This window comes from Cetorhinus maximus, chromosome 13 (assembly GCF_964194155.1).
Source record: "Cetorhinus maximus chromosome 13, sCetMax3.hap1.1, whole genome shotgun sequence".
In the NCBI taxonomy this organism is placed as follows: domain Eukaryota; kingdom Metazoa; phylum Chordata; class Chondrichthyes; order Lamniformes; family Cetorhinidae; genus Cetorhinus; species Cetorhinus maximus.
Genome location: NC_135891.1, coordinates 5,378,010 through 5,522,188, shown reverse-complemented (window position 1 = coordinate 5,522,188; position 144,179 = coordinate 5,378,010). Strand labels below are relative to the sequence as shown.

The window sequence follows — 144,179 nt, the reverse complement described above, 5'->3', positions numbered from 1 at the left end:
GCTGATTCGACAATATCTCTTACTTCAGCTGCACCATGTCACTTAGCCTGTACTCCTCAACTGTTAGCTTTCAATTAATTAACTGAATTCCATTACAAGAGAAAATGGTACAATACCCACAAGAGACAGGTCACTGTGGAAGCATCCCCAACCTGAAATTTCTCTCACCCTACAAGGAGCAAGCAATAAGCCGACACTCTGCTCATGCCATGTGAGATAGCAAGATCATCAAAAAAAGAGGGTGCATGATACATGTCAGAAGAATGCTTCAAGAGTAAACCAGGCCAAATATAAGTTGAGAGGGGAAATTAAGAGAAAAATAAGGCTGATGAAGAGAGAATATGAGAATAGAATGTTAGTTTACGTAAAAGGGAACCTAAAAATCTTTCCCAGCATATAAATAGTAAGCAGGTAGTAAGAGGCAGGATGAGTCCTATTAGGGACAAAGAGCATGATATATGCTTAGAGGCACAGGGTGGCTACAATACTTAATGAGTACTTTGTATAGGAAGAGGCAGCTGACAAAATATTGGTAGAAGCACAGATGGTAGAGTTAAGGAATCAGGTGAAACCTAATAGGCAATGTTACTGGCAAGACTGTTCTGGATGGCTTGCAACACAGGTTGCTAAAAGAAGTGGGGATGGAGATAGTGGAAGAAGTGTGCCAGAGGATTGGGGAGTGATAAATGTCCTTATTTAAGAATGGATGTAAGAACATTCCTAGTAACTACAGTTAAACATCAGCAAGGTTTTAGAAACATTACTGTTGTGAAATCATGTTTTATATCAAAAAAAGTTTTTGAATTTACTGGCTAGAAACCACTGATTTTTTTTTTCTAAAAAAAAGGTAAAAGCCACATTCCAGTGACTTGGGCTCACAATCAAAGCTGGCTGTACATTTGCATCATTGTAACTTCTACATTCCAAAATTATTGAAATGGAGACAACCTATCTGCAAAGGTGTGCCGGGAACAAATGCCTTGAAAGAGATGAATGGGGGCCATCTCCTATGTCTGGAATAAAAAGCAATTTAAACAGTCAGTGAAAATGACCTAGAAATGTCATAAAAACTCAATAGGTTCACTAAAGTCTTTTACGGAAGGAAACCTGTCATCCTTACTTGGTGTGGCCTATGTGTTAACAACATGATGACTCTTAACTGCCCTCTGAAGTGGACTAGCAAACCACCCAGTGTATCACACTGAAGCAATTCAAGAAGGATCACCATCACTCTCCCAGTTCAACTAGGAACGGCAATAAATGCAAACCTTACCTTCAATACCCGTAATGCCAAGAATTGAAAAAAAGGCCCTCTCACCTCATATGAGTTCAGATGATGAGATTGTGAATGCAATGATCTACATGGAAGAATGACAAATGCCAGATACTTGGGCAAGTTGATCAAGGGGACAGCATAATGGCAATGTCTTCCGACGCCTGTAATCAGCCTGGTATTGACAGCTAATCGATGATTGCCTGAAACAGCAAAAAAATGAAAAAACACAAAGCCTTTTTTTTTTATTCGTTCATGGAATGTGGGCATCGCTGGCTAGGCCAGCATTTATTGCCCATCCCTAATTGCCCTTGAGAAGGTGGTGGTGTGCTGCTTTCTTGAACTGCTGCAATCCATATGTTGTAGGAACAACCACAGTGCAGTTAGGGAGTGAGTTCCAGGATTTTGACCCAGCGACAGTGAAGGAACGGTGATGTAGTTCCAAGTCAGGATGGTGTGTGACTTGGAGGGGAACTTGCAAGTGGTGGTGTTCCCATGCATCTGCTGCCTTTGTCCTTCTAGGTGGTAGGGATCATGGGTTTGGATTGGTTTCTTTTCATAGAGGAAGCTATAGAATGCACTCATCCTTGTGCTCAACTCCCTACAAAACTTCAACCTCTCTATCTCTGTAATTTCCTCCAGTTTTACAACCCTCAAAGAACTCTGCTATCCTCCAGCTCTGGCCTCCTGTATATTGCCCACTTCTCTGCCTCAGCACTGACGACAATATCTTCAGTATTGTAGGCCCTAATTTCTGGAATTCGCTCACCAAACTTCTTCACCTGTCTCCCCTCTTTCAAGATGCTTCTTAAAACCTTGTCACCTCTCCTAATGTCTTTTCTTTTGGCTCTTTTGGCCAATTTTTGTCTGATTATGCTCCTGCAAAGAGGCTTGGGATGTTTTACTATGTTAAAGACATTACATAAGTGTAAGTTGTTGTAAAATTGTGGTATAGACAACCGCACAAAGGCATATGACACTTGCCACTCCTTTACCTGTAGTCTCAGCTAGCTTGCTATTTCATGTGTCTGCATTACAGGCTATGCAACTAATGGATTCAAAGCTGTTTCCTCTTTCCTTGATCTCCAGCAAAATAAAGCATGGAAAAGCTATGAAGAAGAAAGGTTTTTTTTAGCTCCTATACATTTAAATATTAAATGTATTAAATATTGTTTTTTATTTAAAAAATTATTAAATATTGTTTTTTTTATTCATTCACAGGATATGGACATCACGCGCAAAGCCAACATTTATTACCCATTGTTAATCGCCCTCAAAGTGGTAGTGGTCAGCCGCTTTTTTGAACTGCTGCTGTCCGCATGGTCAAGATACTCCCTACGTAATGTGAGGGTGGGAGTTCCAGGATTTCGATCCAGCAGCAATGAATGTGATATGTTGGTGATATGTTTCTATGCCAGAATGGTGTATGACATGGAGGGGAATTTGTGCTAGTGGTGTTCCCATGCATCTACTACTCTTGTTCTTATGGTGGAGGTCTAGAGTTCAGAAGCTTTTTTTCATTTGTTCATGGGATGCGGGCATCTTTAGCTGGGCCAGCATTTAATGAACATCTTTAACTGCCTTGAGAAGGTGTTGGTGAGCTGCCTTCTTGAACCACTGCAGTCCATATGGTGTAGGTACACCTATCCAGTGACAGTGAAGGGACGGCGATATAGTCCCAAGTCAGGATGGCGTGAGGCTTGGAGGGGAACTTGCAGGTGGTGCTGTTTCCATGCATCTGTTGCCCTTCTCCTTCTAGGTGGTAGAGGTCATGAGTTTGAAAGGTGCTGTCAAAGCAGGTGCTATCAAAGAAGCCTTAGCAAGTTGCTGCAGTCCATCCTGTGCTACACAAAGCAGCCATGGAGCACTGTTGTTAGAGGGAGCGGATGTTTAAGATCATGAAGGAAGGGATGCGAATTAAGCATGCTGCTTTGTCCTGGATGGTGTTGAGCTTCTTGTGTGTTTTTGGGAGCTGCACTCATCCAGGTAAGCAGAGAGTATTCCATCACATTCCTGACCTTGTGCTTTGTAGATAGGGTGTCAGATGGTGAGTGACTCACCACATAATATTCAGCCTTTGATATGCTCTTGTAGCCACAGGATTTATGTGGCTAGTCCAGTTAGTTTCTGGTAAATGGTGACAACCAGGATTTTGATAGTGTGGGATCTGATGATGGTAATGCCATTCAATTTCAAGGGAAGGTGGTGAGACTTTCTCCCTTGTTGCAGATGGTCATTGCCTGGCACTTACGTGGCAAGTAACATGCTTCACATCAGCTGAAGCCTGAATGATATCCAGGTCTTGCTGCATACAACAAAAAATGCTTCCTTATCTGAGGAGTTGCAAAAGGAAATGAACACAGTGCAATCATCAGTGAGCCTGCTACTGAACTTATGATGAAGAGAAGGTCATTAATGAAACAGCTTAAGATAGATGAGCCTAGGACACTGTCCTGAGCAACTCCTGCAAAGGTGCCCTGGTGTTGCGATGTTTCATGTCCAAAAACTACAATCATCTTCCTTAGTGATTGCATGACACCAGCCAGTTGAGAGTTTTGCCCATTCCCAGTGACTTAAATTATATTAGAGCTCCTTGGTGCCACACTAGGTCAAACATTGCCTTGATGCAGAGGGCAGCTACTCACACCTTATTTACCTTGTAGTACCTTAACAAACAAATTTGTGTAAGTAGCACAAAGCCAGTTCCCAAGATTAATTTCAAAAGTGTAGAGAAGAGTAACCACCCACTCAATGAACAATTGTACAAAATGACTACTCCTTAACACACAAACAATAAATACAGCAGTACTTAATATTTTGTAGGCTGCCCCAAAGTCAGCATCTAAGTCCTCAGTAGCAGAACCCATATTTTTTTTTATTCATTTATGGGATGTGGGCTTCGCTGGCTGGGCCAGCATTTATTGCCCATCCCTAGTTTCCCTTGAGAAGGTGGTGGTAAGCTGCCTTCTTCAACCGCTGCAGTCCATGTGGTGTAGGTACACCCATAGTCCTGTTAGGGAGTTCCAGGATTTTGATCCAGCGACAGTGAAGGAACGGCGATATATTTCCAAGTCAGGATGGTGAGTGACTTGGAGGGGAATTTCCAGGTGGTGGTCTTCCCATCTACCTGCTGCCCTTGTCCTTCTAGATGGTAGTGGTCGTGGGTTTGGAAGGTGCTGTCTAAGGAGCCTTGGTGAATTCCTGCAGTGCATCTTGTGGATGGTACACACTGCTGCCACTATGCATCAGTGGTGGAGAGAGTGAATGTTTGTGGATGTGGTGCCAATCAAGCGGGCTGCTTTGTCCTGGATGGTGTCAAGTTTCTTGAGTGTTGCAGGAGCTGCACTCATCCAAGCAAGTGGGAAGTATTCCATCACACTCCTGACTTGTGCCTTGTAGATGGTGGACAGGCTTTGGGGAATCAGGTGAGTTACTCGTCGCACCATTCCTAGCTTCTGACCTGCTCTTGTAGCCACAATATTTATATGACTAGTCCAGTTCAGATTCTGATCAATGGTAACCCTCAGGATGTTGTTAGTGGGGGATTCAGTGATGGTAATGCCATTGAACATCAAGGGCCGATGGCCAGATTCTCTCTTGTTGGAGATGGTCATTGTCTGACACTTGTGTGGTGCGAATGTTACTTGCCACTTGTCAGCCCAGACCTGGATATTGTCCAGGTCTTCCTGCATTTGGACATGGACTGCTTCAGAGTTGCGAATGGTGCTGAACATTGTGCAATCATCAACGAACATCCCCACTTCTGACCTTATGATGGAAGCAAGGTCATTGATGAAGCTGCTGAAGATGGTTCGGCCGAGGACACTACACTGAGGAACTCCTGCAGCGATGTCCTAGAGCTGAGATTACTGACCTCCAACAACCACAACCATCTTCCTTTGTGCTAGGTATGACTCCAACCAACGGAGAGTTTTCCCCCTGATTCCCATTGACTCGAGTTTTGCTAGGGCTCCTTGATGCTGCACTCTATTAAATGCTGCACTCTATTAAATGCTGCCTTGATGTCGCTCTCACTTCACCTTGGGAGTTCAGCTCCTTTGTCCATGTTTGAACCAAGTTTGTAATGAGGTAAGTTGATTGGCCCTGGCGAACCCAAACTGGGCATCAGTGAGCAGGTTATTGCTAAGCAAGTGCCGCTTGATAGCACTGATGATGACCCCTTCCATTACTTTACTGATGATCGAGAGTAGACTGCTGGGGGGGGGGGTAATTGGCTGGGTTGGATTTGTCCTGTTTTTTGTGTACAACCTTGTCCTTTATCGAGCGGCATCTGTATTATTCTTGTCCTTGCCCTGACAGCAGCCCACTCATACCTGATGCCTCAGCACGTTCAGGTCCAGCCCCTAATTTTTCCTCTAATATGTAGTGTCTAAGCTGGTGGCTGCCAGTGTGAAATGAAGTGACAGTGCTTCATGATCACTCTCGTTCAGTGTTCGGTGTAGGATTACACCCCAGAGTTCTGAAGGAGATAGCTGAAGAGATAGTGGAGGCATTAGTGGTGATCTTTCAGGAATCACTGGAGTCAGGGAGGGTCCCAGAGGACTGGAAAATTGCTCATGTAACCCCCCTGTTTGAGAAGGGAGTGAGGCAAAAGATGGGAAATTACAGTCCGATTAGCCTGACCTTGGTCGTTGGTAAGATTTTAGAGTCCGCTATTTAAGGATGAGATTTGAGAATACTTGGAAGTGCATGGTAAAATCGGGCAAAGTCAGCATGGTTTCATCAAGGGAAGGTCATGCCTGACAAATCTGTTAGAATTCTTTGAGGAGGTAACGAGTAGTTTAGACAAAGGAGAGCCAATGGATGTTATCTACTTGGACTTCCAGAAGGCCTTTGACAAGGTGCCTCACAGGAGGCTGCTTAGTAAGATAAGAGCCCATGGTGTTAGAGGCAAGGATAGAAGACTGGCTGTATGGCAGGAGGCAGAGAGTGGGGATAAGGGGGTCCTTCTCAGGATGGCGGCCGGTGACTAGTGGAGTTCCGCAGGGGTCAGTGTTGGGACCACAACTTTTCACTTTATACTTTAATGATCTAGATCAAGGAACTGAGGGCATCCTGGCTAAGTTTGCAGATGATACAAAGATAGGTGGAGGGACAGGTAGTATTGAGGAGGTGGGGAGGCTGCAGAAGGATTTGGACAGGTTAGGAGAATGGGCAAAGAAGTGGCAGATGGATACAACGTGGGGAAGTGTGAGGTCATGCTCTTTGGTAGGAAGAATAGAGGCATAGACTATTTTCTAAATGGGGAGAGAATTCAGAAATCTGGAATGCAAAGGGACTTGGGAGTCCTAGTCCAGGATTCTCTTAAGGTTAACTTGCAGGTTGAGTCGGTAGTTAGGAAGGCAAATGCAATGTTGGCATTTATTTCGAGAGGACTAGAATATAAAAGCAGGGATGTGCTGCTGAGGCTTTATAAGGCTCTGGTCAGACCACATTTAGAATATTGTGAGCAATTTTGGGCCCCGTATCTATGGAAGGATGTGCTGGCCCTGGAGAGGGTCCAGAGGAGGTTCACGAGAATGATCCCAGGAATGAAAGGTTTAACATATGAGGAACGTTTGAGGACTCTGGGTCTATACTCGATGGAGTTTAGAAGGATGGGGGGGATCTGATTGAAACTTACAGAATACTGAAAGGCCTGGATAGAGTGGACGTGGGGAAGATGTTTCCATTAGTAGGAGAGACTAGGACCCGAGGGCACAGCCTCAGAATAAAGGGAAGACCTTTTAGAACAGAGATGAGGAGAAACTTCTTTAGCCAGGGAGTGGTGAATCTATGGAATTCATTGCCACAGAAGGCTGTGGAGGCCAGGTCATTGAGTGTATTTAAGACCAAGATAGATAGATAGGTTCTTGATTGGTAAGGGGATCAAAGGTTACGGGGAGAAGGCGGGAGAATGGGGTTGAGAAACGTATCAGCCATGATTGAATGGCGGAGCAGACTCAATGGGCCGCCGAATGTCCTAATTTCTGCTCCTATGTCTTATGGTTCCTCCACTGCATGGCCAACTTGAGTATGCAAAAACAAAAACTGCATAAGACAAAAGTTGTGATGCAGAAAGTGGGGAAAATTAGAGGTGCATGCTTTTACCATCTACAGCTTGCAAATCAAGAGAGAATGCAGGATGATAGGGAAGCGGAATGTGAATGAGGAGGATACCATCATCAGGTACGGTTTTAATCTCAGCACTGACCACTGTCTTAGCAATAACTATATTGGGCCAGCAACATCACCTCCATGGGGGCTAGGGGTGAAGACGCCCACCAAATAGCACCTGTTGCCTCTGGTTGTGCACCATCTGCTTTGCAAGACAGAAGGAGTATGTCAGTGAGAGTTGTGCAACCTATTTTGCTAATATGGCTGTCATGTTTGAATAGCTGGCAGTGTGTTCAACCCATAAGGTGTAGGTGTGAGGGTTCCAGCAGTGCTAGGTGTGTGAGAGCGAGGTAAAGCATATGAATATTAAGTACAAGATCTGACTAATGAGATTGTTGATAGGTAAGTGATGGGGGAAGTGGTGATTTGACCAGTGGCTAAGGCTACTAGTGAAATTTGTAGTACATGGCATTTGACGATGCATTCACTGACTTTGACCACACTTTCGAGGTCTTTGAGTTTCTTGCACTGCTTCCAGGTCCTTGGGGCTGAGCTCCGCAGCTATCTACTCCCATTTTCTTTTTACCCAATGTCTAGAGGGCACCAGTTAATTGCATATCACAATCCCCATCTTCGCTTTTGGGGCCTATCCAATTTAACACCCTTTATCTCAATACATTATCAGGTGCTGTCACTTACAAGACGTTTTGTCAACTCTTGTAAAGCAATTTAAGTTTAAATTTTCACACTTCATAAACTCAACTGTTTTGGTTATCAAGTTTTATATTCTCTTACTCAGCTTGCCATACAGCTGCAGCTTTTACACTGTGTGTGCTGATTAAGAATCAAGCGACAGATTGCTTATGACTGTAGAACCTAGATATATGTGAAGCGATCGAGAACTTCCAGGGTCACATTGTCATTGCTGACAGGTGGTAGTATAGCAAAATCCTGGACCATGACATTTGTTTTCCTGATGCTGATGGTCAAATCTAACTCTTTACTGGTGTGAGAGAATCTGTCCATTTGCCGTTGAAAGTGTTCCTCGGTATGGAATATCAGTGCAGCATTATCAACATATAGCAACTCTCTGATGAGGACTTGGTGCTTTTGTCTTGGATCTCAGATGAGGGAGGTTGAACAGCTTTCCATTAGTTCCAATGTGTAAGTAGACACCCTCTGTAGATGGCCTGAAGGCATATGACAGCATCAAAAAGAATGTGCCACAAAGTGTCAGTGCCAGAAGACAACCTTCTTTGAGCCACTGAGATTCAAAGGGTTTTGATGTTGCCTTGTTATAGTTGGCCTTACACATCATGTTGTCATGGAAAGAAGAGAACACATTAGACAGCTATGGTTGGCAGCCAATTTTCTCTAGTTACTTAAATAGACCACCTCTGCTCACATGGTCGAATGCCTTGGTGAAATCAATGAAGGCAATATATAGTAGTCTCCTTTGTTCATGGCATTTCTCTTGCAGCTGCCGGACTGAGAAGATCATGGGCAGAAGTCTCCCAAGCCCTCACCAGCAGGATCAATGGTGGGTGGGGGAAGGGGGAGAATTCAACAGGAGGTCCAGAAATTGTTTTAACACCAGCATGATATTACAGCTGAATCTTCTGATGCTGCCCCCTACATCCAATTCTCCATTACGTAGTGGTGGTGGTGGAGGCCTACAGTGCGGGACCCTGGAGGAAGACGTGCATCACATGGTGAGTGGAGCCTCATCCACATGGCTCCTCTGTGAAGCAGCTTTCATAAGGTGGGAGGTATCCCCACAGCAACTTCGACTTCACTGAGGCTTTGGACTTCCAGGGACTTCGGCACAGGCTACAGCATTCTTCCAGAGACGTTGCCATGGGGAGGTACAGTTGGGCGGCAAAGGGGGGTGGGTCAGGGGGGAAAGATGGTGGTCAGGAAGTTCAACGTGGATGGAGGTGGGATTCTCCAGAGGGGAATGTGCACATTCACCTGGACATTCCAGAATGTGAAGGGTTCAGGCTGGAAGGTGACAGTGCAGAGATGGAAGGTTATGCCAAAAGGTTGAAGGGGGTTCAATGGCTATGGTGGAAAGGACATAGGTGACTAGGGAAGGGGAATGGTGGGGGAAGCTCAAAAAAATATCACGACTACCATGGTTGTCAAATCAAAACTGAGGAGCCTTGTCTTGGAAGGGCACAGTTGCTACATGGGAGTGTAATCAGTGCATGGCAGAGATACAAGCCAGCTCAGCTGGACAACTGAAAGGGAACCCCAGCAGGAAGGACTGAAAATGCTCAGGACCTGTGAGCTAAACGTGATGGGTGAAGGCTCCACGTGCACAGGAGAGAGTGCTTGCTCGAGGCTCCAAAAGGTCCTGCCACAGACACTTCTCCGTCTAGAATTACTTGTGCTCCGGCTGCGTGCAGCTGAATAGCTAGTGGGTGGTTGGGGGTGGGAGCAGCTCGTGAAGCCTATATAATGATGCTGAAAGAAAACAGTACACATTATAGTGAAAGTGAATATATTTGCAGATTAATCAGTGACAATATTATGTTCATCCATGCAACCACTTGTGATTAAAATTTCTTGATTTTTCATCACCTAACACTTCTGCTAGGTGTTGACCTGGCATCCACAGCAGGGGTAATGACAGTAGGTGAAGTTGTTTTCCCTGTTGCCTTTGATGACTTTGATAGTCGTCTTCTGGACAGCCAAGGTCTGGAGGGCGTTGGCTTCCTTTCACTGTCCTTTGGGCCAGCTGCTCCCTCTGCGGTGTCAGAGGACGAGGTTGAAGGGGGTCACAGGCATAGGGGATTCAGAGGGAGCAGACAACCTCAGTTTCCTAAATGGATGACCCAGGGGATGTCCAATTGCCACCATTCCTCCCTGGGTGCCCGAGGGCCCCAGCCTGATTCCTCGAGGGGAAGGAGCACCTGGAGGAAGGTCGAGGTTTCCCATTCCCATCTCGCATTGCCACTGCAGGAAGTCACCCATGGCTATCGCAATGGGGTACAGGTCTGCATGCATCTCTGGCAGAAACTGGGCATTCTGCGAGACCAGGGTCTCCATGGCATCAGTCATCCTCCCCATGGAGACCTCCATGCGGCACATGGGCACCAATTCATCAGAGAGCAGGCAGACAGACTCCTCCAATTTGCATGCCACTCTGTTGAGGGCTTCCAACAGCTCTGCATGATGTTCCCCCGCCTCTTGCTGACTTCCCACCATGTGTTGGTAGGCTGATTCCAGAGGCTCGTCATCTGGCTCTGACCACCAGATTGAAAAACCCTTCCTAAACTAGCGCTAATATCCAAGGTGTGTGTTCCTGAACTGGTGGAGGGTACAAGTGACCACTGTGATGCCTCTACAGATCCCTCCTGGCTCATCTCTGGGCTGGGGCTGAAGCCTGATAGGGGACATTCTTGGAGGCACCTGTAAGTAAGAGAGGAGAGTGTAAGTGACAGAATCAGCTGCTCCAACATGGAGGCACATTCAACCCTCAGATTCGCATTGATTGAATGAATCCTTACTAGATGGATGCCCAAGTCCGAGCTCCGGTTCGCCAACAGCTTGGTCCCGCCCCACCCCTGCGAACTCAAATACCCTTTCCTCAAATTCTGTGAGAGACCTGAGAAATGCCCCCGACCACTCCCCCCCACCCCCCTCCAGTCTTCTCAAACTCTCTTCAGTTGTGTCGGATTTTTCCAGCTCAGAGAACAGCATGCTAGAGAGGAATTGAGAGGATTGGAGCAATGGAAATTGGGTCACTTATCATACCTCCCCACAAAAGATAGCCCACTTTTGTGGAAGGTCATCACTGGTGCAAATTGGGCAAAAGGGTTGCGGCTCAGCTCCCTCCAGAATGCTGAGTACGTGCACGTGCAAGGGGAAGGCTCAGACAGGGATGTGATTTGCGAAGGTTCCCTCTATGCCTAAGCCGGGCCCCCCCCCTTCCCCCGCACCCCTCCACTTCCATGCTATGTCCATGTCTGCTGAAGGGTGAAGGAGGCACAGTGGTCACTCCATCGCAGCATTGATGCACTGAAGTGCAGCTGTGAGGCAGGACATGATGTTGCCACTGGGCCTTGGGCCTTGACATGTTGGAGTCTTTGTGGTTTATGCGATCGTCTGATGAGCTTTACCCTGGCAGAGTGAATAAGGTTGTTCATCCTCTCTCTCTCTTGTGCACCCCCTGCAGCATTGGCATCCCTGCTTAGCCACCTCCTCCCATCAGACGGTTAAAGTATATTCCTGCACACTTCGACATGGTCCAGGAGGACGTGCAGGGAGACATCACTAAATTTCAGAGCTGGGCCAGCGGATAACCTTGCAGACATCTCTGCTGCTGGTTTGACATTGTGAATGTCCAGGTGCCTTTTAAATATGGCGCCCTGTCTAAGACGGCGTGACATGCGCCTTCAAGCCTGCCCCACCACAGAAGATGGCGCGAAGCCCCCCCTGGATACATAATTAATAACTTTGGGGCCTGAAGATACTGCAGGATTTCCCAGCAGCCTCCGCAGCGGGAAACACTCGTGTCCACCACGGACATACTCTCAGATGGGAGAATTCCACCTCATGTCAATTGTAGATCTTCCAGTTCTGAATCCATACTGGGATTCAGGATAGATGCGTTCAGCCAGGATCTGCAGTCTGACAAGGGCAACATGGGCAAATACGTTACCCACAATGTTCAATAGGGAGATGCCTCAATAGTTGTTGCAATCACAGCAGTCACCCTTGTTCTTGTAAAAGGTCACAAACTTTGCATCATGCATATCGTGGGGCACTACCCCCTCCCTCCAGCAGAGACAGAGAAATTCATGCAGATGCTACATTAGTGTCAGTTTCCCATGCTGGAGTTCAGGTGGAAGAGCATCAGCACCTGGGGTTTTGCCCATGGCAAGTGAGTCAATAGCTATACTGAGCTCCTCCACTGTGGGTTTGCTATCCAGCTCTGCCATTAAAGGCAGGCTTTCTATGGTGTCTAGAGATTCCTTGGTGAGTACAACTCAAGGTAGTGTTCCACCCATCCCTCCAACTGTTTATTGCAGTGATGACCTTCTCTGCCTTTGTCTTCAATGGAGCCATTTTCTTCACTGATGAGCCTGTTGCATTTTTGATCCCTTCATACATGTCCCTGGCATTCCTCGTGCAAAGTACACCTGGATATTCTGGCAAAGTTGTAACCAGTAGTCATTGGTGCACCACCTAGTAGTCGGTAGGACTTTACTTTGAACTGCTCTTAATGCATTCAGAGTCTTCTTGCTCGGATAACTCTTATAATTAGTGAGAGCTTGGCTTCAATGGCAGATCCATCACAGTGATGTTAGCCTTGAACCAGTCAGCATTTTTCTGTTCTTGCTTCCCATATATTGAGAGTGTGATATCTCAAAGTCTGTTCCATTTCACTTCTGCACTGTGGAAATGCCGGAGTGTGATTTTTATCCGGCTAGGCAGTACGGTTGACGTTTATAACAGCTTTTCTGTTTTGAATGAAAAAGCTTCAAGGGTTGCATCCTAACCATAAATGCACACGAAGAAGTGATCTATATCATGGTCAATGCTGTGGTAGCTGCGGGTTGAGAATGCTATGCGGTGCGTCACATCTGGTGATGATCAAATCCATCTGGTGCCAATGCTTGGATGTCTCCAGGACACCTTGTGGCGTAGCTTTTTCTGAAAGAAGGTGTTGGTTACACCAAGCTCATGATAGCAGCGAAGTCTCTGTCCTCATTTATCTTTCCCAAGCCACGATGTCCGAGGCAGCAGGGTCATGCCTCATGGCCCATGCCCACTCTTCCATTGAAATCCCCCCAGTAAGATGTTCTGACTTAGGGATTCTGCTGATAGCAGTGTCAAGCTTCCCACATGGAGCACAGCATTGGAGCATAGATGCTTATGAGGTTAACTGGCCCTGTTGGATTGGAGAGGTGGATGGAGAGAACACAATCTGAAGCATTTGTGGGTGGTTCTAACGTCAAGTGTAGCGAATTCCTTAAAGTGAAGCCTACGCCAATTCTTGCCCTGCCAGAAAAATGTGTAATATTTTTCTCAGTGATCTGCTCTCAGCAAGCCTGGTCTCTTGTAGAGAAGCTAGGTCAATGTTCAGCCTGTCAAGTTCCATGTCGAACAGCTGCAAATCATCTGTTAATTCCATGCACCTGGTCCTGGCATACCAGCTTGCCAATCGAAGAATTGGCATCTTCTTTTATTTCATTTGTTTGCCTGGTGTGTTGGATTACATCCACTTATTGCACACAGAATCCAAGCTCCAAGCACACACTGAAACAGATGGACTGTGCCAGATCAGCACTTTACTATTCGAGGGCTGCCAGACTTGAGGTGGGAGGGTGGCTGACCAGTGGCTCATGATAGTCCCTCCCACCATCAGTGAAAGCCCATAGTACCCGTTCTCTACGTCAATCGAGTTGGGCTTATCACTTGCAACTGCTTTCTCCTATGTTAACACTCTGCCTTTGGGCTCCATTCCAGAATTTTTATCAGAGTATACTCTCCTACCCTTTAACTCTCCTGAGGTATCAACAAGGCAATGGAGCTATTGCCCAAAGCAGGGAGTTTGGTTCATGAGTGCTAGGGCAGGTACAGCATACAGACCCACCGGCGTGTCTATGTCTAAGGGTCAAACCTCCTCAGAAATCCTGTGAAGCTTTAGCCTGGAGTCACAAGAGACCCAGTTTACATGTGTCACCACAAGGAGGCGGAGCTGAGGACTTGCTGATAGAGAGATTGTCCCTACGTGTTTTTAATTTTATTTGCTGCTGTTTCCGCTGTATATTTCCATTCAAAAAAAAAGCTTTAGATCAAAATTAAAGATGAGGATCTGGGTTTCTTACGTCGTTTTGTGAGCACTATCAAGAGGTGGGGCTGTTGTCAGTTTGTAGGGTGCGAAGTGTGTTCCAGTAGGGGCTACAGGATGTCATACGAGTGCAGGGGTTTTTTTTTAATTCTGTGTCAATGAAAGCACTTTGTTGGCTATCAATCATTATTTTTGCCCTTATACTGTTGCATACATGAAACACTGGCACTATTCTGGTCTTCAGCTGTGGAGGGTTTTCAAATCTAAATGGTCAAGTCAGCCACCATGCCGCAATTTTTCTATCCCCCACCTCAGTTGAGTGCCTCAGCAGCATCATAAATGGTCCTGACATCTGCCCTCAATTTAGAAATAACTCCAGTCCAGGATTGAATTTTTTGAAGAGGTGACCAAGTGTGTAGATGAGGGTAGTGTAGTTGATGTAATTTATATGGATTTCAGCAAAGCCTTTGACAAGGTCCCACATGGGAGACTTACAAAGAAGGCAAATGCACATAGGATACAGGGTAATTTGATAAGGTGGATTCAAAATTGGCTTAGTTGTAGGAGACAGAGGGTGGTGACAGAAAGATGCTTTAGTGACTGGAAGCCAGTGTCCAGTGGCGTACCACAGGGATCTGTGCTGGGTCCCCTATTATTCGTCATTTATATAAATGACATAATGACCATGTAGGGGGTAGGATTAGTAAGTTTGGGGATGACACAAAGATTGGCAGGTGGTTAACAGTAAGGTTGAGTGTCTTGGTCTACAGGAAGATATAGACGGGATGGTCAAATGGGCAGATAAGTGGAAGATGGAATTTAACACTGAAAAGTGTTACGTGATAGACTTTGGAAGGAATAATTTGACAAGGAAGTATTCAATGAACGTCATGACACTAGGAAGTTCTGACGAACAAAGGAATCTTGGCGTGTGTGTCCATAGATCTCTGAAAGCGGAGGGGAATGTTAGTGGGGTGGTGAAAAAGGTATATGGGACACTTGCCTTTATCAATCGAGGCACAGATTACAAAAGTAGGGAGATCATGTTGGAGTTGTATAGAACCTTGGTGAGGCCACAGTTGGAGTACTGTGTATAGTTCTGGTCGCCACATTATAGGAAGGTTGTGATTGCACTGGAGGAGGTGCAGAGGAGATTCACCAGGGTGTTGCCTGGGATGAAACATTTAAGTTATGAAGAGAAGTTGGATAGACTTGGGTTGTTTTCGTTGGAGCAGAGAAGACTGAGGGGTGACCTAATCGAGGTGTACAAGATTATGAGGGGCATGGACAGGGTGGATAGGGAGCAGCTGTTCCCCTCAGTTGAAGGGTCAGTCACGAGGTGATAAATGTTCAAGGTGAGGGGCAGGAGGTTTAGGGGGGATGAGGAAAAACTTTTATCCAGAGGGTGGTGACGGTCTGGAATACACTGCCTAGAAGGGTGGTGGAGTTGCCTCACATCCTTTAAAAAGTACCTGGATGAGCACTTGGCACGTCATAGCATTCAAGGCTATGGGCCAAGTGCTGGTAAATGGGATTAGGTAGGTATGTCAGGTGTTTCTCACGTGTCGGTGCAGACTCGATGGGTTGTAGGGCCTCTTCTGCACTGTGTGATTCTATGATTCTGAAATAGGCCAAGTCGAAACTCAGACAAGGGGCGGGTGACATTCCCAAATTGCTGAAAATCCACCACTATTGTGACAAAGAAAACAGCACCACCCCCACCCCTCTCTCTGAAACACACAGTAAGATTTACTCCGTATCAAACCTGTGTTATACCTAACTCTAGGGTCATTCAACTTCTGACCTCATTACAGCTTTGGTATAAACATGGAGAAAAGAGCTGAACTCTAGAGGTGAGGCAAGAGCAACTGCCCTTGACATCAAGGCCACATATGACTGAATGTTGTATCAAGGAGCCTTAGAAAAACTGGAGTCAATGAGAATCAAGGGGAAAACTCTGCTGATTGGAGTCATACCTAGCACAAAGGAAGATGGCTGTGGTTGCTGGAGGTCAATCCTCCCAGTTCCAGGATATCACTACAGGAATTCCTCAGGGTAGTGGCCTCAGCCCAACCATCTTCAGCTGCTTCATCAATGACCTTCCTTCCATCATAAGGTCAGAAGTGGGGATGTTCACTGATGATTGCACAATGTTCAGCACCATTCGTGATTCCTCAGATGCTGAACCAGTCCATGTCCAAATGCAGCAAGACCTGGACAACATACAGGTTTTGACTGACAAGTTGTAAGTAACATTCATGCCACACAAGTGCCAGGCAATGATAATCTCCTACAGGAGAGAATCTAACCATCTCCCCCTTGACAATCAATGGCATTACCATTGCTAAATCCCCCACTATCAACATCCTGGGGGTTACCATTGACCAGAAACTGAACTGGACTAGCTGTATAAATGCTGTGGCTCCAAGAGCAGGTCAGAGGCTAGGAATATTGTGGCGAGTATCTCACCTCCTGACTTCTCAACGCCTGTCCACCATCTACCAGATACAAGTCAGGAGTGTGATGAAACACTTACTTGGATGAGTGCAGCTTCAACAACACTCAAGAAACATGACACCATCATGGACAAAGCAGCCCGCTTGATTGTTTGTGGAAGGGGTGACATTCGCTCTCTCCACCACTGACGAACAGTGGCAGCAGTGTGTAGCATCTACAACATGTAATGCAGAAACTCACCAAGGGTCCTTAGACAGCACCTTCCAAACCCACAACCGCTACCATCTAGAAGGACAAGAGCAGCAGATGCATGGGAACACTACCACCTGGAAGTTCCCTTCCAAGCCACTCTCTATCCTGACTTGGAAATATATCGCCATTCCTTCGCTGTCACTGGGTCAAAACCCCGGAACATTCTCTCCAACAGCACTGTGGGTGTACCTACACCACAGGGACTGCAGTGGTTCAAGAAGACAGATCACCACCATCTTCACAAGGGCAGTTATGGATGAGCAATTAATGCTGACCTAGCCAGTGATGCCCACACCTGTAAATGGATAAAAAAAGGGTGCTTCATGTAGACACAGCAGAAAAAGAAGAAAGGTGGTCCACTGTCACACATGGGCTAGCAAAAAATTTCAATGAATCTAAACATGCCCATTAAAGCACTAAGGTGTCAATGTTGACAATTTCATGGAGCAAAAGTGGCTTCCATGCAACACTGTAAATGATTTGACTTCATTATCATTTTTTCTGTATATGGAAACTAGTTAACACCTTCCAGTTCCAACATATGTTGTTTAATTCTAGATCTTATTATCTCCCTGATTTTAAATGAACAACCCCAATAACTCTAGTTTTCATTTCCAAGGCAAACACTTTTTCCCCTCAATAACTGCTAGCTCACCATGAACTCCCTTATCTCAATATGAACCCCAAGTCCATCTAAGGCCAGGTTATTGTTGTCATATCTGAGCATGCTTTTTCATCCATAATTTGACTTGTCTTTGATACACTCTCTCTCAGCTGTAGTCCCCAACCTCCCTTTCCTAATTGCAGCCTGTCATCTCTGGAATTGATCAGTCTGGGAGTGCATATTGCAAAGCTGTGCACACCACTAATGGCTAGGAAATCATAGGTTAGGAATGCACAATTCTGCACTATCAGAATAGTAGCATATCAGTGGCGGGTACATCACAATTTTACTCCCTTTATTAGTGTGGTTACAGCAACTCAATCTTTTTCTTTTATGCCTGCTCTCAAGTTTTCTCCATTCTTCCTTCTCCCTGCATCCTGCCTATGTTGAACTTGGCTTACTGGGTGGTCCCCTACACTAACTTATTCTTTCCCAGAATCTCAAATTTGTGAAATTCCTTACCTTCCTCATTCTCTCTTTCATCCCACAAGCTGCAAGATTTTAAAACTCCAAACTTATATCATCTGACCATCTCTTGATTTATTTTATCCTTTCTTAATCATCTTACTTTTCCAGCCTTCAGCAATATAGACCTTCGCCTAGTTATGGCAATAAAAATTATATTCCTGTTATCATTTATAGAATGATATGTCAAACAATACTCTCACCATTGACAAAGCTATTGCAACGCATATAGATGTTACATGTAGAAAATTTAGTTCATCATATAATGGAAACAACAGATTACCTTAATGCAAGAGAACCTTTATGAATAAACCTTATAAATAACAGGAGGTGTGTTATTTAGTGTGTGAATGGTAAGGATTTTTAGTACATTAGGTTAGGTAGATAATATGGTGCTATTGCCGAATTAAATCCAACAGGGCAGTTTTTTGATTAGTTACACCCAATTAGTAGCTGTAAAGTGGTCATAACAGGTCAAAAGGTAGGCATATAACTCATCAGTGACAGAGAAACTTCAAGAGATCATAATCCAAGTTAAATTTAATTGTAACTTGGAAGAATACGGGTTAATGACAGCCAAAATGGATTTATTAAAGATAAATTTTGTTTGACAAACCTGATCAAATTTTTCGATGAGGGACTCCAGTAAACATGAGATTGAGCAAGTAAAGAACAAGAAATAGGTAATAATAAAAATTATATTCGTGATAATAAAAAGTGGTGCAGTTGATTGTTCCACAGATGGAGTATGAGACCAAGGTGCTTCTGTGATGTGGAAATACTCTAGGAGCTGGGACTGTTCTCCTTAAAGCAAGGAAAGGGAAATTCAAGCAGTGAGTTATGATTTGGAGCACACTGTTTGAAAGTGTGGTGAAAGCAGATTCAACGGTAACTTTCAAAAGGAAATCAGATATATATAAGAAAAAAAACTTACATTTATGGCACCTTTCACAAACTCATGATTTTGCAAAGCGCTTTACAATTTTTTTTTTGAAGTGTAATCGCTGATTCACTGTAGGTACCATGGCAGCCAATTTGCACTAATCAAGGTCCCAAAAAATAGCAATGTGTTAATGACCACATAATCTGTTTTAGTGATGTTGGTTCAATGATAAATATTAGCCAGTACACCAGGAAGAACTCCCATGCGCTGTTTCGAAATGTGCCATAGAATCCTTTATATCCACCCAAGGGGGAAGTTGAAGCCTCAGTTAAACGTCTCATCTAAAAGACAGCATTAATCCCCCTTCTTTCATTTGCACAGGCCTTAATGTTGTTTAAGGTGCAAGTCCTGTACGCCTATACTGGAGCTTTTACCAACATGGCAAAGAAGGGAGATCACAGGTGAAATCAAAGTCTGTATACTCTTTTAGTGATTGGAGACTCAGGACCATGCTGTTCTGGCTGGCTAACGACAGTGGCAGTCTTGACATCTCCTGCCATCTAGCGGAGATAGAGGGCTATGCAGGCTCAGAAGAGTGAAAGGCTGATTCCGGACAACGTACATCAAAGGTTTGTTTGCTGCTCAGTGTTGTATTCTCTCCACTGATCAAGCTTTCCTTAGCAGAGTATAATTCCTCTGTACTATCTTTCAAGATCACAGTCTGTACTTGAACTTCTGCCAATTGTTTTTGAAAGACTTCACAATCTTTAATGAGAACTTCCAACGTCGTTTGCCATTCCGTGTTCTGAATTTTCATCTGTTCGTATACCTCTTTGGGAATGTAATGTTTTTCCAAGGTTCCTCCCAAATGTACAACTGTTTCCTTCAGCGCCGCAGTCTCATTCTTGTACTTCTCGGCTTCCTCCTGAAATAGTGAACATTCCTGAGTATTCTCTGAAAACCATATAGTCAGTTCTTTCAGAGTGGCATTAAATTCATTTTGTCTCATAATGTTCCCAAGGGACAAACTCAGACCTGAGGGATCCTTGTAGCACGTGAAGGTCCTTCAACAGGTTTTCCTTTACATTGCGAAGCTCAAGTACTTCGTCTAGGGTTCTTGTCATTTAGCAGTCTCATTGAGTTTGTTCTGCTGTTCTACCACTCTGCTGCTCAAGGTTATTATTTATTCCATCATGTTGCTGGATAATGGATTGTTTTTGAATCTGATCCTGAAGGACAATCAGCTGCTGTTTCAACTGTTTATTTTCTTATTCAGCTCTTATCTTTTGAATCTGTATGTTGGTATACAGCTTTGTCATTACTGTTAGCTTCAACTCAGCTTTTTCTGAAGTAGCATTTATCATCTTTTCCAACTCTTAGTGTTTTTCCAGGGCACCCTTTTCAGGGGGCTCTGACAGACCTACCCAAGGGCCAAATCCAACAGTGCATTTGGCACCCTTGAGGAGCAGTTTTTCACATTACTTGAATACATCAGGCCTCAGTATAAAATCAGAGGAACATCACATAATGCAAGGATCCGTTACTATTGATAAAAACAAAAAGCTAAAAGCTACTGTGGATGCTGGAAATCCAAAACAGAAACAGAATTACCTGGAAAAACTCAGCAGGTCTGGCAGCATTGGTGGAGAAGAAATCAGTTAACGTTTCGAGTCTTCATGACCCTTCGGCAGAACTGAAGCATAGTTAGGAAGAGACAGGCGGAAATCCTGTCATCCGGAGTAGCTTTTAGCTTTTTGTTTTTATCTCTGTGTTTAATTGACTGTCACCTCTCTTCAAGAAATGCCCTCTCTGAAGAAGTATGGTTCTGTTCTCCGACAGGATTTCCACCTGTCTCTTCCTAACTATGCTTCAGTTCTGCCGAAGGGTCATGAAGACTCGAAACGTTAACTGATTTCTTCTCCACCGATGCTGCCAGACCTGCTGAGTTTTTCCAGGTAATTCTGTTTTTGTTTCCATTACCATTGGTTTGTCAGAGTCTTTCAGGCAATGAACTCAATGCCTTTCTTGTCTGCTGTCATGCCTGACTATACCTGAGTTTGGTCAACTCAGCTTTGATGCGAACATTTTGAGTGAATTTCTGCTTTTTCTTGGTCCACCTGGCACAGGGCTTTTTCCTCATCGTTCACTACCAGCCACTGGTATAGTTCTGGAAAAGTGTCCACACCTTCAAAAAGGAAATCATGTGGTACTTCTGCCTCCATGTCTTTGTGGCACCCGCATGTGGTTTGCTCAGGCGCTGTCTTTTGCCCTTCCATCGTTTTGCTGGGGGTTTCTTATGCCTCTTTTTAAGCTCTGAACTCTCCTCAGCTAGAAGATTAAAGTATTCATCAAAGGCTGTTAATAGTTCTGCAAAGCTGATTTTGAATTAATCAATGCCTTGCATCAGGACAACATGATTCGCAAAATCACCAAACCAGTAAAAAAAAACACATTAACCTGGTGTTCCTCTGACTTTTTACTGAGGCCTGATGTACTCAATAAATGTGAAAAATGGTTCCTCAAGGATGTCAAATGTGCTGTTGGATTTGGCGCCTGGGTTGGGCCAAACTGATCCAGTGAGTTGGAGTTGTGATTAATTTAGAAGATTTTAAAAGTGTGGGTACAGATTTAAGAGGTTACAGACTTTCAAGATGCCATTGCCGTTCACTGCCAAACAGGTCCTACCGTACTTGCCAGTTTTTGGCAGATTTTCCAAAATGGCAAAACCGCATTTCTGTCTGTAGATGGGTCTGCAATGGCTGCGTTGGTCGATTAGCTGCCGACAATTTAATCAGCACTATAACGTTGCAAGGCGAGACGCATAGAGAAGAACTGCAGGCTTGCTGTTTAGGAATCAGATGGTCACAAGGTATCCGAAGTAGACAAAAATTATCAATTTAATTATCTTTTTCTTTGCCAAGCTCGGGAGCCACGTGTTGAGGGGCAGTGGCATAGTGGTATTGTCACTGGACTAGTATTCCAGAGGCCCAGGGTAGTGCTTTGGGGACCAGGGTTCAAATCCCACCAAGGCAGATGGTGAAATTTGAATACAATAAAAATCTGGAATCAAAAGTCTAATGATGACCATGAAACCATTGTCGATTGTCGTAAAAACCCATCTGGTTCACTAATGTCCTTTAGGGAAGGAAATCTGCTGACCTTACCTGGTCTGGCCTACATGTGACTCCAGACCCACAGCAATGTGGTTGCTCTTAAAAAATGCCCTCTGAACAAGGGCAGTTAGGGATGGGCAATAAGTGCTGGCCTAGCCAGTGATGCCCACATCCCATTAATAAATTTTTTTAAAAGACTCAAGTCGGGGATCAGGATCAGCGATGGGGTTCTTTCAAATGGCACTTCTGACTGAATGAATGAAAAGGGGTTTCTCAGGACTGGCTGGCCTGGAATTTTTTTTAAATTATCGCACCCTTGCAGGCTGTAAGCTCCGCTTGCTGAAGCTGGACTTCTAAGGGAAATTCAATGGAATCTTATGTTGAGGTAAAACTTCTACCTTTTTCGCTCCAGACTTTTCTCTCTCTGGAGCTTTTTCTTTCTGGTGAATTTTCTCCACATCTATAGCTTCAGTTGGGAGTTTGTTTCAGTTCAGAATCTGTTGAAGGTGTCCTTTTTCATAATTTTTCTGCATTCTTGTGAGGATAAGGGTTTTTGATCCAGATGCTGCCACTATGAAGAATCCTGCTTCTGACACCATGAAGTAGGTTTTGTAGTCTCGAGTATATTAACAGCAAGCTTTTACAACTCATAACTATATACATATATAGAGTAGAGGGTACAGGTATGGAGCTGACGCCATCCTAAGTCTTTATACATCTCTGTCATCTCTAGGCTGACTCAAGCTGAGTCATGTGTCTTCACTGTGTGGGCTGTACTGTACCCAGATCCTCATTAGCCCTGTATGTACCAGACTCTACAATTACAGGTAGAATGTGAGAGACCAGCCAGGAGTACATTGGAATAGTCGGGTCTAGAGGTAAAAATGGCATGGATGAGGGATTTAGCAGGTAAGCTGAGACAGGTGCAAAGTCGGGTAATGTGACAGAGGTGGAAATAGCATAGTGATGGCATGAATAGAAGGTCATCTTGGGATCAAACATGACATCAAGGTTGAGAACAGACTGGCTTAATCTCAGATTGTTGCTAGGGAGAGTGATGGAGTCAGTGGCTAGGAAATGGACCAAAAATAATGGATGCAATCTCCCTAACATTTAATTGGAGGAAATTTGTTTATCCAGCACTGCATGTTGGGAGATATGGAAAATGATAAACAGACTGTGACAGGAAGGGATAGAGTACAAATCTAAAAGTAAATCAACAGTTAAGTTTACAGGTTACAAAAATTATAAAAAGGACAAAACTAAATGCTCTGTATCTGAATGCATGTAGCATTCAAAATAAAACAGATGAACATATAGCGCAAATACAAATAAATAAACACGATCTGATAGCCAATACAGAGACATGGCTGCAGGAGGACATAGATTGGCACCTGAATATTGAAGGGTACACAACATTTAGGAAGGACTGAGAAGCTAGGAAAAGGTGGAGGGGTGGCTCTGTTAATTAGTGATGGTGTTAGCACAATAGAGAGGGATAACTCAAGCTCAGGAAACCAGGATGTAGAAGTGGTTTGGATACGGATGAGAAATAATAAAGGCAAGAAGTCACTTGTGGGAATGGTTTACAGACCTCCAACAGCAACCACACAGTAGGATGAAGTGTAAAGGAAGAAATAATGGGAGCTTGTCAGGAAGGTACAGCGACAATCATGGGGGATTTTAATCCACATATTGACTGGAAAAATCAGATGGACAAAGGCAACATGGATGAGGAATTCATAGAAAGTTTTTGGGGTAGTTTTTTAGAACAGCACATTCTGGCACCAGAGAGCAGGCGATACTAGACCTGGTATTGCGCAACGAGATAGGATTAATGATCTCATAGTGAAGGCACTCCTAGGTTGCACCAATCATAATATGATTGAATTTTACACTCAGTTTGAGGGAGAGAAGAGTGATTCCAAGACTTGTATTTTAAACTTAAATAAGGGAAATTATGAGGGCATGAAAGCAGAGCTATCTAAAGGGAACTGGCAAATTAGGTTAAGGGACAGGCAAACAGAGAAGCAGTGGCAGACATTTAAGGAGATATTTCAGAATATACATATAGCTACATTCCAATGAAAAAGAAAAGCTCCTAGGGGAGGGCCTACCATCCGTGGTTAACTAAAAAAAAATTAAGAATAGTACCAAAATTAAAGAAAAAGCATATAACTGAGCAAAGATGGATGGCAGGTCAGACAGTTGGACAGAATACAAGAACAGCAAAGAATGACTAAAAGATTAATAAGTAGTGAAAATTTAGAGTACGAGAGAAAGCTAGCTAGAAAAGAGGCAGATAGTAAGAGTTACTTTGCATATCTAAAAGAAAAATTGTTAATAAAGTGAGCTCTGGTCCTACTGAAAGTAAGTCTCGAGAATTAATCATGGAAAATAAGATAGATTAATTAAACAGGTATTTTGCAATGGTCATCATTATAGAGGATACAAGTAACATCCCAGAAATGGCTGTAAATCAGGAAATGGAAGAGAGGGAGGAACTCAAGGAAATGACAATCACCAGGGAAGAGGTACTGAGAAATTGTTGGAGCTGCAGGCTGACAAGTCCCTAGGTCTTGATGGACTTCATCCTAGGGTCTTAGAAGTGGCTAGTGAGATAGTTGATGCGTTGGTTTTAATTTTCCAAAATTCCCTAAATTCAGGAAGGTTCCATTAGATTAGAAAATAGCAAATGTAACTCCTTTATTCAAAAAGGGAGAGAGGCAGGAAACTACAGGCCAATTGGCTTAACATCTGTCAATGGGAAAATGTTAGAAGCTATTATTAAAGACATTATAGCAGGGCACTTAGAAAAAATCAAGGTAATCAGGCAGAGTCAACATGGCTTTGTCAAAGGGAAATCATGTAAACCAATTTATTGGAGTTCTTTGAAGTAGTAACGTACTGTGGATAAAGGGGAACTGGTGAATATACTGTACTTCCAGAAGGCATTTGATAAGGTGCCACATCAAAGGTTACTGAAAAAAATAAAAGCTCACGGTGTAGGGCGTAACATACTGGCATGGATAGAAGATTGGCTAGCTAACAGTAAAGAGAAAGTAGACATTTTCTAGTTGGCAAGATGTAACGAGTGGTGTGCCACAGGGGTCAGGACTGGAGCCTCAACTTGTCACAATTTATATAAATGACTTGGATGAAGGAACCGAAGGTATGGTTGCTAAATTTGGTGATGACATAAACATACGTAGGCAAGCAAGTTATGAAGAGGACATGATGAAGGGGCTACAAAGAAATTATAGATAGGTTAAGTGAGCGGGTAAAGATCTTGCAAATGGAGTATGATGTGGGAAAAATGTGAAATTGTCTTTTTTGGCAGGAAGAATAAAACAGCTTATTATCTAAATGGTGAGAGAGCTCTGAGATTCAGAGGGATCTGGGTGTCCTAATGCATGAATTGCAAAAGGTTATTATGCAGGTACAGCAAGTAATCAGGAAAGATAATAGAATATAATTTATTGCAAGGGGAATTGATTACAATAGTAAAGAGGTTATGCTTCAGTTAAACAGGGCATTGGTGAGACCACATCTGAAGTATTGTGTACAGTATTGGTCTCCTTATTTAAGGAAGGATGTAAATGTGTTGGAAGCAGTTCAGAAATGGTTTACTAGACTAATGCCTGAAATGAGCAGGTTGTCTTATGAGGAAAGGCTGGACAGGCTCTTATCTGCTGGAGTTTTGAAGAGTAAGAGGTGAGTTGATTGAAACATATAAGATCCTGAGGGGTCTTGACAAGGTGGATATGGAAAGTATGTTTCCTCTTGTGGGAGAACCTAGGACTAGGCGTCACTGTTTGAAAATAAGGGGTCGCCCATTTGAGACAGAGATAAGGAGAAATTTTTTCTTTCAGAGGTCAAGAGTCTTTGGAACTCTTCCTCAAAAGGCAGTGGAGTCTGAACATTTTTAAGGCAGAGATAGATAGATTCTTGGTAAACAAGGGGGTAAAAGGTTATCAAGGGTCAGCAGGAATGTGAAGTTGAAGTTACAATCAGGTCAGCCATGATTTTACTGAATGGCAGAGCAGGTTCAAGGGGCCGAGTAGCCTACTCCTGGTCCTAATTCGTATGTTCGCACGGATAAACATTCCGATACTTTAGCAGCAGTGGAGGAGTCAAGGGAAGTAGTGGTGTGATAGAACTGAATGTCATCAGCGCACCGTGAAAACTAACATTGTGCCTTCAGATGATGTCGCCAAAAGGGAGTGTCTAAATAAGGGATGGGTGTGGGGATGGTGGGTGAGGATACACCCTTGTAGGACTCCAAAGGTAACAGTGCAAGAAGTTTGCAAGTGATTATCTGGCTACAATTAAATAGAAAAGAATGGAACCAGGCGAGAGCATCCCATCCAGCTGAATGACAGTTGGAGGAGCATGGTGGCCAACGGTATCAAATCTGCAAGTATACTTCATAATAAGCAAAGAGCCTGTCCTAAACATCTTTATCTTCAGAAGCTAAATTCCACCAGGAAAATCATGCGATAAAAATGAAAACTTCATTCCAGCTGAAGTAGTAAAATGTACTAGTAAAATAAGCAGATAATAAGAAACAGAGTATAGTGAGAGAGTATTAATAGAGTATGTCAATAATGATGGATCTAAATAAGTAGCTGTGAAAAAGCACAATTTTCCAGAAATATGTCCTGGATCATTTGGCATTCTTCATGACCCTGACAGTGATATACGAGTAGAATATTTGATAGCTGCCTAGGACCCTCAGTATGTGTGTTTGCAAGTAACACACTACCTATAAAACAGCATGACTCTTATTCTGTCAGGCCTGAGAAAGACATGGTCTATCAAAAAGTTTGAAATAACAAAAAAAGATACTGAAAATAGCATTAAAGATGAAGGCTCAGAATTGTTTGTGCTTTTATACACATTTTTGAGAACTCTCTGGAGCAGGAAATAAGGTGGAAACTGTTCTGCCAACGCCCTGACCTCCACAGCCACTTCTGGGATTTTTCACAGAAAAGTTTGATTAATCTGATAACCCTGTATCAACCGGGTGTACTAGAATGTAATGTTAATATCAAGAAAATATGAATCATATCTGCCACCATAGTACCTTGGTAACACTGGATTCCTGGTGTCCAGTGTTGCTAAGGAGGCAGTAGACAAAGTGCACTTTGTAAAATAAATCTTAAAGGAATGTTGCATAGATTTACATCTTCACTGTCTGAGTGGGAATCTGGCAGGAATGGACTGCCCATCCTTAACAGAATCCATATGATTTTCTGCGATAAAAGCATGTCTGTGGGACTTTAAGTTGACCAGGATCAGAGTCGATGCGTGGGAAGTCCTCGCTGCCAACCAGAGTACCTGGAGACAAGCAGTCAGGAAGAGAGAGCTCACCGGAAAGAAAAAACATCAATCAACCCTGAACCAGCGCTATTCATCTGGGCCAACTGCAGAAGGGACTGCGACTCACGAATCGCCCTCTGCAGCCACAAGAGACAAGATACAATACAGAAGTGACATACACCCTGGGCACAGTCCATCGTCTTGAGACAGATGGATGCCAATAATAATTTATCTTCATCTATGGATTGCTACTTTAAAAAAGCTTTGTCATTCTGACGAAAACAGCTCATCTCAGGCAATAGCATAACCTTGGTGCTTATGCTGCATAATTGTCCATATGGATCCTATTTCAATGGGAATCGGGGAAAACTCTCCACAGGTTGGAGTCATACCTTGCACAAAGGAAGACCGTTGTGGCTGTTGGATGTCAATCATCTCAGCTCCAGGACATTGCTGCAGGAGTTCCTCAGGGTCATGTCCGAGGCCCAACCATCTTCAGCTGCTTCAATGACCTTTCCTCCATCCTAAGGTCAAAATTGGGGCTGTTTGCTGATGATTGCAATGTTCAACACCATTCCCAACTCCTCAGATACTGAAGCAGGCCATGTCCATAAGCTGCAAGACCTGGACAATATTCAGGATTGATAAGTGGCAAGTAACATTCACGCCACACGTGCCAGACAATGACCGTCTCCAACAAGACAGAATCTAACCATCGCCACTTGACATTCAATGTTATAGGCATCACTAACCCCCCACTATCAACATCTTGGGAGTTAGCATTGACTAGAAACTGAACTGGACTAGCCATATAAATACTGTGGCTACAAGAGCAGGTCAGAGGCTAGGAATCCTTCAGAGAGTAACTCACCTCCTGACTCCCCAAAGCTTGTCCACCATCTACAAGACACAAGTCAGGAGTGTGATGGAATTCTCTCCACTTGCCTGGATGAGTGCAGCATCAACAGCATTCAAGAAGCTCAACACCATCCAGGACAAAGCAGCCCATTTAATTGGCACCTCATCCACCACCTTAAACATTCAATCCCTCCACCACCGATGCACAGTGGCAATAATGTGTACTTTCAATAAGATTCACTGCAGAAGTTCACCAAGGTTCCTTCAACCGCACCTTCCAAACCTGCAACCTCTACCACCTAGAAGGGCAGCAGATGCATGGGAACCCCACCACCAGCAAGTTCCCCTTCAAGTTACACACCATCCTGACTTGTATCTATATCATCGTTCCTTCACTGTCACTGGGTCAAAATCCTGGAACTCGCTTCCTAATAGCAGTGTGGGTGTTCCTACACCACAGGGACTGCAGCGGTTCACGAAGGCAGCACACCACCATCTTCTCAAGAATTAGGGATGGGCAATAAATGCTGGCCCAGCCAGCGACACCCACATTCCATGAACAAATAAAAAAAGGTATACGAAATAGTGTAACAGCATCGCCTTTTTAATGGAATTGTGTTGATTAAGAAAAGCTCAAAATAAAGGTATTGGTGCTGGACAGTGGAATAGGCTCTGTTTTAATTCCGAGCAGCACTCAAGTTGAATATATCAGTTTTCCTCTACTCTTCCCCCAAAATATGCCTCAACCAGAATTTTAGAAAAGCACCAAGTGCAATGTGACATTTCCACATCTGTTATCCCATATCACAATGATTGAGTGCACCAAGTCAGCAACAGTTTAGCTGTAGGACCGTGTCCACTAGAAACAAAGTTGAGACCATCTAAACTCATTTAACAAAGGGCCCTTCAGAGTATTTTAAACTTTTAGACCACCAAATTGGGCCATATTCAGACAGCAGTACTTGGAATTTCCCATGGGGGTTTTGCAATGAAAGGTCGAAGAAATCTCCATTTATGCTGTTTCTCTGATTGTTCCATCAATTTCCCATCATACGTAAGGGGGGTTATGAAAATAACACTGTGACAACCGTAGAGAAATTCTGCACCCAGTATCTAACCCAATGCACCAAAGTCCTCTCTCAAAAACACTTAAGAGTTCTGTAGAAAAGTGATAGTGTCATTGAATATATCTGTTAAACATACCCCAGAAAGTGAAAATATCGTTGTGGAATTTTTCCAACTGTAGCTTGTCCAATACAATGCAGCAACAAATATTGGATTTTTTTTTGTGAAGTTCTATCTCAGGCTGAGAAAGTTGATGTAGGTGGTATCTGCAGTGTGAGTGCACCACCTTGTGCCAATCTGCAGCATCACAGTCAGCAAAACTGACTGACATATCTGAGCATGTGAAGCTTCCTCAAAGTTCCCCTCCCAATCTTCTCCCCTCGAAGGCAGTTGTACTGCAAGGTGGCTCCACAGGTGCCTGACAAAAACTCATTCAGGTAGACACTCTGTGTGCGAGTAATGGTGAATATAGCTTTTTAACTATAGAGGGCATGACAGCCAAGTCAGATCATGCTTTCATCCAATATCAACACATTTCTAGCAGGGGACATTGGATGGCAATCAGAAAAACACAGATTATTTCTCTCCCTGGGGATTTTGAGACAATTGCAAAGTTCTTCGCCTTGTCTCAGATTATATTAGCTAACTGATCAAAGACAGGAAGATCTCAAGTTCAATCCCTAGACTGAATGTCCAAGTTTTACACAAGGAAAAGCTTCTCCAAATGCAGCACACAGTACAAGTAAATATTAAGTCTATGACTATGGAAAATAAAAATCCAAATGCTCCTGGTTTATCATAAACGACAAGAAACTTAGCCAGTGTTACTAACATTTTGTCAAGGGTTACAATCACAAATGGAACCAGTGGCTGAGGGGTGAAATTAAGGGTGATATGTTCCTCAATTGTTTTCGGCATGCCACCGCAGTACAGAATGGCCCTAAATGCTCTCCCCACCCTCAAATTCTTTCCCCCAGCAACTCCTGCCATATGTTTGGGTCACAATCCCAGCTGCTTATTACTCCAACCAAATTTGGGAGTGAATTGATAGGACAAACTTGCTTTTGTTGGACTGGAAGAAAGTGAAAAAATAGCACAGGATCCTAGTTCAGTTAACATGTTAGTGATGCTCACCACGATTGGAGACTCAGAATCAAAGTAAGCATATAGTGAGGATAACAAGTGGCAGGAAGTGAACTGCAAATAGGCCCTATAGTATGATGCCTACTGTTAAGCTTGGCTGATATATATCTTGCCCAGAATGGCAAGAGGCCAGATCGAAGGCAAGGCATTTTTTTCAAATATTATGGCTGGGATAGGTGACAGGGGATGCAGGAAGGGAAGAGTTGACTGTAAAACCAAATTCTATTTGAATGGGAATTACTGACTTGAAATTAATGTCTGATTAAAAATCTGTCTATCTCAGCCTTGAATATACTTAACCACTCAGCCTATTCAGTGCCCTGTGGTAAAGAATTCCACAGATTCACTACCCTCAGAGAAGAGATTTCTGCTCATTTCTGTCTTAAACAGGTGAGCCCTTACTGAGATTATGCCCTCTGGTCCTAGACTCTCCCACAAGGGGAAACAACCTCTCAGCATCCACCCTGTCAAGCCCCCTAAGAATCTATGTTTCATTAAGGTTACCTCTCATTCTTCTGAACTCCAGGCTCAACCTACTAACCTCTCCTCAGAAGAAAATCCCTCCATACCCAGGATCAACCTAGTGAACCTTCTCTGGACTGCCTCCAATGCCAGTATATCTTCCTTAGATAAGGGAACCAAAACTATTCACAGTATTCTAGGTGTGTGCTAACTAGTGCCTTGGATAGTTTTAGCAAGACTTCCCTATTTTTATACTCCATTCCCTTTGAAATAAAGGCCAATATTCCATTTGCCTCCCCTATTACCTGCTGAACTTGTATACTAGCTTTTTTGTGATTCATGCACGAGGGCCCCCAAATCCCTGTGCTACAGCTTTCTGCAGTCTTTCTCCATTTAAGTAATATTCAGCTTTTCTATTCTTCCTGCCAAAATGCATAACCTCACATTTTCCCCACATTATATTGCATCTGTCAAGTTTTTGCCCACTCATTTAACCTGTAGACTCTATCATCCTCACCACTTGCCTTCCCACCTATAAGACCATAAGACATAGGAGCAGAAATTAGGCCATTCGGCTCATCGAGTCTGCTCTGCCATTCAATCATGGCTGATAAGTTTCTCAACCCCATTCTCCTGCCTTCTCCCCGTAACCTTTGATCCCCTTACCAATCAAGAACCTATCTATCTATCTCGGTCTTAAATACACTCAATAACTTGGCCTCCACAGCCTTCTGTGGCAATGAATTCCATAGATTCACCACTCTCTGGCTAAAGAAGTTTCTCCTCATCTCTGTTCTAAAAGGTCTTCCCTTTACTCTGAGGCTGTGCCCTCGGGTCCTAGTCTCTCCTACTAATGGAAACATCTTCCCCACATCCACACTATCTAGGCCTTTCAGTATTCTGTAAGTTTCAATCAGATCCCCCCTCATCCTTCTAAACTCCATCGAGTATAGACCCAGAGTCCTCAAACGTTCCTCATATGTTAAGCCTTTCATTCCTGGGATCATTCTCGTGAACCTCCTCTGGACCCTCTCCAGGGCCAGCACATCCTTCCATAGATATGGGGCACAAAATTGCTCACAATATTCTAAATGTGGTCTGACCAGAGCCTTATAAAGCCTCAGCAGCACATCCCTGCTTTTATATTCTAGTCCTCTCGAAATAAATGCCAACATTGCATTTGCCTTCCTAACTACCGACTCAACCTGCAAGTTAACCTTAAGAGAATCCTGGACTAGGACTCCCAAGTCCCTTTGCACTCCAGATTTCTGAATTCTCTCCCCATTGAGAAAATAGTCTATGCCTCTATTCTTCCTACCAAAGTGCATGACCTCACACTTCCCCACGTTGTATTCCATCTGCCACTTCTTTGCTCATTCTCCTAACCTGTCCAAATCCTTCTGCAGCCTCCCCGCCTCCTCAATACTACCTGTCCCTCCACCTATCTTTGTATCATCTGCAAACTTAGCCAGGATGCTCTCAGTTCCTTGATCTAGATCATTAATGTATAAAGTGAAAAGTTGTGGTCCCAACACTGACCCCTGCGGAACTCCACTAGTCACCGGCCGCCATCCTGAGAAGGACCCCCTTATCCCCACTCTCTGCCTCCTGCCAGTCTTCTATCCATGCTAGTACCTTGCCTCTAACACCATGGGCTCTTATCTTACTGAGCAGCCTCCTGTGAGGCACCTTATCAAAGGCCTTCTGGAAGTCCAAGTAGACAACATCCATTGGCTCTCCTTTGTCTAACCTACTCATTACCTCCTCAAAGAATTCTAACAGATTTGTCAGGCATGACCTTCCCATGATGAAACCATGCTGACTTTGCCCTATTTTACCATGCACTTCCAAGTGTTCTGAAATCTCATCCTTAAATAGCGGACTCTAAAATCTTACCAACGACCAAGGTCAGGCTAATCGGACTGTAATTTCCCATCTTTTGCCTCATTCCCTTCTTAAACAGGGTTGACACCTATTTGTCATCCACAAACGTGGCGATGGTACATTCACTTCACTCATTCAAGTCACTAATATATATTGTAAATAATTGTGGGCCCAGCACTGATCCCTGTGGCACTCCACTAGTTGCAGGTTGCCATCCTGAAAATGACCTCTTATAATAACAATATTGTATTATTCTGTAAAGAAGGCTGGGTGCGTGTGCGTGCGTGCATGTATGTGTGAGAGATTTAATTAAGCTGGGCAAGAGATTGATAGGAGTCAGGTTGTGTGGGGTTTTAGAAACATGGAAAGGTTAGAGGTATTAAGTTTGAGGTATAAGTAAATAGGATTGATCTAACATTTGCATTTTAGATAAGTTGAGAGTTTATTTGAATGTCAAAGGAGAGTCAGAGGAACAAAGAAACATGTTTTCATCTTGCAGGAGTTCCATAGATAAATAGAAGTGGGGATATTATATTTTATTGAGTCGAAAGCAAAGAAGATGGAAACATGAAAGATCTTGTATTTGGAAGGGTCTGAGTTTCAAAGAGGTGCGAGAACAATTGAACGGAGAAAAAGGGATAAAAAGTTATATTAAAGTTACTGCAGATAGCTGGATGTAGCAGCTGAGCTAGGGGTAGGTGGAGATAGCTAGAGCTGTTTGAGCTGCTGAACAATAGCTGGAGTTCTGAACTGGGAGAGGATGCAGTTCGAATCACTCATCCAGTCAAGCCATGAAGGTCTTGGGCTGCAAGAAGCAGTTTTATTCTGAAGTGGATTCCACTGCAGAGTGGAAGAGGGTAAAGGTCATGTGGTATGCCTTTATTGAAGCTACAGCAGTTTGCCTTGTACAATATTACTGGATTTCATAGTAGGCATCTATAAGGGAATGTTGCCTGGAAGGTGTTTACTTGTAGGTTTGACCAAGTAAGAGTATTTTGGAGGGAATATTTTGTAAGACTAACCTTAATTGTGTAACTAATCTTGTGTGCTTAAGTACTCTTATTTATATTAAAAATTACAAGTAAGTTGTATTAAAATCCCAAAAGGGTTACTGGACCTCTTACTGCTGAGATCAGTATGTTGTCTTCTCGATTTCGGAATACAAAAGAAAAGGGTATGGCTCATAAACCAAGTTTCCCTCTGGGATTTGGTTTGCGCAGCAATTAACATAGGCTGTGGTCATAACAAATACATATTATAATGCCTAAACTCATACTCTCCTATGCTCCCACATAGCCACAACCATCTCTTATCTCCATCTACGTCTCTAACTTCCCCATCTCCTAACCCCTATAAACCCTCACCTACTCACCCACCTTCCTTGGCCCCACACCTCATTTGGCCCTATCCATTTACCACCTGCATAGCCCTCAATCCCATATTTTGCCTTCATTTGCCAACTATCTCTAAATTATTTCCTACATCTCTACCTCATTACCTACCCTCCCACCCCACACCCATTTATCAGCGCACCAATCCCTCCTACCACCTTACACCTACTTATACTCTTTTAATATTGCCGAAATATACCCCTTCCCTCCCTACCTACTCACTAAACCTGAGCATCTCTAATAACCTACTTAATTACTCCTTAATGCTTCATCCCTTTCTACATTATATAGAAATAATCTAAGTCTCAGTGTGCGGGGGTCAATTTCAAAGTTTGCAGAATATACAAAACTTGAAAGCATTCTACACTGTCCTTACAATTTACAACTTCAAAAGGGCATAGGCAAGTTGGTGGAGCGAGCAGATAGGTGGCAGATGCAGTTCAATGCAGAGAAGTATGAGATGGCTCATTTTGGTAGGAAGAACATGGAGACACAATATAAAATAAGGGGTGCAATACTGAAGAGTGTGCAGGAGCAAAGGCACCCGGGTGTGTATGCGCATATGTCTAAGGTGGCAGGAGAGGCAGAGAGGGCAGTTAACAAGGCATACAGTATTCTAGGCTTTATTAATAGGGGCATAGAGTACAATAGCAAGGAGGTTATGCTGAACTTGTGTAGGACACTAGTTAGACCTCAGCCAGAGTATTGTGCACAGTTCTGGATGTCACATTTTAGGAAAGATGTGAATGCATTGGAGAGACTGCAGAAGAGGTTTACAAAAATGGTTCCAGGGATGAGAAACTTCAGTTATGAAGATAGATTGGAGAAGTTGGAGCCATTTCCTTGGAGAAGAAAAGGCCAAGAGGAGGTTTGATAGAAGTGTTCAAAATCATGAGGGGACTGGACAAAGCAAATAGGGAGAAACTGTTCCTGCTCGTAAAAGGATCGAGAGCAAGAAGGCACAAATTTAAAGTGATTTGCAAAAGAAACAAATACAGTGTGAGAAAATTCTTTTTCACACAGTGGGTGGTTCGGGTCTGGAATGTAATGCCTGGAAATGTGGTTGAGGCAGGTTCAATTGAGGCATTCAAAAGGGCATTAGATGATTATTTAAATAGAAACAATGTGCAGGGATACAGGGAAAAGGCAGGGCAATGGCACTAAGTCATAATGCTTGTTCGGAGAGCCAGAGCAGACACAATGGGCCGAACGTCCTCCTTCAATACCTTATCTCAACCCTCCTAACTCTATTTGTTCCCTATTACCACTTTACTCCCAGATAACCACCTACCAACCTTCCACTAACATCCATTCCTTAGTGCTGTAGATCCCAGTTGAGAGGCCAGTAGCTTGCCCACTGTCCTCTGAATCTCAAATACTTCAGGGAGATCCCATCACCCTGTGCTCGCTGACCTATATTGGCTCCCAGTTAAGAACACCTCGATTTTAAAATTCTCATTCTTATTTTCAAAACTCCCCACTGCCTCGACCCTTTCTCTGTCAACAATGCAAGCCCCACAACCCTCAAGAGTATATATACTTCCAGTTTTAGCATATTAAGCATCCTTGATTTAATCGCATCATTGGTGACCATGCCTTCAGCTGTCTAGACCATAAGCTCTGGAATGTACCCCCTAAACCTTTTCACCTCTCTTTCATCCTTTAAGATGCTACTGAAAAGTTAACTTTGTCCAAACTTACAGTCATCTGCCCTAAGATATCCTTACGTGGCTTGGTAACAAATGTTGTTTGATTATGGTGCTGTGAAGCGCATTGGGTCATTTTTACTACATTTAAAGCGCTACTGTAACTTATTGAATCAATTGAACACACTGCAAAAATGTTGTCTCCTTTCTGAGTAACATTCTCAAAGTTATGTATTACTTTTAAAAGTCTTGCTGGACGTTGACTATTTCGGGGTTGGTTTATGCAGTGAAGTAGCACCATCTTGTGTCTGTTTGTAAGAGGTGTAGGAAACACAATTATCTGGGCATTTCGAATTGTTTTATTTCCCTTGCAGTCGTTCTCCACATCACTTCTCATTTCCTTCTCCTGAAGAGCACTTTTGCTGTGGTATGGTTCTGCAAATTCTCATCACCCACCCCAATAACTCACTCCATGACAAATTTTGATATGCAAGCCTAGGTGATCAATAGCTGCTTATCACTTGGACTATCACAGCCAAGCCTAATTGTGTCTTCACTCAAGGTTCATTGAGGTAGATTGCGACTATTGAGCAGCTGACCAGCGCAAGCAAAAGGGAATTCAATACCAAGGTGGGACAACGCCAATCCAGCGGTGGCCCACAGTATAAACATGGAACCACAAGGAGTACTCAATATTATGCTCACAATTGAAAAAAAATTAAAACATTTGAAGTACACAGCAATGTGATTGACTCTTAAGTTCCCTCTGAACAAGGACAATTAGGGCTGGGCAATAATTGTTGGCCTAGCCAGCGACGCCCATATCCCATGAATGAATAATGTAAGAAACTATGATAAAAGCTTTATGAAACTAATAGATCTGAAAGATCTATTAAAATTAGCTGGACATTTATAGTAAGTGATCGGCTTATCGGAAGTGATCAATTTATTGGAAGCAGTCTCAGATGACTTGAGTGTGACTTCTACTTCTATCCACATGCTGTCATTCAGTGACATAATCCAAAAACACATTAGGTTCCACTTAATGACACTAAGCTCTACCTCATCACCACCTCTCTTGACCAGTCCACCATCTGATTTGTCACTCTGGTTGTCTAACATTAGCATTGGATAAGCAGAACTATTCTCCAAGTAAATAGTGGGAGGGCTGAAGCCATTGTCTTTGTCCCTACCACAAATTCTGTTCCTGACCAAAATCCATCTTCCTGGAAACTGGTGCGCTTGATCCCACCAGCAGGTTCCCTCCACATAACTGTTCCATCACCAAAACTTCCACCTCTGTGACATTGCCCAATTCCAACTAATCTGCTACTGAAACCCTCATCTTTGCCATTGTTACCTATAAACTTGACTATTCAAATGTTGTCCTGGCAAGCCTCCCATACTCCACCTTGCATAAACTTGTACTCATCCAAAACTCTGCTGCTCATATCTTAACTTGCACCAAGACTCATTTACCCATCACTTCTGAGCTTACTGAGCTAAACTGGCTCCTGATCGAACAGGGTCTCAATTTTAAAATCCTCATCCCTTGTTTTCAAAACCCTCCATGATCACTCTTCCCCATCTCTGTAATATCCTCCAGCCCTACAAGCCTTCATGATCTCTGTGATCTTCCATCTTGCATGTCTCCAATTTTAACCAGTCCACCAATGGCAGCTATGCTTTCAGTTGCCTTGGACCCAAACTCTGGAATTCTCCCCCAAAACCTTTCTGCCTCTCTACCACTCACTCCTCTAAGAAACTCTTGAAAACTGCCTCTTTGATCAAGCTTTTTGTCATCTGTTGTGATACCTCCTGTGGCTCAGTATCAATTTTATTTTTATTATTGCAAACAGTCTTGCTAAGTGCCTTAGGCCATATTTCCATGTTAAAGGAGCTATAAAAATACAAATTGTTGTTGTTTGATCAGGATGCAAAAACTCAAGTAGTCAGGCGACCGTAACGGTCATTTGTGGCCTAATGAGCACTGAAGTCAGATATCACATACTGTTAGAGGAACACATCATTCAGAGTGGCTTTTTAGCCTTTGTACTGTGAGCCTCTGATGATGCACATGAATAGCACACAAAAGAGGAAGGACAGAAATTTCCTGCTCTCCTACAGCTAGTTTTCTGGCTTAATTTGTAAGAACAGTGGCAGAAAATGTCTCCGGGACATACTCCACTGTGTTTACAACCATTGTCCTTTGATTTTCCACTTCATATGTTCACCCATTTTCCGATGTAAATATGAATATACGAAAACAGCAACAGAAAAGGACTATCTACACCATTAAGTCTGTCTCATACAGTCATGACCGCTATCTGTATGAGATACTCATGTCAAAGGCCACATCAGTAATAACTGTTCTGACATTAACTTGCAACTGAACCAGTAATTTATTCCTGTGCTTCATGAAATCCTTCGTTGGTATCATGAATCCCCTTGATATAACTCAGTATTCTATTAATCATCCCTAACCTGCTCCTTCTTAGAAGTGCAATCCAAGTAATTGAAGGCGAGGGGACTCCCTGACCACTGTTGTTAGATGTTTGCACATCTGAGCCTCTTGGAACAATGGTGGCCTTCATGTCCAGGTGCCTATGTTGCGAGAACCAGCTGCAACCTATACCTAAAGTCATGTTGCTTGCTTTAGCAAACCAATCCGCTTCCTAACCTACGCATATGGATCCGCTGGGTTCATTTGGTTTAGGGGCCAAAGCTTTAGTTTAAATACTGTCCTGTCAGTTTATAGAGCATAAAAAGATGACGACAGATGCTGAAAACACTGTAGTATATCACAAAGACACCTGAAGGTGGAGTATGCACATAAAATTGAGGAAAGATCCACTTGCAATACTGGGTAGGAGGCCAAAAGAGTTTTGCTTCTACTGGCACATATTACTGGCTCTACTGAAACCATGGATTATAGAGATCAGTGGATCAGGAATCAGGGAGCAGCACAATTATTATATAGCAAGGTTGGAAACCCGAATTAAATGTGAATGCTTTCCCTTTGCCCCCGTCTCTTAAAACTATTAAACTCCTTCCTATATTAAAACTATTAAAAAGCTTCCTATATTAGACAGTTATCTGAGGTGCAGTGGAACAGCAATAGTCGTCAATGTCATCTCCCTCCAAAGGGATGCAGCCACCAACTTTACGGATTCTGCTGTGGACAAAATGCCATGTCTCCACTGCCTAGTCTCCTTGCAACAGAGCCTCTATACCACCAGTATGGATGGAATTAGCAACGGCGGATGTAAGCAGCTGAAGGTGGTGGTGTTGGACAAAAAGAACTGATAAAAAGTAAACAGTGCAGCATTATGGAAGATGAAGTAGGCAGGTAAGAACGTGCAGCAAAATACATGGTAGAAGGTTGCACAAGTAGGAAGTAGTGCATTACATTATAGTAATAATTAGTACAGTGCAAAAGTATTACATGACAATGCAGTCCCCGACTTTGCCCATCCAGACAAAACCATGGAGTTTCCTACCATATACAGTAGTGCCTGTTTTGGCAGAGTATACCATCTTACAGCAAATCTACTCTGTTGCCTTGCTCATCTGATACCCATCTCAGGGAAAGAGGTAGTGAGCTGAAATTGCTGTTAAGATCTCAATGGCCTTCTTGTCAAAGCAAGGCACAAAATTAACTTCAATACAGATTATGTATTAGGTGGCACATTTTGGTAATAAGGAGGCCACGAACACCTTGGAAAGTAAACATTTAAATTGGGCAGAAGAATAGAGGGATCGGGGTGGGGGGAGCATACAGATGAAGTAGGCAGGGTAAGAATGTGCAGCAAAATACAAGGTAAAAGGGTGCACAAGTAGGAAGTAGTGCATTACATTATAGTAATAATTAGTACAGTGCATCATTATAAGTTGCAAAGGTTAAAAGGCCATAAAAAGAGAAAAAAAACAAAGTACAAGGCTCATTTCTAGAGAGAATTGAAATGTGGAGAGTCAAGTCATATTTGTATAGAACCTTGGTTAATCCACATAAGTATAGTGCACAGGTTTGGACTCTGTATTACAAATAGGATTGAGACAGTGGAGAAGGTGCAGAAAATATTTACTAGAGTAATGCCAGAACTAAGAGGTTATAACAGGATAGATTCAACAGATGGGGCTCTTTGTTCTAAAAGACTGCAGGGTTTTCTTAATTTTTTCTGAAGGATGTGGGTGTCACTGGCTAGGTCAGCATTTATTGCCCATCCCTAACTGCCCATGAGAAGGTGGTGGTGAGCTGCCTTCTTGAACCGCTGCATGTGGTGTAGGTGTACCCACATGGCTGTCAGGGAGGGAGCTCCAGGATTTTGATGCAGCAACAGTAAAGGAACGGTGATATAGTTCCAAGTCAGGATGGTTTGTGGCTTGAAGGCAAACCTGCAGGTGATGGTGCTCCCATGCAATTGTCCACCATCATTCACAGCTGGATCTGGCAGGATTGCCGAGCTCAGACTTGATCCTTCGGTTATAGGATCGCTTAGCTGTCTATCACATGCTGCTTTCACTGTCTGGCATGCTAGTCCTATGTTGCAGCTTCACCAGGTTGTCACTTCATGTTTTATGTATACCTGGTGCTGTTCCTGGCATGCTCTCCTGCACTCTTCAATGAACCAGGATTGATCCCCATCTTGATGGTAATGGTAGAGTGGGGATATGTCAGGCCATGAGCTAACAGCTTGTGGTTGTGTAGAATTCTGCTGCTGATGGTCCATAGCACCTCATGGATGCCCAGTTTTGAGTTGCTAGATCTGTATGAAATCTAATCCATTTAGCACGGTCGTAGTGCCACACAACATGATGGAGGGTAACCGCAATTTGAAAATGGGACTTCATTTCCACAAGAACAGATGCATCTACAACAGGTAGACTGGTAAGGGTGAGGGCATGTAGGCTTTTCCCTCTTGTTGGTTGCCTCATCACCTGCCTCAGACCCAGTCTAGCAGCTATGTCAGTTAGGATCCAGCCAGCCCAGACTGTAGTGGTGCTACCGAGCCACTCTTGGTGATGGACATTGAAATCTCCCACCCAGAGTACATTCTGCTCTCTCGCCACCCTCAGTGATTCCTCCAAATGGTGTTCAGAGGAGTACTGATTCATCAGTTGAGGGTGGGGGTGGGTTGGTTTGGGGGGACAGGGGGTGTGGCAATGGATGGTAATCAGTAAGAGGTTTCCTTGCCCATGTCTGACCTGATGCGATGAGACTTCATGGGGTCCAAGACTATGAAAATGTTTGACAGGGAGAGATAGACAGTATGTTTCCATTTGCAGGAGAGATAATAATCATAAGTGTCATTCAAATCCAATAGGAAATTCTGGAGAAAAATGCTGAATGGCTCCCAAAAGCAGTAGAGGCAATATCATACATGCATTGAAGCAGAAGCTAGGTAAGGCATATAGTCATAGAGTTTTTCAGCCCGGAAAGAGGCGCTTCGGCCCATCGTGAACATGAGGGACAAAACAGAAGGATACGTTGATGGGAGTTTCCCTTCTCAATCTGTCTGCAGCCTTTGGCACAGTTGACCATACCATCCTCCTCCAATGCCTCTCCACTATCATCCAGCTAGAGGGGGGAGGGGGGGACCGTTCTCACGTGGTTCTATTCTTATCTAATTGTAGCCAGGGATTCATTTGCAATGGATTCTCTTCTGTTCCTGCACCATTACCTCTGGTATCCCCCAGGAGTGTTTCCTTAGCCCCCTCCTACTTCCATCTACATGCTTAGTGACATTATATAAGGGCACACCATTAGATTTCACATGTACACTGATGACACCTAGCTCCACCTCACCGCCACCTCTCCCGACTCCTTCATGGCCGCTAAGTTATTCGACTGCTTATCTGACATCCAGTACTAGATGAACAGAAATTTTCTTTAGTTAAATATTGGGAAGACTGAAGCCATAGTTTTCGGTCCATGCTCCAAACTCCATTTCCTAGATACCGACCTCCAGCCCTCTCCCTTGCAGGCTGCTCGCAACCTTGGTTTCACATATGATCCAGAGATGATCTTCCAACCTCATATTCATTCCATCACTAAAACCACCTATTTCCACCTCTGTAGCACTTCACCCTGTCTAGGCTCATCTGTTGCTGAAACTCTCATTCACGCCTTCATTATTTCTTCATTATAAACTATTCCAACATACTCCTGGCCTCCATACACTTGAGGTTATCCATAACTCTGCTGCCCATGTCTTAACTTACATCAAGTCCTGTTTTCATTCATTCATGGGACATGAGTGACGCAGGCTAGGACAGCATTTATTGTCTATCCCTAACTGACCTTGAGAAGTTCATGGTGAGCTGCCTTCTTGAACAGCTGCAGTTCATGTGGTGTGGGTTAGTCTGTTAGGGAGTTCCAGAATTTTGACCCTGTGACAGTGAAGGAACAGCGGTATAATTCCAAATCAGGATAGTGAGCAGCTTGGAGGGGAACTTCCAGGTGATGGTGTCCCTATGTGTCTGCTGCCCTTGTCCAACTAGATCGCAGCAGTCATGGGTTTGGAAGGTGCTGTCTAAGGAGCCTTGGTGAGTTCCCGCATCTTGTAGATGGCACAAATTGCTACCACTGTGCGTCAGTGGTGGAGGGAGTGAATGTTTGTGGATGGGGGGGTGCCAACCAGTGGGCTGCTTTGTCCTGGATGGTATCAAGCTTCTTGAGCGTTGTTGGAGGTGCACTCACCCAAGCAAGTGAACAGTATTCCATCACATTCCTGAACTGCGCCTTGTGGATGGTTGAGAGGCTTTGCGGAGTCAGGCAAGTTACTCGCTGCAGGATTCCTAGCCTCTGACCTGCTCTTGTAGTCACATCTTTATGTGGCTAGTCCAGTTCAGTTTCTGGTCAATAGTCACACCCAGGGCGTTGCAGGGTGGGATTCAGTGATGGTAACGCCATTGAATGTCAAAGGGCAATGGTTAGATTCTCTCTTGTTGGAGATGATCATTGCCTGACACTTGCATGGAGTGCATGTTACTTGTCATTTGTCAGCCCAAGCCTACATACTGTCCAGGTCTTGTTGCATTTGGACGTGGACTGGTTCAGTATCTGAGAAGTTGTGAATGGCACTGGACATTATTCAATCATCTGCGAATAGCCTAACTTCTGACCTTATGATGGCAGGTCACTGATGAAGCAGCTGAAGATGGTTGGGCCTAGGACACTACCCTGAGGAATGCCTGCAGTGATGTCCTGGAACGGAGATGACTGACCTCCAACAACCACAACCATCTTCCTTTGTGCCAGGTACAACTCCAACCAGTGGCGAGTTTTCCCCCTGATCCCATTGACTCGAGTTTTGCTAGGGCTCCTTGATGCCACACTCAGTCAAAATGGTGCCTTGAAAGCAGAGGCAGTCACTCTCACCTCAGCCCTGGAGTTCAGCTCTTTGGTCTATGTTTCTGGTTTATTGTGAAGTAGCTTTATGGAGGTAAGTATAGTTGGGTCTGTGTGTGATTTAATTACATTTTGTAGTCAAGTAGCCTACAAGCTTTAACCATCAAAAGAAGCTCGATGTTTGACATGCTATTGAGTAAACATAGATGCTGGCTTAGCATGCAAGGTGTAAACGGAATTTGCATTTTTAGATAAATGAAGGGAGATTTGGATTTCAATGGGACCTTAGTCTGTTCACAACTAACCAGATAAGCAAGGCTAAGAAACGTGTTTATTTTTCCCCAAAGGTTACTGACATTTAGTGGCAACATGAAAGTTTTTATTTTATGAGGAAGGTATAGTTTCAAAGACATATGGAACATTAGAATTTACATATTAAGAGAGAAACATATATAAAGGAAAATGAAAGGTTTTGTGTCAGAAGGCCATGTAAGATCTAACAGCCCTCTGCGGTAAAGATTTCCACAGATTGGCTACCCTCAGAGAACAAATTCCTCCTCATCTGTTTTAAGTGGGCACCCCCTACTTCTGAGATTATGCCCTCTGATCCTAGACTCTCCCATAAGGGAAAACAACCTCTCAGCTTCCACCCTTTCAAGCCCCTTAATAATCTTATATGTTTCAAAAAGGTCACCTCTCATTCTTCTAAACTCTAATGAGTTCAGGTCCAACCTACTCAACCTCATAAGAAAATCCCTCCATACCCGGAATCAACCTAGTGAACCAACTCTGGACTGCCTCCAATGCCAGTATATCTTCCCTTAGATAAGGGGACAAAACTGTTCACAGTATTCTAGGTGTGGTCTAACTCGTGCCTTGTATAGTTTTAGCAAGACTTCCCTATTTTTATACTCCATTCCCTTAGAAATAAAGGCCAACATTCCATTTGTCTTACCCATTACCTGAACTTGTATGCTAGCTTTTTGGGATTCATGCATAAGGACTCCCAAATCCCTCTGTGCTGCAGCTTTCTTCAGACCTTTTCCATTTAAATAATATTCAGTTCCTCTATTCTTCCTTCCAAAGTGCATAATCTCACACTTTCCCACATTATATTCCGTTTTTGCCCACTCACTTAGCCTGTTTATATCCCTCTGTGGGTGTCATCCCTACCACTCGCCATCCCACCTATTTTTGTGTCATCCGCAAACAGGGCGATAATACATACATTTCCCTCATCCAAGTCATTAATATATATTGTAAATAATTGTGGCCTCAGCACTGATCCTTGTGGCACTCCATTAGTTACAGGTTGCCATCCTGAAAATGCCCCCCCCCCCACCGTATCCTAACACTCTGTCATCTATTAGTTAGCCAGTCCTCTATCCATGCTAATATACTACTCTCAATACCATGGGCTCTTAGCTTATTAAGTAGCCTTATGTGTGGTAGCTTATCAAACACCTTTTGGAAATCCAAATATATTACATCTACTGGTTCCCCTTTATCTATCTTGCTTGTTACCTCTTCAAAGAATTCTAATAAATTTGTCAGGCATGATTTCCCCTTCATGAAGTCATGCTGACTCTGCTCGATTATAGTATGCATTTCTAAATGCTCTGCTATTACATCCTTTATAATAGATTCCAACATTTTCCTAATGTCAGATGTTAAGCTAACTGGCCTATGGTTACCTGTTTTTAGTTTCCCTCCCTTTTTGAATAAGGGTGTTACATTGGCAGTTTTCCAATCCTTTGGGACTTTTCCAGAATCTAAGGACTCTTGGAAAATTACTACTAGTGCATCCACTATCTCTGCAGCTATTTCCTAATATCCTAGGGTGCAACCCATCAGGTCCAGGTGACTTATTGGCCTTTAGCCCCATTAGTTTCCCTAGTACTTCTTCTCTAGTGCTAGTTATTGTGTTTATTTCCTCTCCCCCCTTTTGGCCCATGATTATTTAGTATTTTTGGTATGCTATTAGTGTCTTCTACCGTGAAGACTGATGCAAAGTAATTATTCAAATCCTTTGCCATTTCATGGTTCCCCGTTATTTCCCCAGCCTCATTCTCTAAAGGGCTTATATTGACTTTGTCCTCTCTCTTCCTTTTTATATATTTAAAAAAGCTCTACTGTCCATTTTTATATTACTTGCTAGTCTACCCTCAAATTTTATTTTCTCCCTATTATTTTTTGATCATCTTTTGTTGGTTTTTAAAACTTTCCCAATCCTCTGGCTTACCACTAATCTTTGCCAGATTGTATGTTTTTTCTTTCTTTGATACTATCCTTAATTTCTTTGGTTAGCCATGGTTGGTTTATCCCCTTCCCCTACAATCCTTCTTCCTCACTGGGATTTGTCTTTGTTGCGAGTCATGAACTATTTTCTTGAATGTCTGCCATTATTCATCAACCATGTTTTCTGCTAAACTCCTTTCCCAGTCCACTGCAGCCAACTCTGCCCTCATCCCTTTGTAATTACTCTTATCTGAGTTTAGCACAAATGTTTTCAAACTAGGTTTCTCACTCTCAAACTGAATGCTAAATTCCATGTTATGCTCACTGTTTCCTTTACTCAGATCATTTATTAAACCTGCCTCATTACACATTACCAGATCCAAAATAGCCTGATCCCTGGTTGGATCCACTACATATTGTTTGTCCTGAATACACTCTATGAATTCTTGCTCGTGGCTACCTATGTCAATTTGATTTTCCCAATCTACATGGAGATTAAAGTCACCCATTATTAACATACTGCCTTTTTTACATGGCCTCATTATTTCCTGATTTATTCTCTGTCTGACAGCATAGCTACTGTTAGGGGGCCTATAGACTACTCCCACCAGTGTCACCTTCCCTTTGTTATTTCTTACCTTTACCCATATGAATTACATCCTCCGATCCAAGATCATTTCTTGCTATCGTGCTTATTCCATCTGGTACTAACAAAGCTACCCCACCACCCTTTCCTTCCTGCCTGTCCTTTCGAAAAGTCACATACCCTGAATATTTAGTTCCCAGCTTTGATCTCCTTGTAATCATGTCTCCATAATGGATATAAGATCATACCCATTAATCTCTATTTGTGCCATTAATTCACTTATGTTGTTCCAAATACTACGTGCATTTAAGTAGAGAGCCATTAATTGTGCCTTTTTACCATTTTTTTCCCCTTTGACCCTATTTGCTGCTGTTTTTTTATGTTTGTACACTCTGTCCCTTCCTGTTCGTGGAATGTGGGCTTCGCTGGCTGGGTCAGCAATTATTGCCCATCCATAGTTTCCCTTAAGTAGGTGGTGGTGAGCTGCCTTCTTGAACCGCTGCAGTCCATGTGGTGCAGGTACACCTACAGTACTGTTAGGAAGGGAGTTCCAGAGTTTTCATCCAGTGACAGTGAAGGATTGGCGATATATTTCCAAGTCAGGATGGTGAGTGACTTGGAAGGGAATTTCCAGGTAGTGGTGTTCCCATCTATCTGCTGCCCCTATCCTTCTAGATGGTAGTGGTCATGGCTTTGGAAGGTGCTATTTAAGGAGCCTTGGTGAATTCCTGCAGTGCACCTTGTAGATGGTACACATTGCTGTTACCGTGCGGTAGTGGTAGAGGGAGTGAATGTTTGTCGATGTGGTGCCAATCAAGCAGGCTACTTTGTCCCGGGCGGTGTCAAGCTCCTTGAGTGTTGTGGGAACTGCACTCATCCAGGCAAGTGGGAAGTATTCCATCACACTTCTGATTGTGCTTTGTAGATGTTGGACAGGCTTTGGGGAGTCAGGAGGTGAGTTACTCGCCGCAGGATTCCTAGCCTCTGACATACTCTAGTCCGGCATTTATACATATAATGCTCTGCTGACCTGGATTCAAATCTCACCACAACGGCTGGTGGATTTTAAATTCAATAACTACATCTGGAATATAAGCTAGTCTCAGTAATGCTGACTGTGAAACTATCATTGATTGTTCGCATCTGGCTCACCAACGTCCTTTAGGGAAAGGAAATCTGCTGTCCTTACCTAGTCCAGCCTATATGTGACTTCAGATCCACAGCAATGTAGGTGACTCTTAACTGCCCTCTGAAATGGCATAGCAAGCCACTCAATTCAAGGTTAATTGGGGATGGGCAAAAAATGCTGCCTTTGCCAGTGACACCCGCATTCCACGAAAGAATAAAGAATCAAGCTACATCTTGATTTTACAATTCACATCCCTGTTTTCAAATCCCTCCACGGCCTCATCCCTCCCTCCCTCTCTAATCTCTTTTAACCCCACAACCCGCAGATAACTGCGCTCCTCTACTTCTGGCCTGTTGCGCATTCTCAATTATAATTGCTCCACCATTGAACATAAGAACTAGGAGAAGGAGTAAGCAATTCAGCCCCTTGAGCCTGCCCCGCCATTCAATACGATCATGACTGATCTCATTTCAGCCTCAACTCCAATTTCACGCCCTCTCCCCATAATCTTTTAACCCATTACTAATTAAAAATCTGTCTATCTCCTCCCTCTTTATTCAAATTTATTCAACGTCCCGGCATCCACTGCACTCTGAGGTAGTGAATTCCACAAATTCACCACCCTTTGAGAAAAGTAATTCCTCCTCATCTCTGATTTAAATCTACCACCCCTTAGCCTAAAACTATGGCCTCTCGTTCTAGAATGCCCCACAAGGGGAAACATCCACTTCACGTCTACTTTGTCTATCTCCTTCAGCATCTTATATACCTCAATTAGATCTCCTCTTATCCTTCTAAACTCTAGCGAGTATAGGCCTAAACTGCATAATCTCTCCTCATAAGACAAGCCCCGCATCTCTGGAATCAATCTAGTGAACCTCCTCTGAACCGCCTCCAATGCAACTACTTCCTTCCTCAAGTAAAGGGACCAAAACTGTGCACAGTACTCCAGGTGCAGTTTCACCAATGCCTTGTACATTTGCAACAACACTTCCTTATTTTTATACTCTATCCCTTTAGCAATAAATGCCAAAATTCCATTTGCCTTCCTTATTACCTGCTGTACCTGCACACTAGCTTTCAGCGGTTCATGTACAAGGACACCCAGATCCCTCTGCACTGAAGTATTCTGAAGTTTCTCTCCATTTAAATAATAAGTCGCCTTTTTATTCTTCCAACCAAAATGGATCTCACACTTATCCACATTAAACTCCATCTGCCAAATTTTGGCCCATTCACCTAACCTGTCCATATCCATTTGTAAATTTCATATTTCTACATTGCAACTTACTTTTCCACCTATTTTGGTGTCATCTGCAAATTTAGCTATAGTATCTTCTATCCCTGAATCCAAGTCATTAATATAGATTGTAAATAGTTGGGGCCCAAGGACCGAACCCTGTGGCACCCCACTAGTTACAGATTGCCATCCAGAAAAAGACCCATTTATCCTGACTCTCTGCTTTCAGTTGGTCAGCCAATCCTCTATCCAAGCTAATATATTACCCCCTAACTCCATGTGATCTTATCTTGTGTACTAATCTTTTGTGCGGCACCTTATCAAAGGCCTTCTGGAAGTCCAGATATACTACATCTACAGAATCCCCATTAACCACTTTGCTTGTCACATCTTCAAAGAACTCTAGCAAATTAGTCAAACACGATTTACTCTTCATAAAACCATGTTGACTCTGATGGATTACATTTTGACTTTCCAAATGCCCCATTACTATTTCCTTAATAATGGATTCCAACAATTTCCCAATGATAGACATTAAACTAACTGATCTATAGTTTCCTACTTTCAGCCTCCCCCCTTTTTGAATAAGGGTGTTATATTAGCATTTTTCCAATCCACTGGAACCTTTCCAGAATCCAGGGAATTTTGGAATATTATAGCCAATGCATCCGCTATCTCTGCTGCCACTTCCTTTAAGACCGTGGGATGTAGGCCATCAGGTCCTGGGGACTTGTCACCCTTTAATGCCAATAGTTTGCTCAGTACTTTTTCTCTAGTGATGGTGATCGTTCTAAGTTCCTCCTTCTCTATATCCTCTGCACTACCTGTTACTATTGGGGTTGTACGAGTGTCCTCCACCGTGAAAACTGAGGCTAAATATTGATTGGTGGCCATGTCTTCAGTTGCCTAGGCCTCAAGCCCTAGGATTCCCTCCCTACACTTCTGCAACTCACATTCCTCCTTTAAGACGCTTAAAACCTTCATCTTTGACCAAGCTTTTGGTCATCTGATCTAATATCTCCTTACGTGGCTCAGTGTCATACTAGGTTTTGTGACGGTCTTGTGAAGCACATTGGGAAGTTTCATTTCTTTAAAGGCACTATATAAATATAAGTTGTTATTGAGTTAGATGAAGAACAATGAGTGGGAGCACTTGTGGAGCCTGAACACTGGCATGGATCTACTGGACCAAATGACCTATTTCTGTGCTGTAATTACTATACAATACATAACTTCTGTCATGGCATCTTTAGCGGCCTAGATGAATCCTGCAGCAACATTTCCTTTCATCTTGTTCAATAGGTTCCTTCCACATGATGTACAAGGACCCTAGCACTAAGCACCCTTTGCACCTCCTGCAACACGTTATTGACTTGATCATGAATATATGAGCAGTTTCACGGCTGTTTTGGCAAGGCCGGCACTTTCCAGCACTACAATGTCTAATTTACAATGGGGTTTTGGAAAGGAAGTTGGTGGTAAGCGGGAGGAGGAAAGAAAGAAAAATCAACCTGTGTTGCCAGCTGCCTTTAAGGAAAAGCTAAGCTCAGTTACTGAAACAGATCTTCAAACAGCAAACATTAAATAACTTTAGAACAAAAATAGACCATGTGATTTATTCAATTCATATGAAGACTAATTATTTTTGAATCCGAATGTCATTCAAAACATTTTGCACCAGCCAATGAAAGGGTATAAGTGGCTGGATTTGTCAGTCGCCTGAGTTTTTGGAAGATATTCAAATCAATTGGTATGCTCACTGGAAAGACTACCAGACCAGAAAAAATATATTTTTATTTATCTATAACAGAATAGAATCACATGGTGACTATTCATTGATTTTTACTCAAGGAATTAAAAATAAATGCTTACTGTAACTGATTACATATGCTACTCACTTATCCATTGCTTAATAAATTCACTTTATATTTTAAACATTAAAATGAGATTCAAAGTTCTGCCTTAGCACATTTAAATATTGGAGTGAGATTTTTGTGATTGGCACAGAATACATTCTAGGAACACCTTTAAAAACTTGCCAGGCAGGGCTTGCTAGCACCCAACAACTATAACTTTACTATTTGCAGCAAATATTGTTCATTTATCTGTTTCTGCAGTACATAAATTTGCCTGTTAATTGATAGCCTAAGGGAATGTATATTGTAAAAGATCTTATGGCATAATTCACAAGAGCGGGTAAATTCTCCTGACGTGCAGGCCGATGTCCTCCCTCAATCAACAGCTAGTTTGGTCATTTATTTCATTGCTGTTTGTGGGAACCAGCTGGGAACAAATTGGCTGCCAAGTTTGCAAACATTATCCTTCATCAAAATACTGAATTGGCTATGAAGTTCTCTGGGATGTCTTGCGGCCACATGAAAGACACTACATAAATGCAAGGTTTTTTTTAAATAGCACAGGATAAAGTCTGACAGTCTGTTCAGGGTGGATCTAAAGATGCCAAGGCACTATCTAAAGGATAGGGGGAGTTCTCCAAAAGCTATGCTCAACATATCCGGCGACCAAATTCCCTTCAAAAAAGATCTATATACTGTATTCGTCTCATTACTGTTTGTGGGATTTGTGAATAAATCAACAAAGCTGCAATTACATCCAATGAAGTACCTTTGAAGGGTAAAGCACTTTGGAACATCCCAAGGTCATGAAAGAAGCTATATAAATGCAAAACATTTCTTTTAAAATAACAGCAGGTGAGTTCTCCCAGTGTCCTAGCCAAATTGAAAATCATAGAAAATGCTGAAAACACTCAGGTCATAAGACGTAGGAGCAGTAGGCCATTCAGCCCATCGAATCTGCTCCACCATTCAATGAGATTATGGCTGATCTGACAATCCTCAATTCCACTTTCCTGCCTTTTCCCCATAACCCTTGATTCCTTTGCTGATTAAAAATCTGTCTATCTCAGCCTTGAATATGCTTAATGACCCAGCATCCACAACCCTCTGCGGTAAACAATTCCACAGATTCACTACCCTCAGAGAAGAAATTCCTTCTCATCTCTGTTTTAAATGGGCGACCCTTCACTCTGAGATCATGCTCTCTGGTCGTAGACTCTCCCACAAGGGAAAACAACCTCTCAGCATCTACCTGTCAAGCCTCTTAAGAATCTTATATATTTCATTAAAGCTGTCTCTCATTCTTCTAAACTCCAATGAGTACTGGCCCAACCTCTCCTCAGAAGAAAATCCCTCACTACCTAGAATCAACCTAGTGAACCTTTTCTGCACTGCCTCCAATGCCAGTATATCTTTCCTTAGATAAGGGGACCAAAACTGTTCACAGTATTCTTAGTGTCTCGCTAGTGCCTTGTATAGTTTTAGCAAGACTTCCCTATTTTTATACTCCATTCCCCTTGAAATAAAGGCCAACATACCATTTGCCTTCCCTATTACTTTGTTGAACTTGTATGCTAGCTTGTTGTGATTCATGCACGAGGACCCCCAAATCCCTATGCTGCAGCTTTCTCCCTTTAAAAAATATTCATCTCTTCAATTCTTCCTGCCAAAGTGCATAACCTCACATTTTCCCACATTATATTCCATCTGCCAAGTTTTTGCCCACTCATTTAACCTGTCTATATCCCATCCTCGCTACTTGCCTTCCCACTTATTTTTGTGTCATCCACAAACTTGGCAACAGTACATTCACTTCCCTCATCCAAGTCATTAATATATATTGTAAATAATTGTGGCCCCAGCATTGATCCCTGTGGCACTCCACTAGTTACAGGTTGCCATCCTGAAAATGCCCCCCTTATGCCATCTGTCTTCTATTAGTTAGCTAATCCTCTGTCCATGCTAATATACTACCCCCAATACTATGGGCTCGTAAGTAGCCCTATGTGTGGTGCCTTATCTACCACCTTTTGGAAATGCAAATACATTACACCTACTGGTTCCCTTTTATCCATCTTGCTTGTTACCTCCTCAATGAATTCTAATGAATTTGTCAGGTAAGATTTCCCCTTCATGAAACCATGCTGACTCTGCTTGATTATATTATGCATTTCTAAATGCTGCTCAGGCAGCCTCTGTGGAGAAAGAAACAGAGTTAATATTTCTGGTCAACCATTTGAAAGATCGCAGACCTGAAACATTAACTCTGCCTTATATACCTCTAGATTTGACTACTCCCAACACATTCCTGGCCAATCTTCCACACTCTAACCTTTGTAAACTTGAGGTCATCCCAAACTCTGTGCCTGTGTGTTAGCTTGCACCATGTCCCATTCCCCTATTGCTCCTGTGCTCAGTAACCTATATTAGGTCCTGGTCAAGGAATGTGTCTTGATTTTGAAAATTTCACTCGTTTTCAAATTTCCCCTCGGCCTCACCCCTCCCCATCTTTCTCTCATCCATCCCCACAATCTTCCAAGATATCTGCACTCCTCTAATTCTGGCCTCTTGTGCATTCCCAATTTTAATCACTCCTCCCTATGGTCCTCCATATCTTTAACAGCTTGGGCACCAAACTCTGGAAATCCTTCCCTATCTTTCCCCCTCACTTTGCTCCTTTAAGACATTCCTTAAAGCCTACCGCTTTGATCAAGCTTTTGGTCACCTGAACTAATATTTGTGTCAAATTTTGTTTTATAAAGCAGTGAAATAACAGGCTCAATTTATTACATTAAAGGCACTATATTGATAGGTTGTTTCACTGAGTATTTCCATTGTTGACTTCCAAGTTCTGCAGTACTCTGCTTTTGTGAATATTCAGATAACTCATAAATGATTATCTCGGTACCAGGTTTCTCACTGTGGGATCTTGCTGTGCATAAACTGGACGCCAAATTTGCCTGGTGACAACCACAGTGCACGGTCATGGCTGCAATCCCTGGGGTTTGGGACGACATAAAACACCCGATCTTTGTCTCCAGCAACATCGGGAGGCCATTCAGTCCATCCCCGCTACTATATTTGGTCGGGGGTTAACGTGTATCTCAGCTGCATTTTATCCAAACAGAAAAATATCCTGCCTAATATTCTAAGCCTCACCGATGGGGTCAGCTCCGACAGAATGAAATAGTCATAGGAATGTTCACACGAACACCCCACACTTCAGAAAACACTTCGCCAACATCGACCATCGCTTCGGCCGCGGCATCCAGAATGTTCCAGAACCACCTCTACGCCCGCGCGAGCCAGCCAATCAGATTCGAAGACCCGTTTCAACGGCTCATCATCCGGGCACTGTTGGAGGCCTCCAGCCCAGCCCCAGCCCCACCCTCATGCCCATATTAGGCTGCAGCGGCCAGCTTGTAGGTTCTAATTGGTGGACATGGGCCGGTAACAGAGATTTTATTGGTGGCTTTAGAAGCTCCGCCCTCCACCACCCACTCCCCCCTCCCCCAGCACGTTAGGTTAGCGGGTTTGGGTGTGTGGTGAGGGTGAGGGGATTTGGTGGGTTAGTTGTGAAGCAGAGCCATGGGAGTGCAAGTGGAGACAATTACTCCCGGAGATGGTATGGGCTTGCCCGCACCCCCCTCCTCCTCCTCCCCCCAGGCGGCAGCTATTTTATCCCGGGGGTCGGGTGGGAGACCAGGGATCTGCGCGTTGCGGCTTGGGCCTTGGTTGTGAAGCTGCCGTCGCCCGAATCTAACCCGCAATCTGCTTCTGTCTTGCAGGACGAACCTTTCCCAAGGCTGGGCAGTTCTGTGTGGTTCACTATACGGGTGAGTAACATGACGCCTTTTGAGGCTAAGAGAGGTCGCGGCCCCGGACCATGAGAGGGGTTAAGGGGTAGGGGTGGGTGGGGGGGGGGGGTCAGGAGTTTGAGAGTGCATCCCTGTCGGGGATGGATCCCTGGAGTAGGTGGGAGGTTAAGCCGAAGGGTTTGAGTGGGGTCCTGGGGTTGGGGTTGGGGGGGTGGGGAATGGGCTGGCCAGTGCCTGGGTTTGTGTGGATCCTGTGGGTTGGTGTGTTTTCCGACAGAGCACTGATTGGGGGGAACTAGCCCGGGCGGGGGGGTGGCTGAGCTTTGCCCGGTCAGTAAGGGGGTCCCACGGATCCAGTGACCCCCCCCTCCCCCCATATCCGTCATGTTGAGCCTCATTCGGGAATTCAGTCGATGCTGAGTCTTCGGCAAAAAGGGTCCATTTTGAAGGGTAAGTTTTCAATGGGTTTGGAGTTGGTCTACTTGGACAGGCAGTGCTTCTGCAGGGCTCCAGCCTGTGTCTGCAGTTGCTAGTGACCACCAAAATAGATTTGACGTAAGAAATAAGTTGCAGGGGTCAACCATGCAGCCCCTTGAGCCTCCCCCGCCATTCAATACGTGCCATATAATTATGGCTGGTCCTCTGCCTCAACTCCACTTTCTCATCTGCTTCCCATATTCCTCGAGAGACCAAATGTTTGTCTCAGCTTTGGATGCACTGGAGCATGCACAATATCAAAGATTCACAGTCCTCTGAATGAAGAAATTTCTCACCTCAATCCTAAATAATCAGACCTTTTATCCTGAGACTCAGCCCCATGTTCTAAATTCCCCAGGCAGGAACATCGTAAGTTACCCTGTCAAGCCCTTCAGAATCCTGTTCCACGGGATTGCCCTCTGATCCTTCAACTCCAGAGAGTATAGGCCCAATGCCTTCGACCTCTCATCGCAGGACAACTCTCATTCCAGAAACTAATCTGAGTGTTTGCTGTACCTCTAATATAAGTTAGATATGGAGACCAAAACTGCACTCCAGATGTGGTCTCACCAAAGTCCTATACAACTGTAGCTTAAAAAATACATAATATATAATTTAGTTTTTGAAGAAGCACCACATTTTGTGAAATTAGATTTTTTTTAAGCTGTTAAACCTGAGAGCTGAAAGCCAACTGTGGCAACTTGCCTTCCAGGATATGTGTGGAAGTGAAACAATGATTAGTTTTAGGAAATGTGTGGAAGTGAAACAATGATTAGTTAAAACTATGTGGCTCAGGGTTATTTCACAGAATGGATGGGAGAGCTGGAACAATTGGCGACAGGTTATATGAGAGAAAATCACTGCTAGGTGAGAGCTCCTACAACCCAACAGCTCAAAGAACTGTGTTCTTCCAGCTCTGGTATTATGCATCTCCAATTTTTGGTAGCCATGCCTTCAACTGCCAAGGCTCTAAGATTCCCTCCCTAAACCTCTTTGTCCCACCACTTCTCCTCACATAAGATGCTTTTGTTCACCCATCATAATATCTTCATCTTTGGTTCAGTGGTAAGTCGTCTGATTATTTTGCCATGTTAAAGGTGCTGTAGTTTTTGTAGAAGGCCATGTATTTAATATAATTATCAAAACATCAAAGGGAAAAATTAGGTTGTGACTTGTTCCTGTCTACTAGAATCCATAATATCTCTTCAAGGTCTGTTGAGAGGGAAAAAAAATGAATAGATATAGGAAACAGGACTGAGTGGCTATCTTTTGAGATCCAGCACAAACATGATGGACTGAATGGCTGCCATCTATGCTATAAAATTCTACAGTTTAATGGGGTCTGTGTGCACATACTGATTGGGATTCTTCTTGTAAATTCTCAAGTAACAGTGCTGTAAGTGCACTAAGTTAGCATCTGAAAGGCAAAAGACAGATTAATAAGTGAAACCTTTTCATCAGAGCTCAAAATCAAATAGATTGTAGAGGCTTGGTTTTGCTTAGACTACTCCATACGAGTAGATTTGTGAATTGACAGCTGTTTCCTGGTGTCAGCTGGGATGAATGCTAGAAACTGGACAGAGCTTGGAGATGGGCAAGATATCTATAGACCCTGATTGTGCACAAATTAAATGCTGGTCTGGTTGGTGTGTTTCCGGCACTTGAGGTTTCAACTGTTTAAATGCTGGCGTTGTTTCAGTTATTGATTTAAGCAGTGTACTTTTTGTTTCCCCTTTGAGAAATGTTAGATTACCAGTTTTTGTTGAAATAAACTTTGAACGAGTTTCACCAAATCAAACGAAATGCCATGTCACATGCCCTTTAAACATTACCTTTGGAAAATAACACTAATATTAAACGTGTCTGAAATCTGAAAGGTTAATTGGTAAGTTTTTGACCCTGCAAAATCAAATGATACTTAAAACAGTCATGAATTTGACAGCCATTTTACAGTCAGAAGGGTGGAGGCCATGTGATGTGATTTTTTCTCTGATCATGTGGTATTATGAGAGAGGGCCATATTGTTCTTTTCCTGAAACCAGGACTTGATTTCCTTTCTACCACAGGATTATCAGCTTTGTTATGTCCTGAAGGAGTGGCTGGCAAAAGCTGCTGATTTTTGTTCTTAGTTTTAATAAAGTTTGAACTCTTCCTTCTGTATCTACAGTTTTCTTAGCTCACCTGTTATGTAGTTTGTCTCTTTATTTTCTCATTGAGTCTACTACATCATAGAAAGTGGTTCACACACCATGAATCCTTTGAACTGAACCACCTCACATTTTTGCAACGTGTATGGGGGTGATTGTGTTTTGCTAAAGTAAGGTTGGAATCCACAATAAATTGGTGGTAAGCTGAATGATGCTCAACAGTGAACAACTAACAGTTTGTATTTATATAACACGTTTAATGTAGACAAATGAGCTAGGCACTTCACAAGTTACACAATTGGACAAAAATGGATACCAAGTCAAAAGAAATGCTTGGAAGAGCCACCAAAAAAAAGCATCCCAAAACCAGAAGTTGCAATTAAATGCAGCAACTGCCTGAAAAAATAGGTGATTTTAGCATTAATTTATGGAATAACAAACACACAAAAGTCAGTTTAGTCACAACAGAATCATTAAGCTTACCCTTGTATTTATCAACATTGTATTGCGCAAATCTTCTCTTTGAAAAAGCTAGAGCAATTATCGGTTTCCTGTAGTTTGCAGTCTTTTGCTTTAAGATTAGCCCTGGACCTCCTTGTGCAATTGGGAGTGATGGGAATTGGGATGTGTTTTATTTCAGGTGTTGGAGTATTTGTTTTTTAAATTTCAACATTGTTCCCCATTGCTTTTTTCCATTTAAAATGTAAAGTTGAACATGTTTGCAGGCCCTGCAGCTCTGTTATGTGCAAAATGGATGCTATTTCTCTTGCAAGATAATTATAATTCCTCTTTTTGTTGTAGTTTGCTGTTTATTTTCTTGTCCTCCTCCTCCAGTTGTGTGACCTGTATTTTTGATGTACACGATATAATGGCTCTGTTATAAGCAGACGTATCCTCCAATTTACCTTCAGCAACACCATAAGGACGTTGCTCTGCCACTGAAGGTGGATGGAGGTAATGTTTTTTGCCCCTGATCTTTAGCCAGTTTGCCTGTAAACGGTATCTCAAACTAACGGATGGATTTCAACAAAAGCTGGTACACAGGGTATGTCCCAAGGAAGAACTGATCAGCTTTTTGGTGACAATGTGGGTCCGGATCCTGGAATTTTTTAAGGGATCTATCTGTTAATGTGGAGAGATGATGTGAATTGACTTTTTCTTTCAGAATTTGTGGGTTGTTTTATTGTAAATGTTGTGGACTGTCTCAACTGCTGTGGTCCAATTTGTCACAGCTGTCAAAAGTGTGAGCAGAGTTTTCAGAGCAAGTTGTTGTGTCTGAATTGGCTTGAAGCCTCTTCAGTGAGATGGAATACTTAATAAAAATGTCTTTTTTCAACTGTAGTTGCAGAGCATCAACCAGGCAGGTTGAGGGTTAAGACAACAGTAATTCTAGAGCTGCATAATTGTAATAATATTGAATTAACATAGCATGAGCTATGCACCCTACTGAGCGCCCTCTTCGCTTGTTAGTTTTGTCTTGTTGAAGTGTCTTTTCAAATTGACCCCTAAGGTTGGAACTTGTAGGACTAGCTTTGTAAAATTGAAATATTATTTGAACAGAAGTTTTGACTGTACCTTCACACCATTTGAAAGTTTCCTATGTATGCAGTTGATTATGAAATTGCTCAGTAGAATAATGAACTTCTGTATATCCTTAAATATGCAACATAGGGGGGAAATGAGAAACCCATTTATACGTTCCTTGTGTTTTCTTATTTCCGCTCCTGCCTTCCCCCTCTAAAGGACATAAAATTGCTGGAAACTGAAAAGATGGCAGCTTTCACATAGGTCAAGGCCCTTTCCTTCTTGGTAACTATCATTACAAACACTCCGTCTGGAATTGCTTGTGTGATATTGATTTAGCAGTTGAGATTGGATGTGGGGAAGTGCCGGCTAGAAAAAGGAGTGGCTCCATGTACTAGCTGAGCACGGAGACTGATGAATTGGCTCAGTCTACAGTAAGAAGGAAAGAATTCCAAGATCCGATTACATGTAGAAATTGCTTCTTCAAAGTATTATTTTAAACATTGATTTTAATGTCATATCTCCATATGTGTAACTATGCTACTATTACTGCACCTTAGATTATTAGTTATTGTTGGTGCGGGGTGTGGTGGGAAGTTTGTGTCTCAGCTAAGACAATGGCCACTGTTGGTAGCTGCTCCCTCTATTCCTCATGAAGAGGAATTTCCTCCTTTCTTCACCATATGCAGCCCCTTCTCTCTCTTTCCCCCTACCCCCTCAATAAAAAAACTTAGGCTTACATGGCTATATCCTGAACTGGTTTCTAAAACTCAGCCAGATTATACTGGCAATGCTCCTCACTGCTAGAGGGGAGTTTACATTTAATGCCTTGAATCAAATGTAAAAAAGTTAAGAATTCAAATAAATATGACAATATTACCTAGAATTACTGTTGTCTTAACCCTCATTTGGTAAGAGGAAAGACCATAGGTCCACCTATCGCAGTGTATGAAAACTGCAGTAAAATTTGTCATAAAAGTAGCAAGTGTTAACTATTTCCCCCATGGAATAGGGTGGACTTTGATCCAGCGATCTGCACATTTCCCAGTGTGTCCCATTTCATTAAAGAACTTAGACCAGTTGGATACTGAGCTATAGCCTGCATGGTGTTTGGGAAATCCAGTGGTCACTTCCAAAGAAGTGTCATTTATCAATCAAATCTCATTGTAACATTGCTGGATGTTATTCCAGGGAGATCGGAAATAGTCATTCAAGTCCACTCTCAAATAACCAAAAACTTGATGAATGGAAAAAAGAACGGGAGAAACCATACCAGTCCTCCTTCAGAGATAACAAGTAATTTGTCTAAAATGCAGCTCTCTCTTACATAATTATGTACGTGGTCCAAATTTTAATTGAGCTCAACACATCAGTGCTTTGAGGAAGAAGGGAGTGTAGATCGAGCAGAGTTCAGCATTACCTCATTCAGGGTTCAATACAACAGCTTAGCAATTTAATTATAAAATCTAATTTTGACTTGTATCTTTTGAACCTCATCTGTGATTGCATTCACTAACCAATTGTGTGTTTATGGCTATAATAAGTTCTAATTCAGCAATAAATCAAGAGCTACAACTGGTAACTGAATTAAAGGAGAAATGTGGAACAGGACAGTCATCTGAATTGAACCAATTTATATTAAATTACTGACTGGCCTCACTCAATGTTTTGCTGGTTACCATTCCCAACAGGGTCACTGAAGGATGGAACAAAGTTTGATTCTTCTCGGGACCGAGCTCAGCCATTTAAATTTAAAATCGGTGAAAATCAGGTCATCAAGGGCTGGGAAGAAGGATTAGTTCAGGTAAAAATAAACTTGAATTTTGTCTTCTCCACTGTACCCTGAGGTGCCGACTCTGTTAAATTCCATCCTTGTTTTCAAATCCCTCTTTGGTCTTGCTCCTCCCTATCTCTGTAATCTCCAACCCCACAGCCCCCTGAGGTATCTGCACTCCTCTAATTCTGACTTCTTGTGCTTCCCAATCATAATTATTCCAACATTGGTGGCCATGCCTTCTGTTGCCTAGGCCCCAAGTTCCGGGATTCCCTCCCTAAAACCCTCTACTTCGCTTCCTCCTTTAAGACATCCTTAAAACCTACCTTTTTGACCAAGCTTTTGGTCACCTCACCTAATATCTCCATATGTGGCTTGATGTCATACATTGTTTTATAATTCTCTAGTGAAGCATCTTGGAATGTTTCATTATGTTAAAGGTGCTATATAAATATAGGTTGTTGTCATAGGTAGAAGTTGATGCTTTTTTACTTCCCATGGAACTCCAAGCTAAGTTTCTAACTTTTCTCCAGTTTGTAGAGGAAGCTTATTATAGCCAAAGTGAGCCAGACTGGCGTTATATAACAGTTTCTCACATCTTAGTTATGCTATAGCTCTTGAATTATCTTTTAAAAGTAGCTATTATGTAGGCAGACAGAATTGACAAGATGCCAAAGGTTGCTTTTTGTGGTGATTTTACTCCACTGGGAAGCACTTTATAGTTATGTGGCATAAATTCACGAATAGAAAAATTGGAACATGACCCAAATACTCCTTTTATATTGTCATATCGGGGCACACTCAGAAAAATTTCTGCCTCCATGCTGTGCCTAACTGGAAGTAAGGCAGAGCTAGATAAATTCTTGATTAACAAGGGGGTGAAAGGTTATCGGAGGTAGGCAGGAATGTGGGATTGAGGTTACGTTTTGATCAGCCATGATCTTATTGAATGGCAGAGTAGGCTCGAGAGGCTGAGTGGCCTGCTCCTGCTAATTTGTATGTTCATATGTTTAAAGCATACAGGAGGTGATTAGCAGTAGTTCAGTACAATCAACTTCCCCCTTTAACACTGTAAGTGCATTTGCAGTTTTTGAAGAAGCTGAGAGCAAGCATGTGGCTGCATTGCCATGTTTAACAATGTGGACATTGAGTGAGGTCAGGATCAGGCTTGACTATAGCCTGTCTACCCTTCTCCCACCCACACTTGCCTGTTGATATTACTTGCTGGGGTTATGGTCTGGTTACTTGCATGAGGCACTAGAGAGCTGCTTTCTGTCTGTGGAACTGTACCCCAGCAAGAATCATTGGCTTCAAAAAGTATTTTAAATCCCAAGGTGAAATCTTAAAACTAATTTTTATATATTTACAATTCAGGTTCATAACTTCCCACCACTATGTTCCCACATTTGTTGTAGCAGTTCTAATGGAAAGTTATTGACCTGTTAGCCATACCTTCCGCTCTCAATGGATGCTGCTTGACATGGATATCTCCAGCATTTTCTGTTCTACAGTGAGTTATCTGAGAGCAGACTTAAGATCAATTCTACCTGAGCTTTTTATTCTTTCATGGGATGTGGGTGTCACTGGCATGGCAAGCATTTGTTGCCCATCCCTAATTGCCCTTGAACTGAGTGGCTTGCTAGGCCATTTCAGAGGGTTGTTAAGAGTCAACCACATTGCTGTGAGTCTGGTTTCACATGTAGGCCAGAGGTAAGGATGGCAGATTTCCTTCCCTACGGGACATTAGTGAACCAGAACTCTGTTTATAGCAATTGATGGTTTCTTGGTCACCATTACTGAGACTAGTTTTTAATTCCAGATTTTATTAATTGAATTTAATTTCCACCAGCTGCCATAGTAGGATGAGTTAGTCTGCTATTCAGACGCAGCAGAATCTGACCCCAGGATTTGTTCTTGGGAACTTAAGTACAGGAAAGCGCCTTTTAACAACACTGGGGACTAGGACATGCATGAATTGTTGGATTCATTTGCATGTAGAGAATGCTGGCATCTTCTTCAAAATACCCTGCATTGTGGGGTTCTCATGACTATTGTACAAAGAGGAATAAACTAATTAACCTTAAGCACTAGAACCTGGGTGACATACTAAGGCACTTGGCATCAACTATCTGGAAATCTCATTTTTCAATAGTGTATTTGTGCACTTTGTCCCTGTATATTTTAACTAAATTCTCTTAAGTTGGGGATAAGAGGAACAAGATTGGTCATCTTGTCGATCTGAATTTACAATATTGGCTCTCCTAAAACATTGTAGAATGAATTTCCCCCACCATTTTCTGTTTAAACAGACAGTTTCTATAAAATGGTCTATGCAATCCTAAATCTGCCTTGTAGAGGTAGCGTAGCTTGGCTCTGATAATCAGATTTTGTCATTTGCTAGAAATTCTGTTGGATTCCTGAAGTACTGAACACAAACTACCTTTCTGCAGGTTAAAATGGTTCATGAAAATTATTCGTCTTGAATAATTTACAGCAACAAAGTTATAAGGTGTACACTACTTACTGATATGCATGTAGACATGCTTGCATACAAGATGCACCCCAAATCTTGCCTTGAAATCATGTAAAAGAACTAACTTACACTCCAAGCTTTGGTTTTTCTCCATAACCTCCATCTTGGAGAATCTCAACATTAAAACTTCGCCATTTAGGAGTGAAATCAGGAAGCATTTTTCACAAAAGATTGTGGAAATATAGAATATAGGCTATGAGTCTTGGGTCATTCGAAATGATATATTTCTTATTAGGGTATAAAGGGATATGGAACAAAGACAGGTAAATGGAATTGAGGATCAGCCAGCATCTAACTGAATTATGATATCTAATACAAGCTAGTGATTACAGAATCCCTTGTTCAGAACAATCTCAGCAATCTAGTGGCTGTAAGGAAACAAGACATGAACAACCGTTTTAGATTTAATAGATGAAAACCATCTTGAATGTACACTTAAATCATATGTAAAAATCTTGTAGGCATAACAAAAAATCTAGTTCTGATAAAACATCCATAGCTGAAAGTTTGACATTTTCTGTCTTTGTTTTCCTTTAAATAATACCTCCTCCTATTCATTGCAGAATTTTGAACTGGCTTAGAATACAATTCTGATTAATTGTATCTTACAATTAAGAAAGAATTCTGAAGTGAGCCCAGAAGATGGTATTTTGCTTTTTCATATTTCCCGCTCTTCATTATTATAATGTAGAGGCCACTGATATTTAGAAATTTTTCCTGGTTTTGTTTGTCTTTTTTTAAAAAGCTGTGTAGCTTTATGCTCAAATGTGTTAATCTTGTATTTTAGATGAGCGTTGGACAGAGAGCAAAACTAACCTGCACCTCTGACTATGCTTATGGAGCTGCTGGCCACCCTGGCGTCATTCCACCTAATGCTACTTTGATTTTTGATGTAGAGCTCTTGAGACTCGAGTGAAATCATTATTCGGTAAGTGGAATTGCAATATAGTTGAGAGGGCACAAAAAAAATCAGATATTGCTTGCTATCTTTAATACTGAAAATTGGAATGTGGAGTAACCAGTTCATGTTTTTTTTTAACAGGGTTGTCTCCTGCTTTTGGCACACAAACATGAGCAAGCTTGAAGATTGTGCATTGAATATGCAGGGCTTGGCTATAATCACACTACATTTACCTTCCCCATCCACAACCTGCCGTATGTCAGCAACAAATCTGCTTCTCTCATGTTCCTTTTGGGCTGTAACTTAAAACCTGATGATCTCAATCCTGAACTTTATTTTTTTAATTTTTTAAAGAAAATCATGCTTTGCTTTCTGATAATTCTAAGTTGTGCATGATCAAGAATGAACATCACGCTGCCTGTTAGTAAAAAAGGACAGATGATCATTTATGACATACTACTTAACATTGAATTGTTAAAGCATAAGATAACCATTTTGAATTGACTTGATGCATTGAAAAGCCATTAACTGAATGAAACCCAGTGACAATGTGGCCATACAGATTGCAATCTTGTTAAACTTGTCCATCTTTGTATAGAAATGATTCACTATTGTGACCTGCCTGTATTGTCTAAACTTACTCCCATGCTAAATAGTATCAACACAAACTTAATCATTGAGGATTATCCAAAATTGGGAGTAAAATTGATCTATGATCAAATATAAGGTTTATTTTTTGGAGGGAAGTTGGGATCCGTTTACCTTCTGCCAGTACTTGCTTGAATTTTTACTTTGCTTGTGTACAGCCCAAATTTTCAAGTCATTTTTAACTCCGCATGTTGTGATTTCACCAATATCTCTTCCATACTTATTTGATTCCACGTGTGCTAGTATCCTCAGTAGGGTCTGGTCTTCTATTCTGTTTAACTTGCAGCAAAGTGGTGCATCCTGAATGTTTAAAACCTGGCACTGGGTAGAAATCAAGACTGAATTTTTATTTTTTATTTTGGGAAAGAGGGCGCTAACACATTTAACTTGTACATTTCCAAAAATGATCATTCCTTAATACAAATGGATGATTCTCACACTGGTCTGCAGAAGACATCCAGTGATGGCATTGGTTGTGAATCATAGGAAAGGCAGCAAAATCATGGGGGCAGGCAACTCATTAGTACTGATTAATGATGTAGGGATCACAGAAGTGTAAATTATGCCATTATGAAGCTGGGCCTTGAGTGCTGTCAATGGGATAGAGATACTGTACCTGTTCCAGAATTATTACAGGTTTCACTGTCACATTAGGACAGTAACTTCTTCCTCTAAAATCACCCTTGCTTCAATCCTTTTTCTTTGGTGGAACAGCCAGTTCCCCTTTGTAACAAGTTAAATAGTCGCTAGTGACATATTTGTAAGCAAGAGATGCTGGTCATCACCGCTGCCATCCCACCTTAGTCCCTTCAGTGTGGCTTATGATCCTTTCATTGCACATAGCCCTGTGATCAGCAATTCATTTTGGAACTCATTGCTTTTACAATAAAATGCTTTCTACCAGTTTTTGGTGTGATGTTTGTGTCTTTAAAAATTTGGGAGTAAAAATTGGTTCTGGCCTGTTTTCAGACATAATCAGTGTCTTCCTACAGGTGGTCCAAAATTGGACCTTGGGCTTTATTTATAATATTCAGATGAACTATTGCAGCCCCACAGACAGCTTCCATATTTCAAGTAGATTAATGTCCAGCCTCTTGTCTTGCCAGCAGTGCTTCTCAGATAAGTCCCAGGAAGGGAATGAAACGCAATGGTAGGAGCTGAATGGATGTATAGAGCTGGACGAACATTCCTGGTCTTCCTGACTCCACAGCCTTTACCATTGTTTAGGCCACAGTGGCCACTGAAGACCCTGAGCAGCTGTGACATCTACTCTGCCAGTTGAAATCCAGTTTTTTTAAGGTGGCCTAAAATAGGCATTGGGTTCTTTGATAATGTATAAGAGGACTGTTTTAGACAACCACCTGGGCCAGCTGAAAAATAGCCCCACCAAATATCCTTGCAACATAGCTCTTCATTGCTATTGAAGGAAAATCCAGGCCAATACTTAAGAGACTGTCCCTGATCCTGTTCCAATTCTAACACTGCTAACTGCAAAAGAAACTTCTATAGTGTCTGTTTTGTTCAATGGTATTACATTCACCTTTTGGGTTTCAAAGTTGTGGATACAAGCCTTATTCTAGGATTTGGGCACATAATCTAGGCTAACATCTCATTGCAGTACTGAGGGTGTGCTGTCTCTTCACCAAGACATGAAACTACCCTGGGTGTGTTAATATGAAATATGCCTACTTCACATTTAGAAGAACTGGGAATAATGGTAGCCTGGTCATTATTCACCCTGTAACCACCATCCAAACAATATGCTCTGGGCCTGCTTGTTAACAGTAATTCATTGGTTGCAAAGCTTTTACAATGCCTTGTCATGAAAAGTGCAAGTTCTGAGTGCTAGTCTTATAAGCTGTCTTCTTGAAAATCATGAATCTTACAACTTCATGTGGAATAAATGAATTGGCCTGCCACCAGATTAACCATCCTTTTTATTGTGGGTTCCACATAAGAGTTCACTTGGACCAGCCCAAGATCAGCTTTGGTTCAATTGTAATATTCTCCTCTTTTGAGTCAGAAGGTTGTGGGTTTCAAGTCCCACTCCAAAAGTTTGAGTACATAAGCCAGGCTGACACTGCTAGTGCAGTACTGTGGTCAGAGGTACTGTCTCAGGTGGATGTAAAAGATCACTATTTGAAGAGCAGGGGATTTCCCCTTGGTATGCTGGCCAGTATAATTCCCTCAAACAAAACCTGAAGACAGATTATCTGGTCATTTAACTCACTGCTCTTTGTGGGACTTAACTTTGCACAAATTGGCTACTGCACTTCCTACTTTACAACAATGACCCTTTTAAGTACTGTATTCCATTAGCTGTAATGTGCAGCACCCTAACCTGAAGATATATAAATGCGAGTTCACTCTTTTTTCCCCCCAGTAATTCCTGGTGTCAGAATAGCTGCACACGCACACTCGGCTCGCACTGAATCCCCTGATAAAACGCAGTTTCTGCCAACACTGGCATCATTGATGTATGCATGTCAGCCAGAGCCAGTACTGGTTTGTGCCTATTCAAGTGGTGGGTCACTTGCTCAGATGCTCTGTCTGGTGCATCCTGTCTGCCTTTGGTCTGCTCCCTCCGCCACCCCGAACCCTCAGCCCTTCTCTCCCAAGCTCTTGCCATGTGGTGCTCCCGTATTCGGCCATTGTGAACCACAGTCTAACCTGGCAGTGACGATGGTCAGTTATTTCAGGATGCCAAAATAACATTGCATTTCACTATGTACGTGGCAATCTCTATCCTTCACACTACAATCACTTTTGCAAAATTGTAATGCAGAAAATATATATGTTTGCAGCCTGAAAAATACAGCAAAGTGTAACCTTGTAGGCAGATTTACTGACTGCCATTTGGGTTGTTTCTACTTGGGCTAACACAGCACTGTAACCCAGAGAGAATTCTATAATAACACTTCAGCTTTTCTACAGATTTGCTGTATTTTAATAATCAGAGCCCTTTAGTTGCTTGATTTGACATCACAGGCAGTGCAAATATATGTGGTGGAAGTGCATCCTCTGCAGTTGTGGCGTCACCAAACTCAGCTTCCTTTAACACTGCTGTCCTTAAAGTGTAGAAAATTTCAACCAACACTGAGGGCATCCAACAACTATCTGATTTTATTTAGCACAGATAAAATAGAGAAATATCTGATGGTGCTTACGTTGTTCCTGTTAGGGGAGAACCAACCTAACCAACAATTTGTTGATTCTGAAACTCAGGAGTTTCAAAGTCACAAATCTGGAGTTACGTGTATGCACTTCTTTAATTGGCCTTAGTTTAAGAATCAATGATTATGCCAGTAAGAACATGTGCTATAAAGCTGCTGTCACAAGCAAATCACATGGTGTTCAGAACATGTCCACATGGCTAAAAGTTCTCACCAAGGAGCAGTTTCTGGATCTTGAAGAGTTTCATTTGCTCACATAAGTTTTTAAATGTAAGATTGGTCATAGATTACCACTAAGTAGTAACTATGGAATTTAGTAAAATATTAGGTCTATTAAAAATTATTACAGTACATTGAATTTAGAATGACTATTATTTCATGAAAATGACTCTGCTTGAAGACCAAAATACTTACATTTGTACAGCACCTTTCACATCTTCAGAGCATCCAAAAGTATATTTTTTAGCTAATTAAATACTTTTGAAATGCATTTATTTTGTAGATAAACATGACAGCCATTCTGTGCACAACAAGGTGCCAGAAACAACAATGAGGTAAATGAGCAGATAACTTGTTTTGGTGGTGTTAGTTTGTCCAGCTTTCATCACCTCACCTTAACTTGTTTTGGTGGTGTTAGTTTGTCCAGCTTTCATCACCTCACCATCAGTGGCTTGGCCTTCAGCGATCTAGACCCTAAACTCTGGAATTCCCACTCCAAACCTCTCCACCTTGTTAGCTCTCTCCTCCCTCAAGATGCTCATTGGAGTCTACCTCTTTGAACAAGCTTTTAATCAGTTAAATTTAATCAGTTTTAATTGGTGTCATTTTTTCTCTTGATTATGCTCCTGTGAAGCGCTTTGAGATGTTTTCTTGTGTTAAAGGCACTATATAAATGCAAGTTGTTGGTTGAGCGATAAGCATTGTCCAGGATGCTACATGAACTCTTCTACTAGTGCCACTGGATCTTATACATCTGCAAGAACACCCCATTAGAGAAGTATGACTGATATTGCAGCATTCTCTCAGTAGTTCAGTGAAGTCACTGTTATGTGCTGAAGTCCTGAGTGAGTTGGTACAGTTTTAGTCAGGTTCCTTGCATTTCCAGTGAGAGTTCAGTCTCCAGAGAAGAACCAGTTTTGATTCTTGTCAATCTATGAAAAATAGAACTGCAAATCCAATAAATGTATGTTATTTGGCACTGCATAGTCCAAAGGAAGTGAAGCAAGAGAGAGAAAAGAAATAATGAAGAATGAACAGGAGGTAATGAATAAGCAGCAGAAAAAAGTAGAAAAGAGAATGAGAGAAGAGCAGGAATGAGTAGCAATAAATTACAGTTTTATAATTTTGAAGCTTCTTGCATATACTGGAGTGGAAAAACAAGGTGTTGAAAGTGCTACTTTGCTTGTTCCTTGTGTTTACAATGGAACTTGGTCACGTATCTCAGAGAAAGAGTCAATAGAATATTCATACCATTACTCACATCTACCCCTTTGAAGGAACAGAAGAACACAAGATTCAGGAGCAGGTCATTCAGCCCCTCGAGCCTGCTCCACCATTCAATCAGTTCATGGCTGATCTGATTGTGGCCTCAACTCCACTTGCCTGCCTGACCCCCATAACCCTTGTCAATCAAGAATCTAACTCAGCCTTGAGCATATTCAATGACACTGCCTCCACTGCTCTCTGGGGAAGACAATTCCATAGAACAACAACCCCCCCCCAAGAGAAAAAATTCTCTTTATTGCAGTCTTTAATGGGAAATCCTTTATTTTTAAACTCTGTCCCCTAGTTCTAGACTCCCCCACAAGGGGAAACATCCTCTTAGCATGCACCCTGTCAAGCCCCCTCAGGATCCTATACGTTTCAATCAGATCACCTTTCATTCTTCTAAACTCCATTGGTATAGGTCCAACCTGCTCAACCTTTCCTCATAAGATAATCCCTTCATCCCAGGAATCAGTCTAGTGAACCTTCTCTGGATGGCTTCTAATGCCATTATATCCTTTCTTAAGTAAGGAGACCAAAACTGTGCACAGTACTCCAGATGCGGTCTCACCAATGCCCTGTAGAACTGTAGCATAACTTCCCTACTTCTATATTCCACTCCCCTTGCAATAAACGACAACATTTAATTTGCCTTCCTAATCACTTTCTTCATGTACCAGGGCACCCAAATTCCTCTATACTTCTGTAATCTCTAAAGTTCTGCAATCTCTATGTTTAAATAGTATACTGTTTTTCTATTTATCCTCCCAAACTGGAAAAGTTCACATTTTCCCACATTATACTCCATCTGCCAAATTTTTCTCCCCTCACTAAATCTATTTAAATCCACCTGTAGAGTTTTTATGTCCTCTTGACAACTTATTTTCCTACCTAGAAAATTTAGCTACATTACATTCAGTCCCTTCATCCAGTACATTGATAAAGATTGTAAATAGTTGAGGCCCCAGCACTGACCTATGTGGCATGCCACTAGTAACAGCTTGCCAGCCCACAAGTGAGCCATTTATCCTTACTCTCTGCTTCCTGTTGCTAACCAATCCTCCAACCATACTAATATGTTACCCCCATATCTTAAGCACTTACTTTATGAAGTAACTTAAGATGTGGCACCTTGTCAAATGGCTTTTGGAAATCCAAGTATACCACATCTACAGGTTCCCTTTTTCAACATTACCTTTTGCTTGCTTAAAGAATTCTAATAAATTAGTCAAATGCGATTTTCCTTTCACAAACCATGTTGACTCTGCCTAATTGTATTTGATTTTCCAAATGTCTTGCTATTAATAATGGATTGTAGCATTTTCCCTATGACAGACTTCAGGCATTTCACTTGCACTTCCCTCAATTTAGTCTACTGCATTCGCTGCTCCCAATGCGGTTTCCTCTACATTATAGAGACCAAACGCAGACTGGGTGACCACTTTGCGGAACACCTTCGGTCTGTCCGCAAGCATGACCCAGACCTCCCTGTCGCTTGCCATTTCAACACTCCACCCTGCTCTCATGCCCACATGTCCGTCCATGGCTTGCTGCATTGTTCCAGTGAAGCTCAACGCAAACTGGAGGAACAGCACCTCATCTTCCCACTAGGCACTTTACAGCCTTCTGGACTGAAAGTTGAGTTCAACAATTTTAGATCATGAACTCTCTCCTCCATCCCCACCCCCTTTCCGATCCCCCTTTTTTCTAATAATTTATATAGATCTTTTTTTCCCCACCTATTTCCATTATTTTTAAATGTATTTCCATCCATTGTTTTATCTCTACCTTTTAGCCTATTTCGATCCCTTTCCCCACCCCACCCTACCCTCACTAGGGCTAACTGTACCTTGCTCATCCTGCCTTCTACCCTTAATGTCACCTATTAACACATTCCTTAGATAATATCACCACCTTCAACACCTCTTGGTCCTTTCGTCTATGACATCTTTTGGTTATCTCCACCTATCACTGGCCCTTTATCCAGCTCTACTTGTCCCGCTCCCCCACCGCCCCCTTAAACCAGCTTATATTTCACCTCTTTTCTATTTTTCCTTAGTTCTGTTGAAGAGTCATACGGACTCGAAACGTTAACTGTGTTCCTCTCCGCAGATGCTGTCAGACCTGCTAAGTTTTTCCAGGTATTTTTATTTTTGGTTAGGCTAACTGGTCTATTTCTGGTTTTCTGTCTCCTTTGTTTCTCGAATAGCGGTGTTACATTTGCAATTTTCCAATCCACTGACACCTTTCTAGAATCTAAGGAATTTTGGAAGTCCATAAACAATGGATTTACAATCTCTACAGCCACTTCTTTCCAGACCCTAGGATGAAAGCCAGTTTTCCCAGTACTTTTTCCCTGGTGATTATGATTGTTTCAAGTTCCTCTCTCCCTTTTACCTCTTGCTTTTTAAGTATTCTTGGTATGTTTTCAGTGTCTTCTGCAGACAGGCATAAAATCCCTATTGAATGCTTCTGTCATTTCCTTTGCAACTATTAATTTTCCAGTCTCACCCTTTAATGGATCAACACTCATTTTAGTTACTCTTTTCCTTTTTAAATGCGTGTAGAAACCCTTACTATCTTTTTTTAAATATTTCTAGCTAGCTTTCTCTCATATTGTAATTAATTAATTATGGTCTGGAATGCACTGCCTGAGAGTGTTGTAGAGGCAAGTTCAATCAAAGCATTCAAATGGGAATTAGACTGTTCTCTGAAAAGGAAAAATTATGGGGACAAAGTGGCAGAATGACAATAAGTGAAAGGCTCATTCGATGATCCAGTACAGACACAATGGGCTGAATGCCTCTTTCTGCACTGTAACAATTCTAATTTCTCGCTCAATTTTTTTAGGCATTCTTCACTGATTTCTAAAATATGTCCAATCTCCTAACTTACCACTACTCTTCACTGTATTATACGCTTTTTCTTTCAATTTGATACTACCTTTAACTTCCTTAATTGGCCACGGATAATGCATCCTTTCCTAGAGTCTTTCTTTATCAGTGGAATATATCTTTGCTGAGAGTTATGGAACTTCTCCTTATATGTCTGCTACTGCTTCTCGACTGTCCTACCTTTTAACCTATTTTCCCAGTTCGCTATAGCAAACTCTGTCCTCATACCCTTGTAATTGACTTTATTTAGGTTTAAAATTCTAATTTCAGACCCACACTTCTCACTCTTCTCTCCCTCAAACTGAAAGTGAAATTCAATCACGTTATGATCACGGCTACCTAGAGGCTTGTAGAGAACTACAAGGTTGTTAATTAAACCAGCCTCATTGCACACTACCAAGTCTAGAATGGCCTGCTCTGATTGGCTCTAGTATGTGCTACTCCAAGAAATTGTCCTGAAAACACTCTAAGAACTCATCTTTCAGGCTATATTTGCCGATCTGATTTGTCCAATCTATCCATAGATTAAAGCCACTCATAATTACTGCAGTACATTGCTTACAAGCCCCTATTATTTCTCCCTGTATATCTGTCCTACAGTGTGGTTACTGTTAGGAGGCTTATAAGCTACTCCCACAAGTGACATCCTACCTTTATTATTTCTTATCTTAAACTGATCCTACATCTTGATCCTTAGAACTAAGATCATCTCTATTTTACTAATGTCATCCTTAATTAACAGAGCTATCCCATCACCTTTTCCTAGATTCTTGTCTTTCTGAAGTGTAAAATATCCATGAATATTCAGTTCCCAGCCTTGGTCACCTTGCAGCCATGTCTCTGTGATGACTATCAAGACTTATCTATTTCTATTTAAGAAGACAATTCCCCTGTTTAGTTACAAATGCTATGGGCATTCAAATACAGAGCCTTAAGTTCTGCCTTTTTACTATTTTTGCAAACTCTGACCTTTCAGCTTTCAGCTCTGATTATTATTATCCTTATTGCTACCTTGTCCTTTCCCTTTAATTTACCACATCTTCCCCCACGTGACCTCTTTCCCCCTACTATTTAGTTTAAAGCTCTCTCTGCTGCCCTAGTTATACGACTCGCCAGGACACTGGTCCCAGCATGGTTCAGGTGAAGCCCATCCCATCAGCACAGCTTCCACTTTTCCCAGTACTGATGGCAGTGCCCCATGAATTGAAACCCATTTCTCCCACACCAGTCTTTGAGCCATGCATTTAACTCCCTAATCTTATTTGCCTATGGAAATTTGATTGTGGCTCAGGTAATAATCCAGAGATTATTACCTTTGAGGTTCTGCTTTTTAATTTAACTCCCAGCTGCTCATACTCCCTTAGCAGAACCTCTTTCCACAACAACTGTATCCTCCTCCTCCCACTGCAAGTTCCTCTCCAGCCCAAAAAGATGCTCTGAACCTTAGCACAAGGCAGGCATAGCCATCGGGACACTCACTCTTGGCTATAGAAAACTGTGCCTATCCCTCTGACTATACTGTCCCATTCTACCACTACATTCCTATTGAGTGGCTTCATCATGTTGATACCATCATCAGTTTGCTCATCCACCCTGAAGACCCCAGTCTCATCCATACAAGCTGCAAGAACCTCAAACCTGTTGGACAATTGCAAGGGCTGAGGCTTCTCCATTTCTACCTTCTCGATCCCCATACCTGCCTCACTCACAGTCACATCCTCCTGTCCCTGACCATGGATGAAGTCAAATGCCCTAGCCTAAGGTTTGTGATTGCCTTCTGGAACAAAGTGTCCAGGTAACTTTGCCCCTCCCTGATGCATCGCTGTGTCTGTAGCTTGGCCTCCAGCTCAATGACTCTGAACCAAAGCTCCTCGAGCCACAGACACTTACTACAGACATGTTTGCCATGGATTACAATGGTGTCCACCAACTAACACATGCTGCAACTGCAGCACATTACCTGCCCAGCCATCCTAATTATGTTTTAATTAACTAATTAATTCATTTCTTAATTTATTAAATTAATGCTTATATATTTACTATTTCAATTTATGTTCTACCCACCCCAATTTTAAATTCCCTTGTTTAGATAAGATAAATAGGAAATACCAGCCAATTACCTACCTGCTTCCCTGTGATGTCACACCTTGAACTTTATTTCCAAAATCTTGCTCTCCCTCTCGATGCTTGTGGCCCTGTTCATTGCTCCCTTAATTGAATTCAAACTCCACCAGCTGCCACAGTGGGATTTGAACGCATGACCCCAGGGCATTAACCTGGGCCTCTAGATAACTAGTCTAGTGACATTACCACTCCACCACTGTCTGCCCCAATTTATGATTGTCAACCCTCCTGTAATCTCCAGCAATTAAAAATAAATCTCCAGAACACTTCTGTGAACCTAGAATGACAAGGGCAGCATATGCATGGGAACACTATCATGAAGAGATATTAATATCTATAATGATACTGGAAATTATTTTTTTTAAATAGAATTTAGTGGTGTCTATGTGTTGTCTTAACTGGATTAAAGACAGCTAGTCTTGGTGCTTTGATGTATAGTAGTGTGAAATGTAAGTAAGGATAGAAGGTAAAGAGTACATTTGCATTTATTGAATAAAGCATTCAAAAGAATGGGTAAAATCTTGCACCTAGCTGGGTGACACCAAGCAATATTACTAATAAAATTAGTGGGATGAAAATGTTATTGTTAGAAGATGTGACATTAAAAGCCTAGGATACAATGGAAAATTTACATTCAAAGGGGAAGCTAGGTATAAACAGAAAGGAGTTTTATGTGTGCAGGTCAGAGGCATTTAAGATCTCACCAGCCTGTCACCCTGAAACTATGTCTGCAAAGGAACCAAATTGCAAGGAACCCCATTTTGAATTTGTAAGGTCAAATGCACTTTGCCTGTTGTCTGTTTAAAGTCTATGGGTTATTGTTGCCTTGGTGAAGATTTACCTGGGAGTGATTAATTTGGGGATTTGTTTAAAGGTTATTATGGTAGTAATTTGTACACATGTGTATGTGTTTGATTTGTTAAATTAATAAATGTTTAATTTAGTTTTATATAAAAATCTTTGGAGGCGGTGGTCTTATTTCTGAATTCAGAGCTGCATCTCAAACAAACCAATTGAAAATATAGGTTATGACAGTTGTTTAAGTTTCCCTCTTCGATTTAAACAACTCAGCCTTTACCAACTGTTGTGTCATAACAATGCAGGGACCTGCAATATCCCCTCCAAGCCACAAACCATCCTGGCATAGAACTATATCATCGTTCCTTCACTGTTGCTGGGTCAAAACCCAGGAACTCCCTTCCTTACAGTGCTGTCTTTGTACCTACACCAGATGGATGGCAGTGGTTTAAGAAGGTGGCTCACCACTACTTTCTCATCTCGATTTTGGAAAAGTCCCAGCAGATTGGAAAACCTCAAATGTAACACCTCCATTCAAGAAAGGAAGGAAAAAGAAAGCAAGAAACCAAAGGCCAGTTAGCTTAATTGGAAAAATGCTGGAATCCATTATTAAGGAAATATCAGCAGGACATTTAGAAAATCATCACACAATCAAGCAGAATCAACATAGCTTTATGAAAGGGAAATTGTGTTTGAAAAGTTTATTAAAGTTCTTTGAGGATGTAACAAGCAGGGTGGATAAAGGGGAACCAGTAGATGTAGCATATTTGGATTTTTGAAATGCATTTGATAAGGTGCCACACAAAAGGTTACTGCAGAAGGTAAGAGCTCATGATGTTTGGGGCAATATATTAGTGGATTGGTTCACTTACAGGAAACAGAGAGTTGGGATAAAGGAGGCATTTTAGGTTGGCAAATTGTAACTAGTGGAGTGCCACTGGGATTAGTGCACGGGCCTCAACTACTTACAGTCTATTAATGACTTGCATGAAGGGATCGAGTGTACCGTAGTCAGATTTGTTGACGATACAAAGATAGGAACAGGAGAAGGCCATTCAGTCTGTCAATATGATCATGGCTGATCAAACACTTCAATGTCTTTTACCCACACTATCCCCATAACCCTTTACATTATTGTTAATCTATCAATTTCTACCTTAAACACAAACATAGGTAGGAAAGCAACTTGTAAGGTGGACACAAAGAGATATATATATAAGTTAAGTGAGTGGGAATAAAATGGCTGATGGAGTATAATGTGGGAAAATGTGAGTTTGCCCACTTTGGCAGGAAGAATAGGAAAGCAGAATACTATTTAAATGGAGCGAGATTGCAGAATGCTGTGGTTCAGAGGGTCCTGAGTGTCCTTGTGCATAAATAACAAAAGGTTAACATACAGGTACAGCAAGTAATTAGGATGGCAAATAGAATGTTAACTTTTAATGCAAGGGGGATGGAGCATAAAAGTAGGGAAGTCTTGCTGCAGCCGTACAAGACACTGGAGGGACCACACATAGAATACTCCATACAGTTTTGGTTTCCTGACTTAAGGGGGGGTAATATTTGGAGGCAGTTCACTAGGTTGATTTCTGGGATAAAGTTCTTGTCTTATGAGGAAACATTGAGCAGGTTAAGCCTATATTCATTGGAGTTTAGAAGAATGAGAGGTGATTTTATTGAAACACGAGAGATTCTGAAGGGGCTTGACAGGGTACATGCTGAAAGGTTGTTTCCCCTCATGGTGGTATCTAGGATTAGGGACACAGTTTCAGAATAAAGGGTCTCCATTTAAGATGCAGAGGAGGAGGAATTTCTTCTCTCAGAGGGTCATTAATCCTTGGAAATCTCCATCCCAGATAGCAGTAGAAGCTGCTTCATTGAATATATTAAAGGGAGTTAGACGGATTTTAATGGGATGGGATTGGATTGGATTGGGGGGGCACTGTAAGCAGGAAAATGGAGTTAAGGGCATAATTAAATCAGCTATGGTTGAGCAGGCCAGAGGGGCCTAATGGCCTACCCCTGCACCTATTTCTTATGTTCAAGGGCAATTTGGGCAACAAATGCTTTGCTTTGACAGCAACCCTCACATCCAGTTAAAGAATTTAAAAAAAATACTTGGGGACAAAAGTCACATGCGTTAAAAAAAAAATGGTATGTTTTCTTCATTCTCTTAACGATTATGCCTTTTAGCTTTAAAAAAAATTCCACTGGGGGTTGAAGGTTCCTCGAGTCTCACACATTCCGAGTGCATGAGTGGCTGAGGATCCACCCTCACCAATCCTAGGGTAGGTTTCTCTTCCTGCTTCCTCCTCGCACTTTCGGGGATCCGCCTGCTCGTACGCGACATTTCCAAGTCTTACTCCTGGCTCCGTAGTGGATGAGAGTTCGAGTCTGGGACCCGAGATTGTGTGCGTCTCATTCATCACTTTAACTCAATTCTTCTCTGAGGTGAGTTCAGTTTTTTTTTCCCCATCTCTTTGATCAAATTTTCTTTTAACCTGTTTCGTTCTGGCTGAGATTTTAGTTTCCTTCCCTTGACGAATTCCTTTCTGGATCTCCATTGCTCCCCAAACATCAAACCCTAATCTGTTTTCTTTAAACGTAGAATACGATTTTCCGCTAACAAGCTGAACATTGACCAACACGTTTGTGATACGAATTTTATTATTGTAAATCTTTTAAAAATTGGCAGCCGAATCTGGCTGTAAAATTCCCCAAAGTTCGGGCTCCGAAAGCCAGTTAATTAAATGGTTCATTTATATTTGTTTGTCAAAGGCTTGACATAATAACGTAGCCCTCCAGGTTACTCGCTTCACAGGTACAGGTAGTATTGTAAATGCCTCACCTCTGGTCCATCAACAATCTGTTCCCTCTTTAAACAACACCAACCCTGGTCTTTAAACTTGGCATTTTTCAGTTATGTAAAAATCTGACTGATTCGTCGAAATTAAGAGCAGCAGCAAAGCTGATTCTGATTCTGGCTTCACTCGATGTCCAACATACACAAACACAGACATTTCACAGCAGTTTTAGCAGAAAAATATAGCAACAGGAGCAGAAAGCCAGTCTGATCTCTTTTCCATCCACCTCTCCCTCTACCTCTCCCTCTACCCCTACCCATACCTCTTCCTCTACCCCTACCCCTACCCCATCTCTACCTCTACCTCTACCCCTACCTCTACCCCCACCTCTCCCTCTCCCTCTACCCCATCTCTACCCCTACCTCTGCCTCTACCCCTACCTCTACCCCCACCTCTACCTCTACCTCTACCCCTACCCCTACCTCTACCCCACCTCTCCCTCTCCCTCTACCCCCACCTCTCCCTCTACCCCCACCTCTCCCTCTACCTCTCCCTCTACCCCCACCTCTCCCTCTACCCCCACCTCTCCCTCTACCCCCACCTCTCCCTCTACCCCCACCTCTCCCTCTACCCCCACCTCTCCCTCTACCCCCACCTCTCCCTCTACCCCCACCTCTCCCTCTACCCCCACCTCTCCCTCTACCCCCACCTCTCCCTCTGCCCCCACCTCTCCCTCTACCCCTACCCCCACCTCTCCCTCTACCCCTACCCCCACCTCTCCCTCTACCCCTACCCCCACCTCTCCCTCTACCCCTACCCCCACCTCTCCCTCTACCCCTACCCCCACCTCTCCCTCTACCCCTACCCCCACCTCTCCCTCTACCCCTACCCCCACCTCTCCCCTACCCCCACCTCTCCCCTACCCCCACCTCTCCCCTACCCCCACCTCTCCCCTACCCCCACCTCTCTCCCTACCCCCACCTCTCTCCCTACCCCCACCTCTCTCCCTACCCCCACCTCTCTCCCTACCCCCACCTCTCTCCCTACCCCCACCTCTCTCCCTACCCCCACCTCTCTCCCTACCCCCACCTCTCTCCCTACCCCCACCTCTCTCCCTACCCCCACCTCTCTCCCTACCCCCACCTCTCTCCCTACCCCCACCTCTCTCCCTACCCCCACCTCTCTCCCTACCCCCACCTCTCTCCCTACCCCCACCTCTCTCCCTACCCCCACCTCTCTCCCTACCCCCACCTCTCTCCCTACCCCCACCTCTCTCCCTACCCCCACCTCTCTCCCTACCCCCACCTCTCTCCCTACCCCCACCTCTCTCCCTACCCCCACCTCTCTCCCTACCCCCACCTCTCTCCCTACCCCCACCTCTCTCCCTACCCCCACCTCTCCCTCTACCCCTACCCCCACCTCTCCCTCTACCCCTACCTCCACCCCCCTCTACTCCTACCCCCTCTCCCTCCTTTACAAGCAAGCTATTACGTGGGAGGTTCTAAAAAGTGTATTATTCTTAATACAAATATAGGAACAGTAGGCCATTAGGTCCTGCAAGCCTGTTCCTCATCTATTGAGATCCTGTCTATCTGTATCATAACTCCACCTGGCTCCATGTCCTTTATTCTCTTGTCCAGCACAAATCTATTGATCTCAGATTTAGAATGACTAATTGAGCCAGAGAGTGTACTGCATTTGCTGTTCTACAATTCTTTGTGTGAAGAACTGAACTTCTCTGCTGAATGGCCTGACCCTGATTTTAACGTTATCTCTCTCTGTCCTAGAGCCCCTTCCACTCCAGCAGCAGCTCTCTAACTACCATATTAATTCCTTTCAAAATCCCAAAAACCTCTATCAAATCGTTCCTTAACCTTCCACATTCCAGAGAACAGAAGCCTAGTTTGTGTAATCTCTATTCATAGTCTCACATTCTGGTGCACCTCCTGCACTCCAAATGTGAAGATTTGATTCCCTGAAGGACAATCTTGTGACCATTATTTGTCATTTTTTTTAAATTTAGGGGTGATCAATGAGTTAAAAATTCATGGGATGGAATTTTATGCTGGTGGGATTTTATGGTCCCGCCAAAGTCGATGGATTTTTGAAAGGCTCGTCCCTGCCACAATGGGGCTGTAAAATTCCACCCGTAGGATCATCCTGCACAGGAGAGCACTCGGCCCTTTGTGTCTATGTTGGCTCTTTGAAAGATCTATCCAGTTAGTCCCACTCTCCAGGTCTTTCTCCATAGCCCTGCAAATTTTTCCTTTTCAAAGCACATGCAAATTCCCCCTTGAAAGTTGCTATTGAATCCACTTCAATTCACCCTTTCAGGCAGTGACTCCCTGATAAAGCAAGTCACTGTGCAAAAAGATTTCTCCTTGTCATCCCTTTGTTTCAATTAATTTTTACCCAGGTAGAGGAGGGCAAGTTGTCTCTTTTTCTCTCTCTCTCTCTCTCTCTCTCTCTCTCTAAGGGGGCATTGGTGATCATGGATTAGTCCATGATTATGCTTGGCAAGGTACTGCAGTGGTTTGCCATTGCCTTCTGCAGTATGGCTGAGGCTGTGGTCTGCATGTAACATCCTAGAGGCCCTGCAGGAAAAGGAGACGTGGATCCTGTTGGATTGTTCCCTGAGCAGATGGTCAAAATCATTTGGCAGAATGCCTTATCGCCAGAACTTTCAATCAAGCACCACAACATGGCTTTGTTGGTGGTGAGAAAGGCCCTCCCTGTCAGATCCTTCCTACACATCCTGAGTCTCTCCCCCTCTGCATGCTGCCCTCGAGGTGGCTGTGGTGGGGAAGGGACCATTGTCCACCTCCTTGTGGAATGTGCCTTTGCAAACAAGGTCTGGAGAAAGATGCAGTGGTTTTTGTCGAGGTTCATCCCAAGCACCTCCATGACACAGAACTCTGTGCTCTACGGGCTGTTCCCAGGGACACACAGCAAGACAAATGTGAACTATAGCTGGAGGGTCATCAACCTGGTGAAAGATGCTCTTTGGTCTGCCTGAAACTTACAGTCTTCCAGTGCAAAGAGTTGTCCACAACCAAGTGTTGCAGACTGGCACATTGCAAGGTCCAGGGCTACGAGCTGTGGGATGCACTAAAGCTTGGGACGGCCACCACAGAGCCGCTGTGGGGAAAGTCAGTGCCTGAGACCTTTTGGCCATAGTGCATGGATGAGCTGGAAACTACAGAATCCCCTTGGGCTGTATGTCTCACATTGAATGTGTACAGCAAATATTACATGTATCACAATTGAATTGAAGCATCTCAGAGTGCAACATGACCTATGTGGAAAATTTGAATATCATTGCACTTTGTGATGGCCATTTTAAAATGTTTTGTAATGTTCTTTTAGATATTTTATGAATAAAATATATTTTTGCATAAAAGAAAAGACCAGGTGATTCTCCCACTCCTAACACCTGCCATCAGGCATATTGGAAGGATTCGCAGGTTGATTCTCAACCTGTTTATCCATGTAATGAACCCACCTTCCTTGGCTATCAAGTCCTGGAGTAGGGGACTGAACCTGGAGCTTCTGGCTCAGAGGCAGGGCCGCTGTCCACTGTGCCACAGGACCTCCTTCACAAGCTGTCTACTTTCAGTCAGAATAAAGAAGAACCAAATTTGCATTTTTATAGCAAATATTTTCACAGTCCACAAACTACTTCTTTAGTGTAGTTGCTACTGTTATACAGGCACACAAATCCGGATCCAAATTACACACACCAGGGTCCTGTAGACTGCAAATGTGGTTTTAGTAATATTGATTGAGGGATGAATGGGATGTATGCATTCACCTGAGGGGGCAGAAGAAGCATCAAGTTAATGTCTCAGTGGAAAAATAGCACCTCCAACAGACAATTGTCAAGGGCCTCTTGTTCACCGCACCACCTCTTCCTTTAGCCCACCACTATGCCTAGAGTTGTCTAGACCCTAATCTCTGAAATTCCCTCCCTAAACTTCTCTACCTCTCTCTCCCCCATTTAAGCTGCTCCTTAAAACCTACCTCTTTGGCCAAGTGTTTGGTCACCTGTCCTGATATCTCCTCCTTTGGATTGGTGTTAATTTTAGTCGGGTTGCACTTTTGTGAAGTGCCTTGGGATGTTTTCCTACTTTAAAGGTGCTATATTTATATAAGTTGTTGATAATGAAAATGGAGATGAGGAAGTGAAGTTAATTTTAAAAAGTTTCATTGAATTGGATACTTGGTGCTTCAGCCTTAAAGTGGTTTTATCTGGCTTTGATCAACAAAACAGCTGTGGTCTCATGATTCCTGAATCTTGTGATGTTCAGAGAGTTAATCCCCTTGTAGAGCTCTGAACTAGCTGTAAGAAAGAGTTGTTTATGTAATTTGTGCGGTACTGTGGCCCTGAGGCATTAAGTTGCAATTTGTTCACTGGGGGATGTTTGTATTTCAGGGAACAGCGATGACAAATTGCAGGATTTGTTGCTCCCTCCCTAGGAATTAACCTCGCCTTTGTTATCACAAGAGTTTTTGGAAGGTAGAGGTTAAATGCTGCCATTTTATGAAGATGTGATTTAGCTGGTGAGCATGCTTTGAGTCACCTGGCAAAGATCTCCTCATGAATGAGACTAGGCCCCAGAGGTAGTGCCGGAGAGGTGGGGGGGGCAGAGATGGAGGTGACGGAATTGAATTCTAAACTGTTCCATTACTCTGCAGACCATCTGAAAATGATGGGCAGGAAAAGATTAGCTGGACCATCTAGCCCTCCCCACGCTCATGATGGCTGAAGCCACCTAAACATTTCCAACCAGCCACTTTTCCCCCTCACACTCCCCAAACCATCTACAACAACTATGTCATCGGGAAGAGGCAAAAATCCAATAAAACCCCAGGGACAGGGAAGGGAAAAATTGCAAAATTCCTGTGTGACCTACAGCTTTATGAATCAGAGGCATAAGTGCAACCAATTAGAAAAATGTTATGTGACCTACCATTCTCATAGGCATGGGTTGTAGTCAGTTGTAGTCATTTAAGACAGCAGCAGAGACAATCGATGATTTCAAAAGGAAATTGGATGGGTTCATAAGACCATAAGACATAGGAGCAGAAATTAGGCCATTCGGCCCATCGAGTCTGCTCCGCCATTCAATCATGGCTGATAAGTTTCTCAACCCCATTCTCCCGCCTTCTCCCCGTAACCTTTGATCCCCTTACCAATCAAGAACCTATCTATCTCGGTCTTAAATACACTCAATGACCTGGCCTCCACAGCCTTCTGTGGCAATGAATTCCATAGATTCACCACTCTCTGGCTAAAGAAGTTTCTCCTCACCTCTATTCTAAAAGGTCTTCCCTTTACTCTGAGGCTGTGCCCTTGGGTCCTAGTCTCTCCTACTAATGGAAACATCTTCCCCACGTCCACTCTATCCAGGCCTTTCAGTATTCTGTAAGTTTCAATCAGATCCCCCCTCATCCTTCTAAACTCCATCGAGTATAGACCCAGAGTCCTCAAACGTTCCTCATATGTTAAGCCTTTCATTCCTGGGATCATTCTTGTGAACCTCCTCTGGACCCTCTCCAGGGCCAGCACATCCTTCCATAGATACGGGGCCCAAAATTGCTCACAATATTCTAAATGTGGTCTGACCAGAGCCTTATAAAGCTTCAGCAGCACATCCCTGCTTTTATATTCTAGTCCTCTCGAAATAAATGCCAACATTGCATTTGCCTTCCTAACTACCGACTCAACCTGCAAGTTAACCTTAAGAGAATCCTGGACTAGGACTCCCAAGTCCCTTTGCACTCCAGATTTCTGAATTCTCTCCCCATTTAGAAAATAGTCTATGCCTCTATTCTTCCTACCAAAGAGCATGAGGGAAATAAACTTGCAGGACTACAGGGCTAGAGAGGGGGAATGGGACTGACTGGATTTCTCTACAGAGAGCTGTAATGGACTCCATTGGCCAACTGGCCTTCTTCTGGTAACAACACTATGACCACTCGGGAGATTAGAACCAGTCAGGAGATCACACGGACCAAGTGTTATCTGCAAAGATACTTACCTTCAAGATACCATCCTTGTCCCAGTCAAAAAGCTGTCAGGCTTCCAAGTGACTGCACACAAACAGCACACACCATAGCAACCAGTTATGCACATCAGAGAGCATGCTCTTCCACCCTTACCAACAACCATGGCCTTGCCACTGTGTCCTGAATCCAGGATGCTATACATGAACAAACTGGGGAGAGACTTGACTGAGAGAGACAGAAGTCACAGGCTGTAAAGAGCCTACACCAGAAACAGGAAGCTGATTAAAATGCATGTCAGATTGGATGATCGCAATGTGTCATTTGCATTGTGAAAATATTATTTAAATGTATGTCTGTGCTTTGTGGGATAAAAATAGAATCAATATCAAATTGCTTTATTATCTTCCAGGAGAAGTAGTGACTGGAATTGTTCTCTGTTAGAAACACAGAACCTTTTGTTACGATCCCAGCCGAGGTTACCACTGGACAAGCTTAATCCCAGCTTGATAGATGCTAACTTTTATTTGTTTAAATACATGGAGAGGGGCTACTGAGCAGAGTCACTGGAGTCAGCTGATAAACTTTTAACAAAAGCATAAAACATTTATCAAGCAAGAAAAGATGAACTATATTACAATACTCCTTCACCCACAACTATACCTTGAGAGATATATACCGATTTGTAAGGATAACACGAATTACAAAAGCTATCTTGTACTCTAATATTCACAGTAAGTACACCGTCCATGTAAACCAATTGGGGACCTGTGGTCAGACACACCGCACTCTGAAACTAAATGACTGATACCACCTCAGCCAGATGCTATGAATCTCTCCTCAACTACCCCCGGACGCTTGTCGCACTGTGAGCCAACTAGTCTCACTGAACTCCGTCTTTCACATAAGGGTTTCCAATCTCCACTTTCCAAGCACTCGCCTTGGAATCTTCTCCCAGACCAACATTTTCTCTCAGACGCCTTCTGCAAGGGTTGACGTCCAGGGTTTCGAACTCTCCTTCCAAAGTTCCTCTCCCCTGGATCACCACATGCATTCAAACTTTCTTCCACACACTCTCTCTCACTGACTCAGCTGTCAGAAGTACACCATTGTTTCACATGCCCATAGCAAAGAGTTAGAGACCTTCAGTTGCCTCTTTGGACCTTCTGACTTCTCACAAGCCTTTATATTGCTTTGACTCTGCTTCCTGCAGCTTGGAGCCTTTCTCTACCCCTCGCTCTTAACTTCACTTTACAGGACTTTTTCCTGATTCCCGTCCTTCCTTTGACTATAAGGTCTTCTTGGGACTTTCTCCTGTTCTACTCCCGTGGATTCTATGGACTTTCTTCTTTAGCTTGGGACTGGATTTCTGCCCCCATTGCTCCAGTCTCTCCCTGGCAGCAACTTTCAACCGATTTTAGCTTGGAACTGTCTATCTGAGTCTTCTAGGTTGCTTCAGCCTGGCAGCTGTCTTCAAAACTGAACTCAAAACTGCTGTTTCTAGTTTCTTGTGTGTGTATCTGTGGGAGGGACCTCTCTGGAACCCCTGTTGCTAGGCTTTGGCCCAGTTTTTCTACTCTTGTATTTGCTTAGCTTCTCTTACAGCGTAAACTCTTATTAGAAATGCGGGCACCTTTTAAAGTGAAACTAAAACTCAACTTTACCTTTTCTTAACACACGGATACAGAAATACAAATCAAACTTAAACATTAAAGCTAAAACTCATTCCTAACACCCACCAATACCAATATAACATACTTAAACTATTTATATTTCCTAACACTTTAGGAACAGGAGCAGACCAGTCACCCCCTCAAGCCTGTTCTGCCATTCAGTTAGAACATGACTAATCTTTGGCTCAGCTCATTTACCTACCCCTTGCTACACTTACCTAACCAAAATGTCAGCTTTGAAAGCTTCAATTATCCCCCAATTTTCAGTGTTTTGGACGAGAATAACCCAAATTTCTACTACCTTTTGTGAGAAAAAATGCTTCTGGATTTTTTTCCGAAATGGCATAGACCTAATGGGCAATAAATGTTGGCTTTGCTAACGATGCCCACATCCCATGAAAGAATAAAAGAAAAATGTTAAGATTCTGTATGTTTGTCCTTGTTTCCCTCACCAGAGGAAACAGTTTCTCTGAACCTAACCTATCGAATCCTCCTAACATTTTAAAGAGCTTGATCAGATCACCCCTCAAATTTCTATACTCCGCTCCCAAGCTACCTAATCTTTCTCACTCCCAACTGCCTGAGGCTAAACCATTTGCAGCTTTGGCATTATATTTGGCCATGAAATGAGTATCCAACCACATATCTGCACCATCACTAAGTCCGCCTATTTTCACTTCTGAAACATTGCCCAGGTCTTCCCCTGCCTCAGCTTCTCTGCTGCTGGAACCTTGATTCATGCTTTTATTGCCTCTAGACATGACTATTCCAATACATTCGTCGCTGGTTTCCCATGTTCTACCTTCTGCAAACTTGATGTCATCCAAAACTCTCATTCTTGTTTTCAAATTCCTCCATGGTGTTGCCCCTCCCTATCTCTGTGAATTCCTCCAGCCCCCCAACCCGCTGTGATATCGCACTCATCTAATTCCAGCACATTGAGCTTCTCCAATTTTCATCACACCATCTTTGGTGGCCATGCCTTCAGCTATCTAGACCCTGAGTTCTGGAATTTCCTGCCTAAACCTCTCCACCTCTCTTTCATCCTTGAAGATGGTCATTGAACCTTACCACTTTAATCAAAATTTAGTCATCTGACCTAATATCTCTTTATGTTACTTGGTATCATATTGTTCCTATGAAGCGCCTTGGGACGTTTCATTCTTAAAGATGCTATATAAATACAAGTTATTGTTGTTATTGCCGTTCAAGCCAGGTTTATGCAACCTGTTCTCCCTCTATGCCCAACATTTAGTTCTTTTCCGCCAATTTCATCACCGTCATCTCCTGAAGGCACTGACTCCTGCAGGGGTATGTTTTCATGAGCATAGGCCAGCCTTCACTGCTCAATGTTAGCCCAGAGCCTATGGTCGATTTTTCTTTCTACCACCTAGGCATTAAGTATCATTTGCACAATCACAGAGAAGAAACTTGTGCGGAAGGATTATGTGCCTGGAGGGGAACCAAGCTGATTATCCTTCCATTGGATTGGAGATGACTATCTGAACTGTCTCTTGATACCACACATGAATCACACAAGTTCACAACCTAAAGCTTGTCTTATCTCAGGCCACAATGTAATTAAGAGTTTGTTTTTCCAAATGACTTCAAAACAAGCTGGAACATGACCATTACAACCTTTTTATGTAAGGTTTGGCAGGAAAAGTGTTTTCAAGTAGATATTGTTAGTCAGGATAACAAATACTCAAGGTAGAGAGAGGGGATGATTTCAACATGCATTTTCATTTACACTATGAATTCAAAAGCAATCATTGTTCCCTTAAACAAAAACAAAAATTGTTGGAAAAAGTCAGCAGGTCTGACAGCATCTGTGGAGAGAAAGACAGAGTTAACGTTTCGAGTCCGTATGATTCTTCTTCAGAACTAAAGAGAAGTAAAAATGTGGTGAAATATATACTGTTTAAGGCGAATGGGACAGGTGAAGCTGGATAGAAGGCCAGTGATAGGTGGAGGCAAAGGAGAGATTGCAAAAGATGTCATAAACAGAAGGTCGAAGGGGTGTTGATGGTGGTGATACTGGCTAATGGGGGTGCTAATGGTGACATTAAGAGTAGAAAGCAGAATGAGCAAGTGACAGATGGCCCTAGTGGGGGTGAGGGTGGGGTGGAGGGAGGGAACGATGTCAGAAAAAAGATCGAAATAGGCTAAAAGGTGGGGATAAAACAACGAATGGAAATAAATTTAAAAATATAATAACAATAGAAATAGGGAAAAAAATATATATAAAAATTTAAAAATAAATATTTGGAAAAAGGGAATCAAAAAGGGGTGAGGATGGAGGAGAGAGAGTTCATAATCTGAAGTTGTTGAACTCAATGTTAAGTCTGGAAGGCTGTAAAGTGCCTAGTCAGAAGATGAGGTGCTGTTCCTCCAGTCTGTGTTGAGCTTCACTGGAACATTGCAGCAGGCCAAGGACGGGCATATAGGCATGAGAGCAGGGTGGTGTGTTGAAATGGCCAAGCGACAGGAAGGTCTGGGTTATGCTTGTGGACAGACCGAAGGTGTTCCGTAAAGCGGTCACCCAGTCTGCGTTTGGTCTCTCCAATGTAGAAGAGACTGCATTGGGAGCAGCGAATGCAGTAGACTAAATTGAAGGAGGTGCAAATGAAGTGATGCTTCACCTGAAAGGAGTATTTGGGCCATTGGATGGTGAGGAGGGGAAAGCAAAGGGGCAGGTGTTGCCCCTTCTGCGATTGTAAGGGAAGGTGCCGTGGGAGGGGGTTGAGGTGTTGGGGGTGATGGAATGGACCAGGGTGTCCCGGAGGGAACGGTCCCTACGGAATGCCAACAGGGGAGGGTGAAGGGATGACGTGTTTGGTGATGGCATCATGCTGGAGTTGGCGGAAATGGCGGAGGATGATCCTTTGAATGCGGAGGCTGGTGGGGTCATAAGTGAGGACAAGGGGGACCCTATCATGGTTCCAGGAGGGAGAGGAAGATGTGAGGGCAGACCATCGGAACAGATGCGATGGAGGCGAAGGAACTGAGAGAACGGTTGCATCTGTTCTGATGATGCCTCTTTCCAAAACACAGTGTTTCTGACATGTCTCCCTTCTTCCTTAACCGAGGTTTCGCACCCACGGTGGTTGGCAGGACCCTCAACTGTGTCCGACCCATCTCCCGTGCCTCTGCCCTCACACCTTCCTCTCTCTCCCGGAACCATGATAGGGTCCCCCTTGTCCTCACTTTTCACCTCACCAGCCTCCGCATTCAAAGGATCATCCTCTGCCATTTCCGCCAAGTCCAGCATGATGCCGCCAACTCCAGCATGATGCCACCACCAAACACATCTTTCGTTCACCGCCCCCCCACCCCCCATCGGCATTCTGTAGGGACCATTCCCTCCGGGACACCCTGGTCCACTCCTCCATCACCCCCTACACATCAACCCCCTCCCACGCCACTTCCCATGCAATCGCAGAAGGTGCAACACCTGTCCCTTTACTTCCCCCCTCCTCACCGTCCAAGGGCCCAAACACTCCTTTCAGGTGAAGCAGCATTTCACTTGCACTTCCCTCAATTTAGTCTACTGCATTCATTGCTCCCAATGAGGTTTCCTCTACATTGGAGAGACCAAACGCAGACTGGGTGACCGCTTTGCGGAACACCTTCGGTCTGTCCGCAAACATGATCCAGACCTTCCTGTCGCTTGCCATTTCAACACTCCACCCTGCTCTCATGCCCACATGTCCATCCTTGGCCTGCTGCAATGTTCCAGTGAAGCTCAATGCAAACTGGAGGAACAGCACCTCATCTTCTGATTAGGCACTTCACAGCCTTCCGGACTTAACATTGAGTTCAACAACTTCAGATCATGAACTCTCTCCTCCATCCTCTCCCCTTTTTGATCCCTTTTTTCCAAATATTTGTTTTTTAATTTTTATATATGTTATAACTATCATAAATATATATTTATATTTTTCCCACCTATTTCCATTATTATATTTTTAAATTTATTTCTATTCATTGTTTTATCCCCACCTTTTAGCCTATTTCGATCTTTTTTCCCACACCATCCCCTCCACCAGCCCCCCATACCACCTCCACTAGGGCCATCTGTCACTTGCTCATTCCGCTTTCTACTCTTAATGTCACCATTAGCACCTCCTTTAGCCAGTATCACCACCATCAACACCCCTTTGACCTTTTGTTTATGACATCTTTCGCAATCTCTCCTTTGCCTCCACCTATCACTGGCCTTCTATCCAGCTTCACCTGTTCCACCCCCCCTTAAACAGTATATATTTCACCACATTTTTACTTCTCTTTAGTTCTGGAGAAGAGTCATATGGACTCGAAACGTTAACTTTGTCTTTCCCTCCACAGATGCTGTCAGACCTGCTGAGTTTTTCCAGCAATTTTTGTTTTAGTTTCAGATTTCCAGCATCCGCAGTATTTTGCTTTTATCTTATTGTTTCCTTGAATATTGATTAGATAAGATTTATTTCTTACCTTATTACTGATACCTCATCTTGATCATCTCAAAGGGGCCTCAGAAATTACAGGTATATTCCCCAAACAGGACACTGAAATGTTAACCCTGCTTTCTCCTCGGGCTGCCTGACCTGCTGAATGTTTCCATGTTTTTATTTAAGGTACCAGAAGGATGGGTTTCGATGGATCAAATGGCCTTGTCTCATTGCTGACTTCACACAGGGCTGGGCATTGTCTATCTGGAATGCTTCATGTGCAGTAATACATGATTGAAATTGAACAAAATATTTATATATGTGTAATTGATAACTCTTGTCCATTTCAGTGCAAAGGTTGGACCAAAGAATGGCTCTGTATCCATCACTGGAGGATCTGAAGGTCTCCAAAGTTATTCAGGTCAGTTATGATGATTTTTAATGCAGCTTCAATACTATTTAAGAGATTGATGATTGATTGAGGACAGTCATTTAAATTTTGATGAATTCAGGCCAGTCTGATAGGGTTTTTTTGTTTTTTCTCAACTGGTTGCATATCAAATTAATCTTTGGTCAGTTGCATCCTGATACCTAAGGGGACGCAGCACAGGATGTTTTAGAACTAAGCTGTCAGTCTCAATCGTAGAGTCCACCAGAAGGCTATTACACTAGACCAGCAGAGCGGACAGAGTTTTATTCTTCATCCAACCTATGGAATGCTTGAGCAGTAATATACTGAAGAGTCATGAATGTAAGTTTACGTAACATAGAGGAGGAGGTGGCACTTGAGGAGAAATTACAACTTGCCAAATGCAAACACAGGGAACCACTCAAGGACTGTCTGATGCTAAAGACAGAGGTTGAAAAACTGTAACATGTGAAGGAATATCATGAATTACTTAAAGACGTCAGTTAGCATCCATGGTAAATTGATGTGTAAATCATACAGGCTTAACAAAGAGTCATTTTTGGCACCGGAATCCCATGTTAATGACAGAAAGGAAGCATTAGTTTAGAAAATATTTGTCAGTAACAGAAATGAAAGGATTGCTAATGAAGAATATAAATAGAGAGGTACAGACAAGGAAAGTGGTAGAGAAAGTTAGAACATTGTTGCAATAAGTAATTCAACAGGGAAATGTGAAGTCAATTCACAGAATCACAGAAACACACATTACAGAAGAGGCCCTTCGGCCCATCGAGTCTGCACCGACACGTGAGAGACACCTGACCTGCCTACTTAATCCCATTTACCAACATTTGGCCCATAGCCTTGAATGTTATGACATGCCAAGTGCTCATCCAGGTACTTTTTTAAAGGGTGTGAGGCAACCCGCCTCCACTACCCTCCCAGGCAGCGCATTCCAGACTGTCACCACCCTCTGGGTAAAAACATTTTTCCTCACATCCCCCCCACTAAACCTCCTGCCCCTCACCTTGAACTTGTGTCCCCTCATGACTGCTCCCTATCCACCCTGTCCATGCCCCTCATAATCTTGTACACCTCGATCAGGTCGCCCCTCAGTCTTCTCTGCTCCAACGAAAACAACGCAAGTCTATTCAACCTCTCTTCATAACTTAAATGTTTCATCCCAGGCAACATCCTGGTGAATCTCCTCTGCACCCCCTCCAGTGCAATCACATCCTTCCTATAATGTGGCGACAAGAACTGCACACAGTACTCCAGCTGTGGCCTCACCAAAGTTCTATGCAACTCCAACATGTCCTCCCTACTTTTGTAATCTGTGCCTTGATTGATAAAGGCAAGTGTCCCATATGCCTTTTTCACCACCCCACTAACATTCCCCTCCGCCTTCAGAGATCTATGGACACACATGCCAAGGTCCCTTTGTTCCTCAGAACTTCCTAGTGTCATGCCATTCATTGGAAGGAGTAATTTGACAAGGAAGTATTCAAAGTGTATCACCTCACACTTTTCAGCGTTAAATTCTACCTGCCACTTATCTGCCCATTTGACCATCCCGTCATATATCTTCCTGTAGCCCAAAACTCTCAACCTCACTATTAACCACCCGGCCAATCTTTGTGTCATCCGCAAACTTACTAATCCTACCCCCCACATAGTCATCTATGTCGTTTATATAAATGACGAATAATAGGGGACCCAGCACAGATCCCTGTGGTACACCACTGGACACTGGCTTCCAGTCACTAAAGCATCCTTCTGTCATCACCCTCTGTCTCCTACAACTAAGCCAATTTTGAATCCACCTTATCAAATTACCCTGTATCCCATGTGCCTTTGCCTTCTTTATAAGTCTCCCACGTGGGACCTTGTCAAAGTCTTTGCTGAAATCCATATAAACTACATCAACTACGCTACCCTCATCTACACACCTGGTCACATCCTGAAAAAATTCAATCAAATTTTTTAGGCATGACCTCCCTCTGACAAAGCCATGCTGACTATCCCTGATCAAACCTTGCCTCTCCAAGTGGAGATAGATTCTCTCCTTCAGAATTATCTCCAATAGTTTCCCTACCACTGACGCGAGACTCACTGGCCTGTAGTTCCCTGGCTTATCTCTACAACCCTTCTTAAATAGCAGAACCACATTAGCTATTCTCCAGTCCTCTGGCACCTCCCCCGTGGCCAGAGAGGAATTAAAAATTTGGTCAGAGCCCCTGCGATCTCCTCCTTTGCCTCCCTCAGCAGTCTGGGACACAAATCATCCGGAGCTGGAGATTTGTCCACTTTTAAGCCTGCCAACACCTCCAATACCTTGTCACTCCCTATATCAATTTGTTTAAGAAGCTCGCAGTCTCTCTCCCCGAGTTCCATACCTTCATCCTCATTCTCGGGTGAAGACGGATGTGAAGTACTCGTTCAACACTCTACCAATGTCCTCTGGCTCCACCCATAGGTTGCCCCCTTGGTCCCTAATGGGTCCTACTTTCCCTGGTTATCCTCTTCCCATTGATATACTTATAGAATATCTTGGGATTTTCTCTACTTTTACCAGCCAGAGCTTTCTCATATCCCCTCTTTGCTCTCCTAATTGCTTTCTTAAGCTCCACCCTGCACTTTCTGTACTCCACTAATGCCTCTGCCGATTTGCTCCCCTTGTACCTGCTAAAAGCCTGAATATCTCTGGTCATCCATGATTCTCTGGGCTTGTTACTCCTTCCTATCACCCTAGAGGGAACTTGTTGAGCCTGTACCCTCCCCATTTCCTTTCTGAACACCCCCCACTGCTCTTCTGTGGATTTCCCCACAAATAGCTGTTCCCAGTCTACCTTGGCCAGATCCTGCCTTACTTTACTAAAATCCGCTCGCCCCCCCAATCCAAAATGTCTTTTTGCAATTTGTCTATTTCTTTGTCCATAACAAGCTTAAATTGTACCATGTTATGATCGCTATCACTAAAATGCTCCCCCACCACCACCTCAGCCACCTGTCCGGCTTCATTCCCCAGAATTAGGTCCAGCACTGCACTGTCCCTTGTTGGACCCTCTACATATTGACCTAAAAAGTTCTCCTGTATACATTTCAAGAAATCCACTCCATCCAAGCCCTTAACACTATGTCTATCCCAATTAACGCTGAGAAAGTTGAAATCACCTAATATAATTACCCTATTGTTATTGTTTTTACACACCTCTTTGAATTGTGCACATATTTGCTCCTCAATTTCCCGCTGACTATCTGGGGATCTATAATAAACACCTAACAATGTGGCTGCTCCTTTTTTATTCCTAAGCTCTATCCACAAAGCTTCTTTCAATACCCCCTCCAAGATATCATCTCTCCTTACTGCAGTAACTGACTCCTTAACTAATAATGCAATGCCTTCTCCTCTTTTACCCCCTCCCCTATCTCGCCTGAAGATTCTATATCCCGGAATGTTGAGCTGCCAGTCCTGCCCCTCCCTCAATCACGTCTCAGTGATGGCTACTATATCACAATTCCACATGTCAATCCTCACCCTTAACTCATCCATTTTACCTGTAATACTCCTGGTATTAAAGTAGAGGCCATCCAGCCTTGCCTCAGATGTAGACCGTCCTGCTTGTACAGGTCCCACCTTCCCCAGAAACAGGCCCAGTGATCCAGGAATCTAAAACCCTCCCTCCTGCACCAATTCTTAAGCCACGTATTCATCTGCGCTATTCTCCGATTTCTGAGTTCACTAGCATGTGACACTGGGAGTAATCCAGAGATTACAACATGAGAGGTCTTGCTTTTTAGCCTACTGCCTGACTTCCTGAATTCTTGATGCAAGACTTCATCCCTCTTTCTGCCTATGTCATTGGTACCAACATTTACCATGACCTCTGCCTTATCACCTTCCCCCTTCAGGATGCCCTGCAGCTGTTCAGTGACATCCTGGACCCTGGCACCAGGGAGGCAACACAGCATCCTGGAGTCACGTTGATGGCCACAGTAGCACCTATCTGTTCCCCTGACTATAAATCCCGTATTACTATTGCTCTGCCTCTCTTCCTCTCCTCCTTGACAGGCTGCTTATGGTGCCAGAAGCTTGGCTCTGTCTGCACTCCCTGGAGGAACCAGCGCCCTCATCAACCTCCAAAATGGAATACCGATTTGCGAGCGGGACCCCAGGGGACTCCTGAACTACCTGCCTGTTTCTCTTGGACTTCCTGGTGGTCACCCATTCCCTCCCTTCCTCAAGTCCCTTCAGCTGCACTGTGACCACCTCTCTAAATGTGCTATCCACGATGCTCTCAGACTTGCGGATGCTCCACAGTGTCCCCAGCCGCCGTTCCAGCTCTGAAACTTGAGCTTCCAGGAGCTGCAGCTGGACTCACTTCCTGCGCACATGCTGGTCCCGGGCACTGGAAATGTTCCCAGCTTCCCACATGGAGCATGAGGAGCACACCACAGCTTTGAGCTCTCCTGCCATGACTTATCCCTTTAAATTAAACCTTTTTAATCAATTACTTTAGGGCCCTTCTTTCCTGATCCTCGTTACTACAGAATATACAATCTATAAACCACAAAAGGACCCTAAACTATAAGTGATAAAAGTAGTAAATACTTATCCAACCTTACCCACGACTTACCAGTCATTCCTCTCCGTTGTAGCCTCTACTGCTGCAGCAGGGCAAGATCACTCTCTGAAGATTTAAGAAGTTGGATAGCAAAGAAAAAATGCAAATAGCACCTCTTTCCCTCTGCACCGGATTCCCAATATGCACCAAATTGCCAATACCCACACTCACTCTGGCTGTGTCTCACTCAGGATGAGGTCTCTCTCCTACTCGTATGCAAGCACACAAAGGGAATAATTGAAATAGGTTTAACTATTCTTGGGTAAGAGTAAAGGAAATAGAAATGAAGGCAAGAAAGCTAATGAAGGGAAGGGTTGGATTATCTGTTGGGATGAACGATATTAAGAATAGAAGATTGAAATAACTAAAAGAATACAAAACTAGTGGCTAAAGAAATGTAGCAAAGCAGAGTTAATAATGTCAAACAAAACTGAAGCAGGAACCAGCTGATGAATGAAGTCATTCCTACATTCTCCAATCAGAATAACTTAGTGATTCTGTTTATTGTAAGTGCATGAGTTGATTTTAATGTTGTTTTTTCTTAGGCTCAGGCCACCATTTTAGCCAACCAGACCTCACCAGCAATTGAATCCGAGGCCTCAGATGCCCAACGTGGTGAGTCATTGCATTTTACCCCTGTACTTTGCCCCACTATTCTTCAAAACTCTATTTTCAAAATCATGAACTTAGACCCCTACTTAGTATTGATGTCTTCACTTTCATCCATGCCCTCTCCTCTCCATTTTCCAGCTACCTCCTCCAGCATCACAACCCTCTGAGAAGGGCAGGGTCCCAGTGCAATATTAGAGAAAGTCCCAAGCCTGGTTGTGAGGAAGACACTGAGACTAAGATGCTTTGGTAGAGATTGTTTATTGCAGAGTTTATTTCTCCAGTCTAACACAATCTCCCTCAGTGCTGGCTGACTCTTCTTCATATACACATCTGAGTATAATTAACTCATCACTACCCACCACCTGTTCACCTTATTACCTTAAACTACTGGGTACTTAACATCCATCAACTGAACCCATTAGATACTAAGATGTAACTGCCAGGATCATAATCTGAAGAATTTCAGTGACATTGTGTTTAGAAAATATGGCAAGTTTATTGCTTCCTCAGCTGCATATTCTGGTTTCAAATGGAAGGGAGATGGGAAGTATGAAAGGGAAATGAGGCTGACCCCTTCCTCAAATTGTTGTGTGTTTGGGTCTCAGAGAGACAGGGAATGCCTTTACATAACTTGGGCATTATTCCAATTCTGCCCCCTTGTGCATTTCCAATTTCCTTCACTGCACTATTGGTGGCTGTACCTTCACTGTCAAGGCCCTAAACTCCGGAATTCCTTCCCTTTAATCTCTGTTTCTCTAGCTCTCTCTTTGCACTGGACTCACGCTGCCATCTGACCCCTGCCTTCATTCCCTGGCAAACATTCCACCCCTGACAGGTCGACCAGGAACCTTGTAGAAGCGATGCAGGTTCAGCAGAATGAAAGATGATTAACTTATGAAGGCTGCTTTCATGAACCTGGGTTGTATTCCCTTGTATTTAAAAAGTTGAGGGGTGATCTAATGAAGGAATTTAAAATGCTTAAAGGGTTCAATAGCATAGGTATAGAGAAACTATTTCCTCTGTGGATGAATCCAGGATGAAAGGACATAATCTTTAACGCTGGCCAGTCAAGAGAGAAATCAGGAGGCACTCTTTCAAATGAAGCCTTCTGGAAACCTGGTATTTTCTCTCCTCAAAGACTTGGATGCTGGGGGGCAACTGGAGCAGTCATGACTGAGGCTGATAGACTCTTGTGAGGTAAGGGTATTGAGGAATATGAAAGGTGATTGAACTTGAGGTGCAGATCAACCAAGATCTAGCTGAATGACAAAAGAGGTCCAAGAGTTGAATGGTCTCTTCATCCTCCTATGTTCCCAACTAGGTCTTCACTGATTTACGCCTCCCCTTTCTATTTACACACCCCTTGCTGATTTCCCTCTGTTGCCTGATTTAAACTCCTTGCCAGGTTTTTTTTAATTCTTTCACAGGATGTGGGCATCGCTGGCTAGGCCAGCATTTATTGCCCATCTCTAATTACCCCTGAGAAGGTGGTGGTGAGCTGCCTTCTTGCACCGCTGCAGTCCCTGCAGTGTATGTACACCCACGGTGCTGTTAGGGAGTTCCAGGATTTTGACCCAGTCACAATGAAGGAGTGGCGATATATTTCAAAGTCAGCATGGTGAGTGGCTTGGAGGGGAACTTGCAGGTGGTGGTGTTCCCATGAATCTGCTGCCCTTGTCCTTCTAGGTGATAGAGCCGCAGGTTTGGAAGGAGCTGTCGAAGGAGCTATCAAAGGAGCCTTGTTGAGTTGCTGCAGTGTATCTTGTAGATGGGTCACACCGCTGCTACTGTGCGTCGGTGGTGGAGGGAGTGAATGTTGAAGGTGGTGGGTGGAGTGCTAATCAAGTGGGCTGCTTTGTCCTGGATGGTGTCAAGCTTCTTGAGTGTTGTTGCAGCTGCACTCATCCAGGCAAGTGGATTCTATCACATTCCTGACTTGTGCCTTGTAGTTGGTGGACAGGCTTTGGGGAATCAGGAGGTGAGTTACTCGCTGCAGAATTCCCAGCCTCTGACCTGCTCTTGTAGCCACAGTATTTATGTGGCTACTCTAGTTCAGTTTCTGGCTTGCACCCCCCCTATACGATTTACACCACCCCATGGCTTCTTATCCATCCACCCAGTGCCCAATAGAAAACAATGCAGAGGAAAATCGGATGGGGTTGTAAATTAGGGTTCCAAACTAAACTTGCCTTGTTTGCGCTGGGTTGGTTTGGTTAAAGTTTTACGATGTGTCTATTACTTTATCAGTGAGAGGGAGGGTCCGTGCAGATGCCAAGATTTTCTTAAAAAAACTGACTGAGGTGTTTTTCTTTAGCTTCAGGTTTATATCCGGACCTGCAGGAACTGGGGGATTATATGGGCCTGGACCTGAACAGTGAGAATCTGGAGCAAAACATGGCCCTGGTGCCAGTCCTGGAATCTGGAGTAAGCATCCAATGGAACTGGGTGAATGTACTGAGCTCAGCTCACCCCTCACCACCCCTCACTCTCTCCATTATGCACTGGCTTTTTAGCAATGTTAAGAGAAAAGATTAATTCAAGCCTTTTGATATGTACAATTAATTAGCATCTGTCTTTGCTCTGGTGTCAGCCATGGCTCAGTGAGTAGCACTCTCACTGCTGTCAGGTGGTTATGGGCTCAAGCTCCAATCCAGACACTTGATCCAGGCTTACACTCCCAGTGCAGTGCTGAGGGAATGCTGCACTGTTGGAGGTGTTGTCTTTCAGACTATACTTTAAACTGAGGCCTCATTTGACTTCTCGGGGATGTGAAAGATCCCGTGGCACTATTTCAAAGATGAGCACAGGAGCCCTCCCCAGTGTCATGGTCAATATTCATTGCTCCAACCAGCATCACTGAAGCAGATTCTATAGGAATTATTACAGTGCCTTTTGTGGGAGCTTGCTGTGCACAAATTGGCTGCTGCGCTTCCTACTTTGTAACAGTCATTACACTTCAAATGGTTAAGATGCTGGGCTGACAGTATCTAGATCCTGAGTGTAATACTATTTTAAAGATGTGAAACTGACCACAAGGGCTGCTTGGTTATTGAAAAAACCCAACCAACTCACTCGTGGCTTTTAGGGACGAGAACCTGTGAACCCTCAACCCACATTGTCCAACATGTGACTCCAGTCTCACGCAATGTGACTAATTCTTAACACCCTTTGACGTAGCCTCTCAGTCATACAAAAAAGAAAAAGATCGCCCACCAACACCATCTTCCTGGGGCAATAGAGGATGGACAATAAAAGCAAACCTTGCCAAGCATCGCCTACCTGACCAGAGGGACAATGGATTAAATCTCAAGTATGGGTGATAGCATATAACTGAAATCCACCGACAGAAACACTCAAGACTTTGGCTAAGTTACAAAATCATCACACCTTTTAAAATTCATTCATGGGATGAGGGTGTCACTGGCTGGGCCAGCATTTACTGTCCTGCCTGAACTGCCCTTGAGAAGGTGGTGGTGAGCTGCCTTCTTGAACCGCTGCAGTCCATGTGGTGTAGGTACACCCACAGTGCTGTTAGGGAGGGAGTTCCAGGATTTTGACCCAGCAACAGCGAAGGAACGGTGATATAGTTCCAAGTCAGGAGGGTAAGTGGCTTGGAAGGGAACTTGCAGGTGGTGGTATTCCCATGCATCTCCTGCCCTTGTCTTTCTAGGCAGTAGAGGTCGTGTGTTTGGAAGATGCTGTCGAAGGAACCTTGGTGAGTTGCTGCAGCGCATCTTGTAGATGGTACACACTGCTGCTACTGTACATCGGGGGTGGAGGGAATGAATGTTGAAGGTGGTGGATGGGGTGCCAATCAAGCGGGCTGCTTTGTCCTGGATGGTGTCAAGCTTCCTGAGTGTTGTTGGAGCTGCACTGATCCAGGCAAGTGCAAAGACAGGTGGTAGGCCAGAGGATTGGAAAGAATATAAGAACAACAGAGAATGACAAAAATATTAATAAGGAGGGTAAGATTAGAGTATGAGAGAAAGTTAGCTATTAATATAAAGATGGATAGTAAGAGTTTTTACAGATATTTAAATAAGAAAAGTGTGCGCCGGACCGATAGAAAGTGCATCAGGGGAATTGATAATGGAAAGTAGGGAGATGGCAGATAAATTGAACAGGTATTTTACATCAGTTTTCACTATAGAGGACACAAGTAACATCCCAGAAATAGCTGTAAATCAGGAAATGGGAGGGAGGGTAACTTGCAATCACCAGGGAAGTGGTATTGAGCAAATTGTTGGGGCTGCGGGCTGACAAATCCCCAGGTCCAGATAGACTTCACCCTAAGATCTTGAAATAAGTGGCTAGTGAGATAGTTGATGCATTGGTTTTAATTTTCCCAAATTCCTTAGATTCAGGGAAGGTTCCATTAGATTGGAAAATAGTGGATATAAGTCCTTCATTCAAAAAGGGAGGGGGACAGAAAGCAGGAAACTACAGGCCAGTTAGTTGACTATCTGTCAGGGGGAAAATGTTAGAAGCTATTATTAAAGATGTTATAGCGGGGCACTTAGAAAAATTCAAGGCAATCGGGGAGAGTCAACATGGTTTTGTGAAAGGGAAATTATGTTTAACCAAATTACTGGAGTTCTTTGAAGGAGTCACATGTGTTGTGGATAAAGGGGAACTGGTGGATGTACTTTAATTAGATTTCCAGAAGGCATTTGATAAGGTGCCACATCAAAGGTTATTGCAGAAAATAAAGGCTCATATGGTGTAGGGAGTAACATATTGGCATTGATAGAAGATTGGCTGGCTAACAGGGGGCAGAGCATTTGCATAAATGGATCTTTTTCTGATCGGCAGAATATGGCGAGTGGTGTGCCAAAGGAATCAGTGCTGGGCCTCAGCTTTTTACAATTTATATAAATGACTAGGATGAAAGGACTGAAGGTATGGTTGCTAAATTTGATGATGACAAAAAGATAGGTAGGAAAATAAATTGTGAAGAGGTCATATGTAGGCTACAAAGGCACATAGGTTAAGTGAGTGGGCAAAGATCTGGCAAACGGGGTATAATTTGGGCAAATGTGAAATTGTCCATTTTGGCAAGAAGAATACAAAAGCTTATTATCTAAATGGCGAGAGATTGCAGAGCTCTGAGATTCAGAGGGATCTGGGTGACCTAGTGCATGAATCACAAAAGGCTAGTATGCAGGTACAGCAGGTAATTAGGAAAGCTAATAGAATGTTATAATTTATTGTGAGTGGAATTGAATATAAAAATAGAGAGGTTATGCTTCAGTTGTACAGGGCACTGGTGAGACCACATCTGGAGTACTGTGTACAGTATTGGTCTCCATGTTTAAGGAAAGATGTAAATGTGTTAGAAGCAGTTCAGAGAAGGTTTACTAGACTAATACCATGAATGAGCAGGTTGTCTTATGAAGAAAAGTTGGACAGGTTAGGCTTGTATCCACTGCAGTTTAGAGGCGTAAGAGGTGACTTGATTGAAACATATAAGATCCTGGGTGGGGCAGGGGTCTTGACAGGGCGGATGTGGAGAGGATGTTTCCTTGTGTGGGAGAATCTAGAACCAGGAGTCACAGTTTAAAAATAAGGGGTTGCTCCTTTAAGACAGAGATGTGGAGAATTTTTTTTCTCTGAGGGTTGTGAGTCTTTGGAACTCTTCTTCCTCAAAAGGTGGTGGAAGCAAAGTCTTTGAATATTTTTAAGGCAAAGGTAGATAGATTCTTGATTAACAAGGGGATGAAAGGTTATCGGGGGTAGACAGGAATGTGGGGTTGAGGTTACATTCAGGTCAGCCATGATCTTATTAAATGGCGGAGCAGGCTCAAGGGGCCAAGTGGCCTACTCCTGCTCCTAATTCGTATATTTCATCACTGTCCTGACTTATGCCTTGTAGATGGTGGACAGGCTCTGGGAGACAGGAGGTGAGTTACTCTCCACAGAATTCCCAACCCCCAACCTCCTCTTGTAGCCACAGTATTTATATAGCTGGTCTAGTTCAGTTCCCAGTCAATGGTAACTCCCAGGTTGTTGAAAGTGGGGGCTTCAGTCACGGTAATGCCATCGAATGTCATGGGGCGATGGTTAGATCCTCTGTTGCTGGAGATGGTCATTGCCTGGCACTTATGTGGTGCGAATGTTACTTGCCACTTGTCAGCCCATGCCTGAATACTGTCCAGGTCTTGTTGCATATGGACACGGACTGCTTCAGTATCTGAGGAGTTGCGAGTGGTGCTGAACATTGTGCAATCATCAGCAACAGCCTAATTTCAGATCTTATGATGGAAGGAAGGCCATTGATGAAACAGCTGAAGATGGTTGAGCCTAGGACACTACCCTGAGGAACTCCTGCAATGATGTCTTGGAACTGAGATGATTGACCAAAAACAACCACAACCATCTCCCTTTGTGCTAGGTATAACTCCAACTAGAGGCGAGTTTTCCCCCTGATTTCCATTGACTTCAGTTTTGCTCGGGCTCCTTGATTTTGATCACTGATGGAATATCTCCATACCTGACTATATCAAGTGCTGCTGGTGATATTTGCATTAAAGATGACTGCTCTTGATGGTGCATTCATTAATTCAGTGCCACCAGCCTTGAACCCTTCAGTTCAGGGTTCAGAGATAGTTTGCAGCCAACTGTCTATCCATTTCATCCTTGGTCTCCTAAACCATTTGTTTATGTGTTTCACTCTATAGCAAGTCACCAGCAATCAGTCAGGCATGAATAACTTGGTGGCCCCGGTGACTGGAAATAGTCTGGGGCTTCACCGAGCAGAGATTAAAGCTGGAATACGTGAAGTGATCCTTTGCAAGGACCAAGATGGAAAGGTTGGACTGCGCCTACGTGCAATCGACAAAGTAAGTAAATAAGACACAAATACATCCTGAGATCCTGTTGTAGAATTGTACAGCACAGGAGGAGGCCATTCAGTCTATCGAGCTTGGGCTAGCTCTTTGGAAGAGCTATCCAATTAATACCACTGTTGTATTCTTTCCCATAGCCCTGCAAATACTCCCCCCTCCAATATGAAATGATCTCCTTGCTCCCAATTTCAAATAAATGATTTCTCCCTAAAGATTTATTTGTGATCACCATATGAGGTGATTTGTTTGGATGAGTTGAAATTCTTTCAGTCACTCATCTCACTACATCGCCAAGATTTCCCTCCGTTTTGGTTTTCCAATTTGGTTGCTGAATATTTGTAGATGGGGCAGCAGACTAGCACCTTCTGTTCACCTCTCAGCTCCAGTCTGGAGAGGTTGTATGGTCCCCTTTTATCAACCGATATTAATTGCAGCTTGTTTTTGACTGACTTAGATGATCAGTTATAGGTTCAGGCCCCACTCCAGAGATTTAAGCACACAATCCAGGCTGACGCTCCCAGTGCAGTACTGAGAGAGTGCTGCACTGTCGGAAATGCTGTCTTTCGGATAACCCACTAAGCTGAGGCCTTGTGTGCCTCTCAGGCAAATGTAAAAGATTCCATGACACTATCTAAAGAAGAGCTGCAGAGTTCTCACTGGTGTCCTGGTCAATTCCTATCTCTCAAGTAACATGGCTAAAAAATAGATTTATAGATCCAGAAATTTAAAAATAGATATAAAAGTAGATTCATTATCACATTGTTGTTTGTGTGTCTTTGCTGTGCGCGAATTGGCAGCTGTACTTCCCACGATGCAACACTTCAAAAGGTATTTAATTGGCGGTAAAGGGAAGTTCTGAAGTAATGAAAGGTGCTGTGTAAATGCAAGTTCGTTTTTTTTCTCTCTTTCCTCTTTTCACCCATTACTTCCTTATTCGTTTTTTTCTTTAGGGGATATTTGTCCAATTGGTACAGGCCAACTCCCCGTCTTCTCTTGTTGGGCTGCGCTTTGGGGACCAGATCCTGCAACTGAATGGCCAGACCTGTGCAGGCTGGAGCACTGATAAAGCACATAAGGCGCTGAAGCGTGCACCACAGGACCGGATCTCGGTCATTGTCCGTGACCGGTCAGTATTTGTTACATGTCCAGGTCTGGTTACACTGTCAAGGAGGCAGGGGATGGGGGTGTTATGGCACAGCAGATGGTAAAGGCCAAGCTGCTCAAATCCCAGAGGAAAACTTGAATCAGCTGCCAAAACTGTTTTTTGCAATTTGTATTGTGTGAGGAGTGGTTTTGAAATCAGGAAATGATGTCCCCGACTACTTGTAATGATTTTATAGTAAAGTAAACATTCATTAAAAGAACAAAGGAAAAACAAATAAAACACAATTACACTTAAACACACAAATGGCTTCACACAGTAAACAGAACTTTAAAATGGTTCCACAAATCCTAACTTAACTGCCCTCAGAGCTAACCTTCCCCTTTTCTGTTTAGCAACTGTCCTTATAGATTTTAGAATCTATAGACGCCCAGTAATTTTTACCACACGGTGCTTTTCCCTTGGGGTGTCCTCTGAGGCTGGCAGCAACTGCTTCTTTCAATCTGGCCTTGTTCACACTGTCTTCTGGGAGTTCTGACCAGCTACCCTGCTACATTCTGGGAGATCTAAACAACTACCTCCTCACATAGGCTTCAGTGTTTCCTTATATGCACTCCCTCCCTTTGATCTCTCTATTGTCTCAACCAGTCTCTTTAGAGACTTTCTTCCCAGACTTGATTAAATCGTTCTTTACTTTAGTTCCTAGACTTGTGAAAACAAACTTACCCTATCTTTACCTCACTTCCTTACACCTTTTTATAACCTGCATTTATCCATCCCCCTCTGAACTACAACTCAATTCAAAAACACTCCTGTTATTGCTTTTTGTGAAACTCTGATTGAAGTTCCTCTTGGTTCATTAACACATCAAAACAACTTCTGACTGTTAACTTTAGACCCTTGCTGTCACTCTAGTTCTTAATCCAATTACAGCCTGACTTCCAGTACATAAGAAAATATGCCAGGGTTATTATCAGAAGAAAAATATTATAATTTCTTGTTTTCCTGACAGGGGTGAGGTGCTTTTTGCCATTAAATACAATTATTCAATGATTATGATTTGTAAGAACTACGAATCTTTCTTTCTTTCTTCGGTTTTATTTAGAGGCTTCTCATTGTTAGATAAATTTGTGGATAAAATTTGTACAATTTTAGATCCATCACTGAAACACCCTAGTACATGATACTTTCCTGATGCATCTTTGTGAGTTTGAGCTGAGCTTCATACCCTGTACCACCTTCACCATTAATAACAGACTGCTTCCACCTACGTAATATCGTCTGTCTTCACCCCTTCCTCAGTTCATCTGCTGTTGAAACTCCTCATCCATGTTTTCATTATCTCCAGATTTAACTATTCCAATGTTCTCCTGGCTAGCCCCCTATCTTCAACGCTGCTCATCCAAAACTCTGCTATCCGTGTCCTAACTCACACCAAGTCCAGTTCACCCACCACCTTTGTGCTCACTGATCTACAGCAGCTCCAGTCCAGCAATCCCTCTGTGCCCTTGCTCCCATCACCACTCTCACCCCCCCACCCTCCTACAATCTCTGTAACCTCCTCCAGCCCTACAACCCTCCCAGAGCTCTGCCCTCCTCCTGTTCAGGTGCATGGATTGCTCTACAGGGAGTTGGCATGGATTCAGTGGGCCAAATGGCTTCCTTCTGTGCTGCATTAACTCCCTGTGCTGCAACAGTTCTATGCCTCTATTCCCCCACTTCCTTCAACCTGCCCTCACCCTAGGCGGCCATGCCTTCAGCTTGTTTTAGGCCATTAGCTCCAGAATTCCCTCCCCAAATCTCTTCAGCTCTTCACCTCTCTGAGGCAAGGTTAGCTAAGGATATGGAGAAAAGACAGGTAAGTGAAGTTAAGGTGCAGACCAGCTATGATCTAATTGTATAATGGAACAGGCTCAAGTGGCTGAATAGCTGCTTTCTGTTGCTAAGCCTCATAGAACTGAATTCAAAATACCTGAAACTAAGTCTTTTGTGAGTTGCACTCCCACCTCATGTTCTCTGAGTGTAAGGTGCTTGGGACAAACAGGTGACTTTGGACCTACGATTCCCAAGGCTCTCCTCCAGGAGGACTTTCCTCATCTCATGTCTGGGTCTGAGGTAGATAAATTATCAAGACTAATTGCTGTGATTATTCAACAACTCCATTATGTACCAAGATAATAGAAGGTGACTTAGCTGGATACTGTCATTTTATAATTAGCAATTTCTATGATCTAGTGGGATTGTCATTCTTTCTACGCTGTTTGCAAATCCAGATTATTCTATTCTTTTTATGATTGCTTTTATTCTTTCTTCCAAGGCCATTCCAGAGAACGATCACAATGCACAAGGACAGCACTGGCCATGTCGGCTTCATCTATAAACATGGAAAAATCACCTCCATTGTGAAAGACAGTTCCGCAGCCAGGAATGGGGTGCTGACTGACCACAATATCTGTGAACTCAATGGACAGAACATCATTGGGCTGAAGGTGAGAGACAGCCCACAAACGTGGAATAATTTCACTAATATCTGTTTACCTGCAACCTGTAATAACCTCAGTAGTCACAGTTTACCCAGAAACTACAACAAATACAGTTTACATACAATCTGCAATAATTAATATACCCAGAATCTCAATAATATAGCCCAAATTGTAAGAATTCCAATAATACAACATTTTACTAACCAATCCCCCACAGTATTGCACATGAGAAGTCTAGTCCAACTGTAGTGTTCTGGTAAAGTGGATTTGAAGGGCGGGGATAATAATGTGCAGATGTAATCTAGTCTCCATTTTAAAGTCCTGCCTTTCAGACAGTGCACTCCAGACCACACCAAGAATTTGTGTACATATGCCCCAGATCTCTGTTCCTAAAGCCCATTTCAAATTGTACCACTTAGTTCTTATGGTCCCTCCTCATTCACCCTACCAGACTGTTCATAACCTTGGTGTCATATGTAACCCTGAGATGAGTTTCCAAACACTCATCTGTACCATCACTGAGGTAGCCTTACTTTCACCTTCATAACATCATCCAACTCAGCCCCCACCTCAGCTCATCTGCTGCTAAAACTCTTATCCATGTCTTTATTGCCTCAAGTCTTGATTATTCCAATGAACTCCTGGCTGATCTCTCCCATTCAACCCTCCATAAACTTGAGGTCATCCAAAACTCTGCTGCCCATTGCACCAAGTCCTATTTACCCATCGCCCCTGTGCTCACTGACTTACACTGGCTCTTGCTTGAGCAATATCTCAATTTTTAAAATTCTCATCCTCATTTTCAGATTCTTCCATGGCCTCACCCCTCCCTATCTTTGTAATCTCCTCCAGCCACACAACCCTGTAAAATCTCCTAATGTGGGTCAGTACCAAATTTTGATTTATAATGCATCTACGAAGCACCCTGGGAAGTTTTATTATGTTAAAGACTCTTAAATACCAGCTGTTACCAAATTGTATCTCTTCACATTTCTCTGCATTAAAATTCACCTGCTATGTGTCTGCCCATTTCATCTTGTCCTTCTGAAGCCTGCTATAATACTCCTCATTGTTTACTATATTTTCAAGTTTCATATTATCTGTAAACTTTGAAATAACATGCTGTATACCCAAACCCAGTTCATTATTATGTATCAAAAAGAGCAGTGGTCCCAAAACTGACCCCTGGAGAACACCACTGTGGACCACATCCTATCTGCAGCAATCATTCACCATTACTCTCTGCTTCTTGTCTCTTGGCCAGTTTTGTATCCATGCTGCTGCTGTCTCTTTATTCCCATGGGCTTTAGTTTTGTTAACAAGTCTATTATGTGGCACTTTTTGAAAGTCCATCAGCTACATCACCGTCTTCAACCCTCTACATCACTCCATCAAGGAACTCCACCAAATTAGTCAAACATTATTTGCTATTTACCAAATCCACGTTGTCTTTCATTTGTTAACCCATAATTTTCCAAATGCCAATTAATTTTGTTCTGGGTTATTGTCTGTAAAGGTTTCCCTACCACCGAGGTTTGGCTGAAAGCCAGTAGTTGCTGTGTTTATCCCTCTTCCCTTTTTTAAGCAGGGTTGTTACATTTACAATCCTCTGGTCCTCTGGTACCACCCCCCGTATCCACGGAGGATTGGAAGATTTGTGGCTGGAGCCTCAGCAATTTCCACCCACACTTCCCTCGGTGATCTAGGATGTGGACTGGATAGCCTTTCCACTTTAATAACTGCCATCCTTTTCTCTATATTTTTATCCTTTCCTATATTGCTACTGTTTCATTCTTTTACTGCTACATTGGCATCATCCTCTCCTCTGGTGAAGGCAGTTTGCATTCAGTACCTCAGCCATGCCTCCTGCCTCCCCGAGAATATCTTCAATTTAGTCCTTTAAAGGGCTCACCCTTCCTTTGACTACCCTTTCGCTATCTAATAATAATAATACACAAGTTTTTATCTGCCTGGACTGTTTTGATTGGTCAGTGTAAGGGGCTTATCTGTTGGGTTTATTTTGTGGGCGGTACCTGATGTATGGAGGACTGCACGTGTGGCTGCCAATGGTTGGTGGTGGTAGCAGGGTTGGAGAGTTTGGTGGAGAATAAAAACTGCAGAAGGTAAGAAGATCACAATAACAAAGTTACCCTGGCAGCTGATGCAGCAAGCAATAGACAGAGTTAAACAATCTGACAACCAACAGATCAGATCTAAGCTCGACAATCCTGCCACATCCAGTTGTGAATGGCGCTGGACAATTAAACAACTCGCTGGAGGAGGAGGCTCCACAAATATCCCCATCCTCAATGATGGGGGAGCCCAGCACATCAGTGCAAAAGTTAAGGCTGAAACATTTTCAGCCATCAGCATCAAGTGAATGATCCACCTCGGCCTCCTCCTGAGGTCCCCAACATCACAGATGCCAGTCTTTCAGCCAATTGAATTAACTCCATGTCATATTATGAAATGACCAAAGGCACTGGATACTGCAAAGCCTATGGGCCTAACAATATTCCAGCAATAGTACTGAAGACTTGTGCTCCAGAACTAGCGGCGCCCCTCACCAAGCAGTTCCAGTACAGCTACAACACTAGCATCAACCTGGCTATGTGGAAAATTTCCCAGGTATGTCCTGTACACACAAAGCAGGACAAATCCAACCCGGCTAATTACCACCCCATCAGATACTCTCGATCATCAGCAAAATGATGGAAAATGTCGTCGACGGTGTGTATCAAGCGGCACTTGCTGAGTAATAACCTGCTCACTGATGCTCAGTTTGGGTTTTCCCCAGGGTGACTCAGCTCCTGACCTCATTACACTCTTGGTTCAAACATGGACAAAAGAGCTGGACTCCAGAGGTGAGTGAGAGTGACTGCCCTTGACATCAAGGCAGCATTTGACCGAGTATGGCATCAAGGAGCCCTAACAAAACTGGAGTCAATGGGAATCAGGGGGAAAACTCTCCACTGGTTGGAGTCATACCTTGTACAAAGGAAGATGGTTGTTGGAGGTCAATCATCTCTGTTCCAGAACATCACTGCAGGAGTTCCTCAGGGTAATGTCCTAGGCCCAACTATCTTCAGCTGCTTCATCAATGACCTTCCTTCCATCATAAGGTCAGGAGTGAGGATGTTCACTGATGATTGCACAATGTTCAACACCATTCGCGACTCCTCAGACACTGAAGCAGTCCATGTCCATATGAGGCAAAACCTGGACAATATTCAGGCTTGAGCTGATAAGTAGCATATAACTTTCACGCCAGACAATGACCATCTCCAACAAGAGGGAATCTAACCAAAGCCCCATGACATTGAATGGCATCACCATTGCTGAATCCCCCAGCATCAACATCCTGGGGGTTACCATTGACCAGAAACTGAACTGGACTAGCCATATAAATACAGTGGCTACCAGAACAGGTCAGAGGCTGGGAATTCTGCAGCAAGCCTCCTGACTCTCCAAAGACGGTCCACCATCTGCAAGGCACAAGTCAGGAGTGTGATGGATGACTTGCCTGGATGAGTGCAGCTCCAACAACATTCAAGAAGCTTGACACCATCCAGGACAAAGCAGCCCACTTGATTGGCACTCCATCCACAAACATTCACAACCTCCACCACCGACACACAGTGACAGCAGCGTGTACCATCTACAAGTTGCACTGCAGCAATTCAACAAGTTTCCTTAGACAGCACCTCCCAAACCCAAAACCTCTACCATCTAGAGGGACAAGGGCAACAGATGCATGGAAACACCACCACCCATAAGTTCCCCTCCAAGCCACTCACCATCCTGACTTAGAAATATATCGCCACTTCTTCACTGTCGCTGGGTCAAAATCCTGGAACTCCCTATCTAACAGCACTGTGGGTGTTCCTACACCACATGGACTGCAGCAGTTCAAGAAGGCAGCTCACCCCCACCTTCTCGAGGGCAATTAGGGATGGGCAATAAATGCTGGCCCAGCCAGCAACATCCACATCTCATGAATGAATAATAAAAAAACAAGCCCAGACTCTTGACAACACTTGTATTTATACTCCTAGGCCCGCTATTAGACATGGACAGCTCTATGTAGCTTTTTCCAGATGAGACCTTTTGATTCTGTTGAAGCTTTTGGTGAAAGGATAACTAGAAGTCTGGTATTTAAAGGACTACTGTTTCAATAAAGATACTAGTTTGACCTCAAATGTTTAGCAGGTCTTTGCTAGTTTGCAATAATCTCCACAATCTTGCTTTATCAAGAACATGTGATGATCTCAGTTCATCTGCAAACTTCAAACATTAGTTTAAATATAACCTGTAACAATCTCAATAATTGTTATAATTCCAGAACCTGTAGTAATTAATTGCACTACTGTAAATCGTGGCGTATAAGCCGCATGGTGTATAAGACAACCCCATTTACCCATCACCAAAAATCATGTTCTTGTCTGTACTCAGTGTATGAGTTGACCCCACCCCCTGTTCTGCTATTAAATTTTCTCAGTCTGCCCACCATGTTTGGAAAGCAGCATTTCCCAATTCCCACCTAATTGAAGCACAACATAGCTGATTTTCTACAACCACAAAGTAATAACAGCTAAAAAAATTAAAGTGGCCTTGTCTACCTTCAGATACGAACATACATACATGCAACATGGAGTAGGAGAAGGCCACTCAGCCCCTCAAGCCTGCTCCACCAATCAATAAGATCATGGCTGATCTGATTGTAACATACCCCCGATAACCTTTCACCCCCTTGTTTATCAAGAATCTATCTAGCTCTGCCTTAAAAATATTCAAAGTCTGCACCCACCCCCTTTTGAGGAAGAGAGTTCCAATGACTCACGACCCTCGAAGGGAAAAAAATTCTCCTTAACTCTCTCTTAAATGAGTGCCCCTTATTTTTAAACAGTGACCCCTAGTTCTAGATTCACAAGAGGAAACATCCTCTCCACATCCACTCTGTCAAGACCCCTCAGGATCTTAAATGTTCCGATCAAGTCACCTCTTACTCTTCTAAACTCCAGTGGATACAAGCCTAACCTGTCCAACCTTTCCTCATAAGACAACCCGGCCATTCCTGGTATTAATCTAGTAAATCTTCTCTGAACTGCTTCTAATGCATTTACATCTTTCCTTAAATACAGAGACCAATGCTGTTCACAGTGCTCCAGATGTGGTCTCACCAGTGCCCTGTACAACTGAAGCGTAACTAGTAAAATAAGATACCAGTAATCGTTTTAAGATTGGAGCTCCTCTTTCGAATTCTTTCCGGATGCTGTCAGCAGATTCCTAGCTGAAATTGGAAAAGACCAGTTAGTTGCTGACGTGAAGCTGGTCCTCCAGCGAGGGCAACTTGGCACCAGATGCCTGTCCGAATGGCTCCTGGCTGAAGCCAAGGAGCCATCTTCCCCAGGCCAGGTCCACTTGTCCAGGGTGTCAGGGGATTGTGGGACAGCTTGCCCCTCCCATCCTGGGACTCAAGTTTGCTGTCTCCAAGATGATTGGATGCAACCTGCAGTAGTTTTCTCTCTTCCTTTGCTGGGTGTAGTTAGAAGGGCAGAAAGTGATTTTGTTTTTTGGCACAAATGTCTATTGCAAGGCACCAGAACAAATTCAATTTATCATATAAAATGTTGAAAATATTCCGTATCCCCAAAAAGAGTAGAGTTCGGCTTTGCCGGCTTCCCAGGTAAGTGGTGTGGTTTTTCAGTGCCTCCCAATGAAGACGAGTCCGAGTATTAGAATTTATATAGATTCTTCTTTCCCCACCTATTTCCATTATTTTTAAATCTAAACTAAAACCTTGTTAGTCTTTCCACCCCACCCCCACTAGAGCTGTACTTTGAATATCCTGTCTTCCATTCTTAATTAGCACTTTTCTCAGACAAATGTCACCACCTTCGACACCTCTTTGACCCTTTTGTCTGTGACATCTTTTGATTATCTGCTCATCTCCACAATCACCACACCCTCAATGTGTCTCTCCCCCCCACCCCCACCTTAAACCAATTTATATTTCTCCCTTCTTCTAACTATGCTTCAGTTCTGCCGAAGGGCCATGAAGGCTCGAAACGTTGACTGATTTCTTCTCCGCCGATGCTGCCAGACCTGCTGAGTTTTTCCAGGTAATTCTGTTTTTGTTTTGGATTTCCAGCATCCGCAGTAGCTTTTAGCTTTTGGTTTTTTCCTTGTTGTTGTTTGACTTGACACATTTTATACTTGGTGTATAAGTCGACCCCCATTTATGGAAAGATGCTTCAAAGGTCGACTTATATGTTGACATCTACGAAATATGCAGAAACTATAATAATTTCAATAAGCACAGAACACCAATATCTATAGTAATTACAATTTAAATAGAATTAATTATGTAATGTGTAATGACATCATGTCACACAGAAACTAAATTAAAATCAATTTACACGGAGTTTGTGTAATTTGCTTCCAGAATTTTCTGTTTTTAGTTCAGATTTCCAACATTTACAGCATTATGATTTTTTCCTATAATGACTGCAGTTTACACAGTCTGTAATGACTGCAGTTTTCCCTGGCCAAGCCATTGTCTGCAGCAACAGAAACAGGAAATCAGCATTACCGTCTGGAACACACTGATTAAATGTCCCCACCCTTGGATACCAGAGTGAGTCACTGTTGTTGTCATTGTACTCGCACTTTCTGCTTCTGTCACCAGATGGTGCTGTGATGCCCCAACATGGCTGCCTTTTCCCCCTTGATCCTTTAACATGTAGTCTCACTGTTTTTTTCCACTCAACTTATGCCGATGTCTCATATATCCTGCTCAGTTTCCGAATGACATTTTCTATGGCACCGGAAGGATCAAATGACCAGGCAGAGTCCACAGAATGATTTACAAAACAGTCACTGCACACTCCAGTAGAAGGAGCTGATCACTGTAGAATTCAGGAATTGTACTGAAGGTGACATCTAGTGGCAGAAAGTTATTAGTCCAGCATCTGAATATCTACCAAATAAATAACTAAAGTCCATCAGTGTTTGGAAAGGGAAAGAGTAGACTAACAATTATTGGAACTGCGGGATAGTTATTTATTGCATTTAAGATGGCAAAGTTTAACTAATCGTTAAGATAAGAGCAAAACACTGCGGCTGCTGGAAATCTAGAACAAAAACAAAAATACCTGGAAAAACTCGGCAGGTCTGACAGCATCTGCGGAGAGGGATACCGTTGATGTATACGGATTTGAAACGTCAACTGTATCCCTCTCCGCAGATGCTGTCAGACCTGCTGAGTTTTTCCAGGTATTTCTGTTTTTGTTTAACTAATCGTTGACCTGCTTTGCCAGTGTCAATCAGGTGGTCATTTTTTAAATATTCATTCATGGGATGTGGGCGTCGCTGGCTAGGCCAGCATTTATTGCCCATCCCTAATTGCCGTTGTTCCAAGGGCATTTAAGAGTCAACCACATTGCTCTGGGTCTGGAGTCACATGTAGGCCAGACCAGATAAGGATGGCAAATTTCCTTCCCTAAAGGACATTAGTGAACCAGATGGGTTTTTATGACAATCTACAATGGTTTCATGGTCATCATCGGACTTTTAATTCCAGATTTTTTTTTAATTGATCTCAAATTCCACCATCTGCCTTGGGATTCGAACCTGCGTCCCAGTGTATGGACACTTAGCTTTGTAAATAGGGGCATTGAATAAAAAAAGGGAGTCATTCTAAACTCTTAAAATTTCTGGTTAGACCTCAACTGGAGTATTGTGCACAATTCTGGGCTCCAAACTTCAGGAAGGATGTCAAGTAGGATTGGCCTGGAGTCTCCAGGAATTGAAAATCAATCTCCAGGACACTGCTCTGTGCAACTCTGGAGAAAAATCATTGGGACATGGGGGGAAAAAGATGTTTTTCTGTCATTTTCTTTGAACAATTCTCTTTACCGGTTATAAAAATATTGTAAATGGGGGGAAAAAAGACTATTTGGCTGACAATCAAGCAACCATCCAATTGGGCATAAGTCTTTTTGCTTTCCAATTGGCGTAGGAAGGCAGTCTGTCAAAGGGATGGATGTGTTGGCTGACTAATGGCTGGAGCATGATTAAACCTCCAGGAATACATTTAAGCACAGTTGGCAACTCTAATGTCAAGACCCTGGAGAGGGTACAGAGGAGGTTTACCAGGCTGATAATGGGGATGAGGGAGTTATGTGGAGAAGTTGGGATTGTTCTCCTTAGAGCAGTGAAAGTTATTTGGAGGAACTAATAAAGGAATTCAATATAATGAGGTATTTTGATAAAGCAAGTAGGGAGAAACTGTTTCTTCTGGCAAGTGGGTCAGTAACCAGAGCTCATTGATTTAAAATAATTGCTAGAAGTAGTAGAGGGAAAATGAGAAATTTCTTCACACAAGTGGGTTCTAAGATCTGGAAAGCACTACTAAAGGGTGGTGGAATCATATTCTATAGGAACTTTCAAAAGGCAATCAGACATGTACTTGAAGTCTTTTTTATTATTCATTTGTGGAATGTGGGCATCTCCAGCTGGGTCAGCATTTATTGCCCATCCCTAACTTCCCTTGGAAAATTGGTGGTGAGCTGCTGCTTTGAACTGTTGCAGTCCAGGTGATGTAGGAACACTCACAGTGCTGTGAGGAAGGGAGCTGCAGGATGTTGACCCAGCAACAGTGAAGGAATAGCGAAATATTTCCAAGTTGGTATGATTTGGGTCTTGGAGGGGAACTTGCAGGTGGTATTCCCATACATCTGTTGCCCTTGTCCTTCTGGGTGATAGAGGTTGCAGGGTTGGAAGGTGCTGTTGAAGGAGCCTTCGTGAGTTGCTGTACTGCATCTTGTAAATGGTGCACACTGCTGTCACTGTGCATGGTAGTGGAAGGAGTGGATGTGTAAGGTGATGGACGGAGTGCCATTCAAGCGGGCTACTTTGTCCTGGCTGGTGTCGAGCTTCTTGAGTGTTGTTGGAGCTGCACTCATCCAGGCAAGTGGAGAGTATTCCGTCACATTCCTGACTTGTGCTTTGTAGATGGTGGGCAGGCTTTGGGGAGACAGGAGATGAGTTACTCGCCACAGAATTCCCAGCCTCTGACCTGCTCTTGTAGCCACAGTATTTATATGGCTAGCTCAGTTCAGTTTCAGGCCAATAATTGCTCCCAGGGGGATTCAACGATGGTACTGCCATTGATTATCAAAGGGCTGGCATTGCCTGGCACTTGTGTAGAGCAAATGCTATTTGCCACTTATGAGCCCAAGTCTGAATATTGTCCAGGTGTTGCTGAATTTGGACATGAACTGTTTCAGTATCTGAGTTGCGAATGGTGCTCAACATTGTGGAATTATCAGCGAAAATCCCCACTTCTGACCTTATGATGGAGGGAAGGTCATTGATGAAGCAGTTGCTGGGGCCTAGGGCACTACCCTGAGGAACTCATACAATGAGTTCCTGGGAGTGAGAAGATTGATCTCCAACAACATCAACCATCTTCCTTTGTGCTAGATATGACTCTAACAGACACAATGGGCTGAATGGCCTCTTGTGTGCTTTATGATTCCAATACACACAATTCTAATCATGCGTAAACCTGGAAAATTAGTATTGTTGAGGTATTTGACCATGACAGATTCCAAACTCCATCTAGTCCTTAGTTAACTTCTAAACGCCCATGATTTTTTCAGCAGAAACTACAGGATCAGGAACTCTGACTGATTATTCTGCATAAAAATCGTAACCCATCCCACGGAGCGAGGAGGAACAAGAGATCTGCCCAGACTCCACAGGAGTAACAACCCGGACCCACCCATCCTTTCCCGATCCCACCCTAATCTTCCTTGTGTGCCCAGGGACTTGCATGTGGACCACTACCAGTGGGGCAGGAAGCTCAACATTGAGCTGCCTATGGGGGCGAATCCAATGTCAAATATGCTAATGCAGCCCAAGAATCAATTTTTATCAATCCCGGGGCCTCCTGGTTCAGGTGGCGACTGGTCAACTCATTTCTAGGCCCATAGGTTAAAGTAGTAACTTGCCCCTCCCAAGCACACCACACTTAACGCATGACAAATTACTCTGTTATTTTCTGAAAGAAATCTGTCTAATTTGAATTTTAATGAGTTAATACTGTATGCACTGTCTCCCTCAGGAGCTTGTCCCATAGATTAATCACTCCTCACTGACATAGGGTGGAATTTTACAGCCCCGTCACAGCGGGGGCAGTGCCATAAAATGCAGTGAGCCATTCAAAACTCCATGAACTTTGGCAGGAATGGAAGATCTCGCCAGCGGAAGGGCCCGTAAAATTCCTCCCATGTTGTTTTCACAGCTGTTTTGAACTCGTCCCCTTCAAATGCTGGCTGTGTCTTCTGGTTCTCTCATTCTGGACCAGGTCTGATAGCTCATCACTGCAATTATACAGCAATCATATCACCTCTCAACCTTCTCTTCCAGTGAGAAGATCCCCAATTTTTATAATTGCTCCTCATAATTGGATCCTTCCATCCCACAATCATTCTAATTGTTCTCTTCTGTATCCGTTTAGTAACTGCAATTTAGGGGAAGGTGTACCTTGAATATATGTTATACTTATAGCCTTGATATGTTTACAGTTCCTCCTTATTTTACAGGACTCGCAGGTCGCTGACATCTTGGCTACTTCTGGGACCACAATTACCATGACCATTATGCCGAGATTTATCTATGCACACATGGTGAAGAGGTAAGTAAACAATATGCATCTGGTGCAAAAGTGGTTGAGTGTTAGTGTGACTCAATGGTAGTACTCTCACCTCTAAGCCAGAAAGCTTTGCAGAGCAGCAGCAGTGTGGATAGCATGATGAAGATCACCACTGATCATCCCCTATGTTCACTGATCTACATTGGGTCCTGGTCCACCCAGTCCTCAAATGGTAAAACTTCTTGTCCTGGGTGCTCAAATACCTCCATGACCTCACCTTTCCCTATCTCTTTAAACATCCTACAATGCTTCAATATCTCCAAGTCCTCCAATTCTGGCCTCATATGAATCCTCTGCTTCCTGCACCCACCATTGGTGGCTGTGTCTTCAGCTGCCTGGGCCCTAAGCTCTGGAATTCCTTCCGTAAACCTGTGACATATGAACGTACGAACATATGAATTAGGAGCAGGCATCAGTTGAGTGAACCTTCTCTGAACTGCTCCTAATGCAATTATATCCTTTCTTAAAATAGGAGACCAAAACTGCACAGAGTAACTCCAGATGAAGTCTCACCAATGCTCTGTACAACTGTAGCAAATCATCTCACTTTTATATTCCATTCCCCTTATACTAAATAACAGCATTCCATTTGCCTTCCTAATCACTTGCTGCACTTGCATACTAATGTTATTGTGATTCATGTACCAGGACACTTAGATCCCTCTGTACCGTGAGTTCTGCCATCTCTCTCTATGTACATAATATGCTGATTTTCTATTCTTCCTACCAAACTGGGCGATACATTTGGTTCCTTCATCCAAGTCATTGATATAGAGTGTAAGCAGTTGAGGCCCCAGCACTGATCCCTGTGGCACTTCACTAGGAACAGCTTGTCAACCCAAAAATGACCCATTTATCCCAACTTTCCACCTCCTGTTAGCTATCCCATCCTCTATTCATATGTTACTCCCTACTCTTATTTTGTGTAGTAACCTTTGATGTGGCACCTTATCAAACACCTTTTGAAAATCCAAGAACACCACATCTGCAGGTTCCCCTTTATCCATGTTACTTGTTACTCCCTCAAAGAACTCATAATAGTCAAACATGATTTTTCTTTCACTTTGCCTAAGTGCCCTGCTCTAACCTTCTTAATAATGGATTTTAGGATTTTTCCTATGACAGTTGTTACACTAACTGGCCTGTAGTTTCCTGTCTTCTGACTTCCCCCTTTCTTGAATAGAGGAATTATATTCGATATTTTCCAATCTGATGGGACATTTCCAGAATTTAGAGAATTTTGGAAAATTACAACCAATGCATTTACTATCTCCACAGTCATTTTTCTTTAAGGCCCTAGGATAAACTCCATTGGGTCCTAAGGACTTGTTAGCCTCTAGATCTAATAATTTTCTCAGTACCCTTTCCTTGGTAATTTTAATTTGTTTTCAGTTCTTCCCTCCTTCTACAGTGAAGTCAGACATAAAATATCTGTTCAATGCTTCTGCTAATTCCTCAGGCTCCTTCTCTGAAGGACCAATGCTCCCTTTGGTTCCTCTCTCTCTTCCTTTATGATGCTGATAAAACCTAACGTTGGCAATGCTTTTGGTCACCTGTCTTAGTATCTCCTTTTGTGACTTGGTGTCAATTTTTGTCTTATTTAGTCCTGTGAAGTGCCTTGGAATATTTTACTATCTTAAAGGCGCTATATAAATGCAAGTTGTTATTTGTAGATGTTGCCCAGGTCTGATCCCATATTTGTTCTTCCCACAGGATGTCCTCAGGCCTTGTGTCCCTGATGGATCACTCCACCCCTGAGGTGTAAGACACATCCTGCAGGATTAATGCCAAGCCATTCACAGCCGTGATCTAATGTGGAACTGTCCAGTCTGTGATCTCGCCTAAATTAAGCAGTTGGATTTCACTTCTGTCCTGTTCTGATGTGTATATTGAGATGTGTCAATTCCTGATGGGGTTTATGTTAATCCATGCTTTCCTCTTTGTTTATTGTATTATTCCTTATCGCTAGTCCCTCTTGTGTCCTATCTATTTTTAAATATTCTTGGGGTTGAACTCTTAATGAATGTGCTACAGGTTGACATAATTGTAGATGCATCCTTCAAACTTCCAGGAAATATCAATGTCATGGGCACTGGTTTGCAAATAAACTCATAGATTGAAATTCATTAAAGATTGTAAAGAATTTTTGGAATTCCAGGTAACAAAAATGGATTATGGTATATTGTAAACCAATGACCTCGGCCAATCAGAACACACAGTGATGCACTCACTGGGAATCCCAGCTATTGATCAGAGTCACACTGGCCAGAGGCCAGCTACTGGTCAGAGTCACTTAAGCGGAAGCCCAGCTATTGGCCAAGTTCCTTGGCTGAAGCCCAGCTACTGGGTCAGGGTCATACCGGCTGGAGCCCAGCTGTCGGTCAGAGTCAGAGTGGCTGAAGCCCAGCTATTGATCAGGGTCACACTGGCTGGTGCCCGACTATCGGTCAGTTCACACCAGCCAGAACTCAGCCATTAGTCAAGCTCATTGCTGGAGTTCTGCAATTGGCCAATGGGAGAAAAAAATTGAAATTTACAAACTGGGGCCCACTTCAAACACTTCCAGCAATTCCTGAACAGGCAGCCATTGTGGGGAATGAACACACCCAGAGTGAAATAGAAAAATCGCAATCAGTTACAGAACAAAATTAGAGGAGAAAGAGGTGTGGAAACATTTCGGGACTATTGTTTCTGCTAATGTTGGTCAGCTTTTATGTTTTAACCTGGTGAAGACAGTCAGTGCTAGGGAACTGAACACATTCCCCATTTTATGCCCTGTCCGATGGAGAGTAACAGTGGGTGGGCTGTGTAAAACCAGAGTTTCACCTGATCCTGTGGGATTCCTGCACAGGGAGATAACTTAACATTAACCCCCACCTCTCCTCACCCCCACCACCGTTCAGTGTCAACATTCAGCAGATCCAGGCAGGGACTGTTTGGTTAGAGGTGAAACTCCCTTGGTGCCATAAATTTGGACAGATGGAAATGTAAGAGGATGTGCGCTCCTGTGACCACTACTCCCTACTAGGATTGCCCATTTGGAGAATCTTTGTGACTGTGTATGGGTTTAATTTGCTCGGAGGTTTCTCTGGCAATTTTAAGTGCTCTTCAAAGCTCACAGTCGGTAAAATCCCATCATTGTCCCCCCTCGTCCCCCTCAAACAGCACCTAGCTTTTGTACTGTTTAAATAGTATCCTCAGTTAGCACCAAGTCCTGCAACAAGAGAGCATTACCTGCAATTTTTACAACGCAAGAGAGCTGTGCCGATTTTAATTGTTTTTAGTGTGTGTGTGCGCGCGCGCGCGGGCTAAGTCGAGACACAGGTGCATCAAGTACAGACCAGAGTGTCGAGTGAGTTAAGACCCAGGTTTGTGTGTTTCATAATATTTAATACTCAGGGTTCACTGGCATTGAGTTCTAAACTCACCTTTCTACAGATGCAAGTGGGGGTTGAATTAATCTTAGGAAGTAATGCAACAAGGACAACAGCAAAATGACTACCCATTTGCACCCTATCCAATTTGCTTTTCCATTGTTAGCAATTCTCTCCCACCCTGAACCAATTTCATCCCCAAGATCTCAGCAAAGGGTTTGTGACCCCACCAGCATTTGTAGTGAAATAATCTTCTAGCCAATTCCAATTGTGATCTTCAAATGTATCTGATAAAATCATTTAATCATTAAAATCACTTCACATTGTACAAACCCTCAGGAGCTTGTGTTTTTCTTTCAGTGTAGCCCAGAAAGACACCGTGTGTTGATGTAGCCCGGGGTCAACTGAGGATAACAACAGGCACTTTTAGTGTGAACCATCCCACGGCAACATCACAGGAAGTTTTCAAACAAAATTTGACAGTCACATAAGGAGATAGTGGGGCAGCTTATCAAATGTTTGATCAAAGAGGTAGGTTTTAAGAGGATAGAGAGGTTTAGGGTAGGAATTCCAGCGTTTGGGGTCTAGGTGGCTGAAAGCACAGTCACCAATGATGGGGCGAAGGAAGTGGAGACTTGTACAAGAGGCGAATTGGAATAAGACCCAATTTAGAAGGTAAGTGGAAAGCATTGCCTGCCCGCCAGCCCCCTGGGGCCCAAACACATACAATAATTCAGGAGAGGTGAGGAAAGATGGGTCTGCTTCAAACCCCCCTTTCCCCACCCACCCAACTACCAACTGGGACCAAATTATGAAGCTGAGGGAGTGAGGGCCATATTTTATGAAATTCACTGGTCGGGATTCTGGCACTGAGACAGTGTTTTTCTGTGTTCTCCCTTGTATCTCCCTGGAGTGTGCAGAGTGAGGAGGTCATCCAGTCATGAATGGTGGTGGACAATTAAACAACTCACTGGAGGAGGAGGCTCCACAAATATCCCCATCCTCAATGATGGAGGAGCCCAGCACATCAGTGCAAAAGATAAGGCTGAAGCACTTGCTACAATCTTCAGTCAAAAATGCCGAGTGGATGATCCATCTTGGCCTCCTCTAGAGTTCCCCAATATCACAGTTGTCAGTCTTCAGCCAATTCGATTCACTCCACGGGATATCAAAAAACAGCTGAAGGCACTGGATACTGCAAAGGCTATGGGCCCTGACAATATTCCAGCAATAGCACTAAAGATTTGTGCTCCAGAACTTGCCCCACTCCTAGCCAAGCTACAACACTGGCATCTAACCGGCTGTGTGGAAAATTGCCCAGCTATGTCCTGTAAACAAAAAGCAGGACAAATCCAACGCGGCCAATTACTGCCCATCAATCTACTCTCGATCAGTAAAGTAATGGAAGAGGTCATCAACAGTGTTATCAAGTAGCACTTGCTTAGCAATAACCTGCTCACTGACAATATCCAGGCTTGGGCTGACAAGTGGCAAGTAACATTCGCGCCACACAAGTGTCAGGCAATGACCATCTCCAACAAGAGAGAATCCAACCATCGACCCTTGATGTTCAATGGCATTACCATCACTGAATCCTCTGCTATCAACGTCCTGGGGGTTACCATTGACCAGAAACTGAACTGGACTAGCCATAGTGGCTAAAAAAGGTCAGAGGCTAGGAATCGTGCGACACTTCCCGACTCCCCAAAGCCTGTCCACCATCTACAAGGCACAAATCAGGAGTCTGAGGTACTACTCCCCAAAGCCTGGATGAGTACAGCTCCAACAACACTCAAGAAGCTTGACACTGTCCCAGACAAAGCAGCCCTTTTGATTGGCACCCCATCCACAAAGATTCACTCCCTCCACCACCAATGCACAGTAGCAGCAGTGTGTACCAGCTACAAGATGCACTGCAGGAATTCAGCAAGCCTCCTTCAACAGCACCTTCCAAACCCATGACCTCTACCACCTAGAAGGATAAGGGCAGCAGATATATGGGAACACCACCACCTGGAAGTTCCCCTCCAAGTCACTCACCATCCTGACTTGGAAATATATCGCCATTCCTTCACTGTCGCTGGGTCAAAATCCTGGAACTCCCTCCCTAACAGCACTGTGGGTGTACCTACACCACATGGACTGTAGCAGTTCAAGAAGGCAGCTCACCACCACCTTCTCAAGGGCAACTAGGGATGGCCCTGCCAGCGAAGCCCACATCCCATTAATGAAGGAAAAAAAACAGGAGGGTATTTTACGTTTATTGACCTGAAAGGAGCGACAAAATAGAAACATGAAAGATTTTATATTTGGAAGGATTTGAGTTTCAAAGAGGTGTGATAACAATGGAACCTGAGATGAAAGGGGGGAAAGAGCATTTTAGAGTTTCTGGGGAGAGCTTAGGGGTTGGCTGTTGGCTGTGTGGGGAAGATCTTCTGGAAACAGCTCCAGGCTGGGAGAAGTTGCAGTTTGAATCAGCCATCCAGTCAAGCCAGAAAAAGCTTGGGCTGCAAAAAACAGTGTTGTTCTGAAGACTTGGATTTTCACAGCAGAGTGGAAGAAAGTTTAAAAGGTCGTGTGGTAAGCCTTTATTAAAGCAACAGCAGTTTGCCTTGGGTAATATTACTGGATTTTTATAGTAAAATATCTAAAAGGGAGTGTTGCCTGCAAGGTGTTTACTTGTGGATCAGACCAAGAAGGGAGTTTTTTGGGGGCATGTTTCATAAGGCTAATTTTAACCATGTAACTATAATCTTGTGTGGATAAGTTTTCTTTTCTTCTTGTTAATAAAACTTTTACTTATAATTTTTAAAATCCCAAACATGTTACTGCACTTCTCCCTGCTGAGATCAGTATGCTCTCGTTTTCAGGATACAAAAATAAAGATATTTAAAGCCAATTTTCCCTCTGGGATTTGATTTGCTCAGCAATTAACATCTGCTATGGTTATTACAACACTTTGTTTTGAGTTTTGTAAGCATGGGCTGGTTGGGTACGGTCTGCACCTTGCCCATTGCAAACAGCAGCTGGGACATGTTGTTTGATACCATCAACCAGTCTTTGGGACATACAGCCTACATACCTAGCATCACACTGGCACTGAAATTCATTTACCACATTACTCATCTGTGAGGTAGGCAGAACATCTTTTTGGCTTGGCGGCCGCATTCTATTAGTGGCGAATACCACTCGTGTTGCTACTGCACAGTAGCAGCGTGAAACAGCTAGCTTCGCCTGTTGCTCAAATTTTTAAGATACCTTACCCTTCCGGGGTAATCTGAGGTAGACTGGGCACGTTTCAAGGCTGAAAGTGAAGGCCTTAGGCCCGTTCATGAGTTTGCGTGATATACAGCGCGAAATGATCTGATCAGAGTAGCCATTACCTTGCCTTTAATGCGCCCAATTTCAGCATCAAGCATGCATGGTGAGCAAATGGCTCAGACCCTATTTACAAGGTTGCCGATAAGACCAATCTTATAGCATGTGGAACTGTAAGAATCCCAATGAATATATTGACCAGTGAAGGTCTACCGCAAGCCTACCTTCACTGGTCAATATATGCATTGGGACCCTTCACTGTCGCTGGGTCAAAATCCTGGAACTGCCTCCCTAACAGCACTATGGGTATACCTACACCACAGGGACTGCAGCGGTTCAAGGAGGCAGCTCACCACCACCTTCTCAAGGGCAATTAGGTATGGGCAATAAATGCTGGCCCGGCCAGTGAAGCCCACATTCCTTGAATGAATTTTTAAAAAATCAGAGTCCACTTGCCAACCAATCAGCACTCTCTTCACATACAGTATAAATTGTTGTTTTCCCCTTGTATTGGTATTCTTACAAAGTGTCCTGATGAGTGCAAGATGAAAAGCTTTGACATGTCTCTTTTTTAAGTAATTTTCATAATTGCCGTTGTGAGTCAAAGAGGCATCAAATGCCAGGGCTATCTAAACCAGCCTTATTCCAGTGTTGGTCTACTCAAGTATTTTACATTTCCAGATATATTAGTGGCCGAATCATGGACTACAGCCTCAAGGCAAGAGACCCAGCGGGATCACTCAGTACCGTCGAAAGTCCTTGGATTTTTGGTTGGGCCGCCGAATCTCCGGCCAAGTCTCACACACGTGAAATAAAAGCAAAAATGTTGGAAATACTCAGCAGATCAGGCAGCGTCTGTGGAGAGAAACAGAGTTAACATTGCAGGTTGATGACCTTTCATGCACAGGTATGCACACATGTACACAGACGCATGAGTGCACACACAGCCATAAGGCAAGAGATCCAGTCACACACACATGTATATAGAACTGCACATGTGCACAAACATACGAACAAATAGATACAGACACATTAATGGCCAGCCAGTGTGAAATGTATGCTGAAAAGCTCAGTGCTGCTGGGGTGGGGGCGGGAGATGATATCACCGCGGGTGCGGTGAGCACTGCGAGAGAGCTTCCTGAAGGCAGACAGCTGCCTCAGGGAGCTGCAGACCTGCAAATAATGGAATGAAGGTGGAAAAAGCTGCAAATAAAATCCACGCATCACAGTCAAGCACCTGAAAGCATACCTCAAAAATGCTGTCCCCAGATATTTCTTTTTATTTTAGTTCATAACAGAAATTTCATCCCGCCTTGGATGAGGTATGATGAAAATGTAACGGCCGCCTGACCGATTTGCCCATCCGCCAACCGTAAGGTTGGACGGGCCATGAAAAATTGGAGACAGTTGCCCTGTGGGCTTAATTACCCACTTAGTTGTTGGTGGGTGTGCTTCTGACTTTCACCTGCACCTGCCAAGCGAAATATCACACGAGTACACGAAGACGTCATCTCGTGCGATTTTACACCTGATTGGGTTGGGCACACACCCGCCCACGGGACATAAAATTCTGCCCCGTGTCTTACTAGCAAACAGACTGAGGGGGCAAAGACCTCGACTAGATCTTGGATACAGGCACTAGAGCTTTTTCCAATTGCTTTGATACCAGCAGAAATAAGCAATTAAACAGTAAAGCAGCACAATAATTACACTTGTCTAGGCTTCAACACAAAATCCAGGCTGACACTCCCAGTACAGTACTGAGGGAGTGCTGCACTATCTGAGGTGCTGTCTTCCAGAAGAAGTGTTAAACCGAGAACATCGGGTGAATAAAAAGATACCACAATGCTGTTCAAAGAGCAGGGGAGTTCTTCCTGGTGACCTGGCCATTAGTTATTGCTCAACCAACATCACTAGTACAGTTAATCTGGTTATTATCACAATGCATTGGTGGGAGCTTGCTTTATGTAATGGTGATTACACTTCAAAAAGTACTTCAAACTGCAAATCTTTTTTTTCAGGCCAACTCCCAGTGGAGATAACATGCCTGGCCTGTATGCTGAAGGTGTTTGTGGGTAAACTCATCAAAGGTAAACAGCGGGAGAACCGTTGGTTAATCTCCCTTCTCACATACTAAAGGGCATGTTGTGCAATGCTAGCATTTTTTAATCAATATTTTGGGTTCCCTGACTATTTTGCTCCAGAGATTACACAAGGTGCCCAGAATTTTCAAGTGTTTTATTTCAAGTATAGTTCACCCTGATTGCGACAACGTCAGTGATACAAGAGATCAACAGAACAGATTAAAGTCCTTTCATTATCTGTCAGACACCAATGGGTTCAGTTGCAGTTCGGGTGTCAGCTTGATCCACAGCAAGTGTCAACCCTCACAGTCAGTGCCACACACAAAGGCTTGAACATGGCCACACACACAAAACAAAGATATAATTGGACAAGATAACCATGGACATGTTTCTGGTGAGTCCACTGGGCTCCCCTGCCCAGACTTAATACCAAGCGGGATAAGATAAATCCCAGCAAGGTACATACACTGGGGGACATGGTTAACAATGGAAATAGAGCAGCGATATCGTCACAAGTCAACGGTAACACCATCACCTCCAAGTCATACACCGCGCCTGACTTGGACACCTATGGCGATTCCTTCATGGTAAATTGGCTCAGTACCCCATAACCAATCACCCTCACCATTAGGACTTCCAATGGATCAAGAAGGCGGCCGGCAACCAACACCAACTTCTCAGGGCAATAGGCAAATGAACAATAAATGCCGGTCTTGCCAGCGATGCCCACATCCCTAGAATGAATTAAGAAAAAGACACTAGAGATGAAATGTAGAAAATGCAGTAACCTCCCGCTACCTCAATTAGTAATGAATTGATTTTAGGAGCAGCCACTCCTCTCTGCTGATGTTTAAAAGGAACAGTCCGGAATATTCTACACCCAATAAACACGACTCACTACACAGACAGATTTTATAGTTTGCAAATTACAATACATGGTCTATTGTGACTATCCATAATCACTTCTGAATGTCTCTGAAATTGACCTGAATTTGTTAAGTGATTGAGTCCACTCGTTCATTCGCACACTCTGAAGTCACTTCACATTTTGTTCTCTTACTCTCAATGGATATCCTACTTTAGATTTTTATTAAAAGGACTGATGACCCAGTGCTATCTCCCTTCTTCTCCTGGTGGCATTGATTCTCACTGAGTTCCACTTCTGTAGGTGCCTGAACCTCCTCACGATCTCAACCCAAGCACCAGTCTGAGTGTCAGTTGGGACATTCAGCCATGGGAGTGGTTGAGGCAGAGACCACTCATGTGACACCACGCTCCTCCCCCTGCTCCCCCCACCCCCCAATCATCAACTGTCCACCAAAGGTCATTAGGCTTTGATAAGGATCCATTCTCCCACTTCCCTATCCCCAGGGACTTTTACCAATTCTAGTCCTGTAACAGTTAATTTAGTCGTGTTTGAAGCTGGATCTCTCCCTGTCTGTTAAGCTCTGCCTGACATTGGATGAAGCTAGGTCACTGAACATTAGGAGAATATTAGGAGAGTTGGTCTCTTGAGTATTTATGCAAAAATAATTATTTAAGATTAACACCAGCTTGAATGGTGGTTCATTTGCTGGGTGTTGAGAGCATAACATTTTATGAAAGAATCCAGACCGAAATATTAGGGGAAATAAATCCTCATGTTAAAATCTGGTCCTGTGGAGGGGTTGCTGAAAGATGAAATGGGTTAAAACACTGATCTTTCACTCTTGGATCTGAGTCCAAACCATCCCAAATTGATTCAATGACACCGTCTCCTTTCTACTGGGTGTCTGGAACTTTAAAACTGAAAAAGGCCATTCAACCCCTTGAGCCTGCTCCTTCATTCAAGTATATCACACTTGCTCTGTATTTCAACCACATTTACACGCCTTGGCTCCATATCATCTGATATGGCAATGATATCATCTACCTAACAAGCATGTCAACCTCAGTCTTGAAAGCTCCAACTGCTTCCCAGAATCCACATGCCTTTTGGGGAAAAGTTTCAGATTTCCACTGTGAAAAACTCCTTCCTGATTTCACTCCTAAATGACTATTTCTATTTTAAGATGGTATCTTCTTGTTCTTGAGTCCTGCAACAGAAGGAATAGTTTCTCTGTATTTACACTATGAAATTCTTTAATTGTTTTAAACACCTTGATCAGATCATCCCTCAATCTTCAAAAGTCAAGGGAATAAAAGCCTAGTCTATGCAAACTGTCCTTGGGATTTAACCCTTTAAGTAGCAATAAAGTCCCAAAATGAGTTTGGTGGGCCTCAGTCCAACTCTGAGGCCAGATGCCACCAATCCAACACTAATCAGAATCGTAGAGGGAACAGGATGTCTGTAGTGGGCATTGAGATCTAAGGCTGAGGCACTTTGTTGGCAAGGATCCAATCTCCCATTCAATACAGGTTGGCAAATTTATCCCAATATTTAAAACCCGATCTGGGTGTCAGAAACACAGAAATGAATCTTCTCCACTTCCACGAAACAATGCACCTCACCTCAAACTGTGCAAAAAAGTCACAAAAGTAAAACTCTACAAATAAATAAATGGGGGCAGTACCACATAAAGGAGGAAGGGTCGGACAAGCTGAATGCTATTTACTGCAATTCTCCAGCGATTCTTACAGACACCTGGATTAGGGCCACAGTTACAAGCAATTGTTGAACATTGGTAACAGTTCAGGGTAAAGGAGAACTGAGGGGACCGCTAGCTGAAAAGATATTATGCTTAGTAAATTTTACATTACACCTGGTGCAATGGATGCAGCATTTCATAACTGTGCTGCTGACATAGATGTAAAAAAAATGGTTTAATGCTTTGTCTTTAAATAACGATAACACCAATATGGAGTCCTTGAATTGCAGTGGCGATGGTCCCAGGAGTATCTGATATATGAGATGTTTCACAGCCATGCAATGCAGCATAAATTCCCAGCTATCAATCACTGGAACAACCATGAGTGTTATTTTTATACTCTATATATATATATTTGTGTATCGATGATTCATTAACGGTAGTGCAAACAGCTGATTCTGTGGGGGGAATGGTACAACTTTGAATCTCATTGTGAAGGGATATGAGGGAGGAAAGGGTGTGTGTGTGTGTGTGTGTGTGTTGGTGTGGTAGCTGGGGGTGAGGGTGGGAGTTGGGGATGAGCAGAGTGTGTGAGGGGGGAGTTGGGGGTGGTGGGTGTGTGTTTGGGGGGGTGGGGTAGTAGTTGAGGGTGTAGGTGAGTTGGGAATGAAGTCTGTGTGGGAGGGTGGTAGTTGGGGGTGAGGGCGGGAGTTGGGGATGAGCAGAGTGTGTGAGGGGGGAGTTGGGGGTGGTGGGTGTGTGTTTGGGGGGGTGGGGTAGTAGTTGAGGGTGTAGGTGAGTTGGGAATGAAGTCTGTGTGGGAGGGTGGTAGTTGGGGGTGAGGGCGGGAGTTGGGGATGAACAGTGTGTGTGTGGGGGGAGTTGGGGGTGGTGGGTGTGTGTTTGGGGGGTGGGGTAGTATTTGAGGGTGTAGGTGTGAGTTAGGGATGAAGTGTGTGTGTAGGGGTTGGGGTGATATGTGTGTGTGGGAGGATGGTGGGGGTGGTAGTTGGGGGTGAGGGTGGGAGTTGGGGGTGAGGGTGGGAGTTGGAGGTGAGGCATGTGTGTGTGTGCGTGTGGGGGTTATGTGTAGAGGAGGGGTGGTGGAGAGGAGGGAGTCAGTGGCTGGGGCTAGGATGGTGGGTGATTTGGGGAAGATGCATTGGCACTGAATCGTCGCAGGGACTGCAGAGCAATAACGCAGCAGCTGCGCAGCAACACACCGATGTTGTAGAGAGGCTGCGCGCTGCCTCGCTGGGTGCTGACAATCCAGGCTACTGTGGGAACGGCTGGCACTGTCACTGCCAGCAAATCTACAATATAATAGCGGCTCCAGTGGGCCACCTGGGTGGGAGCCTCATCCGGCCCAGGGTGCACAGGTTCCTGTGGCACTCCCGCTCCAGGGGCCTCAGCCACTGCTCCTGCAGGAGCTGAGCGGGAGTCAACTGGCCGCAGATCAGGGGCTTCCCCGAGGCTCTGAAGTGTATGATAATCAGGGAGCGGTCTCAGGTTCTCTGTCCCCACCGCGGTGAGGCCGTCAGGGTCAAAGGTGTTGGACCTCAAGACCTTCTCTGCTATCACTTCCAAGTCAGGATCACGGGGAGAGAAATCAGTCTGAATGCCCTGCTCCCGGACAGCACCCATCTGGATCCTGGCCAAAGGGTCACTTCCCTCGGGCATAGCGCCCGCACGCAGTAAGGACCTTGCGGTGATGGCAGCAGCCTCAGCCGCACGATCGATTCCAGAGGCAAGGGAGCCACGGTGCGGCAGATCAGTGACATCAATGGCCTGGAGATCACCCCCCTGCTCACTCAGCTTGGTGTAGGTGGAGCTGCGGGTCAGAGACTTGGCTGGGGAGCCAGCAGTAGACTGGGATGCACCATCCTGAGCCAACTCCATACTGTGCAGCAGGGTCTCCAGCTTCTTGTTCTGAATGTTGATGTCAATAAAATACTTCTGGATGCCCTTGTCCTTCTCCACCAAGTTATTCTTCACAGTGTCGATCACCTGCTTCAGCTGCTTGATCTCCTTCCTGGCCTCCTTCAGTGAGAGTTGAGCCTCCACACGATGACATTCCTCCTCAATCCAGTCTTCCTGCATCCTGGAAAGCTGCAATTTCAGGTCCTCCACTTCCCCACCTCTGTGAAAACCACAATGACAACCCATCAATAATCATTAAATTTCATAGGTACAGGGAAGGCCATTCAGCCTCTCGAGCCTGTTCTGCATCATTCAATTACATCTATACTTGACTTACCAATCTTTGCTCCATATCACTCAGTGCCCTTAACCAACAAAAATCTGCCCCCCAGGATCCACAGCCTTTTAGGGCAAAGAGTGCTAGATTTCCACTACTTCTTGTGTAAAAAAAAACCCAAATATAACCCCGAAGGACCCAGCTCTGATTTTGAGATTGTGAGCCACTTGTTCTGGATTCATCCCCATCTGGAAACTATTTCTCTTCATCTGCTCTATTGAATCTTTTCATCATTTTAAACATCTTAATTAAATCACCATTCAACCTTTCAAACTCAAGCAAACAAATAAAGTTTATGCAACTTATCTTTACAACTTAAGTCTTTTAGTCTCATTTAGCCTCAAGCTGTAACCTCAACAAGGCCAATACAACCTTCCTGAGGTGCAGTGCCCAGAACTGAGTACAGTTACTCTGGATTAGACCTGATCAAGGCTCTGTAACAAGACAGCTAAAGCAAGACTTCCTCCCCATTGTATTCAACACCCCTGAAATAAAAAACCCAGTAATACAAACATATGAGCAAGGAGCAGGAGTAGCTCCGCCGTTTAATAAGGTCATGGCTGATCTGATAGTATCCTGAAATCTGCATCCCACCTACCCCCAATAACCTATCACCCCTTTGCTTACCAAGAGTCTATCCACCTCTGCCTTAATAATATTCAAAGACTCTGCTTCCATCATCGTTTCAGGAAGAGAGTCCCAAATACTCGATCGACCCTCTGAGCGAAAAAGTTTCACCTCATCTCTGTTTTAAATAGGCGACCCTTATTTTAAAACAGCGACCCCTAGTTCTAGATTCTTCCACAAGAAGAAACATCCTCTCCACATCCACCCTGTCAAGACCCCTCAGGATGTTATTCTATTAGCTTTTTCATCATTTTTTGTAAAAGTCCACTAGCTTTTCATCAATTATGTACCTGGGTACCCATCTCCTTTTTCTCCTCCACAATTCCTAACCTGTCGTGCACTTTGCCATTGTAACTTCAAAAGAAAACCCGCTTAATGTGCGCGAACAGGTTTTCCAAAGTTATGGTGGTTGAGTGGGAGATTTCCCGAGGAAGTTCCCATGGTCTCTCTTTCTAAGCAAATCCAGGGATCAATTAGATGATAATTGTTTCTTTGCAGACTGGGAGCTTGTAAATCCCTAGCTCCTCCACAATATCAGAAGATGTCAGAAAATGTCTAACCCGTGTCGTATCAGTTTATATCAGGCCGAATGAAATTGGTCAACTCAGTTAGTGCCGAGCCCACATGGTCTCAGTCAGCATCCAGCCCGTGGTATCTGTTAGCATCTGGCACGTGGTATCGGTCAGTGTCTGGCCTGTGGTATCAATCAGCGTCTGGCCCGTGGTATCAGTCAGTGTCTGGCCCGTGGTATCAATCAGCGTCTGGCCCATGGTATCAGTCAGAGTCTGGCCCGTGGTATCGGTCAGTATCTGGCCAGTGGTATCAGTCAGTGTCTGGCCCGTGGTGTCAGTCAAAGTCTGGCCTGTGGTATTGGTCAGTGTCTGGCCCGTGGTGTCAGTCAGTGTCTGGCCCGTGGTGTCAGTCAGTGTCTGGCCCGTGGTATCAGTCAGCATCTGGACCATGCTATCAGTCAATGTCTGGCCCCTGGTGTCAGTCAGAGTCTGGCCTGTGGTATCAGTCAGTGTCCAGCCTATGGTATTACTGAGTGCCTGGTCTAAGTGTTAGTTCTAAGCTGATTCTGGGCCAACAGGGCTCTGCCAACACCAACCTGTGCAGAAATAGTCACTGGGGAGTCAGCTGAGAGCTATATAGGAGTGGGTTATTGCCAGGCTGTTTGGGAATAGTGAGCTGGGTCATGATATACTGATCAGCACTTGACCATGCTGTATTGACCAGCGCTGAGCCATGCTGTATTGACCAGCACTGTGCCATGCTGTATTGACCAGCACTGGGCCATGTTGTATTGACTAGCACTGGGCTATGCTGTATTAACCAGCACTGGGCCATGTTGTATTGACTAGCACTGGGCTATGCTGTATTGACCAGCACTGGGCCATGTTGTATTGACCAGCACTGGGCCATGTTGTATTGACTAGCACAGGGCCATGCTGTATTGGACAGTACTGGGCCATGATATATTGACCAGCACTGCACCATGATATATTGACCAGCACTGGGCCATGTTGTATTGGCTAGCACTAGGCTATGCTGTATTGGTCAGTGCTGGGCTATGCTGTATTGACTAGCACTGGGCTACGCTGTATTGGCCAGTGCTGGGCTATGCTGTACTGGCACCCACCCTCTCCACCGCCAGCACTGAGCCATGTCTGTAAACATTGAGTCCTGACTTATTCTGTTCTTGTCACACAATCAGGAATCAGCAATACCTCTCATCCAGTTTCTCCTCTGTCTCCTTTAGCCTTGCCCTCAGGTGTCTGATGCAGACTTCCTTCTGCTGCAGGGGAGTCAGGTACTGCTCTGGTGTTGGTGGTTTGATCCCATGGTTTTCGCTGCAGGATGAATACTTGCTGGATCGTCTGCAAAACAAGTTGATAAACAGAAAGTGTGAGGAGGGGAAGCAGACTCGCAGCTGGGTCTATCTAAACTGTAGTTAGGGTCACACCTGTAGAAAGCTATTTACCAAAGAAAGACTTGCATTTTTACAGCACTTTTCACAAGTTCAGAATGTTCCAAAGCGCTTTACAGCCAGTGAAGTAATTTTGAAGTATAGTCACTGTTAATGTAGGAAATGTAACAGTCACATTGTGCACAACAAAAATGTGAAAATGACCAGATAACTTGTTTTTTCATGATTTTAGTTGAAGGCTAAATGTTGACCAGGACACCAGAGAGAGAAAGCCCTGCTGCTCTTCTCTGTAATTGTGCCTGGAGAATCTTTTACATCCACCTGAGAGGGCCTCAGTTTTCAACATCTCATCTGAAAGATGGTAACTTCAGTGATGCAGCACTCCCTCAGTACTGGTACCAGGCATGTTAGCCTGGATTTTGTGCTCTAGTCTCCACAGTGGGTCTCAAATCCACCACATTCTGAATCAAGAGGTGAGGACATTATCCATTGAGACACGGCTAACACAGGCGAGGTTTGTTTTCACGATTGCTCCAATTTGTTAAGCTGCAGGTACCAGTTATCAGGATCAGCATGGCCTACAAACGGTCTGGCATTTCTTACATTTACCTGGGGGTCGGGCTGCTGTCACTGCCCTTGTAAGAACCCGAGTTGCTGCTGCTGCTGAGGGAAGATGTAGCGCAGCTGTCCCGTAGCCCAACCGGAGGTGAGGTACGTCTGGATGGCTGGAGGAGAGGCTGAGTTTCCTGCTGTGCAGAGGTCGGGGTCAGCGCCGATTTAAACAGGGAGGAGAAACTGCTTCTTCCATGGACACCCCGACTAGAGACAGGGGAAAGTTAACAATCAGAAGGTGAATCAGAACCCATCATCTGTTTACAGTTAGAACACAGACTGCAACAAATTAAACTGAGACCATTGAGTTTGAAGAGGATCCTGAACTCATCTTTGCCCACTGCAGAGTTTTGAGTCTGAATTCCTGTTTAACCAGCAAAATATCTCATCCTGACATCCGAGTGACCTGGAATTCCCCAATCAGGTAAGCTGCCCCTTCCCCTCCTTGGACAATTCCACAGGCATCTGCCTCACACTGTTCCTCATCAAAATTGACAGAAATCTCTGTTAGGGTATATTTGAGCTGATTAAGCTCTGTCCAGACAGAAAGTAATCAATATTAATGGTGAAATAAAAATGTTAAGGAATAGGCAATTTTACAAAATCACAAAACAAACATGAACTCGAGATTCTTGTGTGTCACTGACTATCTTAAAGGTAAGACAAAATTTTAAAAGTTTTACACTGATGCGTATTCATGGAATCCAAATGTATTGCAAGTATGAACCCGTCACAGGCCGGCATGAGGCTCAACATACCACATACACGCCGCTGACTTTATTTCTGCATCTCAACTCACCATTGGGAAATCAGGATCTTGCATCCCGCCTAGTTAAGTCACTCAGCACGTCATGTTTCCTGCTCTTCTGGGTTCCGTAAAATCCTATCCCCGCCCCCGCCCCACCCACTGTTTCATGCCCAAAATGACCTTTGATCAGACCTGGAAAAATAAATGTCTGGGCATCTGTTCAAACTTCTACTGTTGATACAGTTGCCAGATGGTCTCATTATAAATCTTGGCTAAGCTCCAAGAATGGCTAATGGACTCATCCCAACAGGCAATGTGAACAATGCTTGCAGGGGAGTTTTAACTTTGTTCGATTAACATCTTTATTACCTTGTAATAACCTGATTTTTTGACGAGTTTTTTTCAATATGTGTTTATTTACACAAGATTAAGAAGTGGAGCGAAGTGGATTAAAGCATTTGTCATTGATATTATGAATGGCTAAGATGTTGTAAGATTAGCAGTTGTTCTCAGTAGAGATTTTCAAAGTCTCATTGCTTATTGTGTCAGTTTCAGGAGCATCTCAAAGACTTGCCAGCCTTGCCAATGGCTCACTGGTTCTGAACATAGTTGATATGGAAGAGTGGGTATGGAGGATGCATAGGAGGCATCGAAGGGGGATGTGGGATATGAGGGCAATAGAGGGGGCATGAAGGGTGTGGAGTGTGAAGACATGTGAAGGTTGAGGGCTAGTGGTCTAACAGTCATGATTATAACTAGACCGATGACCCAGTAAAGAGAGGTAGGCCTTCTAACCTGCTAGCTTCGCCATCCACCTGACTCTGTTGCCACCTCAGGCTGCCCTCCGGCAGCAGTGGTCCTGTCTCCAGCCCATGCCCACATCCCTGACATGAAAATAGGGTGGGTATGCACCAGGAAAGAGGCAAGGTCGTGAGGGTCAGGAAAATTCCAAACTCCCAATATCTCTCTCCTAGATGAAAATCCAGCCCCCAGTGCAGTGAAAAATGGTGATGTAATGGTGATGTCACTGGACTAGTAATCCAGAGGCCCAGGCTAATGCTCTGCAGACATGAGTTGAAATCCCACTCTGGCAACTTGTGGAACTTGAATTCAATCAGTAAAATCTGGAATTGAAAACTAGTCTCCGTAAAGGTGAAACTATCATTGATTGTCAGAAAAAACCATTTGTTTCATGGATGTCCTTTAGGAAAGGAAATCTGATGTCCTTATCCAGTCTGGCCTACATGTGACTCCAGACCCACAGCAATGTGGTTGACTCTTAACTGTCCTCTGGAATGGCCTAACAAGCCACTCAGCTCAGCAACACCCGCATCCCACCAAAGAATTAAAAAGGACATAAATGCAAAGATGCTAATTTCTTCAATTGCTCCCTGAGGTAACTAGAAAGTAAATAGGTCTCTGAATAAAGAGGTGTCTTCTGAATTTCTCAGTGGATTTATTCGTGACCATCCTATATTTCTGCCCTCTAGTTTTGGACTTTCTGTAATTGGAAAGACCGTCTTTGCATCTTCCCTTCATAACCTTAAAAGACCTTTATCAGGTTAGCCTTTGATTCCCTACTGCACAAAAACCTTTATGATCTGTGTTAGCTGCCGCTGTGTATACCTCCGTGGTCCTGGAGATCTTCTGCTCCCTGATCCTGACATGGGGTTTTCTGTATTGAGCCAACAGGGGACCTGAGAAAACAAAAGTAAGATCCACCTTAGAAGATTGTTCCGAGTCCCAGCTGGTGAGCTCTGAGGGTTGCTAACTCTGGTTGAATATATTCTAGGAGTTTTCATCACATGATCTCCTGCCTCAAACTGCCCCACCCCCATATTCCCTGCCATTGGTCATCAACTTGTCCATCCATTGCCCACCTTCCTACAGCCAATTGGAAATTGAACAGGCTCTTCAATACCCAATTGGATAATTCTTGACTCTTCATCACACAGCCTTCTCTCCTCATCTCCAATATTTTTAGAACTGATAAACAGAAATTTTCAAAGAAAATGAATAAAAGTACACACAATTCTTTTTATTATTTAGATGATTTTTTTTTTTGTCCCTTGGTGTTGCTCGCCACAGTGTCCTAGACATTGATCTTCAATTCTTGGAGGCTACTGGGCAATCCTGGAGAGCTGGCAACAATAGTGAGAGCACAGCTCCAAGCTCTGCAGGAAACCCATGATCTTGCTCCTTCGCTGTAATGATGTTAGTGTGATACCTGCTGCTGCCGACCTCAGGCAACCCCAAGCCCAGTCCGAAGTTCCACTTACAGGGTGTATCCACGGGTGGGGGAGGGGGAGGTGGCGGTGGACGAGCAGGCACCTCAGCGATGCAGCTGGATAGAGACAGGTTGGGGATTTGGGTATTTGGAGTGCTCACGTTATTAATGCTCTATGCGTTGCTGGTCTTAATTCTTTTAGCCTTTTCTCAACCTGCTAATATTTGCCTGTAATAAGTGTATGAGAAAACATGAAGCATGGGAGGTCACTGGGCCCATTAAACTTACACCTTCCACACCACCCGCTTTGGTGATGTTGGCTCCTCCAAACTGCTGGCGGCCATTCATTCAGTTGTCTAGGCCCTAGGCTCTGGAGTTCCCTCAGAATCTCAGAATTATTACAGTGCAGAAGGAGGCCATTTGGCCCATCATGTCTGCACAGGCTCTCCAAATGAGCATTATGACTTAGTGCCATTCTCCTGCCTTTTCCCCATACTCTTGCACATTGTTTCTATTCACATAATCATCTAATGCCCTCTTGAATACCTCGATTGAACCTCCCTCAGTCACACTTCCAGGCAGTGCATTCCAGACCACTTGTTGTGTGAGAAAGCTTTTTCTCACATTGCATTTTCTTCTTTTGCAAATCATTTTAAATCTGTGCCTTCATTCTTGATCCTTATATGAGTGGGAACAGTTTCTCCCTATCCATTCTATGCAGCCCCCTCATGATTTTGAACACCTCTATCAAATCTCCTCTTAGTCTTCACCTCTCCAAGGAGAACAGTCCCAACCTCTACAATCTATCTTCATAACTGAAGTTTCTCATCCCTGGAACCATTCTTGTAAACCTCTTCTGCATTCTCTCCAACGAGTTCACATCCTTCCTATAGCGTGGCACCCAGAACTGTACCCAATATTCCAGCTGAGGCCTAACTAGTGCCTTATATAAGCTCAGCATAACCTCCCTGCTCTTGTACTCTATGCCCCTATTAATAAAGCCCAGGGTACTATATGCTTTATTAACTGCCCTCTTCAACTGTCCTGCCACCTTCAATGATCTATGCACATATACACCTAGGTCCCTCTGCTCCTGCACCCCCTTAAGAGTTTCACCCCTTATTTCATATTGCCTTTCCATGTTCTTCCTACCAAAATGCATCACCTCACGCTTCTCCATTGAACTTCATCTGCCACCTATCTGCCCACTCCACCAACTTGTCTATGTCCTTTTGAAGTTCTCCTCACGGTTTATAATGCTTCTAAGCTTCGTATCTTCCGCACACTTTGAAATTATCCCCTGCACACCATGATCTAGATCAATAATATATACCAGGAAAAGCAAGGGTCCCAATACCGACCCCTGGTGAACTCCACTACAAACCTTCCTCCAGTCCAAAAAATATCCATTGACCATTACCCTCTGTTTCCTATTACTCAGCCAATTTTGTACCAACGTTGCTACTGTCCCTTTTGTTCCATGAGCTACAACTTTTCTCATAAGTCTGTTGTGTGGCACTGTATCAAATGCCTTTTGAAAGCCCATGTACACCACAGCAACAGCACTACCCTCATCAACCCTCTCTGTCACCTCTTCAAAAAACTCCAACAAGTTAGCTAAACATGATTTCCCCTTCAGAAATCCATGCTGGCTCTTCCTAATCACCCACATTTTTCCATGTGACTACTAATTCTATACTGAATAATCATTTCTCAAAACTTCCCCATGCTGAAGTTAAACTGACTGGTCCGTAATTGCTGAGCTTATCCTTAGACCCTTTTTTGAACAAGGACGTAATGTTTGCAATTCTCCAGTCCTCCATAAGTCCCTCCTCAAGTTTCAACACCAGACTCTCCTTTAAGATACTCCTCAAGTCTCTTTGATCAAGCATTTGGTCACCCATAAGATCTCTTTCTTATGCTCTGTGCATTGGGATGTCTTTCTTTATTTAAAAGATGCTATATTGTTGATGCTGTTCTGTGTTGTACTGAGTGCAGTCCCTACAGGTTAAGTAGAAGGGTTTAGGAGTATGGTAGCGTCAGGGGTGTATTACTAGTAATCCCAAAACTTGGAGTAATGATCTGGGGACATGAGTTCAGGTCCCACTTAGGCAGCAGCAAAATTTAAATTCAATTAAATAAAATCTGGAATTTGATAAAAGCTAGAAGCAGTAATGGTGACCGTGAAACTAGCAGATCGTTGAAAAAAACCATTTTGTTCCCATTAGGGAAGGAAATCTGCCTTCCTTGCCTGGCCTATGAGTCCAAATCCTCAGCAATGTGGTTGACTTTTAACTGTCCTCTAAATGGGCCTAGCAAGGCACAGGGACTCAATTCGAGAAGGTGAATCACTACAATCTTCTCAAGGGCAACAAATGCTGGCTTTGCCAAACATCCACATCATGAGTTAATTTAAAAAGTTGTCAGGCAGGGACAAAGTGTTCTCCTCATCAAGATTTCAAAGCATTTTCCCCTCTGCTGTGTGACAGGCAGATGATAAATTCAATGAAGCCAGGCTGCAAAAATATAGAACAAAACCTGCAGTCACTTACTGCCATTTAGACAAAAATAACCCTCAATCATCCAGACAGGTGACTCTATCCTACAGGCTGTACTTCCTTCACTGATTAATCTCCTGCATTTTTCCATGTGTTTTTGGGAATGCTGTATTAAGTTCATGTGCTTCCTAATTATGAGAGTTTGTGTAACAGGCAGGTGCAGGAGTATTTAATAAAATCACTGCCGACTCCTCGGTACGATCCACCATACTTGGAGAGCCCGTGGGTGGAATTTAATTTTGGCGACGAGGATCTCCTTGCAGTGCCAAGCGGCCTTTGCACTTTTTTGGAAACCTCATCCACGGGCAGGATGAGGTTTCCAAAAGCAAATAAAAATAAAATAAAAACTTTATTTTTCCATTAATAACATGTGCCTGCTCATGTGACGGAGTCACAAGAGGGGACATGGTTCATTACTTTTTTAAAAATTTATTTTTTCCATATATCTTCATCTCCCTGAGGCAGCTCTCCATTTCCTGCCTTTGGTCCATATTCTCAACACCCTTACCCTATAAAAATCTATCAATCTCAGTTCTAAAAGCCCCAATTGTCCCTCAGCATCCACAGCCTTTTGTGAAGAGCATATTCTGTATGTGAAAAAGTGCTTCCCAAGTTTGTTTCTTCATAGTCTAGCTCTAATTTTAAGATAGTGGCCGCTTGTTTTGGATTCCCCACCAGAGGAAATAGTCTTTTTGTATCTACCCTATTGAATCCTTTTATTATTCTGAGCATCCGACGTCCCTGCTGTTCAAGGTCTTGAAGTCATGGAAACCGTGTCACGAGATGTTGCCAGCCAAGTCTAACAGCACTTGTCCAACCACTGGCACTTCATCAATTCTTAAAATCCATGCCTTTGACCAAGCCTTTCGTCACCTATCCTTCTGAGGTTTGGTGTCAAATTTTGTTTGATAATGCTCCTGTGAAGTGCCTTCTGACATTTTACTATGTTAAAATTGCTACATAAATACAAGTTTTTGTAGATCACACTTCAGTATCTCTTGTGAATGGTGTGTGTGTGTGTGAGTGAAGCATTGGTTAATCACTTATACCATTGTAAGATTTGACAGGCAGGGTGATAATTTGGATTGAGCAGTGATGACGGGCTTAATCCACATTTTGAGGGCAAACTCAGGCAGGCTGCTGGCCATCTATTATTGTGGATGTAGCGGCATTAGGCATCTTCCTTGTAGGCTGGCTGCAGGTCCTTCCACCGCAGCAAAGTCCCTCAGTATGGTTAATGACGTATTGGAGGATGGGCAGCTGCTGGTAGATGTGGCTCCAGCTATTGCAGGGGCATCACATGACCTGGATCCTTCACTTCAAAGGTGTCGTACATTTTGAACCTGTATCCTTTACCTCAATGCTGCCCTGCCCCATGGACACCGGCCCTTCACCTGGGCTGTTTCAAATTTTGGATTGTGGGCTCAGAATGCGAAACAAGCAGATTTTTTTAAAAAATGCAAAACTCAAACACAATAAACAGGCTTCAGCATTCTAAATAGCTGTCATTTTGTTACATACAGTACACGTTTGTTTTATCACACATAAAGGCCCGGAAATCTGTACCTACGCATATTTTAAATACAAACCTCCTATTCCAGTGGTGGATCCAGTCTTAACAATGGGTGGAATCGTCCCAGATTTGCACCACATGCGGTAGCTGTTGTGAAAAAAGACGTTTTACCCGCTGGCTGCAATGGTGGGTTTTCGTGCCGCATCATCCCCTTCCCACCTCATTAATTATGCAGTCATAGGAAACATGTCGTCTCACTGGTGAGCGGCTTCCGATTTGCCCACCACACCGCTTTCTCAAGCCCGGAACTATATTTAAACTACAGCCTTCCGCTCACTTCTCAACGCTTGCAGCCCAGGGCTGCTCCGGTGAAGGCATGGCCCCAAAAGCCAAGAAGTATGCAGCCCCCGAATTAAGTGACGCATCCCTGGGATGCCTTCTGGACGCCGTGGAGGCCCACCACGATGTCCTCTACCCCGGTTCTGGCTGCAGAAGTCCAGCAATCTCACCACTGTGGCTTGGGAGGCGTTGGTCAGTGCCAATGCTGCACACAAGAGGTCAGCCATCCAGTGCAGAAAACGGATGAATGATCTCATCATTCGCCAGGGTAAGTCAACCATCTCATCAATCTCAACTCAACCGCTCACAAGGTCACACATTCACTGGCATCTCACTCATTGCCAGTTCAAGAGACATCACCACTCACTGTCTCACACATGCGCTCGCATCTCCATCTGGCCTCATCTCCTCTGGTGACTGCCTCCTAAGCCCTCACCCTCTTGAGGCCACTTGCACAGATCAGCATAAGCCCTCACACACATCCTGAGATACCCTCCTTCACCAATACAGCCCTCACCCTGTACCCACTTCCCTTGCCTGAGGCCACTTCTCCCCCTTCCTCAAACAAGCTCTAGCCCTGCAGCTGTTGAAAAGCCACCTCCGCCTTACGGCTGGTCTGGTAGCTGAAGACCTGCCCGTCAGCCTCCCTAAAAGTGATGTGGTGCTGCCTGCAAAGCCTGGCGCTGATGACTGTGAGTGCTGCCCGAAGCAAGGTAGGCAAACAAACTTCGAAGTCCCGAGTGAAGTGCAGCCGGCCAGGTGTACATCGCTTATGTACGGTTGCGAAACACGTCGGCGTTGTGCCCGGATGATCCAGCGTCGTTGGGGGGGCGATGATTCTGGCGAGCAGGGCTTATAATGAGATGCTAAAGTATTGACATTAGGTTCCAGATATCTGGCAGCAGGAAACGCAGCCCGCCATTGATGGGTGGAGCGGACGATCGCAAACTGGTTTCACGACAGCATAAAACAGATTTCTGCCCTTCTTGCCATATTGTCCGCACATGCCTACCATGACGCCTGCTGCCAAAGGGACAGGACGATTCCGCCCTATGGATCCAAAGACACCGTCTCAAAACACAAAGGTAATAACTGCACTAGCTGTAAAGAATCAATCAATCACTGCTTGAGGAAGTCTTGCTTTCATTTACACCCCTTGTTAAGTGGATGAAGTCAATGGTGATGGGGGAGAGGAAGCAGTCACGTAAGAGCAGGTTTGACAAAGTAGATTGGGAGAAACTATTTCTGCTGACAGGATGGTTGGTAACCAGAAGACACAAATCTCAGATGGGTTACAAGAGAACCAGTAGGGGAGGAGGGAAATATTTTTACACAGCATGTTATTATGATCTGAAACACATTGCCTGATAGGTGGAAGCAAGTTCAATAGTAACTTTCAAAAAAGTAATTGACTAAATACTTGAAAAGGGTAAATTTGCATGGCTGTGCTAAAAGAATAGGGGACAAGTGGGACTAATTGGATAGCTCTTTCAAAGAGCTGGTACAAATATGATGGGTCCAATGGCCTGCTTCTGTGCTAAATGATTCTATAATGGTTCAACCAAACTCTTCCATGCAAGGAGAAATGGTCAAATCTGATGACTGTTCATGGGACAACAGAATATTCCAGCCTTAATTCACCTTACCGAGGCTCGAGGTTCTCTCCTGTTTTTATTTCCTCCCGTTGGGCAGCCGGTGAAGATCCATTGTTCTCAATTGTTATATTTATCCTGGAATTCCATTCAGTGACAGCAGTGACACCTCCTGTGAAGAGACAATTATAGCAGTACAGCTTTTCAGTAAACTACTTGGTACCAATCACAGTGAGTCACTGCTGGAAACCGTCACAAGCAGAGTTCATTCTGCAGGAACCACCAATGGCACTTGGTAACAGTCAGTTAAACATATCATTACTTCACAGCCCAGTTGCGACTCGGGTAGGTGAGACCTGTGTAAAGAGGCTGCTGGTGCAATCTGTCCATGAAATGTGATCACAGCTAGTTAAAGCTGACATTCAGTCACACGTGACTGAAGCTTTTGTATTTGTCACGTGTATTTTTCTTTTACAGATACAGCAATGACCCCTTTGTCCAGTAGAGCCAGGAATCAGTAAAGCACCAGACCTGCGGCTGATTCATGAGGCTGCTAGTCACACAGACTACAGATCCCATGCAATATTGTCTCATTGTTAATCTTCAAACAAAAAGGCTTGATTTATATGACAACCACTGGATGTTGAAAAAGCTCTTTAAAGCCTTTAATGTACTTTTGAAATGTACTCAATGGAGGAAACCCAACAGCCAATTTGTGCACAGTAAACTCCCAAAAACAACAGTGCTGGTTGAGGGATAAATATTGGCCAGGTCACCAGGGTAGCTCCTCTGCTCTTCTTCAACATAATGCCATGGAATCTTTTGCATCCACCCGAGCAGATAGTCAGCACTCCCTCAGTACTGCACTGTCAGTCTGGAGTTTTGTGCTCATACCCTGGAGTGGGACTTAAACCTGGAACCTTTTGACTCTGAGGTTAGAGTGTTACCTGCTGAACCACAACTGACACTACTGCAAACATCCAACTTCAGGAATTCCTGTACGTGGGGCTGGGGTGCAGATCAAAACTTCTGCCTGTCCACTGCTGTTCTCCCTGACCAACGTACTTTGAATATTTTGGTTGGACATGAAATCCATTCCTGACAGGTGTCTGACACCAGAGTCAGCAGACTCACAGAGCTCTGGTGGGGCACCTCACGACCCTGTCAGCCATGGCTCAGTGACTCTACTCTGAGTAAGAAGCTGTGGGTCCAAGCCCCAGAGTCCTGAGCACAAAAGTCTAGACTGACACACTCAGTGCCGTACAGAGTGAGTGCTGCACTGTCAGAAGTGCCTTTCAGATAAGCCATTAAGCCACCAATCTGCTCTCTAAAGATGTAATAGGTCCCATGGCACTATTTCAAAGAAGAGCAAGGGAGCAGGGGAGTTCTCTCTGGTGACCTGGCCAATATTTATTCATCAATCAACATCATAAAAACAGATTATCTGGTCATTATCATATTGGCATTTTTTGTAGGAGCTTGCTGTGCACAAATTGGCTGCTATGTTTCCTATATTACAAAAGTGACTATGCTTCAAAAGTACTTCATGGGCTGTAAAGTGTTGTGATATCATTTTAAGAGAGACTATGCTAATGAGTAAGTAGCCAGGATGTAAACCTTGTGAACAGCAGGCATTGTTCAGAAGAGCTTTCAGTTCAGCTAGCAGCATATGGTGTGAAAGAATTGCAGCTGTACTTTCCTGTTAACAATAGCTGTTGAATCTTTACAGTAAAACTGTCTGCTTAACAATCCTGTGCTATATTTTCAAATAAACTGAGCCTACGTTTATTTTACCAGTCCTTGGTGATTGGTAAGTTTGTATTAATCAAACATAGAAATATAACAGAAAGTGCTTCAAACATTCTGCAGTTGTGAAAGGCATGTTAGAAATGCAAGTCTTTCTTTCTTTGCTCACAATGTTAAAAAAAAAAATCCTTGGTGCCTTCTTCTGCTGGCCAGCCCTAGAAATAACTATCTAGTATCTGGTGTTGCTATGAGCATAAATGGGAGCTCATGACTTCCGGGAGTGCACTTTCTCACAATATGCATTTCCAGCGTATGCAAGGAACTCAAAAATGGAAAATTTGAGTCTTTACCCTAGAAAAGAAAAGGCTAAGGGGTGACCTGTTAAGGTCTTTAACATTAAAAGGTTTGATATAGCAGACACAAAGAAAATGTTCCCACTTGTGGGGGGAGTTTAAAACTAGGGGCCATGAATAAAAGGCAAAAGGAGT

General features: G+C 43.5%; 3 protein-coding genes across 3 annotated transcripts; 2 read left to right on the top strand and 1 right to left on the bottom strand.

Moving 5' to 3' along the window:
- Positions 1-53,699: 53,699 nt before the first annotated feature.
- Positions 53,700-64,922, top strand: LOC144688378 (peptidyl-prolyl cis-trans isomerase FKBP1A-like). Its single transcript, XM_078554850.1, has 5 exons — positions 53,700-53,822; positions 53,986-54,033; positions 59,855-59,967; positions 63,258-63,398; positions 63,513-64,922. Exons 1-4 carry the CDS (start codon positions 53,786-53,788, stop codon positions 63,384-63,386), a joined length of 327 nt encoding a protein of 108 aa, XP_078410976.1. The 5' UTR covers positions 53,700-53,785; the 3' UTR covers positions 63,387-63,398; positions 63,513-64,922.
- Positions 64,923-76,805: 11,883 nt separating this feature from the next.
- Positions 76,806-119,908, top strand: LOC144688377 (syntenin-1-like). The gene is made up of 9 exons (XM_078554849.1): positions 76,806-76,944; positions 89,757-89,827; positions 94,986-95,055; positions 97,367-97,476; positions 101,730-101,891; positions 102,848-103,023; positions 105,317-105,488; positions 116,093-116,184; positions 117,916-119,908. The coding sequence occupies exons 2-9, from the start codon at positions 89,777-89,779 to the stop codon at positions 117,965-117,967; spliced, it is 885 nt and encodes a 294-aa protein (XP_078410975.1). The 5' UTR covers positions 76,806-76,944; positions 89,757-89,776; the 3' UTR covers positions 117,968-119,908.
- Positions 119,909-128,582: 8,674 nt separating this feature from the next.
- LOC144688376 (syntaphilin-like) lies at positions 128,583-135,408 on the bottom strand. The gene is made up of 4 exons (XM_078554848.1): positions 135,343-135,408; positions 132,966-133,175; positions 132,157-132,306; positions 128,583-129,685 (listed from the first exon to the last, which is right to left on the bottom strand). The coding sequence occupies exons 1-4, from the start codon at positions 135,381-135,383 to the stop codon at positions 128,677-128,679; spliced, it is 1,410 nt and encodes a 469-aa protein (XP_078410974.1). The 5' UTR covers positions 135,384-135,408; the 3' UTR covers positions 128,583-128,676.
- Positions 135,409-144,179: the final 8,771 nt, after the last annotated feature.

Bases quoted from the DNA above. Each gene is read 5' to 3' on its own strand.
- LOC144688377 (XM_078554849.1), top strand. From the start codon at position 89,777: ATGGCTCTGTATCCATCACTGGAGGATCTGAAGGTCTCCAAAGTTATT. The intron at 103,024-105,316 runs GTCAGTATTTGT...CTTTCTTCCAAG, and splicing joins TCGGTCATTGTCCGTGACCG to GCCATTCCAGAGAACGATCA. The intron at 116,185-117,915 runs GTAAGTAAACAA...TTCTTCCCACAG, and splicing joins TATGCACACATGGTGAAGAG to GATGTCCTCAGGCCTTGTGT.
- LOC144688376 (XM_078554848.1), bottom strand. From the start codon at position 135,383: ATGTCAGGATCAGGGAGCAGAAGATCTCCAGGACCACGGAG. The intron at 132,307-132,965 runs GTAAATGTAAGA...CTTGTTTTGCAG, and splicing joins GACAGCAGCCCGACCCCCAG to ACGATCCAGCAAGTATTCAT. The intron at 129,686-132,156 runs GTATTGCTGATT...TGGTTTTCACAG, and splicing joins GAGGAGAAACTGGATGAGAG to AGGTGGGGAAGTGGAGGACC.
- LOC144688378 (XM_078554850.1), top strand. From the start codon at position 53,786: ATGGGAGTGCAAGTGGAGACAATTACTCCCGGAGATG. The intron at 53,823-53,985 runs GTATGGGCTTGC...TCTGTCTTGCAG, and splicing joins GACAATTACTCCCGGAGATG to GACGAACCTTTCCCAAGGCT. The intron at 59,968-63,257 runs GTAAAAATAAAC...CTTGTATTTTAG, and splicing joins GGGAAGAAGGATTAGTTCAG to ATGAGCGTTGGACAGAGAGC.